Consider the following 141,116-nt stretch of genomic DNA (forward strand, 5'->3'; position numbering starts at 1 on the left):
AGGAGACTATCAAACGTGTAATGCGTGAGAATCAAGACTTACAACAACGCTTGCCTCTGGTGCTATAACGTTTAAGTACACTTAAAGCTGCCCCACCTGCGTCTTCTCCACCCCTATCCTTCTCCCCCTCTATCATAGAGCATGATATGGCAGCCGAGTCAGGAACCAATATTTTAGATTCCTCCCCACAGACCGAAAAAAAACATAGAATCCTGAGTATTCAAAAAAGGATTTTAAGTGCACCAGCAAAAATTCGGAAACAACACCGAGACTCAAACAAAAGGTTGATCAAGGATTTACGCAAATCGCTGAACGCTTCACTGTGATAGAGAGTATTCTAGACGTGTTAGTTGCTCGGCTTGAATATCTCCCACAATCTCAACCCTCTCCCTCACCTTCGCAGCCATAACCCCATCCTGCACATTTGCCTCATCCTCACCCAATTCACTCTGCATATGGCAATGGAATCGCCGTGGAAAAAAAAAGAAGAGAGACAACCTCTCACTTTATATACAGTGGTCTACACGTGCCCCTGATGTCATCTCCGTACAGGAGTCATTAAAAGCATGCAAATTTCTTGGCTATTAGGCTCTACACTCGCATCCTAGCTCCCCGTGGGCTACCACATATATACACAAGAACATTTTGTTTATAGCGCACGATCTCTTCCATCTTTAGAGTGACTGCATTCTTCTTGAACTTCTGCCACATCGTACAAGACAACGCATATATTTTATTTTGAATATTTTTTCTCATTCTAGAGATGACCTCATTGCTGTCATTGGAGCAATTGATAGGGCCATCTCTATAGCAAGCTCCGCTTCCATAGTTGTAATGAGTGAATCTAATGCTCTGCACGTTGATTGGGTTTACAGGAGAAACACTCGGAAGGGCACCAACCTTTTTCAATACATTCAGCGAAACCGGTGTTACTTCAGCGTCACTGATTGCATGCTAGCAACACGCATTTACAGCAGTCTGAGCAGAGAGACCGCCACAGACCTTATTTTCACTAAGAACGTGTGACAAGCTAACTGGACACACGGTGGAGTCAACCTTCACAGTGATCAATGAATCTTAATAACTACTTGTTCCCTTGCCAATTTTTTTCCACAGTTTCATTTAAAACCTATTGTCGACAGGGACGAATTTCGCGCAATCTGAGACCGAAATGCGGAAAAAGAAATTCAGAACTACAAAAACTGGGTGCTTCAGCTTAAACAGGATGTAGCCACTTAGCGAAAAAAGTAGCCCCAGCAGGACGTATCCGCGATCCTGAAGACAGCATACTTACCCACCTATAGGAGGCTTAGCAGAGCTTAGAGAAACGATGGTTCAAGCAAAAATATAATCGCAAACTAAAACATAATTGGCACAAACGCTCCAGCTTGTAACTGAACACGTGGCCGAACTTTCATCGCAGCAATGGAACCAGATATGTAACCGACTTAACGGCACCCTACTTATGAAAAACTTCCGGCCTCTGCTTCGCCATATGCTATACCCATGCTCCTTGCAATCTGAAAGTACTAAGCGAATTACGAAACTCTCGTTTGAAGTGGAGAAACAAGGACAAGACATTGAAACTGCTCTTAAAACGGCGTATTTTTCCAGCCCAAGGCGAGAATCGTTACTTATCTACAATGGAGCTCCCAATCCAGACTTGGATGCACCAATTGCAGAGCAGGAAATTTAGACTGCACTAAGAAAACTTCGCTGCAAGTCCGCTCCAGAACTAGATAGAATTACGAACAAAACACTCCAAAATTTAGACTCCGAGTCAGTGGCCGCTCTTACCGACTACATGAATCAACAATGGGAGCAGGGCACGTGGCCCCAGGAATGGAACTCTGCTGAGGTGACTTTCATACCCAAACATTTTAAGTCATTAGACCTCAATTATTTGAGACCCATCTCTTTAACCTCATGCACAGGAAAACTGATGGGGTATGTGATTCTTAATAGGCAATGGATGGATAAATGGATATGGCTGTACCCTTTAAATCAAGTGGTGGCTAGCGCCACCAAGCCGTAATTCTTAATGAACCAAAAACTAGATTTATTTTTTTTTCTATAAAAAGTAAGTTTGAGGATTCGTACTTTGCCGTGAAGAGTTTAATTTTCACTCGTGCCTTGACTTTAGCCACCAATCAGATAACCTCCTTCTAGTTAAGTATACCCGCTTCAAGTCTATTTTGCCCTCCCGGTCCCTAAACCCAAATGCTTTGAAAAACTCTGCGCCGTCAATCTGAACTATAGGGTGAAGCCCTTTTCAGAACATTATCAAGTGTTCGGCAGTTTCTTCTTCCTTTCCACACGCACTGCATACTGTGTCTACCCTTTCGTAATTGGCCCGATATGTCTTGGTTCGCAGTACTCCCGTCCTGGCCTCAAACAGTGGAGAACTACCCCGAGTATTATCTTAGATCCTTTCCTTGGCAATTTCCTGCTTAAAAGTTCGATAGATCTCTAGTGTGGACTTCTTAATCATGCCCGTTCTCCACATGTCAGTTTCCGTTTCCTTCACTTTCTTCTTAACCGATAGTTCTTTTTGGTTTGGCCACCGGCTGTTTTCTAAGTATTTACCAGTCAATTTCCTGGTTCGCTTCCTTCATTTTGTATCGACAATCTTCATGTACAAGTAGCTGAACACCTTCCTAGCCCAACGCTCCTCCCCGATTTCTCTCAATCGCTTCTCAAATTTTATCTTTCTGCTAGCTTCCCTGCCCTAAATGATGTCCATCCCATTTCACCTTGTACTCCCTGATTTGGTGTATTCCCGTGAGCTCCTGAAGCAAGCCTACCTATTCCACGTTGCTTAATTTCTAATTTTGCTTGAACTTCTGATCTCATGCACAAGACCGCATCGCCAAACGTCAGCCCAGGAACCATGACCCCTTTCCATATTCCTCTCACAACATCATACCTATTATAATTTCACAGTGCCCTATTTTTCATCACTGCTGCATTCCTGTTTCCTTTAGTCGTCACGTATATTTCGTGTTCCCTCAGATACTCGGTCCAATTGCTTATCCGTACGCCCAGATATTTGTATTTATCTGTTATCTCTAGCGTGACCTCTTGTATCGTAAGCTCACTACCTTCGTTGTCATTGAAAATCATGACTGCTGATTTTTCCTTACTGAATCTAAGATCTAACCTATCTCCCTCATTACCGCAGATGTCCATCAATCTCAGCAAATCTTCCTTGTTGTTGGCCATTAGCACTATATCATCTGCGTACATTATTGCTGGTAGTGCCAGCATTAATGCAAAATGCGAAATTAACAGTGCCATCTGGTGAACGCAGCAGGTAACATATCCGTCATTTTGATGTTGGCGAGGCTTGACCACTGCGCGCGGGCGACCCACATGCGAACGTACGCGTTTCAACGCTTCGACTGTCACAGTCAGATTTTTTTGCTGGCGAAATGCCAGTGCACTGCTGTGTGCTGCTGTGCAAGCAGCGCGGAGTCACAGACAGCGATGGGAACAAGGTATGTGGCATTAATTAGGATTTCGCAGCGATCATATAAACGCAAAACAGTGTATGGCGTGCACAAGCTTCATGAGCACAGTCTAAGATGCATGTATCTCCGTGGTGCGCGGGCTGCACGAGAGCATTGCAGGACTAATCAATTTTCTTTGTTCCACAAACAGGCCGTGTTTTCATATGTTTGTCATCTTTGCGGCTAGGTGTTTTCCCTAGCTCGGGCCTCTACACGACAGTGGTGCTTTTTGATTTGCTATCTCAAACTCGCTCAGAACGTGTGGCATTCAAATTTTTTTATGACTTCGGGCAAGCCTCAGACTACTCGTGGACTATCCGCGGTGAGTCTGAGATAGCAAATTGAAGAGCCCCGGTGATTCCCTGCAGACGAATAGAGAGTCCGCCACTGCTGGGGTGGGGGGGGGGGGTAAAGTTTGACAGAACCGAACTGTTAGTACGGGCTTTTTTGTGACGAGATTACACCATGTAGGTAGACGATGTTGAAATGTTATTTTTGAAGGTGATTGCGCACAGAGACGTGCAGAGCTTCCGCTACTCCGAGTAACATGCCATACACGCGTCCTAGAAAGTCAGCTCGGTTGCTTGTCCGCCTTCAAGCTCCGCTGTGTCCGCAAGTACGGTCACTGCGCAGCAATAAAGCAGTCATTCGGAATATAAAGGCTACGCCCACTTTGGAACAGCAATGTATCTGCTGAGGCACTTAACTTCAATTCCCCCAACGTCCGCGCACTCAACTTTTCCATAGGGGCCTCTCTCACTAATTTTCATTTACCAACGAAATAAAATCGAAAAGATAGCGGGACGCACTGCCGTAGGTTTCGAAAACTAGCACCATGAGTATCGCCAGGGCTTGACTGAATGACGTTCTGCATGAGTTCAGAGCGCGGCAGTCCTACTTATTCGTAAGACGGGATTCATTCTCTGCGTTTTAGTCTCTTTGGCTCAGTTGCATTGCATCTGTTTTTTTTTGTGTTGCAACTCACATCACTTTAAAAATGTTTTATGTTGCATTATAAAACATACAGGTGTGGAGACAGCCATAACTTGGTTGTATGCGATTCAGCTTTAGGCTGCCTTACACTCGCAGATCCTAGAAACCTTTGAAGCTACTTAAATATAAAAAAAACTGAATGAAATTCCCCCGAGTGTCTACAAGTGACTAATGCCTCCTAAGGCTGGCTTTGAAGGGCCATATCTAGGAAAGGCTGCTAGGAAATGGGAGTGTGCACAGAAAAAACTGAGGATAGGAGGTCGTATTACAAGTGCATCATTAGTCCTGCAATGCACATATAAGTGTGACCTCTATTCCCTGTGAAATGAGTTTGTGATATTGCCTGTGTTTGTAAAGAACAATCGTTTAAACAGCTAAGAGAAACCTAGCTCATGACGTCACACTGAATGTTTGTGTGCTTATATCTTGCAGGTATCCTTCCACTGCATTCCGAAAGATGCAATGACATACAAGTAGCAAGATGTGGCGAAATTCCTAAACAGTTTGTCCACATCACATGTTCGGGCACTGGGAAACGTCTTGCTGTGGCCATCGCAGTAGCTCAGCGCAGTGAAGCAAGTGTTCAGGAGTCGTACGGCCGTACTAGCGAACGCGTTGCCGTCGACCCCTCGCCCACATTAAAATGGCGGCGGGGTCAAAATGCACAGTGTTTCCAAAGCACAAAGCAATTTCACATATGGTGCATTGCCTTAATCACTACATGGAAGAAAAACTCTTTCCCTCTACCGCATACAGCTTCAGAAGGGGACTCTCTACTCAGGATGTCATGCTGCCGCTTAAGGAAGATGTACTAGGTCTTACTTTCCCACACATCACCAGAGCCATTGATGCATTGGACTTGACAAAAGCTTTCGATAATGTTTCTCACTCCTTGATTTTACAATTCGTTATCGAACTAAACGTAGGCTCTCGCACGAACAGGTATATCACTGTCTTTCTCAGCAACAGGTCTGTCCGCCTACAATTAGGCACTTTCAAAACCGATCCCTTTTTAACGCCGTTCCCTTTTAACGTTACTGTCATCCCGCTGGCACGGAAACTTGCCCAACTCATCATCATCATCATCATCAGCCTGACTAGGTCCACTGCAGGACAAAGGCCTCTCCCGTGATCCGCCAGTTAATCCTGTGCTTGCTGCTGCCAATTTATACCCGCAAACTTCTTAATCTCATCTGCCCACCCAACCTTCTGTCTCCCTCTAACCCGCTTGCCTTCTCTGGGAATTTAGTTTGTTACCCTTAATGACCAGCGGTTATCGTGTGTACGCACTACGTGCCTGGCCCATGTCCATTTCTTCTTTTTGAGTTCAGCTATGATATTCTTAACCCCCGTTGATTGCCTAATCCACTCTGCTCTCTTCTTGTCTCTTGAGGTTACACCTACCATTTTTATTTTGATTGCTCGCTGCGTAGTCTTTAATTTAAGCTGACTCATGTATATCTCCATGTTTCTGCTGCGTAGCTAAGTACCGGCAAGATACAGCTGTTATATATACCTTACTCTTGAGGAATAGTGGCAATCAACCTGTCATTTATTGATAGGGCTTGCCAAATTTGGCAAGCACTAGCCAAACTACCTTTCATGAATCACTCTTTGTACGCGGAGGAAATCACTATCTGGGTCGATTCCGGTAATCATGGCGAAATTTAATCAAAGCTTCAGTGTGCCGCGGACACTGTTGTTGAGCACGCCAACAGTATTAGGCTCAGCTGCTCGGTGGCTAAATAAGAACTCTTAGTAAGTGGCTTTAAAAAATAAGATACATATGACATTCAAGTCATCCTTGCTGACACCCCTCTTCGCAGCATCAATAAAATTGAAAATTTAGGCCTTAATAATTCCGACAACGGTTCCAATGCCGACACCATAAAATAATTCGCACTTCAGTTCATAATGCAGCTTCCCTCATTAAGCGCATTTGCAATCGTCATCACGTCACCTAATTCATACCTTATATCACGCCCACGGAGACCGAGGAACTTAACAGACTCATTCGCACTGCCTATAAAACTGTTCTCCATCTCCCTAAATTGAAAGTCACGGATAAATTACTCCAACTTGGAATTGAGAACACTTTGGGAGAGCTTGTAGAAGTGCATCTTTTCAGTCAGTATCAACGACTATCACTTACTGAAACAGGCCAAGTACTGCTGCGCCGACTTGGCATCAACGTTCCTGGTCACACCAGGGCCACGCACGCAGTTCCAGTCACTGTTAGCAGCAAGCTTTTATTCCTACCACTCCCTCAAAACACTCACCCTGAACATAATCGAGCGCGACGGGAAACGAGAGCCAAAGCCTTCCACTAGCGCTTCCCTTTATTTCTTCCACAGTCTGTGTAGATGCGGCCGAATATGCAGATCATCCAGTTTTGGCCATTGTGGTTGTAGACGGATTTCAAAAACTGGTTGCTAGTGCGTCAATTCGAAATTAAACAGAATTCAGTGAAGTGGACGAGGTGGAAATTGTTTCACTAGTGTTCACTCCACCACTGAGTTTATTTTTTTTTTTTGGATTCCAAACCTGTAATTTGTAATTTCGCCATTATCAAAATTCATTCTCTGGCTGCTAAAATTCTTGAACTATCTCGTCCACCCGATCGCCTTATCACCCTCCTCTGGGTCCCTGCGCACTGCGGAAATCCAGGCAACACGGGCGCTCACACCCAAAGCGAGCACTCACCAACCGGGCTCACAACGACCTGCCTTCGCTTCGAGGTGCCAGGGATCGGCTCCTCAGCTATCACGGTGTGACGCTATGTTACCGAAATTTCCGTTTAACGTACACACAACTGAATAAATCTATTTCCAGAAGTGACCAGGCTTTGTGGCGCAACTTCCAACGGCCACAGTGACGACTCCTTTTCTTCTTTCCCTTTCCACGCACGGCGAAACCTCTCCTCAATGCGACCTGTGTCCAAGCACCAGAGCCGACTTCCATCACGTATTTTTAAATTGTCTTAACAAACCCAAGCCCCCGTGGCAAGAGTCAGAACACCATGCTGCTCTGCACAGCTCGCAACTGGGGTTACAGCACTGTACAGTAAGCTGGGCCAGAACGGTCACCGAAGCACAGCAGTGTCCGGTTACTTAGAGCGGCCCGAGGGCCCGTTCTGATCCTGCTTCCACTTCCCCTGCCACACGCCCCCTCAATTCATTATACCGTGGATCAATAAAGTTGGTTATCTAGCTACCTGAAATGGACGTCAGAACGCGGGGTCTCTGAAATGCACTGGTGTGCAATTAAACAAACGAGAAGGAACAGCGAAGCAGACCACGTGCACAGCTGAGCACACTTTCTGCGATTGCGCTAAACCTTACCCTTTTTGTAACTCGGCTCATCGAATGACACTAATGCACAGAAGTCATTGCTCACGTACGATAACTAACAATTTGGGCAGCTGCAACTTTATATCGAACGATATGCATGCAATAGTGTCGAAAAATTATTCGCGTCTTTAATAACAACTTGAAAAAAGTGTCGAGGATAAAAATAAATCTCGTCAACCCCCCTACTGTCAATCGTATGCTAGTGTATACTCCACCAATGACCATGTTTTACAAGTACAACGTATGATAAGGAAGGAGTACTTTATTATAATGTGAAAAAGTAGAAAGAACGCTGTAACAAACATACAATTTATTACAATGCTGAAAAACGTTGGAAGAGGCATTTAAAGAGGAGTTATGTAAACGATAATGAAGAGTGGCACGGAGTTCGGGACGATAGAAAAGAAATGATGAGTGCAATAACTGTGCTCATTGGGCAGAACTCCGCAGATACATCCTCGGTCTCCTCCAGTGGTGCAAATTGAATTCTAATGGCGATACCTTTAAACTTCGCAAGAAAGATGTAACTTACATCCTTGCGACTAGCGTAAGCAGTGCAAAAACGTTTACCGCGGCAGGATATGTCATGCAAGAGCGCATGAAGTGCTGAGCGCGGTATCTTTTGATGGTTTGGTTTTTGCACAACAGGACGTTAAGAAACAAGGTAAAAAAATTTGCCACAACAAAGTTTTTGCGTAAACATGTTAGTAGCAAAATTTTAGGTTAAATACAAGTGAATAGTAAGCTAATACATATCTTATTCCACTTTTCGGCAGCTTATACGTATTTTTAAAAGTCCACGTGATGCATGTGGTTTCCTAAAATGTGTGTCTAAGTTAGTGTAGTTAAAAGAACGTAGTGATTTTGTTTGTCTTTCTCAATTTTTCTTACTTTGCCAAGGTGCTACCGTGCTGGAGACAAGTGCTACATATTTAGAAGGGTGCGCAATCGGCTTTGTTGTAAGATCATGCTTCAAAATGAACTACAGCACATTGCAAACAGAAAACAGAGAGCGTTCTGCTCAACGTACACTCTGTTTTAAATGCGAAGCATTTCATAGCCAACTTCGGCGACTTTGAGCGCATCTATCTATCTATCTATCTATCTATCTATCTATCTATCTATCTATCTATCTATCTATCTATCTATCTATCTATCTATCTATCTATCTATCTATCTATCTATCTATCTATCTATCTATCTATCTGTCTATTTTTCTATCTAGCCGCTGACAATTTTTAGCTCTCCTGGCCGTTTTGAAAATGGTATCAATACCAAACTTGGTATGTCTTAACATGTCTGTTTGAAGAAGATATTTGACTAGTCATAACGTGAAAAGCATGACTTGTATGTCATGATTAACATTTCATGGTCTTGCACCTCTTGCGGTTGTTTCGTTCGCATGGCATGTTGCAAAACTGGTACGGTATGACATGATTTCATGGCAAACACAAGCTACAGACTCTAGCAAAAAATCAAGACATAACAGCATGACTACATGCCACGCTCATGATGCGCTCACGGCCGTTTCGCTAACATCACATATACCAAACTTGGCATTACGGTACGTGAATGGATGATGAAAGTAAGTGACAAGTGCAATTATGACAATTATGAGTTGCGTGTCATGTAACATGGCTACATGCCACGCTCATGATGCGCCGGCGACCGTTTCGCCAGCTTTACTTATGCAAAATTTGCTCTTACGGGACGTGAATAGATGACGAAGGTATGGTACTGGGGCAAACATGGTAAACATGAGATGCGTGTCATATAACACCATAGACACATGCTATGCTCATGATGCGCTCGCGGCCATCTCGATAGCTTAACGTGTACCAAACTCGGAATTACGCAACGTGGACGGACTACATAGGTAAATGACAAACGCAAAGATGATATTCCCAACATGCGTGTCATGTAACAACATGACTACATGCCACACTCATGATGTGCTCTCGGCCGTTTCGCTAGCTCCACATATGCGTACTTTGGTATTAAGTGACGCTAAAGAATGACGAAGGTATGTGACTGGTGCAAACATAATAATCATGAGAGACATGCTGCGTGAGAGCATGACTACATGCCCCAGTCAAGGCACCCACTCATTTCGACGTGACGCGGTGGGCGTGCCCACCGGCGTTGCCACGCTGCTGGCGCTGGTCCTGCCATATACGTGCAGGGGCACGCCACGCTGCGTTGCTTTGACGCATGTGCGTTTCAGCGCGTTCGGCGTCCCTCCGTCACGAAAGGAGGAAGACGCACTGTTGTCTGGGTAACACATCAGCATAGAGTAATGTTTCTCTGCATAAGACATCGGCGCGAAAAGAAGCATGTCGCGTTTCGCACCGGTTGCCGTCGGGCCGCGCCGACGGACGCTCAGACTATACACCAGAACACAGCGAGCTCACTGCTTGCTGCCATATTGAAAAGCGCGTGGCACCGTCTGTCGCGGCGAAGCAATACTCTCAACTGCCAGGCGATCAGACGCTCTGGAGATCAAACGCGATACTTCACAACTCGAGTGTGGCTGTAAGCATGTTTCGCGTGGTTCTTGTGCTGGAATGTATTGAAGATTTTATGTGAAATGTCAAGGAGACCATCCTTGACAGTCCGAAGTGTCTGAAGCCCATGCATTGCATACTACGGATGCAGCTTTATCAGGTACGTACTATTGTGATTGAAAGAAACGCGAACAGCAAAGAGCGTTGCTTTCGACTCAGTCTAACTGCGGCATGCCTTGGCTGAGACAAGGCAGAACTTGTGCTGTAAGCCGGCATCAACATATCACTAAAGTCTGGGTACAACTTACGCTCATGTACTACATGTGTATCAATTACCAGTCCTGCCGGACACTCGGAACACACACACGCTGCAAGGCTTGCCAGCCACAACAAGATATTAAAATTCTACGGTGATTCTGACCGAAAGCACGCGTAGATTGGTCTAGAGACAGTGAAGGCATGTCGCAGTTCGACCGAGTCTAAAGTCGTGCTTTCGGTGCCGTTCACGCATCGCGATGATAGGCTGCGTTGCAGTTGTACTAAACATGCGCGATGCGTGCATCCACGCGTGAGTCGTAATGCGTATATCCTAATATTGACATGCGCCCTGCGAAAGAGTACGGCAATAGTTTTGTGCCTCATACTACAGGCATACTGCACGAAAATCTCTGCTTTGAAGTTAAACAGCTGGGGTTGCGCTTTAATAAACGCAATAAGTATACTTACTTGTACACTTCACTGAGCTCTTAGTTTTTGCTGCTGTTTGCCATTATTCCCTAAGGTGGCGGAGCTCGGCGTTTTTCGTTCTGGACGGAAATCTGTGCAATCGCAAAACACCGTCCCAGCAGGATTCCCGCGATGTGCTGTGAGCTTCACAGGCAGTGCTCAGCAATTTATTCCTCTTGCGCTGGTTGTTTTGCATCAGATGACAGCGCAGTGGTAACTAGGTGACGTTTTATAAGCGGGAGCAGCGTGAACAGGCACATTTTCGCATTTTAAACTCTTAGGGTCTCAGCATTCCATGCTAGCGAGATGCACCTTGGAAGTTGTAAACAAATTATGGTGTCTCTGGGAGCAAGCTTATACCGCCGAAGACGCCTGAGTGTGAGATAGGCGTGCTCTCGTCTATAGAGTGCTCGCGTTTTGCCAAGGTAGCGTCGCTGTGCCCAGCGTGCGCGTGTGTCAACGCTACATTGAAGTATAAGGGCCCTTCATGGTGCGCTCGCAGCCGTTTTGCTAGCTCCACATATACCAAATTAGTTGTTACGTGACGTCGATGAATGACGAAATATAGAACTGGTGCAAACATAATAATCCTGACGCGCGTTTCATGTAAGAACATGACAACATACCACGCTCATAGCATGCTCGCGGCCGTTTCGCTAGCTCAACATATCTTAAGTTTGGTATCATGTGACGTGAATAGATGACGAAGGTAAACAACACATCCCAACATGATGATCATGACACGAAAGTCATGTACGGCATCATTTACTTCCACCTCGTAACGTTGTGCTGATTTTAAAGTGACATATAACATTTCTCATTCACGAATCGCATACTATCGATTCCCAATGCACGTGGGATCTGCCAATTTTTTGTTATCTGAAATGAAACTAAACCCACTATGCAAATCCGTTTCCTTTCTGCAAATACTGCTGCAAAACCCTCTTCACCATCTCTGTAGTTGATGTTTTGGCACACCAAACAGGAGCTTTCTTCACAATAACAATGAACAAGGCTCGTGTTCTGCGTGCCGCAACGTAGATGCATTTTAATTCTGATGTGGTCGGTGTCCTCGTCGTTTAAACATTTTTTTGGTGAACTTCGAGCCCATTTTACGTGTACCTAAGTTTCTATGTCTCTCGCAATCTACGTCTGTGTGCTCTCGTCTCGTTTCCCTTGCGTGGTTGTGAACCAGGATTAGTGTGAGACTGTAAGATGGTTTGACAAACATGACGCACTGGTCCAGACATTAATAGTGTCAAAATAGTGTGGCGTACGTCGTGAAACATACCGCCGACAGTGGTACATAGCCGTGGGTGCGTGCAACTGGTACACGGGTATGTGGAGCAGGTTATTGACACTTAGCAACTACCCAGTAACATGCCTGGCTAATTTTAATGTGTCAGCGTTAAGCTAAAGCTTACATCGGCAACGTTGACCCAAAGAATACAAAATAAATAGCCGGGACCAAGAACTAAACCATTGTGCGTGGCAATCAAGCATTCTACCACAGAGCCACACCAGGTCTCAAGATCTGTTTTAAAAGTAGTTAGAATGTTGGTGAAACATCAATAGACCTTTTTCGAAATTCAGCGGCACCTATTCAACGAAACCAAAAACACGTTTTTTGTTCGCCGGGTCTGGTGCAACCACTGTGATGCACGCTGCTTATACCAAAACGCGATTGCCGCTGCGTGTGTGGGTTGTGATTGGCAGTTGATGGAGCGCCCGAGAGGGCGCACAGCGGCCACTTGAAGAAGCTGTGCCACTTAAGTCCTTGCGTGACCTCTTCGGGCGGCGGACGGGCTGTTATGACCAGCAAGGACATGACCTCCAAGGGACGCTGAGTGGCGTACCGTCCAAACGCGGTACACGTCCTGCAGGAACGCAAGTGGTGTCTGAGTGCGCTGAAGAAAACACTCATCGGCGCCGCTAGAACACACAGTCCACCAGCTCGCACGAGTGAATATGCTATGGCGGAAGGGCTATGTTGTCAGGCTAAATTTTCTAAAGGTTCTATTGTGGTTTAGTACAGGCCATTCAATTTGATAAACATTACACACGCACTGCTGAGATACAGCCGCCGAATCGTGCAAACGTAAGTTGTAGTTACGCGCCATGCGCTGAAGTTGATTTCCTTAGCACTGTGCAAGCCAATCGCTGACCCATATGTTACCTAATTCGCACTATTTGACTACTGCCTGCTACTCTGCTGTTCTGAAAGTGTTTATTACTCATACCTACACTGCTTCTTTTCCGACATCAAGCCTGCTTAAGGTTAGCTTTGAACGAACGTTATGGACTCTGGCGAATGCGGTGTCCGTAACCGGCGCTGCACGCTGACGCTCTTTTGTTTGGATCTACTAACAGCTTTCGCTGTAAAAGAGTGTGAAGGCTTGTGGTCGCATCGCTGATCAAAATAGCGTGCGTCGACAGGAGGTCATATTTCAAGCCATCGTTAAAATGAAGTCATCAACCAGCGTGGCAGAGTTCAAGTGCTCTGTCAGGATAACCAACATCACGTTGCACTTCATTCCGAGTTTCGGTTGCATCATGCTCCCGCTGAATGATCTTTTTCACATGTCCAGCCAGTTTATAAGAAATGTCGAAAAAAAAAGATGCTCTTTCAAGATAACAAAAAACGTCTTATCTTAGAAACCCGTCCAGGCACTTTATGGCCCACCGCAACGACTCATTGTCTCATGAGTTTCCTCAACCTAAGGTGAGCGAGCAGTTCTTTTCCAAGAAGCCTGTCACGAAAATTGGTGGCAAATATCGCGCGCTTCAAAACCCTTAGTCAAGCTACTTTCAAATTGAGAAAGGAGCTCTCAGAATAACAAAGACATGTGAGAAATTTTGGGATGACTGCATCGGGCTTCATTTCAAGATAGATACTGGCCGCAAGCCTTTGGTGTTCGTTGTTCCTACTGATTTTTGCGACGGCCTAGCATCTAAACTTCGGCGTCATTGTTTACGCAAAATATAATATGACTACGAGACCGCGTTTATACAAGGCAAGCACCTCATCAGAGCTGATGTTCTAACCCGTCAGCCACTCACAGCTCAGGCCTCAGGAGGCGAGGTGTTGTAGAGGAATGTTTGTCATCATCGGTGCCAAGCCATCAAAAGCTGCTATGTCGAACAAGCGTAATCTGAACTGTGGTGAGGCTGTGAAATACTAACGACAAACGGGTGGCCCACGCTCAAGAGCAAGTCTTTGAAAGTCTTTTGTCAATACTTGCAATTGAAGCGCAGGGTCACACTATATGGCGTGGTGCAATAATGGGCAGTCGGCTGGTCTTTACCCAAGCTTCACGGATTGCATGAACCAAACGCCATGAAAGAAAGGCATGAGCGAGAAGTAAAATGCCCGCTATTCGCCCAACAAACGTGATAGTGACCTGGGATTATTGGAGACGCCAAATACCATATATAATTCTGTCCCAACTACATAGAGCATCGATAAAAAAAGCGAATTGTCAATGCTCACGGCAATTCTGGACAGACCCTTGCCGTAACAAGTTGTGGACTTCTGCACAAAAATTTCCACAGACTTCCTAACGACAGACTACTGCTCCCTCTGTCTCGAGATTGCGTTTCTCGAAGATGATCGGCATGCAACAAGCATACAGAAGACGAAAGTCATCTTGGCGCGCCATAGCATTCCAGATACTGTTCCAGACATTGGCCACAGTTTCATTCCTGCAAATATGCGAGTTTTCGAAATTCGAGAAATAGTGGCGAGTCAAACGCGCGGCATCAAGCCCGAACTATCCGCAGAGCAACAAATTCGCCACGACCGTTGTGAAAACCGCCAAACAGAAGATAAGCGCGCCAGATTACCTCATGAGGATGTTCTAGCGTTGCGTGAAGCACCTCTGGAAAACAGCAATATTCTAGCACAGATATAATTCAACCGGCCTGTTTACACAAGAGTTCTGGTTAGTCCACGAATCCTGGAACTGACGCCCGCGGAAAATCGGGAAATTCAAAAGACCAAGCAAGTATTCAAGCAGCGCCACGAAAAGAAGAAACGTCGCCGCGGTGTGCATCATTTACCAATCCTGAACTCAGGACAGCAAATGTGGCTAAAAGACATCATATACAGATGTACAATGCTAAGACAGGCCCACTCGCCATGCTCATTCTAGACCTGCAGAAAACGGTCAGTGTTAGTCGCAAAAAACGACATTTCGGGAAAAAGAGCGTAGCTTTGGTGTTGGAAAATCATCCTGCATCACTTGAATGCCTTCTCATCTTTCTGAACATTCTCGAAGCATGAAGCAAGAGAGAACGACGCAGTCAACACCAACCACACCATCCCCTCCGTCACCACGCACGCGAGAACTTTGTACCCTCCGCACGGCTACATAACTACGGGGGTACATGTAGTGGCAGGAGTCACTTTACTACTTCGGTGTGCTTACAAGAGCCATCTCTCACGGTCGACGCAAACAGCAGATGACATTTATTCCTCTTGCTTTTATGCACCGGATGAAACCTGCAAAGAGCGACACTCATGAGCTCGCATCTCAGCTGGCACAGTCTGAGAATTTCAAGTATCCCGGAGACACCTAATCTACTAGGGGCCATTGAACGCTCCACTCACATTGACGCATATAGGGCGTATCCCGCACGTATAGCGTGTAAATCGAAATAAACCTGTCGTGCCATCATAACCACCATCATTTTCTTGATCACTGCACCGCCCCTCTCGCGCAGCTGATACCGCCATGTCGTCCTCCAGCCCAAAACCCTTCGCCGACCTCTGTGCTGTGGTGCTCGCCTCCTAAGGTGAAACCTACTACCCACTTCCGGGGAGCCGCAAGTTCCAGGTTTCCTCTCCGACCCAGCAAGCGGTACCAGACGGCCCGCAGCCCTACCTTGACAAAGACCTTACTTCCCCGGTGACAGGAACAATGATTGCTGCAACCGACCACGACGACGAGGTGTAAGACGCTCGCACTTGCCCTGACTTCACCACCAAAAGTTCCGTTTCATTGGTGCCCACGTACAAACGTTCATTGCAGGTGCCTGCCACATACATGATTTCTGCGACATCAACGGCACGCGACACCTCAGCGCCACCAGACTTCTTGATGGCTACCTGGCCACAAACCTTGGAGCCTGGGCCCAAGATATTTTCGCCAATTATTCGACAACCGATCCCGGAGCTTCCACAGTCGACAAGATTTAATAAACACGATCTTCCATCAACCTTGGCAATCTGCGCATCTTGTAGGCAGCCACTACCATCCACCTTGACGTCTCCCGCAGCTGAAGTTCCTACCCGCGACATGCTACGGCGGAACTTCAGAGATGCTGCTACATTGAACAAGGACCAGATGACAGATTCGCCAACGGCAGAACAGCTAGCACATTCCATATTAACCACACAGGCGGACAACCACAAGGCTGCCCTGACGAGCACGGGTACGCCAGCTGACCTTCCGGCAGAGCCCACCCCCAATGGGTCTCATGACCATCCTCCAGCGCCCTTTAAGAGCGACATGACCTCGCAACAATGCACCTTGAATGCAGATGTGCCCCTCGGCATGGCCCAGGCGTCCAGTACCTTTCCGTGGCGCATCGGCCGACCAGTCGCTATGGATTTGCTTGCCTGCCGTAACCTTCGTGCGCTTCTTCGAGCACGGCGTTTCCACGCCCGTCGACTCGGTCAGCTGCGCCGGCATTTCAGCCACACTGCAACGCTCAGGTCGGTTTTCCATCGACGGCTACGTTTGCGAAAGGCCTGCCAGCCGACTGCTTCTTGTCAACAACCATGTCGGCGCAATGTGCACCGTTGGAGACGCCGCCGCGTCCTTTACACTTCAGAACTTGGTCGTCTTGGTTCCGCTTGAATGCATAGCACCATTTCGCCACCATCACCGGCTCGGCCTTTTGGGCGCCCTCCCACGGCGCCACTTGTGGTTACATTTGTCAGCCGTGCATGCTCGAAGCACCAGGTGCGCTCTCAAGTGATCCCGCCAAGTCATCGTGGGAAGCACGTGTTCATGACTACAGTGACCCGGCGCTTCCATTTTTGTCCCTTGCGCTTTCGATCTGCTTAGCGATGGCCCATAAACGTTGACAACCTGAACTTCCAAAATGAACACTTTATGAATTGTCGTTCATATATATAGCATTTGTCGCTCTCTTTCTTTTTTTCATATGCCTTCAAATCGCGCAAAGCGCTAGAAATGAAGCCCTGTAGTGCCATGATCACTATCATCATTTTGTTGATCACTGCGCCGCGCCTCTCGCGCAGCTGATGCTAGCTCAAGCTGCGCGAGAATTAGAATGAGCTTCTGGCCTGGCGGTTCGGACGCTGCAGCTACAGCCGCTCCGCTTTAGCAAATAGTTTTGAATAATAAAGTGGCGAGAGAACGACATGACCACGTTCCAGTTCAAATTTTAACAGCTTGCTTCGAAACATCACGGTTTGTCTGTCACCCGCTGGTGTGAAGTAGACCAGTGTTGCAAGCGTGCTTTTCCGCGGTCGGCACTAAAGGTCATCGCTCTGGTCCGATCTCCGGTGATGAAAGCTCACTAGACTGTGCGCCACCACCCGAGGCGTCGGTTTCCGATTTCCCACGCTCTCGCCACCTCGCGACTCCGTCACCTTCGTTCTCTTTGCTTCGTAGGCACCACAGTACGTGACAAGTTCCTACAATGAGTGTTACGCACGGGTACTGGCGTTCTTCCTAGCCCCCTCGCCTGCCCGCTCTCAACCGCGTTGTGGAACGCCTAATAAGCTGCATGTCTGCCATTTAAGCGTTAGTAATTTGACTAATGGCAATGGCGAGTATGGCATAAAGAGGCAGATGGTTAACGTGCCGATCTTTGTGGCCACACTGTACGTTATACGCACGCTTGTTAACAAGCCTTCCTACAGCAATTGTATCGCGAAGAAACGCCCTTTGCTCTTCCGAGCAAGCTTTTCTAACATCAATCACATTCTGAGAAATGCGTTGATTTTTTTTTAACCCGACGGCGCATTCATATAGAATGTTATTCAGTTAGCGGCGTTTTGAGTGCTTTGTGTAATGCGTCATGCCCGTGCTTGCCCGCCCCTTCTTTGTAGGAGCACCAGAACAGCCTCTGAAAACTCGAAATCAAACGCGTTATTCTCTCTCGGCGTGCCTCGTTTTTTGTTTCAATTTTTTTTGCTATTCTTGACGTCAGAGTGGTGAGGTGCGGGAGAACGTTAGGGCACATGCCCTTAATTGGTTCATGTATAGGAAATGTCACTTCTGAATTTTATGCCACCCAGCTTAGCCATGCATTGGCTCACCAGTTTTTTTTTTTTTACTTGGTATGATAATCGGGCGCGATGAACAGATTGCTTCCTTTTTTGAATTTCAGATTGCGCTAGCGTAAGTGACGAAGTGTAATCGGCCAGCTCACAATCTTGATGCACTAAGCGCTTCGCGATGGTATCTTATACTGTTTTTAGAAGGCAGAATTATTTAGGAGACGTGACCTTTGGGAACTGTAGTCGTAGAGGGAACTAAAGCGACTGGAGATGCATCGTAAATGTTCGATACTGTCAAAAGGTAGCCTTTAAAGCGAAAGATACCCACCTGTGCAGAAAAAAACGCCGGACTGCTTCCACACTCTCTGTGTGATGTTTTTATTGCAATAACAACTATAGAGACACTTGTATATAATCTCATAGTCACCGTATTGCTCTTTATAAAGTCCAAATTGAAAAATTTGTGCATCGCATACTGTACCCGCCAGTCAAAGCTTGCGACCTTTACTGAGAAACATTGCTGAAGTCCAGCAGTGGCCTAGACATAATTTTTTTATAGGTGAGGAGAGCGGCACCTGCTTTGATTCGAGGTGGGAAGAGGTTGGTCACCCCCTTAAAAAATCATTGTTGTTCAGTATGCCATGGCAAAATAATTTTTATTTCGGGAGGATGCGGCACGGGCTCGGTGTGCCACTTCGCTTCACCACTGAAACGTAGATAAACGATTCTGGGCACCTCCGCCACTCAGAGCACATATGCGATAACATCGCTCAAAGTGAATGGCCTCCCGTAGATTTTTCCTCAACGTAAAAGGAAGCACCTTGCCCAGCTAAATTGACATTACGGGATGCCGGGGTGCCGGTGTGGCAGTGCTGGAGCCACTGCTGTGGGCTTCGCCTATGATGGCGCGGTCGTGAGCGCTGGCACACGAGCTGAAACGGCGGGCAATAACGAATGACTACTACGCAAACGGCCCCAATTAATTCCCTGGTTATTTTTCCACATGGAACGCTATCCTGGAGCATTCCGATCAACTCGTTAATCAAAACAGAAAACTTACCTGTACAGAAAAGTGTAATATACTCTTTTGAAAGGTGTGGGTGCGGCAGCTATAATAGGAGGGCTACCTACCACCGAAGCGTGCCACGAAGACGCGTTCGGCAAGATTAAAAGGTGTGTCAGTGACAAAAAGCGCTAGGAGCAGTAATACTTCTCAAGGCTTCGAGGGGTTGCTCGGGTGCGTTCTTCTAAGGAATCGGCCAAACTGTGCAAGCTATATGAACTCCGTGGATTGGAGGCTCTTGGCATTAGCAGGTTGTTTGCGCATCAATGCTATGTGGCCTCCTGCTGAGAGCTTCGTCACATGACATATTCGTTGCCTACCGCAGATCTGGCACAACCGTTCCTGCGATATATGACAAACTTTAAGTTCAGCACATCACGGGACTCTGTCGCCTTCTCCAGTTTGTCTGTATGAAATGAAGAGCATCGAAAAGAAACAATATATGGAGCAGAAAGGATAAAATGAGGTGGTTCGTTCAAGGTACCAAGATAAGCCCAACTGATACGACGCGATCCGAACACATTCATTGTCAACGTTCTAATACTCTCATGAAGTGGAGCTGCACCTTTTGTAAATCGACGCAGCACTTGACAGAATTTCGCCATAAAGGCTACCCACTATCAGATAGAAGAAGGTTTCTCTCCGTCGACATGAAGTGCTTTCGGGGCACCAGTAAAGATCCCCGCGCAAGAGACTGCAGATGGAGAATTCAGTGCCTCGGCTGCAGAGCTCGCCATGCCTCACGCAAGTGCGACTCAGACAAGATAAGACGAAAGCCTGCTGGAGACGTCAAAGGAACTTGCGAACTGACCAGACCAAACCACGACAAAACGCTCACTTCGAAAGCAAGACTGCCGAGTCACAACTGTAGTTGCGCAACGGACACTGTTTTCGAGTCAGAATGCAGTGCCACGCCAGCACGGTGGGAAAACTGCAATGAATGGTTATGGATGAACGACGTCATGGAAAAAACTGCAAATCCAAACTTGCCGAAACCACAAGTCCGGGGCTGGCGCACCAAATTTGCAATATGTGCTCAACTAAATAGGTGACACGGACTCGAGAACTGAGACAGACGTTTATTTGTGTCTTTATTGAGCCAGAACGTAAATGCTTCTCGCCTTCGTCGAACATGCTCAAGCGCTCGTTGGCACGGTGGCACCAACCTCGTAGCTCTTTTTTCACAGGCTGAAACAGGAAAATAAACAGGTCCCCACGCACTGTGATCTCAACGGTTTTTGCCGTGATCACTGATACGACAAACTGCACGAAAATCCCGTTTTTCCCGGGAATGGTCGTACTCGCACAGACTAGCGTTCTTGCAGTTTTGTGAGAAGTTACATGCGAGCCCCACTACGTTATAATTTGACATCTTGCTATCGCATTCACTGCATCGCCTTTTCAGGTAAAGGTGATTTTTTTCTTTTTTTACCAAATTTATAAGGCAAATTTATCTCGAAATATTTATTGATAGATAAATATTTATTTATAGATCGAAATATTTATGCTGCCGTTGGCACTGTTTCGCAACTATAAATAACTGAATATATTATACATATTCGCCTGTGTGGAGTGGCATGCTAGTGCATACTATCGGTCGGGGCGGCCTTCCCTGGTTTTCTTTGAGTAATCCTCTCTCCCTCTCTCCTTGTAAATATGTCTGGTGCTACTTCATAACGTTTTGTTCAATAAAAGAGCTACAGCACAGTCACCTTCAATTTTCATGCTTCGCATAACATAACCTTCTCAATATATCTCGCACTGGCGTTTAGGCTGATGTAAGATGGTCGTTCTCTTTTGCATGCACATCGTTTTGTGGACAAGATAAAAGAACAGACAAGTAATGGTCCCATAGAGCGAAAGCTTCTTATTACCGCTCGGGTAGTCTGATGGAAACAAGCAAGATGGTTAGCAATATTTGCAGTAAATCTCAACAAATATGGAAACGAGAAGCAAGTGACACTGCCAGCGAAGTTTTTGAAGAGCTCTCCTCTTAAGCAGCTAAACCAAACTATAATACATGTTTCAGAAAAGAGAAAACGTACTTTGACCAAGAAATACAAGAGCTTTGATTTACTAACCCAAAATTGAGAAATTTACAAACAAACATTTCTTTGTATACAGGTGTCAGACACGGCAATAATGGGGTCTATAACAATAATTTTGTGAATATAAGAAAAGATTCTAAGATACAGCTGGCAACAACTTTATTTCATACAATTCCTACTGTAGTGTCTTGTATATGCGTCACCAATACTTCTCGCCCGAGTGTCTGGTATTGTATCGTGATACAATTTAAAATCATATTTGCACAGCTTTGAGTGTAACTTACGAGCTTCAAGGCGTATGTGTTGTATGTTTTTCAATTGCGTGTGAGATGATGTCATAAAAGGACGTAATGTGGCGTTTCTGTAGCCAATTTTCAGCTAGCCTGTAGAAATATTGGTATGAGTTACGTCGTCCTAATTTTTACTGAATAAATGTAAGAATTGCAAAGTGAGCATCTTGTAAGTTAGGGAAGCAAACAAACCAACGACAAAACATATGGTAAAAACTGGGGGACTCTTGGGCCTTCACCCTTCACCCTTGAAATTTCAACGTGATGGCGATATGCTGTCCTTAGGGCGTGCTTCAAACACTTAGTGCATGAAGTTTCATCGAACTTGTGCGTTTACTACGTGGCCTTCAGGAAATCGGCGCAGTAAATTCATTGCGTTTTGTCGTGAATGACCCTCTTTAAACCACAATGTCATTGTAGTATTCACGTGTTTTCTCGCATAATGGTATATATACTTGTACAACGCATTAATACCGCAATGTTTCTTGTTGAATGGGCAAGCATGTATACAGGACGCCTGTGTTCTTAAAGCATAAAAGTTACTTTCACAGCAATTCCTATCAGAAGAACTTATCTTCACTCTATACTAAAGCAGCTGTCGCGTAACACCCGCTTGCGATCCAAGCTACCCAAATTTGATCCCCAATCCGACCCAGAACTATAACTTATTTATATTTTGCATCTTTCTCCATTTTTTGGCAATGCACAACATGATAATTTTTCGCGCAAAAGCAACGAGGTGGACACCTACACTGGAATTTTGGCGAAACGAGCGCTTTAACGCTGTCATGTTCATAAAATTGAATGCAGTGCTCTATGGCATTCTGCCTCCTTTATTAGCCCTTTCAGTCACGGAGTCTCTATTTGCGGACGCTAATTTCAAAGGGGCGTCACTCACCAACTGTGTTCAAAGGGCTTTAAACTTGGTGTGCACATTTCAGCAGTCTTCCCAACTTCAGGTCATTTAGTTATGTGTTCGGCATATTGTTAAAGAAGATCGCTCTGCACGAGACACGACCATGTTTCGCCATCATTCGACGTGCCGGGATGAAGGATTAACGTGAAAATCATTTTCTTCGTACTAAACAACAAATACAAGCAAAAAACAAACTTAATGCATTTCGGGCCTAAGGGTTGAGTTTTTAAACAAGTAGTGAAGCTGGCTGGTAGCAATAAAATTAGATAAGTAGTATCCTTCTCATTTAAACGAGCGTGTGAATCTCACACAATAAACACATTCACTTTTTTTCTTTATCGGAATGTATTTCTAGCTGCGCACGTTTCAATATAGCCACGCGAATTTGACGCGTTTATGACACTGACATAATTCGTAGCTGAAAGTTTTACATACCTACATAGCTCGAGAAAAACGCAAATATATATATATATATATATATATATATATATATATATATATATATATATAAATAAATATATATATATATATATATATATATATATATTGAAGAGTCTGGCTTCGGTTGTCGTAGAGTTAGGGGCAAATAAGCATACGTTTTGAAAAAAAACTTTATGGTAACGTTGTGAGCAGAGACTGATCTTCATCAGACCTTATGAAGATTGGTCAACAGTTTCTTGGCGTAGCAATATCGATGGTGTCACCACTGCAAACTCTCAAAATAGCTTCCTTAAATTTCTGATGAATATCGGTATCTGATCGAAATGTAACAATGAACAGATTTTTAGAAGCACATATTTATAGGTCTCTCTCTACATATATATATATATATATATATATATATGTATATATATATATATATATATATATATCTATATATATATATATATATATATATATATACATACATACATATATATATATATATATATATATATATATATATATATGTATGTATGTATATAATTTGGATGCTTTGGAAGAAGACATTTTGAGCACGACTTCATAAGAAAGTATGGCCCTGCAATAGAAAAAATGAAAAGCTGTCAAATCAATGGGTCCTCAAGTGCTAGAAAAGCTCATTGTGGCCATCCTCAGTCTGTAATTTCTTACTTCGGCTGCAAAAGAATGCCTACAGCAGGACGAGCAGCATTCTTCGCATTTAAGCAAGCTATTTTGAGAACGTGCTGTGATGAAGCGTGTTGGATCACCATTACCACGCCAGGAATGTTTGTTAGAACTGCCGGCGCCAGCGATGACGTATACAATATCGGGTATTACAGGCGTAGTACTTGCTTTTCATAAAACTGTCATGTGCAACTAAGGGGTAATTGATTGGCTCCCGTCAGCCTCACGTGCATAAATGAACTCTCATGAGATCACTTCATGTTTCTTAAAATAGGTAAATGTGAAATCGCCATGTTTAGAACCTAACGATACAGAATAAAAAAAAAGCATCGATCCTATATTAGCAAAGCAAAGTGCTTTCAATCTTGCGAATACTGCATATAAAAAAGAATGAAAATGTTCAAAGAAGTTGCTAGCCGTCTACGAACTACTGTATTGTGATGAACAGATGAATATAAGAAGCACCAATTAATAAAGTACATTACAGGCAGCCTTCTTAAGCAATACTTTTTAAAATAAATTGTCTCCTAAAACGTCAATTTTTTTTGCTACGAGCATTTTTAAACGTAGTTATTATGTGTATTGCGGGGGCTATAGATCGGCATTTGCCGAAAATGTGATGAATTTGTATTGTCATATCTCTGTGTAAGCCATGCAATTCCTAATAATAGGTTGATGTTGAAATTGTGGGGTTTATAATTTGGTGATAACTCTTCCATAGAAATTTCATGGCTGTTATTAGCGGGCCTATTTTGATGCTGCTGTCTTGACACAACTGTCACCACTTGTCGTGAAATAAGAAGTGATATACAATGTCTAAATTTTTCCAAGGGAATTTTCATATTTCAAGTGACAATCAGGAACGCGTATAATCCCGTGAGGATAAAATGCGTTCAAAGTTTGATGTAATTCTCATCTTGCAAAAAGAAAACCTTATACACAAAAATGTTTACAAAGAAACTTCTTGCATTAGCGTCACAGTTCGACCTTTCACCAATCCAACGCTACGGCTCATTTATGGCACGTGCTAAAGTCAACACATTACTTTTTTGGAAAAAATGAAACGCATTCTGCACAGAAGATAGAAACTTTACAAATTAGGTTGAGAAAATGTTGTCAATGGAATGGGCCCTTTAGCGCACATGATTCGGAAGTGTACAGGTCTCCAATGAACTGTGAAGGGGTTTTGTACTCTTACTCATGTACCTTAATCTAAGCTACACTCTTCATTGTGTGGAAGTTTTTTTTTATTTATATGTGAAGTTTAATGTTCCAAAACTGCCTTATGAATATGAGAGGCGCCATAGTGGAGGGCTCCGAAAATTTCGAACACCTGGGGTTCTTTAATCTGCACCCAATTCTGAGCACATGGGCCACGGCATTCTCGCCTTCATCGAAAATGCAGGCGCCACAGCCGAGATTAAATACTACGACCTACGAGTCAGCAGCGGAGTGCCCTAGCCACTAGAGCACCGTGGCAGGTCGTAGAACTTTTCTTGGGTAATAGTGGAACGATTACGAGTTTCCGGAAGAGTCTGCATGTTTTTGGTACAGAGTGATGTTGCATATGAATCAGGGCGACTGAACGCTGCGATGCTATCATCACCAAATTTCGCCCAATATTCATATAGCCAAAAATTATGAAATAATCTACACAATTCATCTTTTCGGCTGCTACTGCTGAACTTTGTGCACACAGATCGAGAGGTACGGACACCAGGTGGTCTAAATTTCCGGAGCCCTCTACTACGGCGTCTCTCATAATAATATAGTAGTTTTGGGACGTTAAACCTCACATATCAATCAACCATATCTGCCTAAGAATGATACTCCAAAAGCGCTCGAACACTTGTCCAAGAATCAACAATTCGTTATGAAGGAGCCATGTCTGGGTAGTCGGACGCAGCTATATTGGTGTCCATGACTTCGTGTCCAAGCTAAAAGACTTAAAATTAACCGAACATTGAAATATAACACAACTAATTATTAAAGGTGCACACACAATCACGCTGTCGTTGCAGAATGAGACTAAAGCGCTGCTGAGTGCGTTAAGCAATCTTCAATAATAAAGCATTTCTCTGTGGTTAAAGATAGTCCCATCTACGTTCACTGAGTTTTGTTAGAACAATGTATGGAACAGATAACCATTTTTTTAGAGGTGTGTTGAGTCATAACTATAGAGTCATTCTTATTCTAGAGCATCGTACGCCCTTATGTTCCAAAGTGCTGAAGATAGGCTCTCTTCACTGCCAAGTTACATTCGCAGACAGGCATGTTCTTTGCCCAGGCAGCTAGTAAAGCCTAAATGCCATATTCCTTTGAGTTTTAAAATCAGCATGTTTGTGTACAATGTGACAACAAAGAAGAAGACGGAAGAAAACAAAAAAAATTGAATGCTAAAAGTTTCGCAACATATCACCTGACGGTACACGTTCTGAGAAGGTCACCTAATTTGAAAGCACAGTGATGTCCCATGGGTGGGTCACCCAATCGTTAAATGTGGATTGCTTCTATCGCTCAGCCACTTATCCTGGAAATATGCTATGACAAAATTTAGGAATCAGCAAAACTGGCTGAGCAGCCTCACGCATTCCAATGGCGATGTCAGATGCAAAGTGTTTGGATTCTTGATCAAATCTTAGCGCTCGCTTCAGCACGCATAATCGCATCAGCCCCTCTGGCCTATGTATGCCCTCCATCGTGCGCAAAGTTGATTTGTTTTATCACAAAAAATACATCCCATGTATTTTTTCAAAGAAACTTTTTCAGCTGCGAGTCACTGTTTTCATCGTCCAGTTTTACCTGAGTCCTCCACTACGTTTTCTGGTCTTGAGGTTGCGCCATAACCTCTGTGAATTTTGTGCGCTCTGACTGGAGGTCCCGACGTGGCACTGCGCGCATGCTGTAAGCAACGGGTCTCTGCCGGTGTGCCTGCGTGGAGTGTCACTGCGAATTTTTCACCGTATGTCTGGTATCTTGTCTACTGTACTCTAGTTGAAGATTGGAAACGATGCCACGTACCTGTTTCGTAGCTAGGTGTCAATGCAGTCATTCCAAAAATTAAGAAAAAGGCTGCCTAAAGACGAGGACTGGTAGGAAAAGTGAAAACGTGGTAAGCCGCGACAAGAAACTTGGGCTTTCGCGACTGATTCCCCGCGTTCGATTGCGTGTCAAAAGCACTTTCATGAGAGTCACATCTTTAGTGATGAATATGGCTATTCAGATGTGTTGTTGCGAAGTCGTTGTGCGATGTTACGAAACTGTTGCCGCGGTCTCCTGTCAATATTCAACAGTGAACTGGCGCATTTGTCGAGTGAAAAAAAGGTCCAGAGCCCACCCGCTCATCAAAGCGTGGTCGAGAACCATCTGCTAGGTTGAATTCAGTTAAAACCATACCGACATTGTACAAGCCTCCATGACACGTCTGCAGCAGATAATGGCGTTGACAATAAAAGGGAGATTCTTTAAAAACACCATAAAAATCAGTTCACTCACTGCAGCAGCCGCATTTATGAAAGGAGCATGCTGTTTACACACGATGAAGTAAGAATTGCCGCAGTTCGCACTTCTCCTGTGTATGATTGTGCGTTAATGTTGCGCTTCTTTTTTTCTGTTTGAGGAGCGCGCAATATTATCGAGACGCGACAGTAGCTAGTCCTCCATCTCGCTCTGTAAGCTCGTATTGTCTGTGCTTTCTATTTGAGGTGAACACTGCAAGTTTCGTGGTGCTTGCCGTTCTTCGCATGATATTCAAATCTGTTGCTTGATCGTTAAATCCTTTGCTCTCCTGGCAAAACCATGGATAATGAACTGTCGAGTCACTTTGTGTAGTCACGTTTCATTATCTTGTTACGAAGTTTTCTCAAGATAGGTATCATCCACACTTTCTCTTCTCTCGTGTTTTTGCGATTATATAATTGTGTTTTTTGCTCAAGTTTGGCGGTAGTATTTTCATATTTTTTACTGATCTTTTTGTACAGGCTAAGTTGCCACCGCTATTTCTTGTTTATTTAATGATTTAGTCATTATTTACACGCTGTGATCTTCAAATGATCATTCGCATTGCCATTTCCATTTATTTTTGGCCCCATCACAAGCAGCGTCAGTGACAGAACATTCCAGGTGTGTGACATTCAAAGGATGACGAAGTGGATTCGGCAAGCAAATGTCTTTTGATACAAACATCAAGTATATGCTTTCCTAATGAAGTTCTGTGACTTATTGAACAAAATGTTATTTTGTCTCGATGTCGAGCTAACTTTACTTTAGACCTCGATGTATGTCAGTATATTATAGTTGATTTTATGTAAAAATTTTTATCGTGTTGCACACAACATTTGACTGTGCGTCTTCATAGCAAATGACCAAATCAGAAATGTGTGCATTGATATTTTTTTATTTTCCATTTCATTAAAATTTTCACTTCGCTGTGCAACCTCACCCAGAACTTAAGATCACGTGGGCTTTATCAAAGTATCCTCAAGTAGGTGGGAAAGCAAGGCGACTGAGCAAGCATTGCTCACAAAAATTTTTGTTGCAGTTTTTTTACTAAATTAGGCTACATTCAATGCATTTCTGCTTACAAGGCAATGCAGTCTTTAAAACGTATTTTTTTAAAATCTGCGGCAACTTCCTGATTATTCGTATATGTCCGCGGGTTCATTGAGCCAGTTTATCGCTGAAAGCAATATAACAATAAAATAACTGCTCAGGAAACGTCTACTGTCATGTTTTATGTCATGAGTGATTCTGAGTAGGATCACAATGGTGATTCTTCTGCATCAATCAGCATAGCGACACAGATATTTTATTGGAGAGCACAGATGTCGGTATAAACTGGAGCGCTCTCGCCTGCATTCGATACAGAGTTTCGCAACAAGATCCTTACACAAACCTCTCAACGAATTATTTTTAGCTGGATATGAGCTTTCACGCTAGCTATCTTGCATTTTACTTCACCATATTATGGCTGGAAAGCTTGGTGGGAAACTCTTTGTGCGCAATGAGAAATGTAAGTATGTTTTACATACAAAAAGCAGAAAGGGCTAAGTGAATTCTTCCACACCGAAATATTGTTACGAGAAGGAGACCGACTCGGAAGAGTTGACACTGATATACATGTATACAGCTGCTTAAGCGAGCAGCGCCAGCGATAGAGATTAGTTCGTGCCAGTTCATAGACTTTGACCTCTTCATTTCAATGCCACTTGTACGCAGCATGACCCCAATGGCAGAGGCACCATCTCGGAGCTTGAAAGTTCGTTATAAGATGCACCCTTGTATGGCTTGAGCCGCGAGACGTGAACAACGTCACTGGACTGTACAGCAAATGATGATAGACACGCATGGTTATTTCATTGGTTACAGCTGCTACTTCACACAATACGCGATAAGATGCCGTGTAACGAGACGGAATGCTTTTCTGATAGGCGAACCTGACATCGAGGAGACCAGGTTAACAAAAGGGTACCCTGGAAGCGAAGCACTAACGCCTTTCGTTAGTCTGCGATGCCAATAGTCGAGCGCGGAAGAGCTGACGGCCATGATCGGCTTGCGTTATATTTTCATAAGCATACTCGCTGCTGACTGGGGAATGAGCTGAGATGACTGTGTCCGGCGGCAAAGTCGACTTTTTTGCATACAATAGGTAAAAATGCAAAACGCCCGCTGTGTCATGACGTAATGTATTATACGCGAAAACAGCATAGCGCAGGACAAGGTCTCAGTCTAGGTGGTCGGGTGGCTCGTATACATAGCGAGCATTATTGTGAAAGTACGCTAAAGCGTTCCGTTGTTTCGTTGGTTTGGGGATGGTAACCTGTGGGGCTAAGTGAATTCGTCAGTATATCAGTGTGTGTTGTGTGGAATAAGAATGTAGGATATCGGTGATGGGTTGGATTAGACTGTACGGCCAAGACCTCAGAGAAGTTGTCTCAGCGCGTCCAGAAGCAATACACCGTCCCTTAACAAGAAGTCAGCGACAAGAAGTCAGACTAGTAGCGCTGGTGATTTATGACGTAGACACAACTCATACGAGGTGCCGTATCGACGTACAGAGTGGGCATGTCTAGCCAGAAGAAAGGGTGCCGTACGAGCTCGTATTTGCGAGATACGCCAAGGTGTCCGTCTGTGGGCACGTCATAAACTTTAATAAGGACATGGCGCCGCACGGGGAACATAAGAGACAGACCCTAACGCTGAACTCCTGACATGCATGTCATGTAAGTCATGATTGCACGCCACGCTCAAGGTGCCTTCGCAGTCGTTCCGCTAGTGTCACATATACCAAATTTGGTATTGCGTGACGTGAATGCAGGACGAAAGTAGACGGCACGTTAAGCATAGTAATCGTGATACGAGGGTCACATAAAACATTACTGCATGCTAAGCTCATAGCACGCTGTCCTCGCTATCTCCACATGTATCAAATTTGGTATCACAAGACATTATTAGACGAAGAAGGTAAATGGCCCGCCCAAACATGATAATCATTCTATGAAAGTTATGTACGGGATAATTTGTCCGTCTCAATCGTTGTGCTGATTTTTAACTAACATATCCACTTTCCTCATTTGTGCCTCATGTATTATCGATTCACACTGTACGTGGGATCTGCCAATTTTTCCCCTTATCTGATTTTGTACCATCTGCTTTGTATCTGATTTTCTTGCGTTTCAGCATTTTTCATCTTCATTTTTTTCGTTATTGCTTGTCTCTTCTTTCTTCTAGTTCATTCATTTATTGAAATATTTCAGTCCTTTTGTCGTTATACCTTTTCTTTCCTGTATTTTCTTCTTCTATTTCCTTTTTTAAAATTTTTTTTTCTGTGTTACTCGAGTGTGTAACGAGATCCACTTTGTTGAGCAGAGTTTTTTTTTTTTTTAACGCGCGCACCTGCTGTTTGCTGTGGTAGGGTTTTTACACTCTTGTAGCGCCTACCCGTTTATGTAGTTTTTGGACACGAAGTTACTTACACTCGGTTTCAATAGCTACGCTCTAAAAGCACATTCTGTGGTAAATGTGCAGTAAAAATTACTGCGCATTCCTGATCATCGTGTTGCCGTGTGGAGAGAATTTTCAGGGCCCTCCGCATGAATTATATATTCCTTGTCAGTGAGATCTAGGCCAAGTCTGTTTGCCTAGCGCTCTTAGCAATAGTGCGGTATGTCTATTCTTGCCCCGCCACGGTGGTCTAGTGGCTAAGGTACTCGGCTGCTGACCCGCAGGTCGCGGGATCAAATCCCGGCTGTGGTGGCTGCATTTCCGCTGGAGGCGGAAATGTTGTAGGCCCGTGTACTCAGATTTGGGTGCACGTGAAAGAACCCCAGGTGGTCAAAATTTCCGGATCTCTCCACTACGGCGTCTCTCATAATCAAATAGTGGTTTTTGGACGTTAAACCTCACAAATCAATCAAATCAAATCAATGTCTATTTTTCTAATTAAAAGTGCGTCATCTTTATGCGCAAGCTTCTTTCTTTAGTAGTTCTGTGAGTGGGTGCACGACGTCAGCAAAATTCTGCAAAAATTAGCGAAAGGTGGGGCAGAGACCTAAAAGCTTCAAAGATCGTTCGCGGAGGTCAGGAGAGGGAAATATTTGACAAAGCAAATTTAACCAGGGTCGGGACAAACACCAGAAGAATAAATAGGGTGACCGAAAACAGCCAGTTTGCGGGGGCCAAAGTGACATTTCGACGAGTTCATTTGAAGTCCTGCTTTGAAGAAAACGGAAAGAGTAGCCGAGAGCGGCTAGAGTTGTGTTGTAAAAGTCGGTGAGAAAACAATGACGTCATCAATGTAGCACGAGCAGATTGATTAGTTACAACCGGGAAGGACAGCGCCCATAATGCGTTCTAATGTAGCAGAGGCATCGCGAAACCCAAATGGCATTACTTTAAACTGGTAGAGTCCATCAGAAATTGTGAACGCTATCTTTTCACGGTTCTTGTGATTAACTACTATCTGCCAGTAGCTGGAACGAAGGTTGATTGAATAAAATTGATTCGCTCCGCTAAGACAATAACTGACGTCATTTATCCGTGGCAGGGAATACACGACTTTTTTGTTACTTTGTAAGATTGTGGTAGTCGACACAGAAATGCCATCTGTTATCTTCCTTTTGACGAGGACGGCAGGCGAAGCCCATTGGCCGCAGACGGCTCAATGATGTTCCGAGCAGGTATCTTGTGAACAGTTTTTCTGGATCATGTGGCGTTCGGTGAACAAAATTTGCATCGCTGGTATTGAAGGGCCACTCACCAACCCACGTTTGAATACGATGGGGTGATTTTCTCCTCTTCTTCATACACACGCTGCATTCTTCTCACGCTTTAGTTCTTCAATGCCCGTGACCAATATGTGCACTAAGCGCTAGAGCGTATCGGGATTTCGCGCTTCTTCATTGCACGCTGTTATCGCGGCTTGCGCAGTTATAAACACAAAAGGGAAGTTGGATTTGTTGGTTATGCAAAATATTCATGCGAGACAAAGAAGAACGATGAGCGACTGCATAGCGAAGCAGTGTAGGAGACAAATCCCATGCGATAATTCGCGTATATCAGTCAATCGAGAGCATGTACGCTGTGGCCGTCACGGGAACGTCACATGTTACAGTAATGCGCCAAAAGAGACGAGGAATATCAGGAAAGTATTTTTCGCTTTTTTGTATTTTGGAAGCTTTGTGAGTGTGCCTTTAATCCGATGCTTTACGACGGTCGTTTGGCCTAGTTGTGGGTCGCGGAGAATAAAGACGTCTTGATATGACGCAAGGAGGCCTCGAAGCGCATTCACGTGCCCGGTCGAGAGATCAGAGGTGATCATTTTGTTATGCGATCTCGTAAAGTGCCAAACTAAAGACTGGCAGGAAACGACGCCTCCTTTGTTAAAGTAGAAATGTGGTGGTCGCTTGCCGGGTCAAAGGTTGAAAAGCATATTCCTCAGTGCAGTACTTGTGATCACAGAACAAAGTTCACTATAGCAATACGTCTCATGTTGTCCTTCATAGTCATAATCGTGTGCGGGAACGTTTCACTGAGCAAACACAGGACGTTAGTGTTAGGTGAGACGACATAATCTCCGTCGGCCACAGGTGGATTGGACGAGACGTATATATACGTGACAGCTCAGCGGAAAATGCGAATCTAAATGACGGAGCATAGCTTTGGCGGCACAGAAGCAGGGGGGTCAATGGCATGTGGTAGAGCGAGCTGAACAACAGCAGCAGAACAATCAAATAAGACGGAATGCTCCGGCAGAAAATCTAATTCTGGAATGATTTCATGTGGGCAGTGGTCCAGGACGTAAAACAGAATTATGACTTCCAGCCAAAGTGACGCGGTCGGCATACCTACCAGTGCCAGCTGCTGTTGCTCTATCGGCTACTCGGTTTACAGTGATAGGAGCAGGAGTGAGCACTTTTTTAGCCGAGCACGAAGGCTGGAGTTCATTACTTACATGTGAGCGCTGACGCCAATAAGTGATGTTGCAGGTGTGCCACCTACATTTGTGCTGATCTAGTTCTTGTGACCGGGAAGCGCGTGGTGACAAATTTTGTGCTGGGTCGCCAAATAAGGCTCACCTTTAGGAGCGGCGCCCGTTAGTTCACCGAGGACTGGTGGTGGTAGGAGGGCGAGGGAGAGCGGCGACGGGTAGGTGAGTGGGAAAGGCGTCCTGATGGCGACCGCGAGTCGTTTACTCGAGCGGGCAGGTGTAGGAAAGCGTTTTCGTGGTCAACGTGTATTAGCATGCGGGAACCATCAGGTAGGTGCCGGGTGTTGGCATGGTGCGGCCACGGCTGCAAATTTCAGGAAATATGGCAATGACGTGAAATGTGGCCGACTCGTCCGAAGCAGAGCAGATCAGTCTTTATTCGGAGGTTCGCAATTCAGCCGTTTTTCTTTAACGTGAACGGTTGTACGGGCGGCGGGACTTATAAAGTACGCTAGTTGGTTTAGTAAACTGGGCAGAGCGTTTGTACTCCGGCAGTGGCCAGTTCTAGGAGCACAACGGTCTGAATTAAAAAAATCTTTGCATGAGAAATGTCAGTGGCACGGGCATGATCATTAAAAGGAGACGCGGCCTCGATTTCACGGCAAACCATGCGCAAAATATTGCCGGAAGCAGCGGTGGCTGGTTGGAGACGGGCTTCTTCGCTGGTAGATGTGGCAGCTAGGTCAGGAAGACACAAAAATTGGTGATTAATACGCGATTTCACTTTATAAAAGCATCAGCATTTACTGACGACGTCGTCTACTGTCGAAGAGCCGGAACACGAGGAGAGTGAAGGCATCATTCGCGACTCCTTTAAGTATGTGCGCGACCATTTCGGATTCTGGCACCTAGTCGTCAACCATGCGCAGTGGGCGAGCAAATTCTGAGTTCATATCACGTATGACTCGGTGCACGATTGCAGTCGTCACGAAAGTTCTTTCACAGCCGAACGGCGATGCCCAAAGGGCTTGCCGAACAGGTCGATGAGTTTGCATTTTTGAATGTCCCAACTGGTGACCTCTTCCTCGTGGTTGGAAAACCACACTTTGGCCGTGCCCTCAAGGTAAAAGAGAAGATGGCCAACAGAAGCACCCGGTCCCAAATGATAGTCACTCATCCGTTTGTATAGCTGAAGCCACTTTTCAACATCCTTGTTGTCACAGCCGAAAGAAGGTGCCTGAGTCATGTGGTCGGGTCAGACGACGGTCTGGTTCATGATGGCTGTATTCGATGACGTCAGACACTACGTGGTTGGACGAGGCACGCTTGGTGATGTTTCTGACGAATTCTCATTTTCTTCGTGATCAGCTATCGCAGAGACAGGCAAGGAACGTCCGCTGCGTAGAATCGTCGTAGATGAAGATTCTGACTGGAACCGCAGCTCCACCAAAATGTTACGGGGAAAAGGCACCTGAATAGCCCTGCCTCCACGAGAGCTCAAACATCGTCTTCTTTGCTATCAAGTTCAACTGTGGCGCCCCGTCGGAATATCAATAAATCGCAACAGCTAACCTACAACGAAACAGAGAGGAAGAAAAAGAAGCTTGAAAGGCCAATAAAGAGGCGTCAAATCTTTGTTTTTTTATTGAAGTTTCCAAACAGTCTCGCTAAATGCTGTATATTGTGGAGGACATACCGTATTGCGATTCTCCTAACCTATATTTTGAAAAAAAAACTTTTGCGTCAATCGATTGCACTTGCCCAATCTTCCTCGTACGTTAAGTGGTGAAATATCACCCACATGTTGCTCTGCCATATTAAGAGTCTCTTTCAACAAACTGAGTCTACAACGCGAGCGAACTTACTCGGAAAATAACTGAGCATAATAAAAGCATTCTAAGCATGTCCCAAAAAGAACACAAGTACGTCAAATGATTCAGCCCAGAGAAGTTTACTAGAAACAGGTATTGGTCCAGACCTATTGAAAAACTAAAACCATAAGCACGTATGTGCAACAAAATTGGGTTATTTCCACCACGTACTACTTCCACTTAGCCTTGAGGACCAAGGCGAGAGTTTGTCCAATGAATGGCGTGCACGTAACGACAGTATCACTATTGTCATGTGATAAATTATGATCAAACGGTCGGGCGGTTATATATGTCGGCCTGATAGGCCCTTATTTGCAGCACGCATGGTGGAAGCAGGGCGACGAGAACACAAGTGCATTGCCCATGCACGGGACGAGCGTCATTTTCCAAAGAAGACACAGATGGCTGAAAAGTGGCTGCCCGATAAAGAGGTAGGCAAGACGAGCGCTGGGGTTTTTCAGTGGCATGCCAGAGATGGGATGCCGTGACGGTCACGCTAGGCACGACATTTTTTCCTTTGTGTGGCCACGTTTGTTTGGGGCATCCGCTAAGGCGAGTGACAGGCTCATATTCTAAGGAGAGTTGCGTGTGAGTTTGCTTTCTTGTTGCTATGTTTCGCATCTGCTTCCTTGCCGTTATGTTTCGCGCCGTATGTTTCATTGACCGCCATTCTCCGGGGATTGTTCATTTTAGATTTTCGGTCCTCCTTTGTGCGCTAGCGCCGTGTTGTACCAGTCCGGATGCATGGTTGCAATTTTTTAGGTCGGGATTTGAAGGCGCTTCTTATTCCTAGCAAAGCTGCCTCGTGTCCTGCGAACTTAGGTTCACTGACACCCTAAGGGGAGTCGAGGCCTTCACGTCGACCCCTACATCGGGCCCGAACCCACAGCCCTAAGATGAAGTCTGATGCTCTACCGACTTAGCTAGCCGAGCATAATAATGTTGTGGGGTCATAACGTGAACAACGGGAGCAGACTCCACGTCCATAAAATAAACTGTTTATTCGGGCCAAACTTATGGCCACGCAAAAGGAAAGTAAGACACTGGCACTGATAGCGGCGAACAGAGCGTCGGCCGTAGATCAACTGACAAGCGGCAAAGCGTGTTGGCATTTATACACCTGCAATCCAATATTCTGTACCCTCTTTGTAAGTCTCCAGGTTTCTGCTCGGTACTTAGCTACGGAACAGAAACCTGGAGACTTACAAAGAGGGTTCAGCTGAAATCGAGGACGACGCAGAGAGCAATGGAAAGAAAAATGGTAGGTGTAACTTTAAGAGACAAGAAGAGAGCAGAGTGGATCAGGGAACAAACGGGAGTTAAGGATATCATAGCTGAAATCAAGAAGAAGAAATGGACATAGGCAGGGCATGTAGTGCGTAGACAGGATAACCACTGGTCGTTATGGGTAACTAACTGGATTCCAAGAGAAGGCAAGTGGGTTAGGGGGAGACAGAAGGTTACATGGGCAGATGAGATTAAGAACATTGCGGCTATAAATTGACAGCAGCAAGCACAGGCCCGGGTTAACTGACGGAACATGGGAGAGGCCTTTGTCCTGCAGTGCACGTAGTCAAGCTCATGTTGATGATGATAATGATGAATCCAACATTCTAGTGTTATCACTAGCGACGACTTAGGTTTTACAACAATCTGAAAGGTTCACGAAGTTTGCATAACCTTACCGAAACCATCTACTACAGCCTCGAAGCTTCTCTGACACCGGTTAATGGTTTGCGCTGAATATAGTATAGAGAAGCGATAACAAAACCTGGGGACAGGAATGTGTCTTTGCCCTACCCCCCTTCTGATAAAGGCATCGTCCCGATGTTTTACAGAAGATAGCCCCGCCATGGTGGTCTAGAGGCTAAGGTTCTCGGCTGCTGACCCCCAGGTCGCGGGATGGAATCCCGGCAGCGGCTGCTGCATTTCCGATAGAGGCGGAAATGTTGTAGGCCCGTGGGCGAGATTTGGTGGCACGTTAAAGAACCCAATGTGGTCTAAATTTTCGGAGCACTCTACGACGTGGTTTCGCCAGATTGTAACAGGGCATAGTGGGACATACCCAAAAAGGGTGCCATAGACTGAGAGTGAAAAAGTAAGTGGACGTTGTCGGTGAGCTGTGTTGAGGCTACCGACTGACTACTGTTATTCTCCACGTAATATTTGTGCAGCTGCTGGACACACGTTTGAAAACCGAGATGTTCAGTGGACGCCTCGTTAGGTCTGCTACCATGGTTTGGGGTGAGAATACGCCTTCGCCACCGATATCGGCAACGACAGCAACCCGGCACGACACCCTAACGAAACCTCGTGATCCCCGTACCTTTACTGGAGAGAATAACGTGAATGTGGACAAGTGGCTTAGTATGTACGAGTGCGTCTGCAAGCAATATAGATTGGACCCAACCTTTATGCTTTCTAACGTCATTTTATATCTTGACAAGACCTCTCGCATCTGGTTTGAGACGCAAGAGCACGGAATGACATGCTGGGAAATGTTTAAACAACAGTTCCGCGACCTTTTTGGCAACCCGTTCCGTCAACAGCTTGATGCACGCAAGCAATTGGCCATACGCACACAGACATTTACCGAGCCCTACTTAACTTATATTCAAGACGCTTTAGCATTATGTCACAGGGCCGATCGCCAAGTGACTGAGGCTGACGAGATATCACACATTTTAAAAAGAATCGCCTACGATGCGTTCAGCCTGCTTGTCTTTACGAACGTAACGACCACCGATGCCGTGATTAAAGAGTGTCGCCGTCTCGAGCAGACGAAGAGAGGACGCATTTTACACAAGTTCCAGCGCCTACCCAACAACGCTGTGACATCGTCTTGCGAAGCCACTTCTTCTCAGCCGTCTACAACCGAAGACGTGCTGCGCATAAGCCACCGTGAACTCGAGGCCGCTAATTCGGCTGCCAACAAACTGACGTTGCCCGATGCCTCAACGACAGCTGTCTCCTTGATTCAGGCTGTTGTCCGCCTGGAATTCGCTAACCTGTGTATCCTGTCCACTGCACCCACCTTGGATTATACTGATCCCTCGATAGGTTCAGTGGACATGAGACGTTGCCGTCTGTGCTCTCTTCAGACCAGCAATTCGTCTGAATAGAGAACACTTGATGATAAGCCAACCTGTTTTCGCTGTAGTCGCGTGAGACACATCGCTCGTTACTGCCGTATCCGATGGCCATGTATGTCTTCTGGCTCGAACCCCACTTATTGTAACTCATTCCGTCCACAGAATTACCGTTATCCCACCCACACTGACCTCAGTATTCTGGATTCTCCTTTCACTCAACGCTTCGCCTTTACTTGATGGATGGATGGATGGATGCTATGAGCGTCCCCTTTATAACGGGGTGGTGACAAGTATGCCACCAGGCTCGACAAAAAAAAAAAACCTTTTTTCTTTTTTTTTATGTTGGCCTAATGCCTCTACTCCGATAAATTCTATCTTAATGGAAAAAAGGTAAATTTTCAGCTTAAGTTCTCTGCCATTTACGGCACACTGTCCATATTTTATTTTTCCAATATTTATTTTTGTCCTTTCTCTCTAATTTTCTGCCACCAATACTCTAACCGTCTCTTACTTATTTCAATCGCGGGTGTGTTCAGCTTTCCATTATTGCCCCTAAAACCCAAGGCTTCCTGTAGGCTCGTGCCCAAACGTACACCTGGGTGGATATCTCCACATTCAATCAGAACATGCTCCGCCGTTTCCTTATCTTTCCCGCAGCATGTGCATTGTTCTTCTTCTTTACTGAATCTTGCTTTATAACTACGCGTTCTAAGGCAACCCGATCTCGCTTCAAACAGTAAAGCGCTTCCCCTTGAATTGTCGTAAAATGCCTCCCCTCCTTATTTCATTTTTGCCCTTTCGGTAGTTACTCAAAGCCGGTTTTTTCTCCATAGCTGCCATCCAGTAAATCCTCTCCGCCTCCCTGACTTTTCCCTTAACGCTCTTTGTTGACATATGGCTCACAATACCAGCCGTATATTTACTAGTGAGTCTTCTAGTTCTTTTTCTCCACTGTGTGTCCACGCTCTTCCTATACAAATAACGGAACACCTTCTCTGCCCATCTACTCTTCTTCATATTTCTTAGCCTTTCTTCGAACCTTATTTTGCTCTGCGCTTCCCTCGCCTCAAAACCTGCCCACCCCATATCGCCCTTTACAGCCTCGTTTGTCGTCTTCCCGTGAGCACCCAACGCGAGGCGTCCCACAGTCCTTTGATTTACATCCATTCCCGATTGCACCTCTGCCCTCATGCACACCACTGAGTTCCCAAAAGTAAGCCCTGGAACCATTACACCCTTCCACAGACCTCGAAGCACCTCATACCTATTGTATCCCCACAACGCTCTGTGCTTCATTATTGCCGCATTCCTCTTTCCTTTTGCTGCCGAGGCTTTTTCCTGTACCTCCATGTATCTATCACTCTCATTTACCCATACTCCAAGGTACTTGTATTCACTCACCCTCGGTATTTCTTGGCCTTGTATGGACACCGTCTGATCACAGGGATCATTGAATACCATCAAACCACACTTCGTTACACTGAATCCTAGTCCAAGAGCTTCACCTTCCCTTCCGCATATATTCGCCAGCTGCTGTATATCATCTCGACTGTCCGCAAATAAGACGATATCGTCCGCATAAAATAAACCTGGAAGCTTCTGCTCAATCATCATGCCGCCCTGTTTGTGTAACAGATTAAAACCAATGTTGCTACCTTCTAGCGCTTTTTCCATACTCACCATGTACAGCATGAATAACAGTGGGGACAAAGGACATCCCTGTCTCAGACCCCTGCTAACCTCAACGATCTCTTTGCTACGCATTCCTTCCCACTCTATGCAAACTGTATTTTCTCGGTATTTCTCCCTCAAAAGCTGTATACAGTCGTCGCCCATGCCCATTCCTTTCAATATATCCCACAAAATTTCGTGATTAACGTTGTCGTATGCCCCAGTGATGTCTAGAAAAGCCACGTACAAGGGCCTATTCTCTATTTTAGATATTTCTATACACTGAGTGAGAACAAACAGGTTATCGTCTAACCGCCTGTCGACTCGAAATCCGTTCTGAAGTTCTCCCAAAATATTGTTATGTTCGGCCCATGTTTCTATTTTCATTTTTACTGCTTGCATCGCCAACCTGTATAGTACCGATGTAATGGTTAGTGGTCTGTACGAGCGAATCTTGTCCTTTTCTCCCTTGCCTTTATAGATTAAGTTCATTCTACTTTGTCGCCAACTGTCCGGTATTTGTCCGTCCTTTAAGCTTTTTTCTACTGCTTTTAACAATGCTTCTTTAGTGTTATGTCCTAGTTCGTTAATGAGGCTAACGGGAATCCCATCTAAACCCGCGGCAGTGCGCTTTGGAATTTTTCCTTCGGCCTTTTTCCAGTTGAAATTATCTAGTACTAGCTCTTCCTCTGTTGCTTTCTCCGCGACACTTTTACTCACCGGGGAGATCCCCTGGACGCTCTTTTGAAACGAATCGGCTGTTACCTTTTGGATGTAACCTAGCGCTTCGTACCCTTCCAATTGATTTCCTCCTTCATCTAGAATATGTTGTTGCGTTGTGACAGACTTCCTACCTAGCGCCTTTATGTGGCTCCAAAAAATCCTAGGCGCGGCCTCCTTTTTTTCGTGTATCTCTGTCATCCAGCGTTCACTTTCACCTTTAATTTTTGCCTCTACCAATTTCTGTACAAGGGATTTTTTCTCCAAATATATTTCCCATATTTTTTTGACTTCGTCCTGCGGCCGCTTCTCCTTTTTTGCCTTTCTATGCTCCCGTGATGCTTCGCGTCGCTTCTCGATCGCCTCCCGGATTTCCTTGTTCCACCAACTTTTTGGCTTCCTTTTTCCTTTCCAGCAAACGGTTTTCTTCTCTTTCCCTATCTCCTTCGTCATTAGATGTAACAGCTCCCTATACTCCCAGTCCTTGCCTGGTATTTCGCCTACTTCTTCCTCGACTCTTGCGGCTATATTTATTATTTGTTTGTCATTTAAATACGAGCTGCCAGACTTTGATTCCATGCTCATATTTTTAGTTTCGTATCCCATTTGTAATGTTATTCGTTTATGATCACTACCCAAGCTGTTAATGCCTGCCTCGTCTATCCTCATTTCTGTCAGTTTGTGGTAAATTCCTTCAGTCATGAGACAATAATCAATACTTGATTGCTTGTTTCCGACTTCCCATGTGATCTGGCCGTCACATTTAGGCCCCGTGTTAACTATCTCCAGACTATGTTGCTCGCAAAGATCCAGTAATAACTTCCCATTGGTGTCTGAATATCCGTCAAGGTCATGTATGTGGGCATTCATGTCCCCTAGAAGGATGATTTCGGCCCCATTACCAAATTCCTTAATATCCGCACTCATGCAATCCACTATCTCCTGATTCTTTTCTCTGCAGTTATTCCCCGTCCACAAGGCATGTTGCACAAGGCACAAGGCAATGCGGCAAGTTGAGAAAGCCGATGGGAGCGCCATCTGTAGGTACGGCAAGTCACTGCATATCAGCGATAGTCTGCTGAGATTCTGCAGTAGGGTAGCGTCATTTTCAGCCAAGTGGTGGCGCAGTGCTCAACTCTGTCAAGTGAAGGGTGAAAGTCGAGTTGAGAAGCATTTGTAAATGCGGGGGTTAGTCTACAGCATTTACTGCCCCCTAGGACTACAGCCACCCTGTCCCATCGTCGTTGCTACCTCAAAGCCGCCCTTCTCGTTCAAATACGCGTCGCCGCTCTCCCTCGCCACCGTTTAACCACCGCATGTCCTAGGCTTAGCAGGCTGCGCAGCTTGTGGAGGTGAAGCTGCCCTGTCGACCTTACCCATAAATTCTCTGTAGCCCTTAAGTTTGAATCGGAACACGCTTGAAGTATATGTTGATGGCACACCTGTTGAAGTTTTGATTCCTATGGGTGCTCACGTCTCTATTATGAGTTGGCATCTTCGTCGTCGCATCAAGACGATCCTCAAGCCCCCTTGACCAGTGTCGTCCAAGTTGCAGATGGCACAACAGTCCCTGTCCTCGATGTGTGCACAGCTCAACTTACTGTTGCCAGTCATGAGGTGGTCGTCCTTTTTTCCGTCCTTGTGACATAATGCCAAGACCTTATACAAGGCCTCAATTTTCCTGCCGCCAATTCTGCTCTGATTGGTTGCTCCACTGGCGGGTCCTGCCTTGAACTGCTACAAATCATTGATGCCCCGTACCTACATGCCGATTACAATGCAGCGACTTTATTCACCTGCTCTTGAAAACTGTGACGTATATAGACTTCCTGTGCTCACCAGCTGTGGCCAGCGGTGACTATTACGCTACGCCTCTCACCGACGTACTTCTTGCACATAATGTTGCAGTTCCCTACATGGTGCTCAGCATCATAAATAACAGAGCTTGTCTACCACTCGGAAATTTCGGCTACACAATGCAATGCTTTCACAAGGCATTTCTGTGGCGCCCCTGTGTCCGTTGCTCGATTCACAAACCGAAGTGTTTGCCTTAGATACCCTTTTTTAAACGCAGCGCACACCGTTCACAGCACATTCGGGCAGCCGTAAAATTGTAGATATGATCGCTACTGATCTTCCGCCTTCGCAAGTTGAATCACTACAGCATATTCTCGAGGCCTACCAGGATATTTTTTGATTTTGGTGAACGACCTCTAGGGCAGACGTCCTTTGTCCAGCATCGCATACACACAGGTGATGCCAACCCTGTTCACCACCGTCACTACAGAGTGTCTGCTTTTGAGTGGAGCATTATTCTGAAGGAGGTGAACAAAATGCTAGCAAAGGACATTAGTGAACCATTATCCAGTCCCTGGGCGTCCCCGGTGGTAATAGTTAAAAAGAACCGATCGTGGCGATTTCGCGTGGACTATCGCCACCATAACAACATCACCAGAAGGCGCATACTCGCTGCCACAAATTCCCGATGCCCTTGATTGCCTCCTTGGTGCTGCCTACTTTTTTCCATCGATCTTCGCTCTGGTTATTGGCAGATTACCGTGGACCCCCATGGACCGAGACAAGACGGCTTTTGGAACACCTGATGACCTTTGACAATTCAAGGTCATGCCATTCGGCTCATGTGATGCCCCCGCTGCCTTCGAACGAATCTTGGAGTCCATGCTCCATGAATTCGAGTGGTCTACATGTCTTTGTTATTCACATGACGTGATTGTGTTTGCTGCCACTTTTGAAGCGCACCTGGAGAGACTGTCCGAAATTCTTGATATATTCCGGCTCGCCGGCCTTCAGCTGATTTCCCCTAAGTGCCGGTTTTGTCGCCACCGCATTACAATACTTGGGCATATTGTTGATGCTTACAGCGTACAGCCTGACCCAGAATAACTTCGAGCTGTGGAGGACTTTACTGTGACGAAAACTGCTAAAGATTTCCGCAGCTTTGTGGGGCTCTGCTCCTACTTTCGCCAGTTCATGAAGAATTTTGCGGAAATTGCTCGGCCGCATAGAGATTTACTCAAACCAGATGACACGTTTACCTTGGGTCCCTTGCAAGCAGAAGATATCTAAGACCTCACCGCATTGCTCACTTCCTTTCCTGTTCTGGCTCATTTCGACACTGCGGCACCAAACAAAGGCCGCACTGATGCCAGTGGTTACGGAATATGCGTTGTGTTGGCTCAGTGACAACGTGGGCAGCATCGCGTGATAACCTATTCCAGCAGGCTGCTGGCCCCCTCGGAGCGGACTTATTCCATCACCGAGCGCGAATGCCTAGCGCTGGTGTGGGAAGTCGCGAAATTTTGCATTAATTACACGGCCGACCATTCAGAGTTCTCACCGACCACCACGCGCTTTGCTGGCTAGCATCCCTCAAAGATTCCGCAGGACGTCTCACCCGCTGGGCACTCTGTTTTGAAGGACATTCTTAAAGTGCATTGTATAAATGAGGAAAACTGTACAAAGATGTGAATTGTCTGTCACGCTAAGCTGTGGCTCACTGCGACCCTACAAGCACTGATTTTGTGGGTTGCGTTCTTTCCATCTCCCAGCTGCTTCATCCCGGTGACGAGCAGCGTTGCGATCCGGATATCAGCCACACACCTTATATCAGCGTAATTTATCACTTAATGGTCACGACCTTCTTCTGGTCACAACAAAGCACCTGCGCTCCGCAGTTCTCTGCAAGCTCCATCACGCGCCATCCACGGGTCATTTTGGTGTCTCTCGCACATATGAACGTGTGCGCCACCACTTCTACTGGCCTGACCTTTCACGCTCTGTACGTCGTTACGTCAACGCTTGTGAAATTCGCCAGTGCCTCAAAAAGCTGTCGGGACTCCCTGCCGGGTATCTTCAGTCCGTAGACATGCCATCAGAGCCACTGCTTCGCGTTGATTTGAACCTTCTCGGTCCCTTCCCGACATCAACCTCCGGAAACAAGTGGGTCACGGTTGCTACCGCTTACGCGACCCGCTATGCAGTTACACGAGCCATGCCAATAAGCTGTGCTACAGACGTCGCTGATTTTCTACTACGAGATCTCATTTTAGTGCATGGAGCCCCTCGTCAACTGCTGACAGACAGAGGCCGTACGTTCCTTTCGAATGTATTTGAAGATGTCCTGCGTTCCTGCTCTAACCAACTTCAGCTCACGGCATCGTACGACCTCCAGACTAACGGGCTTACAGAGCGTTTAAACCGCACCCTGAAGGACATGTTGTTATCGAAATACGTCTCGGCTGACCATCGTGATCGGGACCTTGCGCTACCCTACGTGACGTTCGCGTAAAATTTCTCCTGGCATGAACTGCTAGGTACTCGCCATTTTACCTTCTGCTTGGACGCGAACGAAATTTGCCGTTGGATACCTTCCTTCCAGCCGCTGCGCAGTGTGCTTCTGAATATGCACGCGACGCTATTGCCCGAGCTGGCTATGCTCGTCAGCTTGGCCGCAGTATATTAACGGCATGCCAAGACTCACAGAAGCATCGTTACGACGAGCTGCATCGCCACGAACACTTTCCGACAAGTTCCATTGTTCTCCTCTGGTCCCCTACGCGTCATGCAGGCCTTTCAGAGAAGCTTCTTTCTCGTTTCACGGGCCCTTATCGTATGCTTAAGGCTGGTGCGCACCGGCGACTAGCAATGGTGGCGCGACTATTTGCGCCTGGCGATCGAAAAGCTACTGATGTTCACACCGGCAGGGGCTGCATGAGAGCGACCGGAAGTCGCAAATGCGGAGAGTCACGTCTGGATCTTGTTATCAGAAAGAGCTCTAGAGACCAGCGCCGATCAGCTGAGCACCGCCAGCTGAGTGAGCGGAACAAACCGGGCGCGCCGCATTTATTGTTTTCGTCCGTTCTCGCACAGCGTTCCCAACCACATAAAGTTTGATTCAAGTGGAGAACAAGACATTGTCATGGTGCTCATGCTCTTTGCCATGGTGTCAGCACTGGCATCACAGAAGCCTCCAAAGAAAAAAAAAGCTGGTAGTGGGGGTGACCGTCCTTTAGATCGCGGGAAATGGCCAGTCATGAAAGCCGCCTGCCTCCCGAGCTGCGCTGAGACGACGAGGAGTATTTTCGAGAGTCGTGCGCATTCAGAAACGGTCCTTGAATTTAAATTGACTTGCTACAGCCTACAAAACAGCACAAACGCGTCTCGAACGTGGTGTCTTGAGTCGATGCCAAGACATGAAGCACAAACGCGTCCAAAACGCGCTGCATTGAAGGTGGTGACAAGACAATAAAACGGTTCTGAATACGGGGAGAGGATAGCGCACAATTTATTTTCTTTTTGACGGTATATACTTTCTTGCGAATACCGTCACGTGAATTCGACACTTTGCTCGAGCTTCTGAGCCCCGCCATTTCCAAGTCAACTATTCCGTGGTAGCCATGGTGCCACAGACCCAGAGGAACGCACTAGTTTGTATCTGGCGGCAGGAAGCCAGTGCAATGAAAAACAAAAGAACAAAAATTGAGCATCGCTGATTGGTTCCAGCAGCATTGCGACTGCACTCGCGCGACTGAAAAATTTGTCAGGAAGCGACCAGCCAAAGCAGTCGCTTTGCGAACGTTTGCAACCGGTCGCAAATGGTCGCGCGACCACTGCTAGTTGCCGGTGTGCACCAGCATTTAGACGTGTGACCGACACTACATATGAAATTGTTTCTAATAATCCATAAACTTCTTCTGCTCTGCTTTCCCGAGACGTCGTCTACGTATCAAGGCTGAAGCGTTACCACACTGCTCCTGCTGTGGCCCCGTAAGTTCACCGGGTCGGCGCTTTTGCCGCCGAGGTTGTGTTACGTGGTTTCGGCTGAGTGTAACATGGCATAGTTGGACATACCCAAAAAGGGCGCCTCAGACTGAGAGTGAAGAAGGGGACGTTGTCGGTGAGCTGTGTTGGGGCTGCAGACTGACTACTGCTAGTTTACACGTAATAATATGGTAGTGGTGGGACGCTAAACCCCAAATATCATCAATTTACAGAGGATGACAGTATAAAAACTAATGCAAGAAAAACAAGAAATAAATTACAATAGAGCAATAACAACCACAACAAAATACACTGTTTCAGTTCGTTAGCGCGCATGAAATAGCTTCAGCTGTGTGACATGGATGACTTCAGGTTGTGATCAACGTCGGTGAGATTGCGTGATGCCGTCGGGGACAACATCGTAATCGAGTAGGCCGAGACGTCACATTACCCTGTATGGTTCAAAATACCATCGCAAAAGTTTTTCACTGAGTCTACGTCATCGTACTGGCGCCCATTTCCAAGCACGTTCACCAAGGAAGTATTCCGCGAAGTGTCATTGAAGATTTTGATTGCGGCAATCCGTCGTTGATTGGTTCGGAATACGGAGGTGGGTGAGTTGTCGGAGTTTTTCGGCGCACTCAAGGTACTCGCTCAAATCATGGTTTTTTTCGTCAGTGAAGTTGGGTAGCATAGCGCCATGCGTCATTGCCGGGGTCCTTCTGTAGGCCAGAAAGTACGGCATCATCGGCGTCGTTCCTCGTACTGCGGTGTTGTATGCGAACTTCTGGTACGAGAGGATGGTCGTTGATGGTCTTGCTTAGGCACTCGGCGAGGCCATTAGTCCGTGGTTGGTACGCTGTCGTAGGGCTGTGGCTTGTCTGGCTGTATGCTAAAATTGCATTTGTAGGCTGAGCAGTAAATTCTGTACCTCTGTCGGTTACGAGGACCTCGGGAGAACCGTGACGAAGGATGTTGCTTTTGACGAAAAATTTTGCTGCCTCAAATGCACAACCTTTGGGCAGGGCTTTTTTCTCGGCCTAGCGGGTAAGGTAGTCGGTAGCTACGACGATCCAATTTTTCTCAAATTTGACGTAGGAAAAGGCTGCGGTAGGTTCATTCCGATATTTTAACAGTCGACAAGGTTGTTGGCTTGGCCGTAGAAAGCCTGCTGGCCTTGTAAGTGATGCCTTGCACCACTGTCAATCTCGGCATGTCCTTACGTAATGAGCGACGTCAGCGGTAAGGCGTTGCCAGCACTAGTTTTCTTGTATTCTCGCGAGCGTGCTGGAAACACGAAAGTGTCCTGCCGTCGGGTCGTCGTGTAGGGCCTCAAGTACTTGTGGTCTCACTGCTGAAAGAACCACGAGGAGGTGGTCGGCTCAAAGGGGCGAGACGTTCTTTAAGAGAAATTCATTTCGCGAGAAGAAGGACTCCCGTCCTCTCTTGTAAACATTCGGAACAGTCGAGTTGTTACCCTCCAGGTATTCCATAAGACTTCTGAGTTCCGCGTCAACTCGCTAATGCTTGATGAATTCGTTGGCAATAAATGTTCCTAAAAAGCTGTTTTTATCCAGGCCATCGGGTGGCGGTGGTTCGATGAAGCACGAGACAAGCAGTTGGTGTCGGAGTACCTTATTCCAGACTTGTAAACGACGGTCACTTCGTATTCTTGAAGCCTGACTTTACTGAACATCCTGGGTAGATGGATGCTAGAATTCTTGGTGGATATGGTGGAAAGAATAATGAATATGGTGAAAACTCGATTTGGCACAATGGCTGATGATGGCGAGAGTTGAAAAAAATGATGGCAGATTGTGGTGGTGGTGGTAAGCCCATGGTGGTGACGGTAGAAAATACCGGTTGATGGTGGCGAGGCAAAACGTGCCTGGTGGGAGGCTTGGTGGGCAAGGTGGATGACGGTAGTGAGAAGGCACATGACAGTGCGCGAAATCATTTACTTGTTGCGTTTCATTCTTGAATGCCAGAGATATATGTTTACGGTCAAAAGAAACCAACGCTGCTCATTACGCTTTCTAGCATGTTGATTTTTTTATTCGTGTGGTGTCAACAACGCTTCAGTTTTGGTAGAGCGTAGAATATGCGGCCGGGAATATATTTAGGTTTCGCGCACGTATTTACATCAGTTTGACATCCGCGATATGTTTCTTTTTTGCGATGTTTAGAAGACTAGAGGTGTCAGTGTGAACAGTCACAAAAATGTTTTACATCGGCGCGCAGTTGTAGTCAAATAAATGAGCTCGAGTTCGCAATCACCCCTTCCAATGTTAGAGCCGAACACAGTGGTCACTTCATGTCGTCACGCTCTAAACGCAACTCTGGCAATTCCTGCACACTCTATTGCTTGAGCCGTACTTTCAAGGTAACAAAGTGTGTGCAAATATGCATAAACTATCACTTTGAACATGCGTCGAGACGAGCCCCAGCGAATTTGACTTTCACCCTTTTTTTCTACCACCGTCATTTCCACCAAAGGTTAGTCCTACAGACTGAGTCCGTACAAGTGCTATCGGCGCTTCTGGGTTTCAGAATACACAATTTTGACGAGCGAAAATGACAATACAGCATATCTATGGCATCATTTATCCAAAATGAAACCATTTATACTATGTACAGTGTCCACGCAAGAAGCGACAAACATCGATGCGACTTGCATGCAGCCCTTCCGCCAAATCTGCGCCTCCCTTCACCGACAGGCGCCGGTCGCACTCGCGGGCACCTCACTGGCTCTTGTGTGAGAACACAGACTCGTCTATTCGTATGCTCACTGAGTGAATATGATTGCATATTATTTTGGCGCACTGCATTTGTTTTGGCCAAGCCGTTATGTAGTTGTTTCCAACGCCCAGCAATGGTGGTATAGTGGCTAAGGTACTCGGCTGCTGACCCGCAGGTCGCGGGATCGAATCCCGGCTGTAGCGGCCGCACTTCCGATGGAGGCAAAAATGTTGTAGGCCCGTGTGCTCAGATTTATGTGCACGCTAAAGAACACCAGGTGGTCGAATTTTCCACAGCCCTCCACTACGGCGTCTCTCATAATCATATGGTGGTTTTGAGACGTTACACTCCACATATCAGTCATTCAGTTGTTCCCGACAGAGCAACAGTGGTACGCTGGCACGACTACGCTGTGCATTGCGCGGAAAACATCACAATCAATTATGTGAGGGTACTTATTCAATAAACATAAAAGCGTCACAAAGCCTGAACAGATTTTTCGTTTCTTGCCCTTTAAAAGGGCGAGAAACGGATAATAAACTTCGCAGTAAGCGCCGATAATTTGTACCTGCTCCTCAGTCCTCCGAGTTGTTGTTTTTTCTTTCGGCTGTAAATTGTAGCAAAAACAAAAAGCTGGTGCTAGTAACGCAGTGGCAATCGTTACGGGCAGTAGTTGTTCATGTATATGAAATGTGCAAGTTTTAGTAGCAGGTGCAGATCCTGTCGATCTTGATAATTTATTATTATGTAGGGTTTCACGTGCCAAAACCACCGAATGAACTTGAGAGACGTCGTAGCTGAGAGATCCGGAAATTTCCACCACTTGGGGTTCTTTAACGTGAACCCAAATCTGAACACACGGGCCTACAACATTGCCGCCTCTGTTGGAAATGCAGCCGCCGCAGCCGGGATTTGAACTCGCGACCGGCTGGTCAGCAGCCGACTACCTTATCCAATAGACCACCGCGGCGGGGCGCCATCGATCTCGAGTAAGCGACAAACAGAACTTAAAGTAAACAGTGAGCTTGTGAGTTGAATACTTTTTTCTTTTACACCAAAGTTTTCACCTGTTGGCGTGGCGCAGTAGTTAGTGTGCTCAGCTGAGAATCCGAAGGTGCAAGGTTCGATTCCGTGCTTCCCAACTTTTTTTTACAAGTCCTTTTTACACCGTTTTTCTAAAATTAATTTTATAGTTTCATTAGTGGAAGCTCGTCATGGTGGTTCTAACGCTGCTTCGCTATATCACTGCCAGCTTGAGCGTGCCATCCACCATCCGCGCCACCATGCGCCACCATATACCATGCGCCACCAACATTTTCAACACCATAATCCAACAAAAGGGTGGATAGTGGAATACATCATTCCTAAAGTGGACGTTTTTTTTTCAATAGGGGAGGCTCCACTACAAGAGCGACCCGAATTATCTTACAAGTTAGCTAGCCAACACAAGGCGTAGTTGTGGCTGACAACTGTGAAAGGCCTGCCGTAGAGGTAGGGGCGAAACTTAGACGCTGCCAAAATAATGGCAAGGCACTCCTTTTCAGTTGTGGAATAGTTCACTTCTGGCTTGGGTAGCGACCGGCTAGCATAACTGGTCACCCTTTCCACACCGTCAGTCCTCTGCACAAAAACGGTGCCGGGTCCTACAGTGCTTGCGTCGGTGAATACTTCTTGTCGGCGTGTTCATCAAAATGCGCGAGTATTAGTGTTGTCTAGAGGCGTCGTTAAAGTTCTTGAAACGCTTCCTACTTGAATTCAGCGTGGCTTGTCGTGAGGTGAGTTAGCGGCTCGGCGATCTGTGAAAAGTGTTTGACGAAACGCCTGTTATAGGCTCACTATTTGAGAAATCAGCGCACAGCCTTCTTCTCAGTTGGCTGTTGGAAGTCAGCGATGGCGGCTGCTTTCCGCGGTTCCGGACGGACTCCAAAGTTGCTAATAATGTGTCCAAGAAACAACAGCTCCTCGTACGCAAAACGGCACCTTTCTTGCTTCAGGAATAGTCCACAAGTGTCGATAGCCTGAAGTACCACTTCAAAGCACCGGAGATGCTCGTTGAAGTTCGAGGAAAAAAAGGACGACGTCATTCGAGTACACGAGGCAAGTCTGCCATTTCAATCCAGCCAGCACGGTATCCATAACGCACTAGAACGTCGCGGACGCTGAGAAAAAACAAAACTGCATTATTTTAAACTCGGAGAAGGCATCTGGTGTTATATAGGCTGTCTGCTCTCGATCTCTCTCGATGATCTAAATTTGCGAATAGCCCATGTTGAGGCCCATCGAAGAAAAACATTTCGCGCTGTGGAATCGGCCACGTACATGCGACGCCCTAGAGGGCGTCGTAGGTACGTGGAAGAGGGTACACCTCCTTTTTTGTGATTTTGTTAAGGTGGTGGTAATTGACGCAAAAGAGTAGGGCTCCGTCCTTGTTCTTAAGTAATACCACAGTTGACGGCCACGGGCTCTAGGACGGCTCAATGAGGTCATCGCGTAGCATATCGTTGACTGTTTCTTGACGGCGTCACATACGCGCGTCGAGACTCGGTACGAGCTTTGTCGAACTGGTCGGGCACTTTCTTCTGTTATGATGCCATGTTTCGCAACTGGTGTTTGTTAAATTCTTGATGATGACGAAAAGAAGTCCTTGAATCGCAAGAGCAGAGACTTGAGCTGGTCTTGCTTGCACTTCGAAAGACTCTGGTTGATGTCAAAATTTGGTTTGGGACCTCGATTCGTCGAAGCAGCATCGAAAAGGGCGAATGAATTCTTGGCCTCCACAAAATCATCGATGTAGGCGACCGTCGTACTGCGGTCGAAGTGCCTGCATTTGTGACTGAAGTTTGTCAGCACCATCTCTGCTTTACTGTCAAGCATCTCAGCTATCCCTTTTGCGACGCAAATATGACGGCTGAGAAGAAGGTGCTGATAACCCTCGACGACGCCTTTGAGGTTTTCGGCTTTCTCGGTGCCAACGAAAATGAGGACGCTGGAGAAAGGCGGCACGGTGACCTGCTCTTTTAGCACATTTAATGGATGACTCTTTGGCGCTGTAGGGGTCAGCAGCGTGTTTTTTGAGGCTAGTATCATTGACTCCGGCCTCAGGTTTATTCTAAGATTACAAAGTTTGCACTATAAATCTGGGTTATAATGGTGACTCTTGCTGTGCAGACTTCAGCCGGCGTTATTAGGTGACCTCTTGTGGTCTTCTGAATTTCGGGGACTTGCCATGCAGTTCTCACTCCTTTTAACATTGTTGCGAAAGACCCACTGAGGACCGAGTAGTCGGCGCCAGTATCGACGAGAGGTGGGCGTTGAATATTTCGTCGAGGTCACTTGTTTGTCGTCGTGCGTTGCAGTTGGGTCGTGGCGTCGGATCATGACTACGCCTATTTCTTCCGATGCTTCCACATTTCTGCGTCATGACATCTTTATGTTGCCTAGGTTCAACGTGAAGACCCCTTGCGTCTTGCGACGGTGCTGTTCACTTCGTTGCGGCGGCATCGTGGACAGTGGCGGAAAGTAATCGGTAGTTCATTGCACAGCAACCCCACCTACATCGCTTGCTGTCATTAGTTCTCCGGGTAAGGTCTAGGAGATCAGTCCCGAGCAGGGTCGATACAGTGCTCGTGCGGGGAGGTGTATCGGCCTGGTGACGGCGAACGATATAAGGTCTTGGGCTTGTCGACTGCGCCTCGCAATGTAGTCGGCGATGTCATGCGGTTGTTCGACACGTTGTAGACAGAGCGCGTTGTTGTGGAAGCCCCGTAGGTACATCTCTTGGTTGTAGCAACGGTGGTAGATGTGGCCGGCATCACCGCAATGGAAGCAGAGCGGGCTATGGTCTGGTGCACGTCAAACATTGGTTTTCTTCGGTGTGCTGCACTGTCCCGCTGGCGAACGGTAGAATGGCAGTGACGGCACCTGGTGACGAAATTGAGATAGTATGGCGTCCTGGCAAGGGCTTCGGGCAGGGGCGTGACTGCGGACTGCAGCAGCATGACTTATTACTTGCAACTGTGGTTCTGGAGGCTGAAAAACGCGCAGCGTTTGCTGGATCCCCTGGCGTATGACGTTCCCGATAAATTCCACGCAAGGTTGTGCTGAAAAATCAATTTTTGCAGTTCTTTTTGCATGATTTCTCGGATTGTCTCACGCTATTCATCGGTTCCTAGTGCTTGGATGTAGGCATGGCTTGTAGACGAGAAGTTACGATTGTATTGCCGTGTCGGCATCTCGAGTGCTTCGCTTTCGTAGATGCTTCCGAAAGAAATTACGTGACCGTCTTCGGGGAGTTCTTGATAAGCCAAGCGAAGAGTTCTTGATTGACTCTTCTCATGAGCAGACAGAACTTCTTCTCCTCGGACATGTTGGGGTCAGCGTGGCGGAAGAGGTAGTCCATTTCTTCTGTGACAATCGTGAGATTTTTTTAAGCAGCTGCATCCGGGTCTTGAGCAACGCAGCAACCTTCTCGTTGGGAGTGACGATTGCGAATGTTTGCAGGAATGCGTCGCAGAAACGATCTCATATTTGAAGTGTGACTCCCTATTCTCGAACCACGTTTTTGCCGCATCTTCTAGATAAAAGTAGACGCGATGGAGCTTCTCTTCTGCGTTCCAGTGGTTGGGAGCAGCCACCTGGTTGTAGGTCTCTAGCCAGGTCTCCGGGAAATTAAATGACGATTCATGAAAAATCGGTGGCTCCCTTGGCTTTTGCATCACAATAGCAGGCTATGGGCAGCAGTCGTCATTGCCGCGGTTGAGGTAACGGCCTTGGTCCTCCGAGCCTTGTCTTGTAGAGGCCTGTAGTCCGGAGGTAAACCCTACGTCCTGCAGCTTGTTCGTTGCTTGTGGCTGGTGTGGGTGTCTTCGACACTTGGCCTGGGTTCACGGCTTGACGGGGGTGTTTGGTGCATGAACGAGGCAGCACTTCCACGAGATGCCACAGGGTCATGATGTGAATGAAGGGAGCAGACTCCCCGTCGAAGAAAAAACTGTTTATTCAAGACAAAGTTGTAGCCAAGCAAAAGAAAAGTAAGACACTGGCACTGATAGCGGCGAATAGAGCAATGTCTGATGATCAACTGACAGGCGGAAAAGCGTTTCGTCATTTATACACTTGCCATCGAACATTCTAGGGTTATCGCTAGCGGCAACATAGGTTTCAGAATGATCTGAAAGGTTCATAGAGTGGGTGTAACCTCAATAAAACCATCTACTACATTATTCTCTAACACCATTGGCACGGTTGTCGCTGAACATAGTGTAACGGGGCGATAACAATATCTGGGGAACGGAGCTTGCCAATATTACTCTATAAAACTGTAGGGTTTTCGATGTGAAGTAGCTCTTGGGCTAGACTGAGTAACGCTGTCCCTCCGTCTGCTTTCCTCTCTGCAGAAGTTGGAGCAGTGTCATGTCGCTGATGCCCTTTAAGCAGTGTGCGGTGACGCCTCTGTGCCTCATCTACCTCGCACTCGCCACGTGCCATCTCTCTATTGCTTCACTCTATCTACCGCTCGCAACGCACGAGCCTACTTCTTACTTAGCCATCATCTCACCTGTGCCACTCCTCTCCTTTTGCCGGTGGGAGGAAGCTGCAAGTAAGTGAGTGCGCGCGCTGTGCGTGCCTCGAATATTGAGCGGTGCCGATAGTGTGGACAGTGCGCCGCTGCTTGCCGCGCTATCGCGCCAACGGGCAGGGCGCCGTCGCGGCATGCTTCCTGCTAGTGTGCTCGTACCATTCTCGGCTGCCACCGGCCTACCGAAGTTTAGCGAAACCGATGTCGTTCGCGTATGTCGACGTCAACCCTGACGAGGCGCGAGCTAGGGAAGCTTAATGCAAGCGTCGACAGTGGAAGACCAGAAACACAGACAAGGTGCTAGTCAAGAACACCAGTCGTACTGGAGAATACAGTCGATGCACAGGTAACACCAACGAGAAGTGATACAAAGAAGCCGAGTGCAAGTGTCTTCAATGCATCCAACATCACGCGTTTTGGCGTTTTAAAACAAACGTTTTCTCGTGTATACACCATACCGAGTTTCACTTCTGAGCATCCTTCTAGCTCGTCAAAACCCGTTTCAGCCGAATCAACGCCGTTCGCACCACTGCTGATTCACTTCCCATCAGGGTTCTTTTAGGGCAGACGATTCATACTTTAGTGCACTAAAACAGGTACTTTACTAGATGACTAGTGAGCGCGTTTTCTTGAAAACAGTGACTGAAGTGCTTAGCACTTCACGAGCCACAATTTTACCGAAACGAAAGAGCATTCGAATGAGCAAAATATATTGCGTTTGAGGTGGGCCGACTGGCCGAGTGCCCTATATGCGTGTGGTTCATGTGATACCAAAGTGAACTGTAAGTAAAAAAGAAAAACCAAGAAAACCTTGCAGAAATGAACGACATGTAGGTCAACTAAACGACAAAACCAGGTAGAACCTCAGATGAAGGCCCCGTCTCCACTCAGGCGCGTCAGTGAGCCCAGATTTGCAGGAACCTTTAACTACAGGGGTGTTTAAAGGGGTGTTGTTCACCAGGGGTGTTTAAAGAAGACCGCTGATACAGAACATCAAAACATCTTAAGCGAATACTTCTCTGCGAGGCGGTGAGTAGGAGGGGTCACGATCTGCCCTTCATATCCAATGGCGCTTTGGCAGGCCGATTTTGTATCTTTATGATGCCCTTTAAAATGGTAATAACAGATTGTTATATGGAAAACAACTGTGTGTTTAAAGGGGTGTTGTTCACCAGGGGTGTTTAAAGAAGACCGCTGATATAAAACATCAAAACATTTTAAGCGAATACTTCTCTGCGAGGCGGTGAGTAGGAGGGGTCAAGATCTGCCCTTCATATCCAATGGCGCTTTGGCAGGCCGATTTTGTATCCTTATGATGCCCTTTAAAAATGGTAATAACAGATTGTTATTATGGAAAACAACTGTTCAATGCAAAGCAGCTTCAGGTGAAGCTCTCTCTGGTTCGCGTAACGTGCCTAAGAGTAATAGCAACATAAACTACCAGTGAATCCATGACGCGCTCCGCTTGCAAGAGTGCGTGCGCATCAGGGAAGGTGCCCGTGATGAACGGAAGTTGATGTTGGCCCATTCGCTACTTCGCATGATTTTCTTTAGTGGGAACTGGTGCAATTTTACTCCGATTCGGAAGAGCAACAAATAGTGTTGATTTTAATGTTTAAAAGCAATTAAACTCTACATCTAAAAAGCTTGAAAAGTATAAAAAACGACTTTGCTTGAATAAAAAGGCGCTTTCAGCTGCATTGTTTGGTGGGCGTCTTCGCATTGAGCTGGTTAAACACTGATGAAATGTTTATCAACGCACCAAAAAAAAGTTAACGAAACAAGAGCACAATGTTCAGGGTGCCAATTTATGCTCTTAATAGATAAATTTGTTCAGGATAGTGATGAGGGCACTTGAATATCTCAAAGCGTGAGATGTCAATACACCCTCCGCACACTGTTTAAGGGCAAGTACTAGTAGATATAGCGTCAAGAATGCTTTAAATGTTACAGGGAGTTCTTTAACGTCACTGAAACAAAAAAAAAACGATGTTAAACAGTGTAACCAATGTGGATGTTGCAACTATGAACTGTGAGGCGTCACAGCACAGGCATTGCTTTTCATGCTGTTTTTATTTTGTCCCATAACAGTACATTATGACCGAATACCCGCTGAGAAAACTTTTATGAATATTATTTTAACGATGCATTAGCTGCACTGCAATGCTAAGCCTTACAGAAAGTTGCACTTTGTACTTGATATCGTCTTTACTAAAGATGACTTTTTAGGAATACTGTTGAATTCGCAATCAAAACTGTGTCTTGATATCTGACTTTAAATAAGGTATTTCAATGACCGCACGTGTTCGCACTGGGTTTGTTGCCGGCTCAACACGTCGCGCTGACTTATCGTTCTGTATGCGCGTGGTGCCCAGAGTTTTCGGGGTCTATGAATTCGAGCTGCCGATATGTGGCAAGTGATGCAAACACGTCTATACTTAAGCATGGATTTTCTTGCCTTTCTCCGCTCTCTACAGCTAGAAACAATTCGCTCGGTGCCTCTTTATCCACCATTTCACGTTATTAGGCTATCCTCAGATGTATTTATTAATACCTAAACCTGACTCTGAACTGAGGACCACCACTCTCTACCATACCTATTTACTAGAGTTTTAACTACTACTCGAAACGGCAAGAAATAGGGCAAACCCTTAATGGCAGCGCTCGTGTACTGTTTAGCACTTGGAAAATTCTCGCCCTTAATTTTCATGCAGTCGAACCACCCGCGACGTATACGCTTGACGTTAAAAACACATGAAATTAGCCGATTAGTGCGCAAAAAAATATCCCGCAACCGGTGAGCTGACAGGAAATGTCAAGAGTTGGAGTACGACAAATCAAAATCAGACACTTTGAGGGCAACAAAGCCGAAATTGAGCGAGAGAAGAAGCTGTTATGAGAGATTAAACCCATGAGAAGGAGGCTCTTCAGAGCACTAAGCCGGCCTTATATCGCCAGCTCAGAAGTTCGAAGCCACACTGGTTGAGTTTTCTTTTAAGCTTGAATGGGCTTTCAAACAGTTACGAAAACGTCATGCGAGCCACCAGTCATGTGAAGCTGAGAGCTTACAGGCCGTCAGGTCATTTTCTAAAGTGCTAAGAAAGTACAACAGAATCCTTTGATTAAAATTCGCGGAGCTTCTTATACTCATGTTACAGAGGTAAGCTAAGCGCAGTTACAAGAAATTCCGGTTAACCGCGTTGAATCTCCGTTAGCGCAAATCACGATTCGTCGAAGTTACGCATCTACTAGAGAGGTGGAAACGCATACCACGGGTGTACGAATAAAGAAAAACGAAAGTCAAATTCGTTGAGAACAGAAAAAACTTATATTCTTTAAGGTTACACATAGAAAGAACAAGGACCGTCTTAGCGTAAAGACAAACGTCCACTCTCTAAAAAAGCTTATGAGTGTCTCCCTTCTCGCAGGCACGCAGTCCATCCCCTCTTGTCGGCGTAACCGCACAACACTTTCACAAACACACCAAACAAAAAACGACGCGCTGCTCTTCTTCCGTCAACGCCGCTGTCAAAGTTCACCCCGTCGAGGCAATATCGGTGGCGGTGAGCCGCGGTCTCACGGTTTCAGGCCATAGGGCCGGCAGATGAGGAGTTTTGATGCTTTCCGAGAAAAGCGTATGGACTGCGCACGTGACGTTTAACAAGTGAAAATCAAAACAAAATATAAATACAACACTCACCCCACAAAAATGAGCAAGCTAATTTTTGAAATAGTTGCTAAGTTGGACTAGATACAACAACTGTACAGGCCGGCGAAAAAGTCTACAGTCTGGCAGACGCACAGTGCTGGCTCGCACTTCCCTGTCCTGACTGGGCAGCATCTCATGAATAACGACTTTTTTTTCCCCAAAGCAGCTAAGAAAGCTTCTAGTTGTGAATGAAAACCAAGTTTCTTTTCTTGAGTGCGCTTTTTTTGCCTGCACAATGATGTGCGCATCTTAGTTGAAGTAAATATTCATTTCGCCACCGACGCCAGAAGTGGTCAGTTGTTCTTTCGCAATGCTTCCATCTTCTTATCATTTCCTTGGCTGAAGAAGTTGAAGGAGCACTCAGTTGACCGTCGGAAAGTGAGAACAATCTCTTGCCAATGAGAAATTGCGATGGTGCCAAGGGGGTTCCTTCGTCTGGTGATAAGCACAGGAATGTCAGGGGGTGTGCATGACAGCTTCGACCTTGTTGAGCATTGTCATCAGCTCTCAAAGCTCAAGACTGCGTTTCACAATACGCGCTGAAGGTACACTTTTGCGCTCTTAACTAAACGCTCCCAAAATCCCCCCCCCCCTACCAAGCTGCTCGCTCAAATATGTACTTCCATTGTATCTGGTGGTCTGCACAGTAGCTAGTGAAGTCTCCTTCCTTTGTTTCATTGAATAAGTAGAAGAAGTATTTCGATGCCCTCCTAATTATTAGGGCGTTATCCGTGCAGATTACTGACGGGAAACTGCGACGGGACGTAAAACGACAAAAGACTAGCAGGATTTTTTTGCGGAGAAACCCAAAACAAGCTTTAAATAACTAGCACAAGTAACCGCGCAGGTGAACAACGACTTTTTTATCGCGTAAGACTTCTCTTTATCGCGTTTTCTTGGTGAATAAAGGGCTGGCAAACACAATGCCACCAACCTTGAACACTGCCTGGCAAAGTTCTTTCCGTCGAAGTGGCGCAGTCAGTGTGTAATCTGCTCGTAATCTCTCCCTTATGCAGCCATTACAAGTTCGGATGATTTGCTTTACAGTCTGACGTGATCTCGGAATCCGGAAACTCTCTCGCATTTGTGTCATTGTGTCCTGCACACCACCATGCATAACAGTAAAGTGACATTCTTTCATAACAAGTATCGTCAGCTCGTGAGCCGGAGTTATTAAAATGGGATGCCTGACTGTTTCTTCTTCCTTAGAATGCTGTATTGCCCACCCACATGGAGAAGTTCATTGTTATTGAACGGACTTAACTTGTAGATATCTGACTGTTGACCCACGGATTTGCTCTTCATTAGACTTTGTCTTTCTGTGCCATAAACTTCTTCTTGGGCAATCTTAGTCCAGTATGCCCTTGCTTGGTTGAGCTCTTCGGCTTCGAGATCACAATCTAGAGTTCCTCCTCACGCCTTTCTCAGGAATCGATTGATCCAGGCGGTGACACGGAGAAGCTATTTCAACTGACTGTATTTTACTGCGCCTATGATTGCTTCTCTCTTAAACACCGAAGGCAACTGCAGCACCGGTTTTCCTTGCCTCCCTTCCTCTTCCTATTTAGACTGTTGTGCAACTTCCCTTTGTGGTGCTCGGGGCCAATTATTGCAGTCATTTCGAAGCCAAGGTGGGCCATGCCACTTTTGTGTATATTCTGACAGTGCCTACGCTTCATTCTGTACAAGTAGCACCCTTCATTCTGAAGGGTGCTACCCTTCATTCTGTACAAATTAGTGCAATGCCGAATCGGTTATTCCTGCCCCTTGCTCGTAGGTATGCGCAAGCTCCAGACGCTTCCAGTCTAGTGTCGCAGACAACGTGCAGCCAGAGCTGGCATTTTCGCTCTGCTCTATGACGCACCTCTGGAACGTAAGCTGCTAAATGCCCAGCAGTTCAACAGACCACTTCCTCCATCCTTTCTCTAAGTCATCTGGAAGTGGGGAATCCCAGTCTATTGCTCTTTGCCACAAACGCTGAAAAATTATTCTTGCTCTGAGAACGAACGTGCTGACAAGCACAAGGGTATTTAAAATCCTGGCAGTCGCTGCGAGGGCAGCTCTCTTGCTACTCGGACTACCTCTGATGGCTCTTAGGACACTTTCTGTTGGAATAGACAGAAGATTGGTTTTTTGTTTCCAGCGCAGACCAAGAACGTTATGAAACGCATCAGGGTTTTCCACAATGTCTTCACAATCGAACAAGTTTCCTAGTTTTCAGAATTTGATACCTACTGTTGCCTCTATCTGCTATGATTACCCTTCCAACTCTGCATATTCCTACAGCTTGACACACTGACTCAGCTCCAGTGATCAAATTGTCAACGTAAAAAGAATTCCGAAGAACCTCGGAAATTTGATTCCAATCTTATTTTTGTTTCTCGAGGTGGTGAAGCATTGTCATATTAAGCAGATATGGGCTTCCAGATGTTCCGCAAGCACTCTTGTCATACGCCACTCTTTTACCTTTGGAAGTAGGTGAGGGTCTTTCGGAGTTCTTCGTACCAGAAAAACCTGAGCGCGTCTCGGTCTCTTCGTTGCAAAAGAAATTGCGAAAATTCCTTCTTTAAGTCAGCTGTAAGTGCCACAGCATGCAGGCGAAAGCAAAGCCAAATACGAGCCAAATGTGCCATAGGCTCAGACCCTTCTTGAGCTGGTTGTTTAGCGATAGCTATCGTGGCAAATGCGACGAGCAGTCAAAATAGTTCCCAGTGTCATGCTCGTTGATTCCTCGCGTATCAAAGCCTGATGAACCATGTAGTAAATATTGCCACGTTCCATTTCCCAAGTTTTTGTTATCATCCCAAAACACCACAAGATTCTTAGCGCAAACCGCGCCTGCAGTTTTCGAGAAGGTTCTGGACTGTAGTAGATCATTTCGATAAGATCACGCCCACTGTGCGAACGGTACAAATTGTTCTGGAACCTACGCCACCGCCAGCGATAATGCTAGAACATTCGATGGCAAGAGTATAAATGCCGACCCGCTTCGCCGCTGGTCAGTTGTTGAACGAAGGCCGACGCTCCGTTCACCGCTATCAGTCCGAGACTGCTATCTGTGCAAGACTGCTGCTGTAATCGGACTTTCCGTTTACTGGGCACAGGTTCGCCCAGATAAACAGTTAAATCCGAACACGAAGTCTCCTGTCTTCGGCCACGGCACGACCCCGTGACACCTGGTGGAAGTGCTGCTTCGTTCGTGTACCGGCCGCCCCCGTCAAGCCGTGAACCCAGCCCACGCCACGGAGAAGACCGACGCCAACCAAGAGCAGCGAACAAGCCGCCGACAGCAAGGTATCCCACCTCAGTACGGGCTTCTACAAGACAAGGCGCGGAAAGCCAAGGCCATGACCTCTACTGCAGTGAATATGACAACCGGAGCGTCCCAACCCGCGATCGTCATTCATCAACGCAGGGATTCACCAACGTTTCATGGGTCATCGTTTGAAGACCCGGAAACCTGGCTAGAAACATACGACCAAGTGGCCGCCCTCAACCACTTGGACAACGAAGCAAAGCTCCGTCGTGTGTACTTCTACCTGGAAGACACCGCAAGGACCTGGCTAGAGAATCGGCAGTCCACGCTCCGAACGTGGGATGTCTTCTGCGGCGCATTTCTGCAAACGTTCGCGAGCGTCGCTCGCAAAGAGAAGGCCGCTGCTCTACTAGAGACCCGCGTTCAGCTACCAAATGAAAAGGTTGAAATTTTTACAGAGGAGATGACCCGTTTATTTCGTCACGCTGACCCAGACATGCCTGAGGAGAAGAAAGTTCGTTTCCTCATGCGAGGGGTCAAACAGGAGCTCTTCGCGGCACTGATGAGGAATCCAACGAACACCGTCCAAGAATTTGTGTCCGAGGCGACCACCATCGAAAAAACCCTGGACATGCGCACCAGACAGTATAATCGTCGCCTGACTCCAGATTGCACTGCTGCTGAAGCCAGTGACTCCGCCAACCTGCGGGAAACGATCCGAGCTATCGTGCGGGAAGAGCTGCGCAAACTGTTGCCTTCGGCGCAACCTCAAGGGAATTCGATCGCCGACATTGTGCGAGAAGAAGTTCGGCAATCGCTTCGAATTCCCCAAACACCTCTGCCCGAGCCAGAAACTATGAGCTACGCCGCTGCAGTGCACCACAACGCTCCTCCCCGTCCACGCCGAAACGCCGCTCCATCGCACTTCCGTCGCCAGACACCACCGCCGCCACCACCCCCACCGACGACATACCGTTCGCCAGCGGGCCATTGCAGTGCGCCGAGGAGAACCAACGTTTGGCGCACCCCTGACCACCGCCCACTGTGCTACCACTGCGGCGAAGCCGGGCACACTTACCGCCGTTGCCAGTACCGACAGATGGGACTGCGTGGCTTCGCCGTCGATGCACCACGTCCGCAGCCAGGGGAACGACCACGTGACATCGCCGACTACCTGACAGGAACTCAATGGACACAACGAAGTCCTTCTCGTTCACCGTCGCCCAGCCGCCGCATGTCACCGCACCCCCGGTAGTACTCCGGCCCAACGCGGGGCCGGTCTCTTAGCCCGTATCCGGGAAACAAAGGGCAGCAACCGGTGGAGGTGCGGTTGCCATGCGACGAACTACCGAAGATCCTCCGACGACGACGACGCCGCGACGGAGCTTTCCAAACACAACGCCAACCAGGCAAAGCCCTGACGGCGAAAGCTCACTTACCGAAGGTGGCCTGACGACGCAACATGGAAGCAGCGGAACAAGTCGACGTAGCCGTGACCCGACGCCACGCCCTAACTGTAATGCGAGACGGCGAACTAGCGACCTCGACGTTCTTATCGACGGCCACAGTCCGACCGCTCTCGTCGATACTGGAGCTGACTGTTCTGTCATCAGTGGGTCGTTTGCCGCGAAGTTAAAGAAAGTTAGGACAGCTTGGAAAGGCCCTGAAATCCGCACAGCTGGAGGTCATCTCGTAACGCCTGCAGGAACCTGCACAGCGAGAGTCACCATTAACGGCCGTATTTATCCTACAGACTTCGTAGTCCTACAGCGTTGCTCGAGAGATGTCATCCTTAGCATGGGCTTCTTATGCCTCCATGGTGCTCTCATCAACCTAAAAACAAAGTTGATAACGTTATCCACAGAAGAAGCACTACCGCCGCGCACGCCGTCAGGACACCAAGCCTTGAATGTGCTGGAAGAACAAGTCACTATTCCGCCTCGCTCAAGCGTCATTATTTCAGTCGGCGCTCCTAAATCACCTGACTTGGAAGGCATCGTTGAAGGCAGTCAGCATCTGTTGGTCACCCGAAATATTTGCGTTGCAAGACGAATTGCAGAGCTGCGGAGAGGCAAAGCAACGGTTATGCTCACGAATTTCAGCAATTAGTACAAACATGTGAACAAAGGAACAACGGTCGCATACATCGAAGAAATCCTCGAAGCCACCAGTGCTTTCGCCCTCGTTGATTCTGCGGAACCTTCTCAGAGGAACCAAGCCCCTCCCATAGCTTTCGACGTCAATCCCAGACTTCCGAACGATAAGCAAGAACAGCTCAAGGCCCTGCTCCTGCAATAAGATTGCTTTTCGTCGTCATCAAAAATTCGGCAGACCTAAATCACGAAACATCGCATCATAACCGAAGAAAATGCCAGACCACTCCGTCAGAGTCCGTACAGGGTTTCGACGCGAGAACGTGAGGCCATGAAGAGACAAGTTGATGAAATGCTGGGGGATGACATTATCCAGCCGTCCAAGAGCTCATGGGCATCCCCCGTAGTGTTAGTGAAGAAAAAGGATGAGACCCTACGTTTCTGCGTCAATTATCGCCGCCTGAACAAAATCACAAGAAAGAACGTGTATTCTCTCCCACGAAGAGAGGACGCACTTTATCGGCTCCATAACGCCAAGTACTTTTCGTCAATGAACCTCAAGACTGGCTATTGGCAAATTGAAGTGGACGAAAGAGACTGAGAGAAGACGGCGTTTATAACACCGGACGGCCTCTTTGAGTTTAAGGTGATGCCCTTCGGCCTTTGCTCAGCGCCTGCAACTTTTCAACGCGTTATGGATACAGTACTGGCAGGATTGAAGTGGCAGACTAGCCTTGTGTACTTGGACGACGTCGTCGTGTTTTCCTCGAGTTTGGACGAGCATCTTCGGCGCATTGAAGCTGTACTTTAAGCCATCAAGACGTCCGGACTCACACTTAAGCCAGAAAAGTACAGATTTGCATATGAGGAGCTCTTGTTTCTCGGACACGTTATCAGCAAGTCTGGAGTTCGTCCCAATCCATGGAAAACAGCCACCATCGCCGACTTCCCGCCGCCCACTGACAAGAAGATCGTGCGCCGAATTCTGGGCCTGTGCACCTATTATAGGCGGTTCGTGAAAAACTTCACCCGCATCGCCGATTTTCTCACTAACCTTACCAAGGCCTACGTGGAATTCAAGTGGGAAACGCCACAGAAACACGCTGTCCAGGAGCTCAAACATCGCCTCCAGACGCCTCCGTTACTTGCCCATTTCGACGAATTCGCCGAGACAGAAATACATGCTGACGCAAGCAGCGTAGGTCATGGCGCCGTTCTTGTGCAGAAGGCTGACGAACTTGAAAGGGTTATTAGTTACGCCAGCCGATCGCTATCCAAAGCAGAAGCAAATTATTCCACAACAGAAAAGGAGTGCCTCGCCATAATCTGGGCTACGTCGAAATTTCGCCCCTACCTCTACGGCAGGCCCTTCAAAGTTGTGAGCGACCACCACGCCTTGTGTTAGCTAGCCACCTTGAAGGACCCTTCAGGTCGCCTTGCACGACGGAGCCTGAGACTTCAAGATTATGACATTACTGTCATTTAGAAGTCCGGCAAAAAACACTCCGACGCCGACTGTCTCTCTCGTGCGCCTGTCGACCAACCGCTACCCGACGACCCGGATGACGACTACTTCTTGGGAACGATAACTACAGAAGACTTCGCTGAACGACAGCGGGCCGACCCGGAACTTAAGGTCCTAATAGAATACCTCGAAGGCAGGACCGCCGAAGTCCCGAAGGTATTCAAGCGCGCACTTGCGTCGTTCTTCCTACGACACGGTCTTCTACAAAAGAAAAACTTTTCACCACTTCGACGTAAGTACCTCCTTGTGGTGCCTTCAGCTCTGCGACCAGAACTCCAGCAGGCCCTGCACGACGATCCGACGGCAGGGCACCTCGGTGTTTCTCCCATGCTCGCGAGGATACAAGAAAGGTACTACTGGCCACGTCTTACCGCCGACGTCACTCGTTATGTGAGGACATGCCGGGACTGTCAGCGACGCAAGACACCGCTGACAAGGCCAGCGGGACTTCTGCAGCCAATTGATTCACCTTGCCGACCTTTCCAGCAGATTGGTACGGACCTACTAGGGCCGTTCCCGACGTCGGCTTTCGGAAACAAGTGGATCGTGGTAGCTACCGAGTACCTCTCCCGCTACGCCGAGACAAAAGCCCTGCCAAAAGGCAGTGCATCCGAGGTAGATAAGATTTTCATCGAAAATATCGTCCTACGTCACGGCGCCCCGGAGGTCCTTATCACAGGCAGAGGAACGGCATTCACCGCCGACTTAACTCAAGCGATCTTGGCATACAGCCAAACAAACCACCGCCGGATGACAGCGTACCATCCACAGACCAACGGCCTCACCGAGCGGCTTAACAAGACAATCGCCAACATGCTGTCAATGTACGTCGATGTCGAACACAAGACGTGGGACGCCATTCTTCCGTATGCGACCTTCGCGTACAACACGGCGGTGCTGGAGACGACGCAGATATCTCCCTACAAATTAGTTCACGGAAGGAGCCCGGCAACGACGCTCGATGCCATGTTACCCAACGTCACCGACGAAGGAAGCCTCGATGTGAGCGAGTACCTTCAGCGTGCCGAAGAAGCCCGACAACTTGCGCGTCTCCGTATCAAGAATCAACAGACGACAGACAGCCACCGTTACAACCTTCGACGACGCTTCGTGAAATACCAGCCCGGTGAACGTGTTTGGGTGTGGACGCCGATACGCCGACGTGGACTAAGTGAAAAGCTTCTGCGACACTACTTCGGACCGTACAGGGTGGTTCGACGTCTCGGCCCACTTGATTACGAGGTAGTCCCCGACGGCATAACGAACTCTCAACGACGCCGATCGTGACCTGAAATCGTACATGTCGCGCGCCTCAAGCCATTTCATGCGCGTTAACAAACTGAAACAGTGTTTTGTTGTAATAATGTTTCATCGTAATTTATTCATTGTACTTTCTTGTATTGTTATTGTAGCTTCATCTTTAGTTAAAGCATTGGTACGATGCCTTTTTTCAGAGGGGGGCAATGCCACGTTCTATTTCTCAAGTTTTTGTTATCGTCCCAAAACACCGCACAATTCTCAGCGCAAACCGCGCCTGCAGTTTTCGAGAAGGTTCCGGACTGTAGTAGATCATTTCGATAAGATTACGCCCACTGTGCGAACGGTACAGATTGTTCTGGAACCTACGCCACCGCCAGCGATAACGCTAGAACATTCGATGGCAAGTGTATAAATGCCGACGCGCTTCACCGCTTGTCAGTCGTTGAACGAAGGCAGATGCTCCGTTCGCCGCTATCAGTCCAAGACTGCTATCTGTGCAAGACTGCTGCTGTAATTGGACTTTCCGTTTACTGGGCAAAGGTTCGCCCAAATGAACAGTTAAATCCGAACACGAAGTCTCCTGTCTTCGGGCACGTCACAACCCCGTGACAAGTTTGCCACAAAGCAGTAGTGGGATTGGGGCATAAAGCGGTAGAGGGTCCCTGGCTGAAAGAAAAGACTACGAAGTGGATAGAGACTGGTTCCAGCCCACCAGTGCGCCAGGCATTGTCATCGCGTGTAATCGCTGTAAATATCTGTAAATATACGTTTTCTTGTAAGATTATTGGTGGAGGTGCTTGGTACGCCTACCTGGCTTTTCCGGCAAACTAACACGGAACTTCGGAGTGGTCGCCACCTTCATTTTCCTGCAATGGCTCAACAGGCCCACCCACAAGAGCAACAGCAGCCGCAGCTGCAGCAGCAGCACCAGCAGCAGCAGCAGCACCAGCACCAGCACTTCTCGGGCACAGGCGAGGACAAGGTGAATGTTGAAGTTTGGGTCGCTTTGTACGAGCGCGTGAGCGAATACCTACATACAGCATCAACGTAGGGTGGGACCCTACGTTGAGGCTGGCCAACGTTGTTTTTTACTTGCGGGATACGGCGCTCACCTGGTATGAGACGCATGAGTCGGAGTTGACCAGCTGGGACGTTTGCGAATTGAAGCTTCTCGAGTTATTCAGCAGGTCATTTAAACGACAGCAGGCCGCGAGGAAAGACCTGGAATGTCGCGTGCAGACATCGACAGAATCATATGTATCTTACATACAGGACGTATTGGGCCTCTGTCGAAAGGTGGACGAGAACATGAGCGAAACTGACAAAATCGCTCACATATTGAAGGGAATTGCCGATGACGCCTTCAATCTGTTGATCGTTAAAGATTGCGCCACTGTCGACGCGGTTGTGAAGGAGTGTCAGCGCTTCGAGCACGCCAAGAACCGTCACATAACCCGCCAGTTTGCGCGTCTGCCTAATACTGCAGCCACTTCGACCTGTGAAGACAGCCCCAAGTTCACGCAAGCTACATCGTCCGAAAATGTCACCCGAATCGTTCGTCGCGAACTCGAAGCAATGGCTCCTGCAGCCATCGCCTCTGACGGTCCTAAAGACAACGCATCCACCGTCTCCCTCATCCAAGCCGTCGTTCGCCAAGAAATAGCAAATCTCGGCATCACACCTGTTTGCGCTGTTCGCACCACCGAGAGCTCGGCTTCTGTTAACCAGATTCCGGTGTACCCTTCACGCTACGGGAACACTGCTGAATGGAGAACGTCAGATGATAGACCAATCTGCTTTCACTGCTCTCGCGCCGGCCACATTGCACGCTACTGTCGCAATCGTTGGTCATCCAATTCATCTTGGAACACTGGGACATGGCGTCGCTTTGAAGGCAGTTCTCGCCGCTTTTCTACTCCGTACGATCTACATACAGCCTGCTCCTACTAACGTTCAGGGCCGAAGGTTCAGCCGGTCATCCTCACCCCAAGGCCGCCGATCTCTCGCGCCGATGATTTCTTGATCCAGGTCCCCCGCACGACCTGGGCCCTCAACCTCGGGAAACTAGACCATGCAGCTCCCGGAGGTGACGCTGCATTAACGACCCATTCTGCAAATCCTCTGTTGACGTTCCTACACGCCGCAATATTTTGGACCTTTTGGTGGATGACGTTACCGTTACAGCCCTCATAGACACTGGTGCACAAATTTCAGTCATGAGCGCTGCTATCTGTATTAAACTGCGAAAAGTGATCACGCCTCCTAATAAGTGTGCAGTAATGCTTGCCGATAGGAGCACATCTGCCGTTCTCGGCATGTGTACCTCTCGCGTGTGTATTGCTGGGCGCCAGACCATCGTATTGTTCACCGTGCTTTAGCAGTGCCCACATGACGTGATTCTTGGCCTCGACTTTCTCTCTGCGCACTCCGCCCTTATCGACTGCTCGACGGGTCTTCTTCAGTTGGAACTGCCTTTTGACGCCGCTGTTGCCCATGACGCTAAAAGTTGTCTTTGTGCCACCGAGTTCCTGCATCTTCCGCCGCAAGCCACGACTTACGTGCAGCTCGTGTGTGATCCGCCTGTGTGCGATGGTGAATATGTCGTTTCACCTATTACCCACGTTGTGCTAAAGCACTCCATTGCTGTCCCGCACACCGTGGTGAGAGTATGCCACAATCAGACCCATCTGTCTCTTTTGAACTTTGGTTTCTCCACGCATGTGCTGCCTGCTGGTATTAAACTAGGCGTCATGTCGTCGTTGCAAGAGTGTGATATTTCTGAACTGTCGGCTCAGCAACCTACTCCGCACGTCAACTTGCTCACTGCGCCCAACCTGTCAAGCATTGACATTGCCAAAATGATAGCGCCAGATCTTTCGCCCTCCGAAGCACAAGACCTCCACCGTCTGTTGACATCCTATGCAGACATATTCGATCTTGACAACCGCCCTTTAGGCCAGACATCAGTTGTGACCCATCACATCAACACCGGCGATGCCAACCCAATTCATCGCCGCGCTTACCGCTTCTCCGCTGCCGAACGCTCTGTCATCCAGAAAGAGGTCGAGAAAATGCTCGCCAAAGGCGTCATCGAGCACTCATCTAGTCCGTGGGCATCCCCGGTCATGCTTGTCAAGAAGAAGGACAACACATGGCGGTTTTGCGTCGACTATAGACATCTCAACAAGGTCACTAAGAAGGAGGTTTACCCTTTACCAAAAATAGATGACGCCCTTGACTGCCTTCATGGCGCAAAGTTTTTCTCGTCCATTGACTTTCGATCTGGTTATTGGCAGATCGCTGTTGACCCACGGGACCGAGAAAAAACAGCATTCGTAACCCCTGATGGGTTATACCAATTTAAAGCAATGTCGTTTGGGCTTTGTAATGCGCCGGCCACCTTTGAGCGCATGATGGACTCCCTTCTGTGCGGCTTCAAATGGTCCACTTGCTTATGCTACTTAGATGATATAATTGTTTTTTCACCGACGTTTGGAAGCCTTCTAGAGCGACTGTCTAGTATTCTCCAAGTATTTCGCAACGCTGGTCTCCAGCTGAACTCCTCCAAATGCCGTTTCGGCCATCGCGAAATAACTGTACTTGGTCACCTCGTTAACGCATCTGGGGTACAGCCCGATCCGGACAAAATTCGTGCATTGACTCAATTTCCCGTGCCCTCTTCTCATAAGGATATCCGGAGCTTCCTTGGTTTGTGCTCCTATTTTCGCCGCTTCATCCGAAATTACGCCGATATTGCGCGGCCTCTCACCAAGCTTCTTAAAAAAGACGTCCCATTTACTTGGAATTCGCCTCAGAGTGCTGCATTTTCGGCGCTCATTGCAGCCCTCACGACTACGCCAATATTAGCCCACTTCGATCAGACTGCCCCGACAGAAGTTCGTACGGACGCGAGTGGCCACGGAATTGGTGCTGTTTTAGCTCAGTGTCAGCATGGACGTGACTGTGTCATCGCCTACGCCAGCCGCCTTTTATCCCCTGCCGAGAGGAACTATTCCATCACCGAAAAAGAGTGTCTTGCTCTTGTTTGGGCTGTCGCTAAATTTCGCCCGTACCTCTTCGGCTGCAGTTTTACTGTTGTAACTGATCATCATGCACTCTGCTGGCTTTCCTCGCTAAAGGATCCCACGGGACGTCTCGGTCGTTGGTCTCTACGCCTCCAAAAATACACCTTCTTGGTCGTGTATAAATCTGGTCACCTCCATCAAGACGCCGACTGCCTGTCACCGTATTCAGTGGATCCACCAGACGCCCCAGAGAGAGCTTCGAAGGCTTGCGTCTTATCAATATCAGACTTTCTTGATATCGCTTCTGAGCAACGCCGCGACCCGCATTTACTTCCCATCATAGAAAGCCTTAGTTCCACTACTCCACCCACTTCTCTGAACTTGTATTTCGTTCATGAAGGAGTTCTCTACCGCCAAAACATGCGCCTAATGGTCCTGACCGCCTTCTCGTTGTGCCTTCCCATTTGCGTGTAGATGTTCTCGGACAGCTTCACGATGAACCTGCCGCTGGTCACCGGGGAGTCAACCGCACTTATGATCGCGTCCGGCACCGTTTTTTCTGGCCACGCCTATATCGCTCTGTGCAAAAGTATGTCGCCAGCTGCGACCTTTGTCAACGTCGAAAACGACCAACATCGTTTCTAGCTGGCCTTCTTAACCCTATTGAGATCCCTGCTGAACCATTCTACCGCGTAGGGCTCGACCTTCTCGGGCCATTTCCCACTTCTGCATCCGGGAACAAATGGGTTGCCGTGGCGACCGACTACGCGACACGTTACTCGATCACCCGCGCTCTTCCAACCAGCTGCGCTACCGATGTCGCCGACTTTCTGCTACATGACATCATATTGCATCACGGCGCTCCTCGACAGCTCGTTACTGACCAAGGCCGATACTTTTTATCTCGCGTCGTCCAGGATATCGTACGTTCCTGTTCCACGAAACACAAGTTCACAACTGCATACCATTCATAAACTAATGGACTTACAGAGCGACTTAATCGCACTATCACGGACATGTTGTCAATGTATGTTTTTCCAGACCACCGTGACTGGGACGCGACGTTACCCTACGTCACCTTCGCTTACAACTCCTCCAGACATGACACCGCAAGCTATTCCCCGCTCTACCTTCTTTATGGACGGGAATCCTCTCTGCCTGTTGATACACTCCTTCCCGCTGGTTCAAGCTCCCCTGTCACATACGTCCGCAATGCCATAGAGCGAGCCGACGCAGCACGACAGATTGCCCAAGAACGACTCATGCTTTCTCAAGCCTTTCAGAAAGATCGATACGATCGTCACCACCACGAAGTTTTGAATGCACCAGGTTCTCTCGTACTCTTGTGGACCCCATGTCGTCACATCGGCCTCTCATAAAAACTTTTATTTCGCTATGACGGACCATACAAAGTCCTTCGCAAGATCACCTACCTCACCTACGAGATACAGCGAGTCGTCGACGAAGTGCACTCAATGCCACCACCATCCACTGTTGTGCACGTCGTCAGCCTGAAGCCTTATGTGTCACCCAACACTCCCCTTTCGTGACAAGCGCCGGGTCGGCACTTTAACGCCGCGGGGTAGTGCCACAAGACAGTAGTGGGATTGGGGCATAAACGGTAGAGGGTCCCTGGCTGAAATAAAAGACTACGAAGTGGATAGAGACTGGTTAGAGCCCACCAGTGCGCCAGGCATTGTCATCGCGTGTAATCGTTGTAAATATCTGTAAATATACGTTTTCTTGTAAGAATATGTTCTGGATCATCTGATTGCAGAGGTGGCGTGCGTTTGGCATGACCTTCTTTCAGGTTACCTCGCATAACGGATAGTGTTTCTTGAGCAGCTCTCCGTCGCGTCTAAGCCGTGTTATCAAGTTCTGAAGCCGCTTCTTAGCTAAGTGAACAATACTGTGAGCGCCCCCGCAGATCCTTTTCACGGCAGTGCTACCTCATAGTGGTCTTCACACAATGCAAAGGCACTCTCAAATTGCTTTTGCACAACTTTGTCATGTAGGCTCAATTTGTGTTCCTCTTTTATGCCTCATCAATGGAGTTCCCGAAAATTTTTGCAGGAGAGAGTGTAAATGATCGAGCATGCGTGTCTCTATCCTTAAAATGCGTGTGTTCATTGCAAACAATAATAAAGTGGTTGGGCTTACCGGGCATAAGAAAGTCTACTTGAAGGCAGTGTTGATTGCCCCTAGACCAACAGAAATTTTGGAGTGGTCAACCTTGTTCTTCATAAGTTTCCACAAGTGGTTTAATCCAATAGCAGGCTTATTCCTAGATTTGCTGGCATGTAGGAAAGCAACAGCTTGAAAGCAGCTTGCCCTGTTCGCTTCAACCGATTCCACAAAATGATGTTCTGTCGGAGTATACAGAATATTTTTGCAGATGACGGGTACCTCTACTGCTTAGATCGAGAAATCTTGCCCACATTACCGTGCTCTCAGTTGGACTTGTACTACGCGACATCTTTGTTAGGTGGTGTTGTGCTCGCCAAATGTTGCCATATTCAGGGCGGTGAGTCCTGACTCACGAAGCTGGAGCGTTTTTGAGACATTCTCTCTGATAAAAGTTCTCTGATATAGCTGCCTTTGTTTCCTTCAATAGCCCATGCTCCAAAGGTCTGTAAGAGCACCTCGGAATCTTTCGAATCTGCGGCAGAGGCGTAAACATAGGTTGTATCGACGGATGGAATTTTTCTCGGAGCTCCGTTGGATATGGCGTTGGACATCGAAAACACATGTCACCCTTTGCAGGAAGTGCACGTTACTTTCGACAGTTTTGAACGCGATGATCTCGTGCAGTGCAGCGAAAACATCTCATGTCAGCCATTAATCTGTTTCGTTTTTCTTTATTATCAAGCAGATCAGAACAAAGTTAAGTGCTTTGCTCTGACGAGCATAGAAGCAACATTTAGTCGTCATTTTTGCTGCTGCCTTTGCGTGAAGAGCCACAGCGGTCGGCCTCTTCGAACTTCTTTCGTGCTTTTCGTACACTAACCGTGCCCTCTTTGCTGCACGGTCGGGGTTAACACACCTCTTTCTGCTTTCTCCCTCTGTTAGGAGGAACTCAAGCACATTTTTCAGCTGAACCTCAGCCCTTTTGCTGTCTGCCCGTGAGGCCGTTACAATTTTGCCCTTAACGTCATTGCTTGCTGCAGGTGAAGGTCGTTTAGAACGACAAACATGCCTGTTGTAGTCGACAGCAAGGTCACGTGGTAGCGACGTTAAGATGTCGCTCATAATGCTGGAGTACGTAGTTGCGTTTACTCCGAGACTGCGCCGACAGCTTATGTGCCCCTGAACGTAGTCATATAATTTGCGAAGTCCACGCAGGTCTTTCGATGATGAAGGAGTGGGCAGAGCTTGAAGCTTAGCGAGATGGTTTTATTCGATTTGTCTTCCTTCGCCGAAACACCGTTGTAATATTTCAAGGGAATCCTCATAGCAAGACTCTGGGGTATTAGCATCATTCATTGCCACCAAACCTGAATAGTGCAACAACAAGCGAAGATGTTGAAACTTCTTACTTTTCGAAAGACACGGGTTGTTATGAACGGCTTGCTGTTCCCAAAAGGGAATCCAATTCGCCAACTCACCGTCGAATATCTCCAAGCGTAGCTTGGGCAACTTCACGCCGTCACCTTGGAGAACAGCTTCTCGTTGATTGTGACTCGTTGGCTGTACAGCTTGAAGTGCTCCGTTGTTTATAATCAGGGTGCTGAGGCTTGCTTGAAGGCGAACGATTATGGCTGTGGCTGCGTCATCACACCTTATGGTCTCGTTGTACTCGGCTTCGAACTCTTCCTCAAGGATCAGTGGCTCCAGCTTCTCGCTATTCTTGCGCAGCTCCTCGTATGTAGTTTCTAGGCGTAGAATAAAGGTGAACAGCTGGCTCTGTGTCCCGTCACGAAGCGCAGGCTTGGCCTCATCGATGATGCGGGAGTTGGGGCCGTGTCATACACGCCTTTTTGCCGGCAGCTTCTCCAAGTGACGAATCATTCATGCACAGTTTGGTGATCAACTCACTGAGTCCAAGCAGTCAGTAAATTTTCCTGTCCGCTCTCAACTTTGATGTTTCTGTCCGTCAATGCCGGGTTTTAGCACCATGTGAATAGTTAAAGAAAGGCAAAAGTAAAATTCGGTGAGAACTGAAAAAGAAACATATTCCAAGAGGTTACACTTAGAAATAACACGGAACATCTCAGCGTAAGGACACACGTCCGCTCTCTTCAAAATCTTATGAGCACGTCCCCCTCTCGCAGGCACCCAGTCTGTCCCCTCTTGTCGACGTAACCGCACATCACTCTAACAAACACACCACACACAGCACGACACACTGCTCTTCTTTCGTCAACGCCGCTGTCGAAGGTCGCCCCATCGAGGCAGTGTCGGTGGTGGTGAGCCGTGGTCTAACGGTATCATACCCTTAGGACCGGCATACGAGGAGTTCTGATGCTTTCATAAAAAAGTGTCTGGACCGCGCACGTGACGTTCGACAAGTACAAATGAAAACAAGATAGAATTAGAACACCACGTTTCTCTCGACAGCATAACGCCACGCTCGCTCATGGCATGCACTCATCGGGGATGGGAGCCGCCATTTTCTTGCTTATCTGCTTAACCAAGGTCACCAATCTTGGTTTCTTAAAACCGTGGTTAGTGACATAACGCTGGATTCGTGTGCCGTGTAACATCAGCGATATACGGTTTGCGTAACCATGGTTTACATGCTGCCTGCGAAACAAGGGTATTACGATATCACTTCTTACGGTATCGTAAGAAGCAAAAATAGCCAAAAAAATTGACACCTTACCAGTAACGACTACAGAAGTAGGGAAAGTCTTATAAAGAATGCAAAAAGGCAAAGCCACTGGTGAGAAACTGTAACAACGAACCTGCTGAAAAACGGCGGAGTTATTGTGTTCGAAAAGAACTGACCGCCTGATATACAGAGTGTCTCTTGAGGGAAAGTGTTCCAAAAGCAAGAACGCCAACACACTGTTATTTCATAGGAGAGGACACGTAGACGAATTGAAAGAGTAGACGCTTGATAAGGCTTGATTGCAGATTGCGTTATCAATTTATTACACGCATATGTATTTATGTAAATTAGAAATTTAGATCGCGTGGTAGGCCCAGTGGCTTAGTAGAGACCTCACGCTTTCTCGTTGACAGATGTGGCCATGGCCTACATTTTGTTAAATGCATTTCAACTATAAAAACAGAATTTAGTCTATCGACTCGTGTTATGGTTAGTAAAAACATATAACCCCGATTGTCTGTGCGAATGATGCGGTTATTTATTATGATGGCGTACTAAACACTACTACTCATTAGGATTGTTTTTTAATTATGACTGCAAACTCATTGAAAAGTCTTTTAATTTAGCAACACAAAATAGAGGTAGACCCACGTCTGTGAAACCTGATGAAACAGCAGAGCGTTTAACAAAGTACTACTATATGGTGAACGCACAATGTTATTTTTATTGTCTTTCATCGTCTCTGTTTTGATATTACTGTCCTAAAATGTTATCTATTATTCTTTCAAATTTATTATTTTTTTCGTTGTTTATGAACCTCTTTGTATAGTGACCACTTTCCTTTTTTTCTTAATGTAAGCCTCATATCACTTTCCTTCGCCCTCACTTTGCGTTTTCGCACTATGCTGTGATATACCGTATACATTTCTGTGCTACATTTCACCACCTCCCCGTTTCCACTTCGTCAGTTTTTTTTTCTTGCGCATAATCCCATCCCTGTTCATCCCCTAGCAAAACTTCATGATGGAAGTCAATACTACGCTCTAACCTCCCTTTCCTTCTATTGCGCCTACCCGCCGTGACTTCCTTTTTTTCACCTCCTTGCTGTACATTTCAATATATGACTGTGCTAATATAGGAGTTTTCCTTCTTATCCTGAATTCAAATTTTCTATCTCCCACTACCATTCCTGCTATTCCTATACCAGGCATGGTTCTGCTATTCTAAGAGTTGATTCACACATCTTTGTTTTATGTAGCCCGCAACCGTTCAGTTTTCGCAAACACTGTGCTTGGCATCGCCTGGTTAATAAACGCCAATAGTAAAAAATACACCTTTAAACGAATGCAAGATAAACATTTGCAAAAGCAGATAGACGAACGTCAAGTGCTAATACTTCATGTGAAAAATAGGTGCCGCCTGCAGTACTTCACGCCCAATTGCTTGATATATCAATTGAAAGACCGGCAAAGAGTTGCTTTCATGTAGGCTAATAAAGCACGTTTGACTTCCCACAAAAAATTGCCGCAACTATTTTACGCTATTTCGACATTTGTTAATGAATTCATGCAATGTCGTATCACGATATTGTGTGCCAACGATCATTAAAAATGCAAACTAAATAGCTACGTCTGTACCTTCAATGTGCACCAAACAGCCCAACTCATTTCTCTAGTCACCCCGATATAACATCACTACGCTGTCATAAAAAAATGTTCACCATCGGGGAAGTGCCATTTATTGAAAACCGGCTAATTAAAATCTGTATTTCACGGGTGCACTGTTGAAAACAACAATTTTTTGTGCTCGCTGGCGGAGGACTGTAGCCGTATGCCACCAACGCATTCTTCAATTAACTGCAAGCTTCGCTTTAAAAACTCGCTGACTAGCTCAGCATCCACGTAAAACGGCGATACCAAACTCATCAGGGGGGGGGGGAGTATTTGAACGCACACTTGTTAATTGACGTCGAACGTAGACAAAGCTCTCACAAATACCACTTTCGCTAAATAAAATTCAATGAGGAACCCAGTATTAGGAAATATCCCTTGGTTATTAGTCAACAATAAAGTGCAGTGGTTATAATCGTGGTACTTGTCTCTAGCGTAGAACTTCAATATCTCATTACTAACAAAATAACATTTATAATAGCCGCGTGTATGAGCATTCATTCATGCACTCATACTGCAAAGCTGCTTGTTTTAATACTTACCATGAAGCCGGCACCAATGCACTGAAAACTTGCATGCGCCGCATCCTAAGGAACCGAACTTCGACATCTGCGCTAGGTAGAAACATCTGTGTTATGTTTTTCCAGACAGAAAGGAGGCGAGTCAATGCCACTTTTCAGTCACTTGTTTGCCGCAAAGTCACACTGACTTCAAATCCAACAAGAACAATTTATTGCAGCGTTTCAAACACTGATGCTTATCACGATAGGGTGAGCGGTTTTGGTTTTGCCCTTGTAGGCTTATATCACTCCAGCTTGACGTGCTTTACTGTTTACAGCCTCGTGGGCCATTTGAAGCAGTGCCTGGTCAGAGTGGGGTAAGTACGTCATTTTGATAGAAATTATAGTAATAATTAGCTTCACAAAACATAGCGCATATCATTCAACAACTCGGTCGCACGAAAAAAACAAACACACACGCGATGAGGGGAGGTACAACGACTCAAGTAGTTAATATGCAAATCGTTTATTCTTTGAAAGACGTCATGGTAGAGAGAGAGACAAAAGAGGAAAGGCAGGGAGGCTAACCAGATGAGCGTCTGATTTGCTACCCTGCACTGGGGATAGCGGATGGGAATTAAAAAGAGAAAGGGAGGAAAGGAGAGTACTGCACACACAAAGATGCACAGTAAGTCACTGAGGCCGGAAACAGTTCTTACCAACATGACTACAGCATTCATACAAGCGAGAGGGTATTTGCGGCGTCGGAGAGGGCCGTGGGCGATACGTGGGGACTATGAAGTGCTGGAATGATTCGATTGAGTGCCTCTAGCAGTGCAGGGCCGTTTGAACTGACGGAGTATTTTGCTTATTCAACGTCACTAATAAGGTGTCCAGGAGAGATCGTACTGTCGCAGGCATGTCCTCGCACTTTTTGGCATGGTATAGTTAACCAACGTTTTCGTTGACTCAGAAAATGTTGGCTCGGTGCTGTGACCTTTTGATTTGCTGTGGATTGCGCTCTGGCTTCGGCTGCGGTTGTGGTTCTGGCTGTGGTCATGACAATGGCTGCAGCTTTAGCAATGCCGGCTGAATATCAGTGTCCCTATGCTCTGTTCCGGTCCTGTCCTCAGAAATTGACGAAGATACGCAAGGTCTAGGAAGAAGAAAAACTTGTGTCACCTGTGGATTATGATTCCCTTGAACCACGACGGCGTCGGGAGCAGCACATTGAGACGACTGCAACAGACTCTAGACGAACAACCAGTCTCGCACCATATGCTAAAGCATATCCTTTTCTTTCTGTATCTTGGGCCAGTCGTTTGACGAAGCGTCATGGGAAACGACGTGAATGCTGTGCTTGAGTACCGTGGCGGCACAGGAGTTTGTAACGTGTAACTCGGCGAACAAATTATTGTGCTCTGATTCAGGGTGCAAACGTGTCCAAACCTCAAAACAATATGGCAATGAAGTGGCCTCAGGATGAATGATCGTGCAGCATGCCGAAATTGACCCAACTTGCCAAGCGAGGGCAGAAATTCACCCTTGAATGTTTGTTTTATAAAGCATGATGTGCCCATGCGAGAAATATTTATGATATCAATGCCTGTGATAAGTAAGGGGTTGACTCAGTGGGCCCATGTCATCAGACACAGTCACGACAGCCTGTTGAATACAAAGACGATATTTATAGAGGACGAGGACTGCATATTCCACTAATGAACGTCACGACGATAGCAGGTTAAAGAGGGCCTACAGGGAAGTTCATGTCCACATGACACGTAAGTCTTCATCTTAACACTCAACTCACTTTTTTTCCGCGCCACCAAGTTTTCTAGACCTCACTCACACACACCGTCGTTGCGGTGAGCGTAGCACCGGTAAACGAGAAGTTGAGTCCGTTGTGGTGGCAGCGTCCGCGGTAGAAACATGCATTTTCGTGTAGCTCACTGGCTTGAGACTACGTCGATGTCCTGCAGCCTCACTTATTGTTGGCATGCAGGTCACGCTCGGCCGGGATGGACGCCCAGGACACGGGGTCTAAAGCCCCAACAACCATCGAAGCCAGCCGCGCAGAATTCTTGCACCAGTCATCTTTTTTCTTATTACACTCAATTTACCGCTCTAATTTGCCACAATGACACGCTCTTCTTGATCGTGACAATGCCAACAACCAATGATTTCCCAAGAGTGGTCAAGTCTGTTTATGAAACAGAGATGTCGACATCACAGATGGCGCCAGTAGTGGTACCACTTTTCATTGTGATGTACGAGCGAACTTTTTATGGAATCAAATCCCACAATATTGCTCAGTGTGCTCAGTGCAGTCTCGTGTGCAATGTCGATAGCAAGAACATTTTTTTTCATGACTTGAGTCTCAAGTTTCTAACTTCGTTTGGCACCACCGACTCCACACGTACCGACACTGATTGTGTGTTGAGTCGCGTCAAGCTATCGGTAACAAGCTCTGGTACAAAAATAATGTTATTGACTGCAGTCTTCTGAGTAGTTATCATTAGATTTGGCTGAAGTCAGGGAGAACCCAGTGCTTCATCTTACGGCTTTTTATGAGTTGAAAGTCGTACTCAGACCATCCCTCCCTGCTGAGCGAGTGGACAATGGTTTGGTCACTGTGTCAGCGCTAAGAAGCCCATAGCGCTATCCGGAGTTTGCCGCTTCAGCCACCATCATTACCGGCGAGGGCACGGGAACGTTTTTGCACACATCGTTTCCAGAACGATGCAGAGATATAGTGGCGCAAGCAAAAATAGTGATAAACTAGCGAATCAGTCTTCACAAGCGTTCTGCCAAGCACACACTTCGTCTTCTTTCCACGTCGCATATATGCAAAGTCCTAGCATGCGCACGCATAGATAAAATCAATCATCAGCCTATTAAAGAACGCAATTTAAATTCTATTAATTTGGCAGATGTATGCCTAGCACAATTATCAGTTTTCTTTCCACAAAAGTAACATAGCCTTCTCATATCTCTCGAGGTCATTGGTCGCGGCTTCTCCTCTAAATATTTATTCCCTGAAACTGTGGTTCAGACGCGCAGCCTTCATAACACACAGGCGGGAACCCCGAATCATCATTCCTAAATGGTCGTTCATGTGCTCTTGTTCGATCAATCAGGCATCACCTCGTCTGGCCTTTGAATGGCTTGCGGTTAGTCAGGGGTACTTCGTACGTATTTTCTGTAAAGAATTAGGAGCGCAGCGTTGCATTGTTTTTACCACAGCTATGCCTTCTTTCTGGTTCTCTGGAAGTACAAAGGTAAACCACGCGCCGGCCTTAAAGACAGCGAAAATACCAGTGGAAACCATATCTGCTCGGTTTCATCCATAGGTTATGACATACTTGATGTATGTAGGGCAGGACTCTGGGTTTTATGGAAGTGGTAGCCATCCTCATTCATTCATGACCCCTCAAATTGTTCACCTTCTGCTACAGAGAGTCTCTCCCCTAACGTCACCCGAGTCAGAGAACCCAGCCGTAGGGAGACGGGAAACCTGGTTGTGAAATGCATGCTACGTTTTAAGAATGTTTGACCTCCTGAAAGCCGATCGACTCAAAAAAGAGCATAGCAACCGTTTTAACAATATTTGCAGGGAAGAGTAATGTAGCCGGAAGTCCTTCTGTATTAGTGAAAAATACTTCCAAGAGGTATGGCCCCTGGCAAAATATATACTCCTGCTGAAGATGTGCAGGGTTTTCCCAAATGGAAGCTTATGAATGAAGCAATACTTTTGCATAGATGTCTGAATCTATCGAAAATGGCATTGCAGAAAAGTATGAAAGAAAAAGAATCGACCCAACATAAAAAATTTAGAAAATGATTACGTACGCAATTCTTCCTAATGTATCCTCAAACGCCTTCTAAATTGAACCTAAAAACATATTACACTGAAGCCGCACAGTACACGACCCAATGTGGGTACCATGGATCACCAAATAAGAGCTGTTTGATAACACTGCTAAAAATGTTATTAGTATAGTTCTTTAAAACATTGAATAGTGAACAACCAATATACATTTGATTTTTTGGAAACAAATTGTCTTGAAAATTTTACACCTTATCCCGCCAAAGGTAACCTTGTGCGAATAAAAAGCAGTGGTCAGGTGGTCAACAGCAAGCACAGAAGCTCGTTTACGCCACCTTAAGCAGGGGCACTACCATTCAGAACCACTACTAGACTAATGTTGTCGGTTACCGCTGCCATGAACGCTTTCTGAAGCAGCGCTTTCAGTGACAAAAGCTGTCCCGCGAGATCAAGCAGAGCCGCCGCCTGGCGGCAATTGGCCAAAACAGCGAAGTGTTGATTGATCCTTGCGTCGTCTACTGGCCACGTCGTGTTTCTATGCACACGTCTGTCATGCATGTCCTCAAAGTTTGGTTTTTCCGGTCGGGTCAGCACGAGTGTAACTGTTTCTAGTATGCCTGAAATGACGTACGAAAACATTCGGTCTGGCTCGGCTGCCAATGCATTGTAATAGGATCGGTGAGGGCAACTTTCCAAAGTGTTGTTTAATGTCGTTGTACCCTCTATTCACTCAAATAATTTCAGAACCGGTACCGCTTTCTGTTTCAAGCACATCGCAAAGTGCTCTACGCAACCTTCCAAACATGAGGACCATTCAATGCTTTGGTAATGCAGCACTTCATAGCGACTGAATTGTAAAAAAGGCAATGGGTTATGCACTTGCGCGCTGTTGGTAATGATACCACTACAGCACGGTAGTTTATGGATCACGCGAAAAGCCTTAGTTGTGTTTATCTGGTCATGGAATGAATACAATAATCAATATACCATACATTGTGAGACTTCTGTACTGTTACTGTACTTAAACAAAATTACCATGCGCCACCGTGTGCTTAAATTTAAGAGCCTTTTTAAAGATTTCGGACGTTCGATATACCGATGGCATGCCTCATATATACTGTCGTATATTTTCACCGCAAACTTCTGATTGGTACATTGTTTTGAGCGTTTGTGTTGCATTGTTAGTGACCAACGGAAGCCAGTGGCAATTTTGGTCAGAAAAACCAATTATGCGTGTGGCATAATCCAGACCTTTGCTGTAGAACCACCATGCACGTCGTCCAGTGGTAGAAGCTATCTGCTGGGCTCTTATATCAGATTTTCACTGGTGATAGAACATTTTCGTACATTTGGTAAAAGCAGTGTAGCGCAAAGCGCCGTCAGCCACTAAGCTGTCCTGACCAGGCTTTTCGACTGTCCCACATTTCATGATGAACACAATGAGAGAAAACAAATGTGCGTATAAGGTGTGAACTATGGTACTGAATGAATCACACAGATATGCAGACCTTCTACGATCTTTCTGCAGGCTCGTGTGCTCAGATTTTGGTGCACGTTAAAGAAGCCCAGGTGGTCGATATTTCCGCAGTCTTCCACTACAGCGTTTCTCATAAATATATAGTACTTTTCGGACATTAAACCCCACATATCAATCAACGATCTTTCTTTCTCTCTTTTTTGTAGTATGCAGAAGACGAAGTGTTAAATAAGTAGTTAAGCCACGCTATAGAAGTGCGTAGCCGGCGCAATACAGGCTAATCACGTACAAACAACACAGTTAACGTGATTTAGTGCGAGAGCGTGAAAATAGTTACCCAGGGCGAGCATCCCTATGAAAGGCAGAATGTGCTTTACTCACGTGTAATGTTACGTTGCGTAGCCATCGTGCACCCATTCAGTAGAAGAGGGCGCAAATAATGTAGGCATCTATCACGAGCTTCATTCTTATCCGGACAGCAGTCAATCATCATTACCTGTTCTGGCTGACAGTCATCATCGTCTTTTGAAGGTGCGCTTCATCTTTGGGTCCATTGCGCTTGTTCGTTCCCGAGTTCACGGCCAACAAAGTTCGTTACAACCGAGTCGTCATACGTGGTGGAGGTCGATTAACGATCCCGGTCCTCTCCTCATAATGCCTACTCGCTGGAGCTCCGTTCAGGCCGCTGCATGGACTCTCAGTTCGCCAACATATCTCAGAGGGAGTGGGTGGACGCTCATGATGCTCTCATCCCAGCGGCGCAAGCCCCTCTTTTTTACATCGTAAAGCACCACCGTGACCCTCCCATCTTCGCTGGTCTCCGCGGTGAAGATGTGGAGGACTGGCTTGATAACTACGAGCGAGTAAGCGCAACAAATCACTGGGACGACTCTAACAAGCTCCGCCGAGTATCTCTGTATCTCACAGACGTTGCCAAGGCATGGTTCTTCAACCATGAGATTAACTTGACCGCCGGCCTGCCTTCAAGCAGAAGCTTAGCCATGTATTCGAGACACCGGTTAGTTGATCCGCTCTAGCGAAGAGAACCTGAGGTACTCGCCAACAATATCCCAGCAAGTAGTACACATCATAAATCGAGAATGTCCTTGCGCTCTGCTGGCGTGTCAATTATTTTATGTCCGAGTCAGACAAATTGCGTCACATCCTGAAGGGCATTGGAAGCATTGCCTTCAATGCTTTTGTTGTCCAGAATCCTTTTACTGTCACTGAAGTCGTCTCTACGTAACAGCGTCTCGAAGAACTTGATTCTGTTTGCCTTAAGGCGAACAATAGCTAACACCGTGCAGCAGGCTGGGACCTGCTCGACATAATACGGGAGATAATACGCGAAGAACTACAATCAATGGGCTTGTCACCACCTTCTCCATCTGTCACAGAGCCTTCAAGTATGGCCTTACATGACATCGTAGGGAAGGAACTAACACCATTCACCGGTCCAGCCCACGTACAGCCACCTCCATCCAGCCCTCCAACGTTCGCGCAAGTTGCGGCCGCGCCTCCTCGCAAAGTAAACTCTGCGTTGCCGCTGTCATCGTTCACGTCGGTTGCTGCTGCACCACCGGTCCACTTCCGGCCAATGCCACCAGACTCTACGTCTGCTCACTTGAGTGCGCTATCTCCTGGTGCTCCGAACGCACTCTATTACCCGTCTTGGCGCCCGACTCACCCGACATATTTCTACTGTGGATATCGTGGCCATATATCGTGCTTCTACTGCAAGCGCCAGAAGAACGAGCGTCGCACGTACGACATGCGTGAACGGGACTTTTCTGACGTCCGGCGTTGTTCATCTGGACAGCAGCGGTCTCCATCTCCGCCCGCATTGACTGAGACGCGAAACACTTACCGTTCAAGCCGGCACTGATCCCCTTCGCCCTTTCGCTGTTCATCCTCTCCTCTTCAGCCAGCCTCGTTTACCACTGACAACCTGTAGGAAAACTAAATGATGCAGTTTTCGGAGAAGAAACTGCATGTAACAGTAGGACTAATATTCCTCCAGCACGCCCGTTCAACATGGTTTCAGTCATAGTGGAAGGAGTTCTCGTAGACGCTTTTGTGGACGCAGGCGCTACAGTTTCTTTGATTAGACATAATTTCTGCAAAGGCCTGAAAAAAGTACAGACACCTTTTAATGCACCCACTCTAGTCGAAGCCCAGGGGAACAATATCCGCTCTCTTGCTCTTTGTGCTGTTCGTGTGTCTATCGATGACATCCTGAATTACATCCAGTTCACTCTGCTTACCCGGTGCTCTCACCAGCTTAATTCTAGGGTGGCACTTCCTATCTTCTACGTCAGCCGCTATATGTTGTGGTGAAGGGTTTCTCCACCTTACTAATACACACTCAATTTTAGACGAAATCGTCTACAAGCCACTACGTCTGTTCACTCGCAAATATCTGGAACTACCACCACATCATGAGCGAATTGCGACCCTGACCTCTAAAGACATAGGCAACGGTGACATCTTGGTGTCCCCTTTGTCGACTTGCGTCGCTAAAGGCGTGGCCCTCGCGTCAGGTGTTCTACGCTTTCGCCATGGCTCCGTGCTCGTCGTTGCTACGAATGCAGCACCGCAGGAAGTTCTCCTACCAGAGGGCAGTGCAGTAGTCTGTGTTGTGAACGCTGAGCCTGACAGCGTTACGGCACCTAAACCTGCCTCTACCAATGACCCTTCTACGGGTAAGCCTGGTTCCCCGTCTTCCTTCACAGTACTTATCAGTGATGACTTGACAACTATGTGGGCGCAGCAGTTGCTTGCTTTGTTAATGAAACACGCCGATTGTTTTGACACCTGCTCCTCGACGTTGGGCCGAACTACCACTGCAGCGCATCGAATTCAGACCGAGAGAACATCTAATGTACATCGCCACCTGTACCGCATATCTCTCGCTGAGCGAAAAATCATCAAGGAAAACGCCGCTGATATGCTCCAACGAGAAATAATTCATCCGTCAACGAGCGCTTGGTCATCCCCTTTTGTGTTGGTACGAAAAAAAGAGGGCTCCATGCGATTTTGCGTCGATTACCTGGCACTTAACATCACACCCAAGAACGTATACCCCGTGCCACGCATCCACGACGCCCTTGATTTACTGCGAAACGCCGAATACTTTTCAAGCCTCGATTTGTGTTCGGGATACTTGTGAATCCCCATGCACGACAACGACAAAGAAAAAACGGCATTTGCAACCCCTGATGGCCTATACGAATTTAACGTGATGCCTTTCTGGCTCTGAATTGTGCCCGCGATGAACGCAGGACCGACACTGTCCTCTGTGGTGTGACATGGAAGACGCGTCTCTGCTACCTTGAGGACATTATCATCTTTCATCAACGTTTTCTCGGCACCTGAGGCGCTTGGATGACGTTTTAACATACCTCGCTAGCATGGGTCTGCCGGTAAACACCAAGAGATGCCGTTTTACCACCAAATCTGTCAAGGCTCTCGGTCATGTCGTGAGAAAGGATGGTATTCGCCTTGACCCCAAAAAGATCGCTGCCGTCCTTCGATTTCGTCGCCCCACAAGACCTAAGGATTAGGGAAGTTTTCTTGGCCTTGCAACCCATTTTCAGTGTTTCATACAAAATTTCACTTCAATAGCTGTGCCACTTCACAGACCACTTGCTTATAATGCACCCTTTGTATGGTCCGAAGAATTTCAGCCGGCATTTGACCTGTTGAAGGAAGCTTTCCCGTCAGAGCCTGTACTCTGCCATTTTGATGACACCACCCGGACACTCCTGCATACCGACGCCTGCGGGAGCGGTATAGGTGCTGTTCTCCTCCAATGCAATGCCTCTGGACGGGAAAGGGTCGTCGCATACGCTAGCCAAGTGCTTACTTTTACCGAGAATTACTACACCATCCCTAAGCAGGAGTGCCTTGCTGTGGTTTGGTCTATACAAAAGTTCCATTCTTTTCTGTACGGCCGCCAATTAACCATTGTAACGAACCACCACACCTCATGCTAGCTTTCTACACTGAATAACATGTCCGGAAGATTGGGCCATTAGATTTTACGCTTACAGGAGTATCAGTTCGAGATTATTCATAAATCTGGTAAAAAAATCAAGACGCCGACGCTCGTCCTCATTGCCCACTACCTGCGGCATTGTTAGACACTCCAGCTGCCATCTTCAACGGCACCAGTGTGGACGTGACTCCCAGTTTTGTTGCCTTGCTCACCTCGCTGTACGAGCCGGCAATCGACGATGCCCAACCTTTCAGTTCTTGCCAGCAGGCTGATCCGTACTATCAGCGCATTATAGACCACCTCTCAGGAGCTACGCGTCCACCTGATGCACGGCTTCGTAGACAATTCGAGTACTTTAAACTTCAGGATGGTGTGCTGTATTGTCACATTTATCATCCTGATGGTCAACGCTTGGTACCTGTTCTGCCACGTTCTCCTCGACATTATGTACTTAACGTCTTTCATGACGATTTGACTACTGGCCTCCTCGGCTTTCACAAAACCTACGACCGTATTCGAAGCCGCTTTTATTCACCTGGCCTTTCTACCAGCGCAGCAAATTACGTGTGTTTTTGCTCTTTGTGCCAACTACTTCAACTTCCGACATCTTCCTTTGCTGGTAAACTACAGCCAATGACGTGCCCTACAAGATCTTTCGATTTCGTCGGTGTCGATATTTATGGGCCTCTTCCCGTTACTGGCACTGGAAATAGATGGAGAGTCACTGCTGTAGAACATCTGATACGCTACGCGGGGACAACTTCAGTTGCTACTGGATCAGCATCAGAAGCATCTGACATTATCTGAAGCATCTGGATCAGCATTTGACTTCATTTTTCAGGCCATATTTCTACGTCATAGTGTTCCACGTGTACTTCTAAGGGACCATGAAAAGGAGTTCTTATCACAGCTTTCAGGTGAAGTTCTTCGCGTTTCCGGTACTACACACAAGATAACCCTCAAACAAGTGGTCTGACCGAAAAACTTCATCGAACCTTTGCCGACATGATTGTCATGTACGTTCAACCAGATCACAGAAACATAGATAAACTTCTACCGTTCGCCTCGTTCGCCCACAACACCACTGTTCAGCGCACAACTGGCTACTGACCGTTTTATCTCATGTATGGACGTTCACCTACTTTCTTTATCGACGTTTACCTCTTCACCAGCAGTGGCCCTCCATTACTGTCTTCTTGCGAAAAATTTAATTCTTGCCTTGACCAGTGCCACCAGCGCGCTCGTATGAACATGGAAGCTGACGAGGTGCTGCTATTGACCCTCATTTGCACACCTGGTTTGTGCGACAAGTTGCAGCCGCGAATAATCGGCCCATATGAAGTTTTGGAGCAGACTTCACCAGTCAACTATCGTGTGACGACTCTTGCCTTGCAAACTGACCACCGTTACCGCAGCACCAAAATTGTACACGTTTCCCGCATGAAACTTTCCACATGATGCTCCTCGTCACCTTGACTACCCGCCCGCAGCGGCCAGGCGTGCCGATTACACGCGCGGGGAATTAAAGTAGGCATGTGTTATGTGCTTATTCCTCATCTGGACAGCAGTCAATCATCATCGCCTGTTCTGGCTGACAGTCGTCATCGTCTTTGAACGTTTGCTTCATCTTCGGGTCCATTGCGCTTGTTCGTTCCCGAGTTCACGGTACATGAACCTCGTTACAACCAAGTCGTCATATCAATAATAGTAAACTGTAGTGAACGCATTTATTCGCCGAAAATAGGCTCAGACCGCACGCAACTAAGCACTGTTGCGTGTATTTGTATGCGCACTGCCGACCACCTATCCACACTTGCGCGGAAATAGTGCTGCCACATATAGCCTGATCTCACCGCGAATAGCACAGCTAAACAGCCGGTCCTCTAACACTCGTGCGAGAAGTATCCAGCACGATCCTGTGCTAACCAAACCAGACGCGCTCCGTATTATGGAAACTTGAAACACTTTAGAGTTGATTAAGAACGAACACCAAAAAAAATTGGCCCCGTATCTATATGTTAATCTGCAAATGTCGTTTAAAGACGATAGTCTTGTGTGTGGAGAGAGTGAACAATTTATTTGGTGTTCTGCACTAGCAAATCGGTGAATGGTATTCTGGAGGCGCTGCGTTAAAGTACCTCGAGCGTGCAGCAGAGGCGAACGAGCGCGTCAAGGCATGTCATACAGGAGACATGAGCAGCCTCTGGAAGTTTTCTTGAAAAACCAAGCGCGTGGCGCTGAGAGGGGTGTGCGCGCCCATCTCAGAAGTAATAAGGTGTAGAACTCAAGGCGACGGGTAGGTGCCACCACTGTGTTGTCTTAGAAAAGCGTTGAAAACAATCGCCTTTCCGTGCGAGCGTTGCCTGGTTAGCACAGCGTGATAAGCGCTACGTTCCTCAGAATTACTTACGTATGCAATTTCTAGTAAACGACGCATATACAACATATACACGTGTTGTTATGGTGCCTCGGATATGCGCATTTTTTGCTTTTTAATCGACAATCGCACAAGTATGAACGCTAAATCGTGAGCAACGTTGGTGGTCGCTGAGGATCGGGTCAGCCGATTGGGCCATTGGCTGCTGCCATTCAGGGTACACGGTAACTGCTGCCGTTCAGGGTACACGGTGCTGTTAAAGGTGGACAAACAGACATATGTACAGACAGACAGACCAAACGTTTAGCGTCGAAGTTTTCTGAGAAAGACTATCGTCATTAAGAGCAGGCTCACTCTCTTTCACGGAAACGCGGCACGTGTTTTCACGAGGAGCATAGTAGGGGGTGGGGGGTGCGCATCAGAGAAGATATAGAAAGGAGGGTGATGCGCATGCGATGTGGAGATGTGGACGCCGCTCTACCGAGAAAGCGTTTCGTTGTCTTCGCCAGTGACTCGGGATAGAGCGAGGGAGGGTCGGAGCAGAGAGGGAAGAAGAAGGCACATGCATGGCAAGTAAGCGAGGTCGCGCCGCACATCAGATTGAATTGGCTTAAACCTGCTTTGCATCTAAAATTGGTCCTCTGCTTCTTTAGGTATCAGCTGTGCTGAGCTGCTAGTTTATAAGTATTGTATTTAAAGAAATACTAAAGTGCATTCACTTGCGTGTTGTTTTGTTGTCGTTTTTTTTATTCATCTATATTCCTTTTAGCATCTGGCCGCAAGTCCTGGTGGAGTGGTTGCTGTACCTAGTCAGGTGAGTGCTGTATTTTAGAGCAAGGTAAGCGATGGGGCATATTCAATGTAGTTGAAATAAAGTGCTTACCTGCTGTACAGTGAAAACCAGAACCACCACATTAGAGCAGACAAAGATCACACAATTAGGACTTTGTCCTAATAACTTGATGCATGGCTACCATATTTTGTGAACAGAAATTAAGAATTCTTTCTTCTGAGTAGTTTTTTTTTTATCGTCAGTTCATTTTTCTTGAAATTTCATGTTCACTAGTCGAAGTTGGCTGAATGAAGCAAGTACATGGTGCGCATCTGCTTTTGAAAGTGTGTTTAACACTCGTCTGTTAGAAGGACAAGCAGTCGGACACAATGTAAATCTTCATGTTAGAAGGCTTGTTTTCGTAGGATTTAGATATATAATTTTTATTGAGCACAGTATGCCAGAGGCCAAGTAAACATGTAAAAAGGCGCAGATTAAGCAAATTTTGATATTGGGCTAGCTGGTTTTGGATGACAAAAATATTGCGCTGCACTTGCTTCGAAATAGGAACCTAGGGAGAACACACGGAAGCGAACAGTACAAGCGCTTTCAGCGTAAATAGTGCACTTCGTGTCTCCTCCCAAAATTTGGATTTCGCGGTAACTGTAGCGCAGTGTTTTAATCAGGCAGAGTTTCAAGTGTGGGAATAGTAAATTCAAAGGCAAACCGGAATCGAAGCACTAAATGGCGTAAAGGTATCACGCATCCGTGCTGCGCTAGTATCGCGCCAATATCGAGTTACTCCTGCTGTGCCCTGCTGCGGCTTGACTTATCTGTTTCTTTTCTGGTAGCTCATTGTGATCTTCGGGTGGTGTGTTTTGTTACAATGTGGTGCGAGTATCATTCACAGCTGTAATTCTGGGAAAATCTGAACATGGCAAGCAAGTTTTACAAAACAGCCTTTTGTCGAAAAGGAAGGCTCAACTTATGCCACAGGTGATTTTGATTCATGTGTCTACGCAACCAAATAAAATGCTCTTCCAAAATACTTCAAGTCGGTTATCTTAGTTTGAACGTTTGGAGAGAATGAGCCGATTATGGGAACTGTCGTTTCTAATACGATTGCCAGTAGCTGCGTACGAGGCTGTTTATTGAGTTAGGTTTTCTCAGCGACAAGATAACACACGTCGTGATATCGTAATGTTTTTATTGTGATAGCAATTATATGGGCACTCTCACCTGGTTTTTGCCGCCGGCATCAGCGGCGACATGGGCGTCGGTGTCGACATCTTGCACCACAATTGTATACGTATCTATATATGTGTGAAATAGCAAGAAAGTAAAAAATTCACAAAAACAAATGGGAGCATTCATTTCATGTTCTCTGCAGCATTATAGCTACGACATTTAGAAGTAGATGGTTGTAGCAAGTAATGAGAGAAATTATTTTCTCAAAGCCACGAAAATACACCCGGCTTTCTTCAAAGTTCATTACGGTATGGCATCGCCGACGCATATTCAATAGTGCAATCCAACACAGGAACTTAAAGTTCAGAACTTGTATTATTAGTAGAGAAAGTGTTAGGTCTGCTACATCACACGTGTTAGCAAAATTAATAAAGCTACATAAAGCGATTAAAACACCTCAGGTGTTGCAATACATAGTGTAGTAGAGGGCCGTGCAACTGAGACGGCGTCATAACGCTTTAAAAATGTGGCTTGTCACGTAGCAGTAGTATCTGAGATTTACTACTGCTAATAAATATATTGGGTGGCAATATATTAACCAAAATCAAGATAAGATTAGGAGCAACGCTGCGGCGAAGAGCGTCAGAAATTCGTCCACTAGGACTCGGCATTACTGACTGAGCGGCCAAACAAAAAATAGTTTTTTATTCATGTATGGTGCCCCGTTCTCGGACACAAAGTATGCATACAGATATGCTGTCCACACGAATGTACCTTTTACAAAATATTTGTAATCAACCCTCTAAAGAAACAGTATTTCTAGTGTCTTTCAGTGCGATTAAGCCCACTGGGGGGCACTGGAAATGCTGTACAGTGTATTCACGTGTACTACAGCGTGTTGGGAGCCACTGGGACACACTGTACAAGGCGGCCAGTGTCGCGCAGTGCGGTGAAATGCACTGGACCGCAGTGTACAGCGTGGCCCAGTATTTGAAAGTGCACTGGGAGGCACTGGTCACGTTGTAAATTCTCCGCCGCAGACTGGGAATACAAGCAACATTTTGGAAACAACTGGGCGTGATGGCTGCACTGTCTGTAAGACTTCATAGTGAATCGCGAGATATCGAACATAAAACTTACGGAATATGATGGTAGTATATTCTATGAGCTGCACACATATAGGTTTACTTTGTTTAGACAACGAATGTGCGAAAACAATAAAGCAGTCACCTTTCGAGCGCGTGGGTCTGTGGCAGTGAGAGAATTTTTTAGGGGGGGGGGGGTGAAGCGAGGCAGAGAAATTATGCGTCGTGTTTCGACAATGCTTTCTCTCTGGGGAACAAAAGCAAGCAGGCAAGAATTTAGGGTGAGTGCTCCAGCCCCACCCCCACTTTCTGGCATGAGTGCGCTTTCTTTGAACTGTGATGTCAATGTGATGTCAAGTTTTTTCAATGTATTTCCTAAATCGCATCGATAGAACCGATAATTCGCGACACACTATGCCAGTAGCATTGGTCTGATAATTAAGATAAACATGCTCTACACTGCAAAAAAATTCCTCCGAGGTAGGATAAAAACGCTTGTCCTCTAGCGACCCTCCTATTCGGAGTAATTTTTACCCCGTTTCTCCAGAGCCAAGTGTTTACTACGGTAATCTGGAGCAATCACGTGGCACATCCGGATCATTGCTCACTGATATTTCACTCCCGTCAGCTGGAGTAATTGTGTGGAACCTACAGAGGTATTTTCGCGGGGTTTTCACTGCGGCTATCCAGAGCTTTTGCGGGGAAGCTCCGGAGTATTTTACAAATGTTCTTGATTCGTCCGGTCGAAATAGCGGAGATGTGTAAGGAGTTTTATTAAAGTGCTTGCTCAAATATTCATTCAATATAAGCTGATAGTGTGACGCGCCTGTCGGAAAAGAAATTCTCAATTCTGACGTAAGCTCTGCAGAGTTACTGTGCATTTTTTCTACAGAGCTCTAGCAGATGAAACTCAAGAAAACACTTGAGTTCTTATTCTTACATTTATTCAGAATAGGCTGCAATTTTTGGTTGATAACCCGAAATTTGGGAAAACGAGACAAGAAGGAACAAAAACCGGAAAATCCACCAAAAATAAAACAAAGACAAATCACAAGAATTCAACAGCACGCAAGATTGAAGCACAGTGCCTGAAATTGAAGGCCAAATTGCTTTGAAACAAGTCACGACAAACGAAGAAAGCGTGGCAACCGAGAACAACGGCCCACTATCTCCGAAAAAGCGTTTATCAGCTTCATTGATGACACAAATGTTCAGCTGATTGCTTCCTGCCTATGTTAGCAAAAAATAATTACACATGAAAGCTTGGAATAATGCAATAGGTACGAAATCTGAGGACACTAAATTCATGGGTACTCTTCAAATCCTGTACAGTCGTCGAGTACGCGAAAATAACTAGCCTCGTAAATCGACGACACCCAGACAAAACCAGATGACCTGCGTTCAATATTAGGGAGTCGATTCCATGTACTCCAGTGTCAGACAGCCAATACGCCATAAAAGCACACCTCCGTGACGCAAACAAAGTTCGAAACGGACGAAAATGTCCTATATGTTTTAAATCGATAGCATTACTCTTGCTTAAACATTGGCAAGCACTTTTTTTCACTAAAATGAGCAAATTTGCTACTCTCGAAGACGACCTCTAGAATGCCTCTCCCGATAATTTCCTGGTGTTATCAGATAATATTGATGATATTACACGCGCATTTTATTTGTTGCTCATAATATTACTTCAAGCAAATATAGATACTTATAGTTTGTATGTTTGCGGTCTATCTTCTAGAAAGACATACCTCTATTCACCTTTGAGAAATAATCGTCGATAAAATTGGCACTCTTTTTGTTTTCTTCTTTATTTGTATTGCCCGCTCTGTTTTTCTACTCGTCGTATTCAGTATTTTTCAATGTATGGTTATTCCATCAACATGTATTGCTTCAAAACGAACAACCTCAATTCCAAGATAAAGAAAAGTTCACTATTACATCAAAAATAAGTTTTGATGTAATAGTGAACATTCCATCACCAACGCCAACTGCACATCATACACTGGCGTAAATAAGGAGAGGTCGACCAGTTTACCCAACATAGACGTCCGTGCTAACGTCCGAGGTCCCGGAACGTCATGTAAGTGAGAAGTCACGACGTACGTGCTTGAATTCCACGAATTCTCTTTTCTCCCTTTCTGTTCACAGGCCAGCGTTGTTGCATTGTCCAGGTCATAGGTACACTCGTATTATAGCACTCTTTGTGAAGGAAATAGAAGGAAGCGTTTTATTAGAGAGATAGATTACATGAAGGCGAACACTTTTTGTTTCACCTTTTTTGTCGTGAAACCTTAACTTCTGTCTCCACCTCCCACTTTAAAAAAAATGCCTTCACTGTCAGCAAGAAGAACGGGGGTGACGCTTGTGGTTAGAAGAAGGCACCTAGTTTCTGCAGGCCGGTAGAAAGCACGGCGCCGCGCCTGTGGGCAGGGGAACAGTTGATAGGAAATAGGTCTGAGGTGTTTTTTTTTACTATCCTCAGGATTGAAAGAAAAAAAATTGCAGCAAGGCGGCGCTACTCTCTCCTTTGATGACAGAAAGTGCGGCAAGTTTTTCGAGAAGGTGAACTGTGCTGTCAAACGTTTTCTTTTTCTTTTTTTATCCTTTTTTCATGGAAACTTTGAGGTCTCTACAACCTGTCCTGCAAAACGACAGTTCTACTTGTTTGCATTTTCATCGCATTCCTTGTCACTGATCTGGTCCGCTCCTTTCCCCCTGTGTTTCTCGTCCTGAAAGGAAGACGACCCCCAAAAATATCTGAATGCCACTTATATAATCAAAGTAATTTTTACAATAAATCAAGTGCATGTATGCGTTTAAACGTCTGTACCAAGCACATCGCCCTAGCTTAATTCACTACTTTTATAAAAAACAACGCTGATACCAGTTATTCATGCTTCATTAGTTCAATATACACGATAAGTCAAAATGATTTACACGCAGTTACCTGGCTTTTAATAATATGGGAAGTGGACAAGTATTACCATTTATTCTTGCTGACAAGACAAAAAAGATTTTTATTCATGAACGTTAACTTCTAACAGTTATTACGTTCAAGTAAAATGAAACCACAATTATGATACCCTCCATTACTGCATATTAAAGCAGCTCTACGAGTACTAGAGTGGTGTGATTAATATTACCGAAGCTATGGTAAAAAAGACATGGTTTAAACAACGAGTTATCACAACTTTCGCTGACTGATTTACCTATATGCTGTAAAATCAGGCCATTATTGATAACTTGTTTGTTCTCAAACCAACGTTACCCAATCTTAGAACTACCTGACAAGAATGGCACAAATAATTCAAGAAGAGCTTACTCATCGTTTTTTTTCGCCGCACCAGCGACGGCTAGTCCACTCAACACTCGCGAAGTCACAATGTATCGTTCGCTGCCAGGAAGCATCAAACAATTACCGTTCGCACAACTTCCTTCTGTCCGTGATAGAATAGCCTTCGTGGCTGCTTACAGTCGCTTGTGATATCCAGAGATGCACAGAACGATTTTCTTTTCTCGAACGCGGCTGAACGCTTTGCACAAACTTCACTGCACTAACTTGGTCTATATCATGTTACTTTGTGGGGTAGCCTCGTGGTAGTGCGGCTGCCTACGTCACTCTTCGATCAGCCAATAAGTGCCGCTGAGGGATTAGCCGCAGGATACGCGGATAACTCACCAGGGCAAAAACAATGTGCCGAAGGATTTCGAGAGCAACCACGGGAACATAATCAGGAGATCGGCCCCGCTTTCCTCCGGTTTCTTCTTTCCGACACCGACCGGAGGAAAACGGTGGAAAACGAATATATTTCTCCCGTATGAGTGAGGCCACCGGAGTCGAGAGGGCTCATCAATGCCCGATTTCTGCCTGCTCGGTATGTTTTGTTTACAGTGTAGCAATCAGTCGTTACTGCTTGTATCGCGGAAAGCCGCATGTTCCCGGCCGCAGTTCACCACTCCATTGCTGAATCTCGGCGTTTTCAGAATCTGACCTGTGTAGTCGAAGGCGAAAGTTTGACCTCTCAAGCGTAAGTTATGATTGATTGATTGATATGTGGTGTTCAACGTCCTAAACCCACCATATCATTTTGACAGATGCTGTCGTGGAGGACTCCGAAAATTTCAAGCACTGGGGGTTCTTTAACGTGCACCCAAATATGAGCACATGAGCCTACAGCATTTTCGCCTTTATCGGAAATGCAGCCGCTGAAACCGGGATTTGGTCCCGTGATCTGCTGGTCAACAGCCAAGTACCTTAGCCACTAGACCACTGCAGTGTCGTCAAGAATCAGTTATGGTCGAAACTACAAGCTACATTCAAATGGTTATTGGGCTCTTTGTAACTGAATATCTGCAATCTTCCAAGCGACTGTGACACAAAAATTAAGACCCCAAGCCTAATTGGTCGTTTCGACTTCAGAAAACTAAGGCAGCTGTCGTACGTGGAACTTAAATGAGAAGAACAGAAAATACTTTCAAACGAGTGACGAAATCTACAGTGTTCAGTGAGCAGTTGAGATGTACGCTGTTTTCTACATATATATGCATGACGAACGCATAGCGAGTAACTGCGATTGCCGTAACTCTTCTTCGGTTACGCTACTAAACTATGCGACAAAACGTGCAAGATATATGATTTAAGGCAGCTCGTAGTAAATTGATAAGTTAACAGTCACCTGTAAGCTTGGTGCGAGCGCGTACAGACAAAACGATGCCTTTCCAAGCGACAAAATCAAACTATTGGATACCAGAACTAGTTTTAGGATGAATGAAAAATACATCCATTCTCGTCATATAGGCGCGGTGTAGTGGGCAGCGTGTTAGACTCACTATGTGTGATGTGCTAAGGTTACGACTCCGAATCACTATTTTTTCTTCACAAACATTTTTCTTTTTTTTGCAGCGCTCATCTTTCAGCCTTGATTACAATGTGTGCATGACCAAAATTTCTGAAAACAGATTAAAAGCTGCATTTCGGCCAATAACGGGTGTCCTAGAGTGCATGGCGCCAACACGCCTCGTGCACTGCAGCGTGCCAGCATCCTGGTGTGCAGCGCCACAATGGTCTAGTAGTCAGGTATGGCACTCGGACAGTGCCAGTGAATTTCTCAATAGGGAAGGCAGGCAGCTGCAACTTTTTAAATATTCCTCCAACACAACACAGGGTATGCGGCACTGGCTATGCCATTGTAGTGATCTCTAATGCAGATTTTCTTCCTCTACTTTTGGCAGCATCATCGGCCATCAAGCCCAATGATTCACCCAAGTAGTGTAAGTATGCCATTTTGAGCTAAGCTATAATATTATTGAGGTTCACGAAAGGTAGCCTATATTTTTAACATACTTACCGCATGAAAATACGATGAAAAAGGGTGGTATGACGAAACGGACAGTAAATTTTCATATTGTCTTTTTTTAGAAGGATTTCGCAATATATATCGAGCTATGACATGCGTAGGCATGGTTGTGCAATAGACGTGGTGTTGCTAGATACATTGCAAAATGTAGATTAGCATCGCACGCACTCAGTGATTAATTTGATTTAACGTAAACCTAAAACAACACACTAGCAACTGCAGTCGAGATAATGAGAAGGGTACCTTATCGCACACGGAAGGTAACACAACTAAAGAGAACAGCATAACAAAATCAAGCCATGGTGCATGACAAAATTAAGGGAGTGGTAACATGATTAGTGATGGCCAGGCTAACAACAATTTAGAAAACTAGCCTTACAATGCAAGAACACCACAGTACGGCAACTAACTGATCTTCAAGCCGGAATAAAGATGTGTATATTTGTCCTACTCAATCTGTGTGCTACAGTCCAGCCACATCGAATGGCCACAAGAAATTATTTTTTCGCTAGAATAAGTAACGAAAGAATTTTTACTGCTAATTGAAATTTAGCGTTGTTACAATAAACAGTACCTTTGTAATATTTGTTGGTAACTGCTGCATTATACCATTTCTAGTCTGGGCCCTCAAGTCCTGTTTCTTGGTCAAGTCAGGCAAGTGTTTTTTTTTGTCTAATGCAAATTATAGTTTACGTGATGCTAGAACTTCTCAAGGATTAATGCCTAAATGGTGCAGAGTGAAAATTGTGCTCACAACACGAGAGCAGCCAAAGAGAATGAACCCAAGATTGTATTTTTTTACTATATCGGGGCGTGTCTATCCCATGCAAAAACAAAGCTCTACAACACGTTGTGTAGAACATGACAGGGCAATATGGTACGGTGAACTGACATATCATATTTTACACAACATTTGCGTATGGCTTATCGCTAGGCCCTCCTGGAGGTTCGCTTGCGACAACGACAACGCATTCTAGGTAGGCTTGGTGAGCCTGTTAAAAACAGTGGACATAAGGTGCAGGAGAGGAGGAGAAGGATGAAGGATGGCGAGTGGCACGTGGGGTGGTTCTTGGATCTACGCCACAATGAACGGACATTGCATTGTTCTGCTTTTCATCTCCAGGCGTAGTAGTCCTTCTAAGCCGGTTTTCTACGAAAGAAGTCTTCAGAATTTAAATTGGTACCGAAGCCCGATCCGGTTTCAAGAACGACCACGGAAAGCCTGCGAATGACGAGAGCAGCTAGACGGCGACACATCTCCAAGATCATCAATGCCGTTGATGAGCTTCTAGCCTCCAATGACTTTGTCTGGGCGGGGCTTCACAGCATTCTTCAAGGCCTGGAGAAATGCACCGACAAGCTCGCCAAAGCTAACGAAGCATTGCACACCCACATGGCGGGTGACGAGGTGCTGGCAGAAATGGACTTGGTGCAAGAGTACGAGGACCGAACTGCAAGGAGCATTGGCCTTCTTAAACATCACATTCAGAAGCTGGCTGTCCGAACATCAGGGCCAGCCAGGTTCAACGGTGAGTTGTCAACCCACTCTTCTCTGCCGCGTCAAGCAGCCCCGTCAGGCATTTCTGCCGGCTCAGTAAAAAGGCTTTCTAAGCAAGACCTAATGAGGTTCGACTGGTCCCACACGAAATGGCTACCATTTTGGAGCCTCTTTCGACACTCCGTACACGTGAACCTGTGTCTCATTAACGTCAATCGCTTTCACTACCTTCGGTCTCTTCTCGACGGCCCTGCAGTGAAAGCTATTGTAAGCATACTCACAACGGACAACAGTTATGAGGACGCCGTTTCTGTACTTAAGGAGTAGCTCGGAGATGCGCGCATGATTGAGCACAGGCATCTCAAAAATTGTCGCACTCTACGTCCCATCACTATGTCAATGATTGCCAGTGCTCTGAGAAGCCTTTACGACTTTGTTCAAGTTGACATAAGAGGGCTCAAAGGTCTCGGCCTCTCGGAGTCCTGCTACTCCGCCATGTTCTGCGAGGTGCTAATGAAAGCGATTCCACAGGACATAATGGTCGAATATCACCGATTATGGCAACTTGAGGCGTCAAATGCGAACAACTCTCCGAGATCGGACGAAGAACTTCGACAGTTTGTCAAGTAGCTACGCATTGAGGTCGAATGCAGAGTGCTCACCAGCTACCAGTGACGAGTTACTTCTACCAGGGATCGGCAGACTTCCGGCTGCCGTCAGAATCAACTGCCAGCATCAGCTGCAGTCCTCTATAACAGTGCCATTATGAAGAAGGAGGCTTGCCTTTTCTGCCAAAAAACACAGTCAGCGCTGAACTGCGACGCATTGCTTCCTGACTCGGAAAAAAAGCGTCTTCTGTCTACGATTGGGGGCTGCTTCAGATGTACCACAAACGGGCATCGAGAAAGAGACTCTCGACGGATGGTGAGCTGCTCACATTGTCATGGAAGACACGCTTTTTTGAAGTGTTCTAGACAGGCGAGGGAAGCTCTTCAATTAATGACGCCACGACAAGACGCAACGAGCTGTACCTCCATGTACGCTGTGTCAGATAGCAATGCGAGCCTTCATACAACACTAACGCAAACATTCAGAGCATGGATAAATGGCGCACAGGGTTCCTGTGATATAAGAGGCGTTCTGGATAATAGTAGTAAGTGCTCTTTTATCACAGAACACTTTTACAGAAAATTGAACCTAAAGGTTCTGAGATTTTTTACATTACCGTCGATGTGTTTGGAACCAAACATGGTGGTCAATGTACGCGTCGAAGACTAGTTAAAGTAACTTTTCAAAGCCAGTACAATGATGTTCAGCATGTAGGTGAAGCCAATAAAATAGGACACATCTGTGAAACCACTGTTGAGGTACTCCAAAGTCATGAATTCATCAAATGCTTTCAGAATCCTGGTAAACGAGCGGCTGCTGCACTTTGCTTTTCCCACATAGCTCAAGAACAAGACATCAGCCTATTGATTCGCTTGGACAAATTGTGGAAAGTCGTTGGAAAAGACGTCAGTTAACATGACGACCACAAAGGTCTCCTTTCCAATGAAACACCGCTGGTTTTGACATTCCAAGGACTATTAAACGATGAAACCATTCATGCTCGCCCAAATGCAAACGTTTGTGTTCTTCAGACGCATTGCTGTATGAATTATGAGCACATGCAGGAACGTGCAGGCTCTAATCTGAGAAACTTCTGGCGGCTAAAAAGCTTGGAGACCACTAATGCAGATGTACCATTCTGTAACAATGAAACGGTTTGCAATGCTTTCAATGGAACCATTGAGTTGCGTGATCAAAGATGCAAAGTGTACACGCCTTTGAAGGTTCTACCAACAGACTTGCAATATTATCGTACGGAAGCATTCAAACGGCTATACGCTTTAAAGGAAAACGCCACGAGCATAGTTACCCGAGCCACGTCAATGAAGTCACTTGCAGACAAGGAGAGTTGGTGGAAAAGACCAGCTTGGTTGGCAAAAGACGAAGAACTTTTCAAGCACTTGACCCTCAATCCGAATGATGTTGAAGACGATGCGAAGGAAAATGCGGGAGTAGACATCGTTACCGAAAAACAAAAATTCGGCTTAGAACTGGCAGTCCTGCAGGTTGGGCGAGATCTATCCAAGGCGTCCGCCATTCGGGATTTGCACCCATTTCTTGCGGAAGGGGAAGGATTGCTGAGAATTCAAACAAGCTTTCGGAATGCCGTGTACCACGAAGGCATCAAACACCCTATTCAGCTTCGAGGTGACCACATCACCACTGAACTCATTGCCACCGGCTTACGCCTGAAGCTACTGCACGCAGGAGTTGCAACAACCATCGCGGAACTGCGGGAGCACTTTGCTTGACGAAGGCGAAGCAGTGCGTGAAAAGAGTGATCGGGCGGTGTACCTCGTGCGTGCGACTAAGGGTGAAGCCTGCGACAGCTCCTATTGCTACGCTACTTGATGTCCGAGTGAATGTGTTCGAACCGTTTAACGTTACTGGTGTAGATTTTATTTATCAGTGTACTTGAAAAGTGAGCCAACAAAAAAATCATACATGGTACTATTCACTTGCGTGGTCATACGCGCTGTTCATCTAGAGGTTGCACACGCTCCACAGCAAACAGTTTCTTGGAAGCCTTTCGGTGTGTCACTGCACGTCGTGAATACCCTTCAGTGATTTAGTCTGACAATGCTTTGTGCTTTAAAAGTGCTTCTCGCGAACTTCGTGCTGTGTATGACACTATTAGGGGAACTGAAGTCGGTGATTATTTGTCTGATCAAAGCATCACGTTGAAATTCTCTGCTAACCGTGCTCCTTTGTTGGGTGGATTTTTGGAGCGTATGGTGACGTCAGTGAAACAGAAATTAAGAAAAGCTCTAGGAAGGTCTCTTCCAGGTTATAATTAAACGAGCACGGCCCTAGCAGAAATTGAAGCGATCATAAATAGCAGACCGCTGACGAACTTGTATTCTGCACCAGAGGAACCAGAAGTCTTAACACCTGCGCATTTCTTACATGGCAAGTGATGGACAGCGCTTTCCGACTTGCGAACAACAGACGTGGTGCCCAGCTCCCATACAGAGCTTCCTAAAAGTTCGAACAGCGACAAAAGATACAGAAAGACTTCTGGAATTGCTGATATAAGGAATATTTATTTCTCCTTAGAAGCGCTCATAATAGGCCAGTGGTGGACATTACTTGTATTGCGGAAGGCAATATCGTGATAGCGCGCGAAGATGCGCTGCCAAAGTTGTGTTGGAAACTCACACGCGTTCTGAAGATCATTATGGGACACGTCGGCATTGTTAGTGCATGTCGCCTAAAGCTAGCAGGCGGCAAAATTGTAACGCAGCCTCTTAAAGATTTGTGTTTCCAAAAAATGCGCCCACAGCAACTCGTGAGTCTGGAGTGTTAAAAACAGTGGACATTGGGTGCAGGAGAAGAAAGGAAGGACGAAAGATGGCGCGTGGCACGTGGGATGGCTCTTAGATCTACGCCGCAATAAACGTACATCGAGACACTCTGCTCTTCATCTCGAGGTGTATTAGTCCTTTAAAGCCGGTTTTCTGCGAAAGAAGTCTTCGGATTTTACACCCGTTCTTTTGAGCAGGTCTATATGATACTTATTTCACAAATACACAAAAGAGCTAAACCTACACGAACAGAGGAATCCGTCAGGTGTGACCAAAAGAGCCTGTCTCTTGGTCTTTCTCGTATTTAGTCAACAGTCCCCTGTATTGAAGCAGACTGTCAAAATGTACCATATTGAAAGAACTAGCGTGTTGAATACTGGAAAACACTGTGGGCATAGTGGAGATAGTCCTGGATATGATGGAAATGGCCTTGGATATGACGGGCCGTACTGGAATATATGTTGGATATGCTGGGACATACTGGGTGGCAAGGTGTACAGAAGATGGGTAAATTGGGAACGATGGTGGGCAGAAGCGGCTTGATATTGGGCAATCAAGGGAGGCTATGCCAACGATTGAGATATTACTGGGAAGCACTAAGCAAATGATGGGTGGTGCTTATTAAGGTGGGCCACATGGTGTACCAAGCTGAAAAGCTCTTCCCACCACTGCCCACCATTGCGATAATACCGGGAAGCACTAAACAGATGATGGGCGGTGCTTATTATGGCAGGTGACATGGTGTACCAAGCTGAGAAGTTCTGCCCACTGTTGCGATAATGTTAGGAAGTAGTAAGCAAGTGATGGGTGGGCTCATAATGGCGGGTAATATATATAGTGTACCAAGCTGGGATCTGTACACAACATGTTCTACTACCATATTTTAGCCAAAGGTTAAGCCTGGTGACCAAGCCCGTACAAGTGTGTTATCCGCGCTTCTTGGTTGCAGAATACGCCATTTTGGTGATTAGGAATGACAATACAGCACAGCGATGGCATCAATTACTCTAAATGAACCATTTTTATTGTGTACAGTGCACGCGCAAGAAGCAACAAACATCGATGCGGCGTGATTCTAGCACTTCAAGAGAAAGTGCGCATCCCTTTACCGACAGTCACCGGTCGCACTCGCCGGTATTTCTCTGGCTCCTATGCGAGAACACAGACTTGGTAATTCGTGTGCTTGCTGAACAAATATGCTAGCATAATGTTTCCGGCGCAGTGTATTCGTTTTGGCCAAGCTGTTATGTAGTTATTGCTAATTATAGAGCTACAGCAGTGCGCTGACATGACTTCACTTTACGTTGCGTGAAAGTCATCGATGCCAATACTCAATCAATTGGGTGGGCATATTTAGAGAATGAGCCTACAGGCGTCATAAAGCGTCAGCTGATGTCACCCTTGGAACGAGCGAGAAACATATGTTAAAGTTGGCCGACCTCTCCGGTAAACTGTACCTGCTCCTCAGTCCACTTGTTTTTTTCCGTGGTGGTGAATTGTAATAAAAACATAGTGCCGGTGCCATTATTGCATTTGCAATCATCAGGGGCAGCAGTTGCTTGTGTAATAAATGTGCAAATTTTAGTAGCAGGTAAAGATCTCGTCTATTTCGAGTACGCGGCAAACAAAACTGAAGTTCAACCGTCAGTTTCTATGAGAACTAACTAATTCACATGCAAGTTTGGTCATGTTTGTGTGGCGCAGTGTTCTGTCCGTCAGGGCTCCCTGCTGAGTCCCCTACAGTTAAGTTTATATATTGAATCGTTGTGCTTAGCAATAAGTTAAAACAGCAGTTTTCACTGCTTTAGAGAACAAGAATCTGAAGTTGAAACTTTGGCGTATGCCAACGATGTGGCTGTTTGTTGTATCGACCAAGATAGTGTTACCACTACCATCACTGTAGTTGAAAAGTTTTGCAATAAAACTGGCAGTCTAGTAAACTAGGAAGAGTGTTTGGGCTTCTGGCATAGAGAGTGGTCGTCAAGAGCAGACTATTTTGCCAAAGTCAAGTGGGTGACCACACCTGGTAAGTACCTTGGTGTGCCACTGGATTATTATTAAGATATTGAGAACTACTGAGAAGAACGATCGAAAGAAATCCGGATGAAAATCACTAGATGCAACGGTAATCATCTGTGTTTTCGAGGGCGAGTGTCTGTAGTCTTTTGTTTTCCTCAAAACTTTGGTATGTGGTCCAAGTAATGCATTGTTTAAGGGCAAAAATATAGATGCTCCATTGCATATTTGCATTGTTCGTGTGGGCATCAAACTGGAAGAGATGCGGCTCTACCAATCTGTTTCAAAGAGTGAAACATGGAGGGCTGGGTTGACCACATCTTTGGATATGCCAAGAAGTAAATGGGTTCTTTTTTTCGCTACACAAGGGATCCTTTCTTACGTACAGTGTGCCAATTGAGACAGATGTAGGCTTTACCTGGATAAGTAGTTAGAACGAATGACATGACCGGTGCTGTCCGCGAGTATCTCAAAGGTTATTCCAAGTGCACGATTTTTATCTGTTAGATTTTCCAATGATGGTTTGTTTTCAGTGACTCGAAAAAAGTTGTACAAAGATGCGTGTGTGTTAATGTTTTACCTTAGTGGTGTACCGTTGCTTGTACAATGGAGGTCAAGGGCAAGATGGGCTTAAAGAAGTGAAAAGAATCCAAGTGGCTCCTGCCCAAAAGTTCTTCTTTTACAAGCATCACTCAGGTACATTACCTGTCAGGACAACTCAAGCAGACTGTGGCTTTTACTCAACTTGGGGAAATTGCCTTAGCTGTGAAAAACCGGAAACTGTTTTCTTAACTGCTGGGAGAGAGTACATTTTCGGCATGCACTTCAAAAGACATTAAGGAAGAAATAATCTTCAAATTCTCGTGGTATATTCTTCCTGTTAATAAAGAGCGAATAGGAAATGCCTTTTGATTTGATTACGCTATGTCACCTTCACTATTTATTGTGGTCCCGTATGGCGGGCTTTATTGTGATCATGATGCACGGCCTGCATGAATGTATTCCCGTGAGTGTGTGGCCAAGTTTGTTGAACTGCAGAAAACTCAGGGGATCGTACTTGAGTGATTGCCGAGGGTATAGCTCTTCGCAGCACTTACAGTTGGTTTTTCACAGCCTTAGCTGTGAAAAACCGGAAACTGTTTTCTTAACTGCTGGGAGAGAGTACATTTTCGGCATGCACTTCAAAAGACATTAAGGAAGAAATAATCTTCAAATTCTCGTGGTATATTCTTCCTGTTAATAAAGAGCGAATAGGAAATGCCTTTTGATTTGATTACGCTATGTCACCTTCACTATTTATTGTGGTCCCGTATGGCGGGCTTTATTGTGATCATGATGCACGGCCTGCATGAATGTATTCCCGTGAGTGTATGGCCAAGTTTGTTGAACTGCAGAAAACTCAGGGGATCGTACTTGAGTGATTGCCGAGGGTATAGCTCTTCGCAGCACTTACAGAATTTTGGATTGTGTCACCCCCCCGGAGAATCTGTGAAAGCAGGCGTTTGGTGTGTAGCGACACCATGGACCCGAGCTAACGGGAGGTTTCGACCTTTCCCATGCCTATCAATGCGTGGCTAAGTCTTGTCCGAGGAAAAGGGGATGCTGGGGGTTGAGCCGACGCGAGGAGGGGTTTGGACCTTTAAGGCCCCCTGGGAGAAGCAACATACCCCTTTGGTCTCAACTTCACGTAAACGACCCCCCTAGGCTGATCCACCGAGTGAAAATCGGCAATCACCTTTTCTTATGTCTGTCTTTCTATATATTCGTCTTTATCTCCCAATTTATATCTGTCCTGTCAACTCCCTTCCGTTTACTTCCAAACTTCCTGGTGGCTAGAGTTAACCTTGTGCAAATAGCCTACCTTGGTCTAGGCTCATTGGTTTACAGTAGCGTTGTACGTCTGCCGTCTGTATATCTCAACAGTTGCAAACTTGTAGCGTCCCCTCGTTAGGCTCCATGGTGGATGGCTGCCAACGCTAACTAGGAAAATTAAACAGGTATGCATACAGCTTTTGCTCTGTTAAGTCATTGTACTACCTTGAAGCACGTACGCGCCGAAGACTGGTTTTGCAACCGTTCAAATGAAAACTTCCCCCATTTTTATGTACTACATAATGAAAAAGTGGCAAGCAACCCACGACAGTATAACCCTTTGTAGGAGTCAGGTGTCTCACAGAATTTCTCGGGGCTGGGTAGAAATTCACCAAGGTGGCCAGCGGAGACCACGTCCTCGACGTTCGAGAAAAAGAACAGCTTGAGAAGCTACACAATCTTTCAACTTCCGCTGACACTCCGATCATGTGACTCCCCACAGATCAATGAATACAACTCTTGGAGTGGTATCTGACCCTGATTTGCTGGGACTGAGGAAAGCGAAACTTCTGGGGGGTCGGAAGAGTCAGAACGTGACCAATGTACAGAGAATCAACATCGGCAGAGACAACAAAGAAATGCCAAAAACACTGCTTGGCTTTTCTTGCTCTCTCCCTGCTACTTTTTATAGTGTGAAATGAATTATGCTTTCTGAATACTTACATGCATGAGGTTTTTCATAACTGTCATGCTGTTTTTGTTCCAGCCTTCGTCCCCCTCAAGTCCTGAAGAGGCCTCTGTTCCTGGTCGTAAACGGGCAAGTACTTTATCTCAATAGAAGTTCTGATAATTTTAATGTTCGGAAAAAGTACTGTACAATGATACGCGCATTCAATGTTTGTTTGAATAATTATGTTTGCACTCATTTGTTTATTGTGAGCTTACCTCGCCTACACAAAAGCCTTTCGTAACAGGAAGCACAATAACTAGCATATAGTACGCTAATGCTTAGGACAATGCTCTTAGGATTGCGCCTTGGGCACCGGAAACAGAATGAATTCAAGAGCACACGCCAGCTCCACAGATAAAGCAAGAGAGTTGGGCGAGGCATGCATAAGAGCCAATGCGTTTCATTAAAAGACATATAATTGACAACTAACGTTCGTACTCCTCGTGATCTAGTAAACATGGGTCACTCAGGATATTTTCTTTCTCTAAATGAAATGTTTATATTCTCGGTTGCTTATGCCATCCATCGCATTCAGAAATACATAAAACTTATCTTATCTGGCGTAGAAGTAAAACCAACTAGAAAGATTATATAAAACTAACGTAAAAAGATCACTCTCTGAGTACTCTCGTATTTCTCGCGTCACAGAAGAACAAGCGAAGAGTTCAAATGAGACTCAGCAATATCATTGTATCAAAATCTTTATTCAAGTAAGGTGGCGAGGTAGTCGTGGTTATGAAATTTTAACAGGCGATGTAAGTCTGGCCTAATGACTCAAATTAAAATCAATAACGTCGGTGGCGTAAAATCGAAGTGCTGACTTACGAACGAAACACTACTCGCAAATGACACAATTGCATCACCTTGCTGCAGTTTTTTAGGCCAGATAATTCCAAGCTGCAAGAAGATGTTCATACAGCTGGATTTTCGTTCATATAGAGAGGATGGTGTATAAACAAAATTAAAACAAGCGTGGTTCTACTCGGTTTCTTCTTTATATTCCAAGTTTCAAAGCTCTTACGCGTGGTTGATGCGTCGTGGCGATGTTTTTGGCACGTCTGGTCGTGTGACATGAACGCACGAGCAAGCTTTCGACAGTCTTGAGCATGTGCTGCTGCTCGTAAAACCGTTTTCAACGCTGAAGGGTCTGGTCGATAAAGAAGAATTGTGTTTCTTGTTCATGATGACTCGCGCCCATGTAGAAAAAAGAAAGCTGAAAATCCAGTGGCGCTTTGCGTTTCAGTGTTGTAGGCATATGTAACAAAAAGCAGTATGCTATCGCAATTCGACTGGTCGGATAAAGCGTACATGGCCAGCATATCCCAAAATGTCCAATCAAAACACTCTGTCATCCAGTCAGATTAAGGATGCTAGGCCGAGGTAGTACGGTGTATGACAGGATACTCGCTCAACAACTCTTTAATGGCGTTGCAGAGAAAAACGTGGCCATGGTCGCTTAGTAACTCTTGAGGTGATGCATGCTTTAAAATCATGTTTTGCAGTATAAAACATGCAACGTATTTTGTGGTAGCAGAAGGTAACGCAGCTGTTTCAGCGTACCGCGTCAGGTGGTCAATAGCGAAAATGACCCAGTGGTTGCTACTCGGAGTATACGGAAGCGAACCGTTAAGGTCGATTCCGACACGATCGAAAGCTCCTGTTGACAAGGTAACGGCCGCAAGGAATCTGTGGTATGTTGAGCGGGCATGTTGCATTGCTGGTACCTACGGCAAGACCTTACGTAACGGCGAATAAAACTGTACATACCACGCCGGCTGTACTGAGCAGGAAGCAATTGAATGTTTTTAACACACCAGCGTAGCCACATTGCGGATCATCGTGGAACGTGGCGAAAGTGTCAGAGTGGAGATGTCGGGGAATGACAAGCAACGACTTACGGCTGATCGAACTGTAGTTTAGGAAGTAAAACAGCTTATCCTGAATAGCGAAGTGTAGTGCTTTGCGAAGTGTGGTCCTGGAAACTGCAGCGGGTGACCGATTTGAGAGAAAGTCCAAAAGGGAAGAAATCCAAGCATATTTGCTTTGCTCAGAAGTTATGTTTGAAATGCTGTAGGCCAAGGCGTCACTGGCGGAGATAGACGAGAAGAGAGGCTCTAAAGGTAACGGCGAGCGTGACAGGGCATGGGAGAAAGAATGCTTACAGCCAGAAGAGTGAATGTGACGTATATAAAATTCCTGTAACTGCAATGTCCAATGAGCGAGCTGACCATTAGGCTCTTTTAGTGAAGATAGCCAGCAAAGCGCATGGTTGTCTGTCACAATATCAAACGGACGTCCTTTTATTAGGGTCAAAATTTTCTGATTGCCCTAATAATAGTGAGGCACTCCTTCTCGGTGACACTGTAATATTTCTCAGCTTTAGTTAGGGTGCGGTTCGCATAGGCAATGACGTAATCGTCAAAGTCATCCTTGCGTTGGGCCAGTATGGCCCCTTGCCCGACAAAACTAGCGTTCGTACGAAGCTCCGTCGGAGCAGACGAATCGAAATGTCGGAATATGAGGGACGTAGTGAGGAGCCGTCGGGGTTCTCGAAATGCATCGTAACACGCATGTGACCACGCTGACAAATGAGAACTTTCGGCAAGAAGATTCATCAAGGGAGCGACAATGGAGGCGAAATTGCGGACGTAGCTACTGAAGTACGAGCATAGGCCGATAAAGCTTCAGGGCTCTTTGATGGTGGTTGATTTTAGGAACGCCGCCACTGCAATAAGTTTTGTAGAGTCCGGAAGAAAGCCATCCTTAGAAACGACATGGCCGAGGATTACAAGCTTGGGAGCGCCGAAGTGGCACTCCTTGAAGTTATGTTTAAGTGGCACTGTGGAAAGGCACGCAAGATCTTGCTCGAGGCGGCTAAGGTGGGTCGCAAAGTCGCTTGAAATTTTTACAATATCGTCCGAATAAGAAAGACGCGTATTCCATTTCAGACCTCGAAGATTATTATCCATCATCATTTCGAAAGTGGCAGGCGTTTTGCATAGGCCGAAGGACATAACGGTAAATCGATATGGTCCTTCTGGTGTTACAAAGGCTGTTTTTGGGTGGTCGTCCTGTGTCATAGGCACCTTCGAGTAGCCGGAACGCAAATGTAACGAGGAAAAAAAGTCGGCCTCTTCTAAGCAGTCCAAACCATCATCGATGCTATGCAGAGAGTAGAGGTCTTTGCGCGTTATCTTGTTGAGTCGTTGGTAGTCAGCGCAAAACCGGATGCATCTATTTTTTTTTTTCGACGAGAACTACTAGTGATTCTTAGAAGCGTGACAGCTTGGGCTAGTTGGTATGGCATGACGATAGTTATTGCGCGAGAACGAAACGACGACACAGAGACAGAAGGACGATAGTTATAGCGCGAGAACAAAACGACGACACATAGACAAGAAGGACACGAAAGTCTTTCGAGTCCTTCTTGTTTGAAGCAACGGTCATCTTTCAAAGTGAGCTGAACTGAAAGAGAAGGTTGTTACTCGAGTCGTGGCACATACAGAAAACAGCCCATCACATCAACCGCTCTCTCGGAACCCTTCCTCCAGTGTATACACACGGACAGTGCTACACGGCTAAACGAGAGAGAGAGGGGTCATTAGCCTGCGAGTGCTTTGAAGACGCCGCTGCTACGTAGCTTCCGCAGTCACCCCTGACGAAGGAACCAAGTCAGTTACAAAACGTCGGGTGTCTTGAAAACTTTTGGTTGGAGTCTATATCATCTCCCAGTTTCATACTCAACCTGACAGTCTTCTGTGGAAAGCTTACATTCAGTGTTTGATTTCGTTCGAGCAAAAGATAGGTATTCTCTTTCGTTCAACAAGTCGGTCGCTCTCGTGAGTAAAATTGAGCACGCAGCACAGGAAATTAAGAAATTTTCCCTTTAGGTGCAACCAGTGTCTGCGCAGTCTCGCGTGAAAGGCAATTCATTGTTGCAGCCACCTCAATTGCGGTCATATGCTAACAGATTCGGTCAATGCGATAACGCAGGCAGGTATGACAATCGCCCATTGCCTCGAAATCCCTGTTCATTGGATTTGCAGCAAACCGCGAGTTGTTTTCGGTGCTTTATTTGTGGTTCTTAGCAGCATCGCGAGTCATGAAAACCCTGCAAAAATAAAGGTAAAAAGTGCTTCTTTTGAACCATATCGGTCAATTTGAAGTTGTTTGCAACCAGAAAGGTTCGCGAGCAGCTCACCACAAGGTTGCAGTAGAAAGCCCCTCGATTGATAAATTCGTAGATGCTGCTGTGGTCAAACAGCCTCTAGCAGCTGCAGTTCACACCTATACTCAAGTTAGACAGTTGAGTTCGAGACATTTAGTCCATTTCAGCTCCTCTTTTTCAATCTTTTGGGGAAGGTGTTTGGTCAATATTTTTCTGGCCTGCCACTGCTTCCAGTTTCTTGTGTCATGCGTCTGAATCATTCTAAAAAACCAATTTCAAGTCGATGTTGTTTTTTTCTGAGGTTTCTTTTCAAAATCCCCGCGCATTGCTCTTGTTCCATGTTGTTGACCAAGCCACATCTCTCATTGGTCTGAAGGCCATTCAAGCTTTGGAGCTGCGCATTGAAGGCCCCGAGCTGTAGTGGTATCTTTGTAGCATCGTACTGAATGCCGAAGGAGCCGGGACATATGTGCCAGATTCATTCAAGCAGCTGCCATCAGCACTTCTGCAAAAGTTTGGTCACCCTTTGCAACTGAGCTACGTCTTGCAAAAGATTTCGTCATAAGATTTAGACGCATGAGAGTGTTCAGCCAGCAGAAACAAAGCTTCGTTATTTTCTTTCTTGTAACGACTACACATGTTTTCTTAACTGCAGCTATTATAAATTCCAGACATCACTTAGCGTGTTGACACGTCAGAACGGTTGCCTCTTATTGTAATCATTTAAAAGAGAGATGCAAGTATTAGACTCTGCGTAGACTTACGTGAATCTAACAAGGTCATCCTTCTAGACACCTTTCCACTGCCTCACATGAGTGCGTTGCTTCATGCTTTAGTAGGTGCCTCGCACCAGTCGAAACTTCCCTTAGCGTCCGGCTATCAGCAGGTTCTCCTCAATTCTGAGAGTCGGGACTCGAAAGCTTTTATTAGTCACCAAGGGCTGTACCTGTTTAAACGCGTTTGTTTTAGGCTAGCTTCAGCACCTGCTGCCTACCATAAAATGATGTGTTTATTGCCTCGCAATTGGTCGGGTGTTCTCTTTTACATACAGAATGTCATTGTTTATGGTAAGTCGGCTGAAAAGCACAAAAATATTACAAGCAGTGTAGCAGCGTATCAAAGACGCAGGTCTGAAGCTTCACACCAAATTTGTGCTAGCAGTTTAAAAGCTAGAACGCTTGCGGGGCACGGTGACACCTTGTGGTATTTCGCCTTTGCCATGAAATGTCTTCGGGATTGATGAAACCCCAGTTCGAAGCGGTGTCGCAGAACTTTATTTCTTTCTTTGACTTGTCGAATACTACGCAAAGGATGTGACACACAGAGCCTAGATGGTAGAACAAATGAGGATTTTCCTCAGAAAAGGTGAATGCTTCACCTAGTTTGATGGTATGAATGACTGTTCCCGCGCACTAAAGGCGGTATTATTTTCAAATATTATCTTTAACACGTTTCATCCTGCGCTTCGAATTGTCATTTCCACTGATGCGCCTGATCGTGGTATACGAACAGACTTCTAGCAGCGCACAGGTAAGTAGCTTGATGCTTTTGCATCACGCCCATGAGTTCGGGTGAAAGAAAGTAATTCTAGGTAAAGCTGGTTGGCGCAACTGCAGACTAACGACAACAGAAGAGAGTGAAAGGGACAAGTGCAAGCTTTCAACTGAATTTAATTCTTCGTCATCCTTCATATATGTAGTCACATATAACATTATTAAGCGGTAACAAGGTCAGAACAGTAAATTCAGTTGAAAGTTTGCGCTTGGCCCTGTATATTCTTTTCTGTTGTCGTTCGTTCGTCTGCATTTGTGCACATCATGTTGCACAGAATGTGGATCAGCTCACTCAGATACATGTTTTACTGAAAGAAATTGAGGAGACGGCGAGAAAAAAAAAACCACTTGGATGTATTTGCGCATGTCAGCGTTGGCATGCATACCTGTGAAGAGGGAGCTTTATCCTGTGAACAGACGATCAGGCATTCGTTCCGATTTTTTCTTTTCAGAACTTGCGCCGACACTTCTGCCGAATCACAAGTTCGTGTAGAAGGCTACTCCGCTTCAATACGAGGGTGGAGTACGAGAAGGGCTCGTCAAACAAAGTTTCCAATGCTCTTTCGCGATTGCCTGCTCATATCGCAGGTTGGGGGCTTAAATTTTGAGGAAGAGATATTTTTCATAGTTCAACCAACTTGCCTCGCAAAAGAGCCGTTGAACAAGCGGTTCTTACTAACTCTACAAAACGTGAAGACGTCCATAAATAGGCTTTGGTCCTCACAAAATAAACTTGCCTGAAAATCTTTATTTCAGAGTTCGAGACGAATTGTCAGTGGTAGGAGAATCGTTGTTGCGTGCGAAGTGGCTCATAGCTCCGTCATTTCTCGTCACTCAGCTGGTGGCAACGGCGCATGAAACTCACCAGGGTACCGGAAGCAACAAAGCTCTACACAGAGTCTAGTTTTCGTGGTCCCATATGGATATCCACGTTGAAGAAGCCACCCACAACTGTAGCATCTATCAAAAAGCAGATAAATCATCAAAGATATCGCATGCCCCGTTGCAACATATTGAACTACCGAGAGACAATAGGAGAAACTTCGATGGATATTGTTGGTCTCCTGGATGGTGCGCCTCCAGAGGGCACATTTGTCTTGGCACTTTTAAGCTACTTCTCAAAATGGCCAGAAATACAGTTTTGTCGGTATATTCCTACAACAACCAGGACCCAGTTCTTGCTCAACGTATTTGTACAAAAACGCTATGCTAACGAGATAGTGTGTGATGATGAGCCCAAGTTCAGCTCAAAAGAATTTGTTAAATTCCTACAAGAAATAGCCATAGAAATGCAACATTCGTAACTGTTACCCGCCAGCAAACGGACCGATCTAGCGTTTCAACCGCACGTTCAAGAATTACCTTCCACTCCATCTATTCAAGCAGCCTTCGCTGCGATGTGCTGCACGAGAATACATTGTCGTATACAGGTGTGTGCCACTTGCCACAGCAGAAGCGGCCCCTTCTTTACTTGTGCATAGAAGCCTGCAAGAGCAAATCTCCAAATCTTGGGCTTAACATCAGAGGCATTCGCAAAAACACCCCACAAGGAACTCGCTAAACTTCTGCAACGTGTCACACACCGGCAAGGGTACAGCAAAACCTGAACAGACAGGAGGTGAGTGGCGAAACCGACAATATTGGCGGTATGAGACAAGGTGCAAGTAAAAATATCATTGGTGTCATTCAAGAGGGAACTTTCCGTCTCGTAGCCTAGGGAAGTCATCGACGAACATGGCCTAGAATCCTTCGCTCTCGATGACGGCAAAACATGGAGCGCGATGAAGCTTTGCAAAATGCCTGCTCGTCATTCGAGTCACAATAGCCTTCAACAACGATGTGCAGATTATGTATTTTAGTTTCATCACAATCTCTGTGACGCGACAATTCTCTCTGTAACCTGCCAGTCAGCATCTTTCGAGAAAATTGTTCACGTAGCGCAACCATTGGCTAGTGTTGTCCAAGATCTTGATTTGTCAATGAGGGTAGCCTTTGAACAGTTTCCTGCTTTAGAAGTTGTCCACGCCCATTCGTGAATACCGTGGAAAAACCAATGGTATCATGCTCAGCTGCTCGTTGTATTCAGCCACACCGAGAGAGACGGCCTCCTGACCGATATGGCTATTTAGTAAGAATGTATAAATATTTATTAGTTATGAACCCTGTTTCATGTAATATGGAATACTTTTTGTATATATGGATAATTCGGTGTCGTTATATTGAAGTGTACTTATCGCAGTTGTGACTTCCCTGTGTAAATGGCACGTGAATCACCTGTAATAACGTAAATAGTTTTGTACACCTACGTGTGAGACGCCCGTTACGCGCTAAGCGCCTCCTGCAGGACTGAAATAAAGTTTTTCTCATTCCATTCTACACGTGTGCATTTAGTCCTTGCAGATTCTATCTAGGTGTTTAGTTTGGCAACACTGCGTTCTTGTGTTTATATATATCTTTTGCACGTCGGTTGAACAAGGCAGTGGGCAATCAATACCCGTGCGTGTGTGTGGCGTCACTCATGCACTATATTACCATTATATTCAAATCATCATGATATCTGTTTTCAGAGAGGGCGTCCACGAAAAAGGATCGTGCACATTCCACAGGCAAGTGTGCTATCCTTCTCACATAGTGGTGTTTTTTTTTTTTGTTTTTGAAGAGCGTACTGCAGCCACTGCACTTGTTTAGAAAACATCTGACGTAACCCGAAGCGGACAGAAACAATGGCGTTAACACACTATAAGTTGTAATACCTTGCTGCTTATGTTTTCGTACTACCGCACAAAACCTAGTGAAGCCGAATAAAAAACCAAAGGCTACAACACAGAAAAATATTCGTTGTGGCTTTTGCGCATAATATTTTTGTCACAAAAAACTAGTAAGGCGTCAAGACGACGCAATGTGGGCACGACAAGCTTTTTTGAGTGGTAACACCTATTCTTTTACCACCTTATCAAGCTAAGCTTTATCACCAAGGCAAAAACACCGTTTGATGGCTGAGAATTGAGGACACTCACCGAACTCAATATACATGAAAAAAAGATAATGTGGGCCAAGCAGTTAGCGAGAGAGATAAGAAACATAAAAAAGCCAAGGAAGGTTAGTTTACTTTCACTGCGATAGCATACATGTGGGGTGGAAGTTGAGGGAGGTATTCAAAGAAATAGTAGAGGAAATACCCATTGCATACGCGTAACACAGTCCAGTGCTTTAGAAGCGATCGCTCAAGGTGCTTACAAATGATTTAAGAGGGCTCATGCGGCTTTTTGTATCAAACCATGCTCCAGATAATATTTCTTCACCACAAGGTCGATTAAAGAGTTTTTTAAAGCACGCTGAAAATATCTTGCTCATATTAGCGAGGATGACACTAGAAATGATCAATAGTCTCCTCGCAGTGGAGGTTATTACCTTTAGATGAGTAAGCCATGCCAATGTGATGTCTAAATAAGATGGTAAAATACACCAACCCACAGCTCACTTCGCACTGTCGCTTTAAATTGCGAATTCTGGTATGGCTTTTGTGGTTTTATGGCTGTTGTAGTTTTATGGTTGTTGTAGTCAAGGCACTGTGGGTACCGATTGAAGTTCAGTGGATAATTCCAGCGTGCAAGCGTCGCATCATATGTGGTATGACAAATGTCTTGCAGCGTCGACTCTCGTCAGACCATGAGCATTGTAGGCACTCAATCGTTGGCGCATTTGGCTGTTCCGTTGGTCAGGTGGTTACTATTGATCCCACAGTAATCTTGCGGCCAGTGTGAGGATACGTTGTGTAATCATTAGTAGTGTGATCACGAATTGTGTTGATATAAGACCGCAACGAATAGTAATTTCGAAGTCATATAGTTAGAAATATTATGCGCACACATTGAAGGGCTACCTTGGTGTTTCAGAATATAGACCATATACAAAGTTGCTCTTGCGTAACAAGTTTTGTTGCCACATTACAATTTTGTCTTCACATTACAATCGCCACGCTGTGTGTAACCGTTCGCTTAGAAAAAGAACATTGTAAGTTTAGGTACATAGTAGAATTGCGATATTTATGAAAATAAGAGGGAAACTGCAGGCACCTCCTGAAATCCTTTGACGAAATTCAAGTGACATGGCAGGGCAAGAACATCCTTACGACACTGTACGTACCTATGTTATTTTTTATGTGTGAAAGATTTTTTCTTTCTTCTTGTCCATCAAGACTTTAAAAGCCATGGCTTATCGTAAGTACCAAAGTATAACCCACACATGCGACGTGGCTTTTATATCATATACAGTCCTTAAAATGGCTCGTTAGTTCTTGATAAATAATTTACCAAACATATACATTTACTTTGAATATAGCACGTTTACCAATTCTAATTGCTGATGGCCATGTGATGATTTTCCCAGGATATAGGTGCTCACACACTGGCACTTTTGAGACCTGCTCCGGGCGAGGTAAGTTCGCTGTCGTATTACTCGGTGCATAACTTTTCGTGATAAAAGAAACAGTCACAGATGTGAGATAATCCCAGGACCATTTCCTTAACTACAGACGTCTTGGTTCGAATGACAATCAATATATTAGCATAATCATACAACAAGAACAAGCAAGGCGAACGTACACAACGGTGTTTATTTCCTCGACAAGTACCCGTTCGTAGCGCATATCGAGAAGGAAATCAATAGGTGTTTCTCGAAAAATATGCTTCTTTGTACCCGATAACTTCTTCCATGTTCGAGAATGAAAACACAGCATACGCCTTGCCTGGGCGTGAACTCCACCAACTGTGATAAATAGAAACGTAGCGAGTGGCAGCGTGAGAAGAAATTAGTCGATAAATTCAACCACATGCATGGACACATAGCAGTGAAAAGGCCTTTTTTCATATTATGCCAATAAAGCGAAACGGTTCCTCATTTTTCACCGCCTTGCGGAAAAGTACGAGACTGCGTTCGAGCTATTTGCAACATCATTCATTATATTACAGTGCGAAAAAAATAAAGCTTGCTAAGACATACCAATGACAAGACAGTATGCATTAGTAAGCTTTGTGTTTCTTTTCGAATTGGAACGTGTTGAATGAATAACAAATTTCCCAGTTTACTGTAATCTTGCAACATCGCCGTCGACCATGTCTGAAGGCGACATCGCATCGACCTCCACTCTGTGCGTGTCCTGCCAGGAGCCACAAGCATCGCTTTCAATGTAACCTGTAGCAGAAGTTTGTGCCTCTTGCCAGCCACGGCCTAATGTGGGGCATGATGCAACCATCACCCAAACTATCGAGGACCGCCCATCTGGCTGACCGCAGGTACAGTTGACTGTGTATGCTCTACAGAACACGCCGGCAGACGACCCATCGGCCACCCCACACACACGCTGTTCTGCAACTACTAAACGTGCGACTGCAGCTGACACGCCTTCCAGTCCCTCCAAAACTGCTCGGTATCGCACCACGACAGGCCATGCCACGTACATTTACCGCACACTATTCGCGGCTCGTCTGCCTGCATGGCAGCTGCTCCAGCCAGTAATCTGCCGTTGCCAATGCTGTTACCGGCACCGTCGACATGTTACCTTTGTTACCCCATCATTCTCGGCGACGTTAGCACCAGCGTATGGCCAAACCAACACCGTTACAAACTGCTTCAGGCACCTTCACTTCCTTTTTTACACGCGTGCTACGTCAAACCAAGTTACCGTCAGCCACGCCCATTTTCTGTCCGATGCGAAGAAAAAGGCGTTGCTTTGAGCTATGCTAAGTACGCACTCATTTCAAGGAAATGGTGCATTCCAAAGTTGATTTATTTGGGGGGTGTAACGTCCCAAAACACCTATACGATTATGAGAGATGCCGTAGGGGAGGGCTGCAGGAATTTAGGCCACCTGGGGTTCTTTAACGTTCACCCAAATCTGAGCAGACGGGCCTACAACATTTCTGGCGCCATCAGAAATGCAGTCACCGCATCCGGTATTTGAACCCGCGACCTGCGGGTCAGAAGCCGAGTACTTTAGCCACTAGATCACCGTGGTGAGGCTCCATTTCAACGTAAATAATTGAACATTGCTTCAACAGGCGAGTGAGTCTTTAGTTTTAAATGTGACAGCTGTGATTGTCGAAAGGGAATAATACTTTTGTACTCAATGAGAATACTTGAACACAAAAATGAAGAAGCCTGCATTTCGCGTGACTATTTACTGAGCAGTGGAGTCAGTTTTCAAATAATCTCAGCTAAGAATGATATGCTTCTCACAGTATAGTTAAAATAGTTTCTACTTTTTGTTCAGTGCCAAAAACTACGCCTCGTTTATTCTCTGTGTCATGATTTCTGCATATTGGTGTGGTAGCCTTTCCATGATGCCGATGGGTCATTTATCAAGCTATTGCGACGAAAAAAATGGCGTTCACATGATTCAGTGAAAGAAATAAAACATAAGCAATCAGAAAGAAACATCTAGTTTCCTTTCATTTCAGACGTAGAAACCCACCTCCAAAGCCGGTTTCACGCGTATTACTGGGGCGTTTGTTCTTTCTTTTTGAACGAGTTTATGCGTACACTACAGCTAGATAATTTTTGAGGAACGGATAGTCGCAGGTTGTATCTACGCGTACTGATTTTTGTGCGTAGCACGCTTATAATGTCCGCCTTTTTTTCTTGCGCACGCAGGTTTACAGCAGATCTATCATGGCCCCTTCGGTTTCACGACGTGAACACTGTTGTATATATGCCCCTTTAGTCGTTCATTCTACGTTTATTTCTGCGGGGGAGGAGTGTTGTCCCTCCATTGATCTGCATCACCATCATCACTTTAAGTCATGGCATCACGCCTCTCGGACCACTCGTGCTAACAGCTAGAGCCGCGTGCTAGTCAGAGAAAAACCAGTTCTAATTCTGATTCCTTGTATTTGACGTTGCGGTCTATCTATCTATCTATCTATCTATCTATCTATCTATCTATCTATCTATCTATCTATCTATCTCTCTATCTATCTATCTATCTATCTATCTATCTATCTATCTATCTATCTATCTATCTATCTATCTATCTATCTATCTATATCCATCGCCAAGTAATGGTCATAGGAACTCCTTTGTTTTTTAATGATTTCAACATGGCAAACCAAGAGTCATATTATAGAACAAAGTTCTTCAGAGTTATTCTGCACCAACCAACGATCATAGTATTGAGCTTACTGGAGCAGGATATTGGACATCTGATTCGTCCGCTCAATAGCGCCTTTAGAATTGAGGGCTACGATGCATTAAAATTCTTACGTCTACAGAGTACATGCTTCTGGCTGGGGGACCGACAGTGGAGAACATAACGCTGCATGAATATTGAAATATGACATAGGATGACGCAAAATTTCAAATATTCTGACAAATCGAAAAATAAAAATAAAGGTTGCTTCAACAAATGCTTACTGAGGCAATAAGGTAAAGAACTTGCATTAGATAAGAGTGGAGACAATTAACGGCATTACAAAAAAAATGTCATGTTCAAGTAAATACACGGAGAGTTTGTAAACGTACTACAAAAAAGTGAAAAACTAAGAATAAAAGATGGCATCAGGGAGGCATCCGCTTAAGTACTTATGGACATGTCAAAGAACATTGCATGAACAGCGTCACAAGCACTAGGTCCGCATAAGCAAACGTTCGCAAGACTTATACATGAAATTATTTTACGATGATTTTTACATAACAATTAACAGCTACCATAGAGCAGCCCATTTTTATGGCTATAAACAATAATTTGCAAATAATAAATAAATGGTTGCTATTCTAGGCCTTCTGATGTGCATCTATAGGTGCATCTATTGGTAAAACGTGTTGTTTCAGTAGAACAGTTGCAAAAATTTATTTAAGGTACTCCTTCAGAAATAGGAGTGCGAAAACAGAATTGTTTTGTATTTATGCTTGCGCGCAGAGTACACTCTTAATTTCGTCACTGTTCTGATTTCAGCCTGGGTCACCAGAGAATCCCGGAACTATCATTCCTGGTCCAACTCAGGCAAGCGTTTTATCTTGGTGTAAATTTTGTTTTTGTGACAAAAAAGTGCTTGTAAAACGTTGTTGGTCCTTGGTATGGTGGGACAACTTGACATGCAAGAGATGACAAGACACATTCGCTGCAAGCTAGCACTTTCGGGAGCAGCACCAATACCATATAAATAGAGAGAGGTTGTGGGCGAACACAAGAAGTATGCAGTATTTCTTCGTTGTAAACGGATTTTGCCCAGCGTTGTTCTTCAAATAAAGCGTGATAAGGGAGCATCTCCGCCTTTGCTGAACACGCAAAACAGTCAGATCAAAAGCGGGAAAAAAGGCCTTTATAGAGCGTGTTGGAAGCTCCCTTTGGCCAAATCTTACTGGTACATATTAGGGTGCCCAGCACTCCATAAATCATTCTAGGTTTTATCCAGTAGGGAAGCATAATATGCCACAATTCATCGTTCTGCGGAGCAGCTCACGCACTTGTGAGACATTAGGCGTGCTTTTATTGTGTTCTGCCAGATGACGGTGAAAAATTGTGGCTGTATCTCGTAGTGGGTTGGAAGCAATCAATGACCTGAACGTTCCGCCAATGGAATTTCGTGGCTGCTGGTAATCGTTTTAGTCTATTATGACGAAATATTGCATATGTTTACACGAATACCTATTAGTATAACAGTTTGAGAAGATATTACTGCAAGGAGTGTCAATCACTAGCGTTTTTCTGGGGTAGAATACTTGATTGCCAAGCAGAAAACATAGGTTAAAATCGTTTTTGTTCTTTGATTTTTTTTCTCACTTTTTTTTGCGCGAGAGCTGCTACTGACGCAGTGACAGCTCGCTCTTGCGTTCAGGAAGCAGTCAAGACTACTTCAAGTTTCTGGGAAGCCGCTGGCCCCAGCATAAATGTTTATAAATGTAGAGAGTTATTGCTTGGCATGGGGACCAAAATTCCTTCGGGATCCTTATATGTCTATTGGAATGCAACTTGTATGCCGCAGCTTGGTGTACCTCTCAATAAATATTGCCACGTTCCATTTCCCAAGTTTTTGTTATCGTCCCAAAACACCACACGATTCTCAGCGCAAACCGCGCCTGCAGTTTTCGAGAGGTTTCCGGACTGTAGTAGATCATTTCGATAAGATCACGCCCACTGTGCGTATGGTACAGATTGTTCTGGAACGTACGCCGCCGCCAGCGATAGCGCTAGAACATTCGACGGCGGGAGTATAAATGCCGACGCGCTTCGCCGCTTGCCAGTTGTTGATCAAAGGCCGACGCTCCGTTCGCCGCTATCAGTCTGAGACTGCTATCTGTGCGAGACTGCTGCTGTAATTGAACTTTCTGTTTACCGGGCACAGGTTCACCCAAATAAACAGTTAAATCCCAACAAAAAGTCTCCTGTCTTCGACCACGTCACGACCCCGTGACATTTGGTGGAGATGCTGCTTTGTTCATGTACCGGACGCCCCCGTCAAGCCGTGTACCCAGCCCACGTCGCGGAGAAGACACCGACGCCAACCAGGAGCAGCGAACAAGCCGCCGACAGCAAGGGCTACCACCGGAGTACGGGCTTCTACACGACAAGCCGCGGAAGACCAAGGCCATGACCGCGACTGCAGCGACAATGACAACCGCAGCGTCCCAGCCCACGATGGTCATGCATCAACCCAGGGAACCGCCAATTTTCCATGGGTCATCGTTCGAAGACCCGGAGTCCTGGCTAGAGACATACGACCGTATGGCCGCCCTCAACCACTGGGACCATGACGAAAAGCTGCGTCGTGTGTTCTTCTATTTAGAAGACACCGCAAGGACCTGGCTCGAAAATCGGGAGTCCACGCTCCGAACGTGGGCTGTTTTCTGCGGCGCATTCCTGCAAACGTTCGCGAGCGTCGCTCGAAAAGAGAGGGCCGCTGCTTTATTAGAGACCCGGGTTCAGCTACCAAATGAAAATGTCGCCATTTTCACAGAAGAAATGACACGACTATTTCGTCACGCTGACCCAGACATGCCTGAGGAGAAAAAAGTTCGTTTCCTCATGCGAGGGGTCAAACAGGAGCTCTTCGCGGGGCTGATGAGAAACCCACCGAAAACCGTCCAAGAATTTGTAGCCGAAGCGACCACTATTGAAAAGACCCTGGACATGCGCACCAGACAGTATAATCGTCGCCTGACTGCAGACTGCGCTGCTGCTCAAGCCAGTAACTCCGGAGACCTGCGTGAAACAATCCGAGCGATCGTGCGGGAAGAGCTGCGCAAGCTGTTGCCTTCGGCGCAGCCTCAAGTGGATTCGATCGCCGACATTGTGCGAGAAGAAGTTCGGCAATCGCTTCAAATTCCCCACGCACCGCTGCCCGAGCCGGAAGCTATGAGCTACGCCGCTGCACTGCGCCACAACGCTCCTCCTGGTCCACGCCAAAACGCCGCTGCATCGCACTTCCGTCGACAGACGCCACCGCCGCCACCACCCCCACCAACGTCATACCGTTCGCCAGCGGCCCAGCGCAGTGCACCGAGGAAGACTGACGTCTGGCGCACCCATGACCATCGCCCGCTCTGCTACCACTGCGGCGAGGCCGGACACACATACCGCCGTTGCCAGTACCGACAGATGGGATTGCGTGGCTTCGCCGTCAATGCACCGCGCCCACAGCCAGGAGAACTACCACGTGACATCGCCGACTACCTGACAGGAACTCGGTGAACACCACGAAACCCTTCGCGTTCGCCGTCGCCCAGCCGCCGCACGTCACCGCACCACCGACAGTACTCTGGCCCAACGCGGGGCCGGTCTCCTAGCCCGTATCCGGGAAACTAAGGGCAGCAACCGGTGGAGGTGCGGTTGCTGTGCGACGAACTACCGAAGATCCTCCGACGACGACGACGCCGCGACGGAGCTTTCCGAACACAACGCCAACCAGGCAAAGCCCTGACGGCGAAAGCTCACTTACCGAAGGTGGCCTGACGACGCAACATGGAAGCAGCGGAACAAGCCGACGCAGCCGTGACCCGACGCCACGCCCTAACTGTAAAGCGAGACGGCGAACTAGCGACCTCGACGTTCTTATCGACGGCCACAGTGTGACCGCTCTCGTCGATACTGGAGCCGACTATTCTGTCATCAGTGGGTCGTTCGCCGCGAAGTTAAAGAAAGTTAGGAGAGCTTGGAAAGGCCCTGAAATCCGCACAGCCGGAGGTCATCTCGTAACGCCTGCAGGAATCTGCACAGCGAGAGTCACCATTAACGGCCGTATTTATCCTACAGACTTCGTATTCCTACAGCGTTGCTCGAGAGATGTCATCCTTGGCATGGACTTCTTATGCCTCCATGGTGCTGTCATCAACCTATAAACAAAGTCGATAACGTTATCCACAGATGAAGCACTACCGCCGCGCACGCCGTCGGGACACCATGCCTTAAATGTGCTGGAAGAACAAGTCACCATTCCGCCTCGCTCAAGCGTCATTATTTCAGTCGGCGCTCCTAAATCACATGACTTCGAAGGCGTCGTTGAAGGCAGTCAGCATCTGTTGGTCACCCGAAATATTTGCGTCGCAAGAGGAATTGCAGAGTTGCGGGGAGGCAAAGCAACGGTTATGCTCACAAATTTCAGCAATGAGTACAAACATGTGAACAAAGGAACAACGGTCGCATACATCGAAGAAATTGTCGAAGCCACCAGTGCCTTCGCCCTCGCCGATTCTGCGGAACCTGCTCAGAGGAACCTAGCCCCTCCCATAGCTTTCGACGTCAATCCCAGACTTTCGAACGATAAGCAAGAACAGCTCAAGGCCCTGCTCCTGCAATAAGAAGATTGCTTTTCGTCGTCATCGAAAATTCGGCAGACCCCAATCACGAAACATCGCATCATAACCGAAGAAAATGCCAGACCACTCCGTCAGAGTCCGTACAGGGTTTCGACGCGAGAACGTGAGGCCATCAAGAGACAAGTTGATGAAATGTTGCGGGATGACATTATCCAGCCGTCCAAGAGCCCATGGGCATCCCTCGTGGTGTTAGTGAAGAAAAAGGATGGGACCCTACGTTTCTGCGTCGATTATCGCCGCCTGAACAAAATCACCAGAAAGGACGTGTATCCTCTCCCATGAATAGATGACGCACTTGATCGGCTCCATAACGCCAAGTACTTTTCGTCAATGGACCTCAAGACTGGCTCTTGGCAAATCGAAGTCGACGAAAAAGACCGAGAGAAGACGGCGTTTATAACACCGGACGGCCTCTTGGAGTTTAAGGTGATGCCCTTCGGCCTTTGCTCAGCGCCTGCAACTTTTCAACGCGTTATGGATACAGTACTGGCAGGATTTAAGTGGCAGACTTGCCTTGTGTACTTGGACGACGTCGTCGTGTTTTCCTCGAGTTTCGACGAGCATCTTCGGCGCCTTGAAGCTGTACTTCAAGCCATCAAGACTTCCGGACTCACACTGAAGCCAGAAAAGTGCAGATTTGCGTATGAAGAGCGCTTGTTTTTGGGTCACGTTATCAGCAAGTCTGGAGTTCGTCCTGATCCACGAAAAACAGCCGCCATCGCCGAATTCCCGCCGCCCACTGACAAGAAAGCCGTGCGCCGATTTCTGGGCCTGTGCGCCTATTATAGGCGGTTCGTGAAAAACTTCGCCCGCATCGCCGATCCTCTCACTAACCTTACCAATGCCGACGTGGAGTTCAAGTGGGAAACGCCACAGGAACACGCTTTCCAGGAGCTTAAACATCGCCTCCAGACGCCTCCGTTACTTGCCCATTTCGACGAATTCGCCGAGACAGAAATACACACTGACGCAAGCAGCGTAGGTCTTGGCGCCGTTCTTGTGCAGAGGGCTGGCGGACTTGAAAGGGTTATTAGTTACGCCAGCCGATCGCTATCCAAAGCAGAAGCAAATTATTCCACAACAGAAAAGGAGTGCCACGCCATCATCTGGGCTACGTCGAAATTTCGCCCCTACCTCTACGGCAGGCCCTTCAAAGTTGTGAGCGACCACCACGCCTTGTGTTGGCTAGCCACTTTGAAGGACCCTTCAGGTCGCCTCGCACGATGGAGCCTGAGACTTCAAGAATATGACATTACTGTCATTTACAAGTCCGGCAAAAAACACTCCGACGCCGACTGTCTCTCTCGTGCGCCTGTCGACCAACCGCTACCCGACGACCCGGATGACGACTACTTCTTGGGAACGATAACTACCGACGACTTCGCTGAACGACAGCGGGCCGACCCGGAACTTAAGGCCCTAATAGAATACCTCGAAGGCAGGACCGCCGAAGTCCCGAAGGTATTCAAGCGCGCACTTGCGTCGTTTTTTCTACGAAACGGTCTTCTACAAAAGAAAAACTTTTCACCGCTTCGGGCTAAGTATCTCCTTGTGGTGCCTTCAGCTCTGCGACCAGAACTCCTGCAGGCCCTGCACGACGATCCGACGGCAGGGCACCTCGGTGTTTCTCGCACGCTCGCGAGGATACAAGAAAGGTACTACTGGCCGCGTCTTACCACCGACGTCACTCGTTATGTGAGGACATGCCGGGACTGTCAGCGACGCAAGACACCGCCGACAAGGCCAGCGGGACTTTTGCAGCCAATTGATCTACCTTGCCGACCTTTCCAGCAGATCGGTGTGGACCTACTGGGGCCGTTCCCGACGTCGGCTTTCGGAAACAAGTGGATCGTGGTAGCTACCGACTACCTCACCCGCTACGCCGAGACAAAAGCCCTGCCAAAAGGCAGTGCATCCGAGGTAGCTAAGTTCTTCGTCGAAAATATCGTCCTACGTCACGGCGCCCCGGAGGCCCTTATCACCGACAGAGGAACGGCATTCACTGCCGACTTAACTCAAGCGATCTTGGCATACAGCCAAACAAACCACCGCCGGACGACAGCGTACCACCCTCAGACCAACGGCCTCGCCGAGCGGCTTAACAAGACGATCGCCGACATGCTGTCAATGTACGTCGATGTCGAACACAAGACGTGGGATGCCATTCTTCCGTATGTGACCTTCGCATACAACACGGCGGTGCAGGAGACGACGCAGATATCTCCATACAAATTGGTCTACGGAAGGAGCCCGGCAACGACCCTCGATGCCATGTTACCCAACGTCACCGACGAAGAAAACCTCAATGTGAGCGAGTACCTTCATGGCGCCGAAGAAGCCCGGCAACTTGCGCGGCTCCGTATCAAGAATCAACAGACGACCGACAGCCACCGTTACAACCTTCGACGACGCTTCGTGGAATACCAGCCCGGTGAACGTGTTTGGGTGTGGACGCCGATACGCCGACGTGGACTAAGTGAAAAGCTTCTGCGACGGTACTTCGGACCGTACAGGGTGGTTCGACGTCTCGGCCCACTTGATTACGAGGTTGTCCCCGACGGCATCACGAGCTCTCAACGACGCCGATCGCGACCTGAAGTCGTCCATGTCGCACGACTCAAGCCGTTTCATGCGCGTTAACAAACTGAAACAGTGTTTTTTTGTATTATTGTTGTATCGTAATTTATTCATTGTACTTTCTTGCATTATTATTGTACCTTCATTTTTAGTTAAAGCATCGAGACGATGCCTTTTTCAGAGGGGGGCAATGCCACGTTCCATTTCCCAAGTTTTTGTTATCGTCCCAAAACACCACACGATTCTCAGCGCAAACCGCGCCTGCAGTTTTCGAGAGGGTTCCGGACTGTAGTAGATCATTTCGATAAGATCACGCCCACTGTGCGAATGGTACAGATTGTTCTGGAACGTACGCCGCCGCCAGCGATAGCGCTAGAACAATCGACGGCGGGAGTATAAATGCCGACGCGCTTCGCCGCTTGCCAGTTGTTGATCGAAGGCCGACGCTCCGTTCGCCGCTATCAGTCTGAGACTGCTATCTGTGCGAGACTGCTGCTGTAATTGGACTTTCTGTTTACCGGGCACAGGTTCGCCCAAATAAACAGTTAAATCCAAACAAAAAGTCTCCTGTCTTCGACCACGTCACGACCCCGTGACAATATCATAACATGGGGTCAAACTGAACATCCGCGATAACAAGGATCCGCCAAAAGGTGAGAACTTGGCACGCATAAGACGATTTTGTTTTTGCGATAGCGGAAACGCGCAGTATATTCCGTGCGTCAAATCTCATTCATATTCTGCGGGTGTTACATTGCTCTCACCTGCACATTCAAGCCTTTCATAAGATATTTGCCGTTTTTTTAGTTGTTAGGAACTCATGAGAAGAGGCCTTTTCTTCTCACTGGAAATCGGGTGGCTTCGGCCTTGCGTCCTTGTTGGAGCGACAGTTGGTGTTGCGATATTGTTTACCTCAAGGAAGTGTGCCACTTCTTTCTTTTTAGGGTCCTTCCAAACCGTCTCTGTTACCACGTAATTTTTATTCTTGTCAAAACAAAGTTTGGGAAGGAATCCTCATATTGAGGTTTTTTAAAGATATTGTCTCTACAGTAAAATTATTGAATTGAAAGACAGATTTATTTCGGAGTGTTTATCTAAATTGAGAGGACGAAGTTAACTACCGCATTTGTGAATAACCTTTTCCCGTAACCCATTTATTGACTGCCCTACTCGCTTTCGTCTGGTCGCGATGTATTGTATAATCTATGTGGAATGTAAATATTTCTTTCAGCAAAAACTACCGCTCTACCAGTGAGTACGTTGCCGGCTCAAAATTTATTATATGAGCCCTAGATAGTGAATCGTGTACACTGCAACAATGCTGAGGCGATAGAGCATTGTTTCAATGATTGTCGTGACACGTTTTATTTTTTGCACATTCCAAAAAGAACAACAAGGAATGAACTTCCAGTCCCAACTCGTGATATTATATTTCTTCTTTAAAAAAACGTGACCAATAATACTCCTTATAATCTGTCTATGTTGCTGGGAATTTATTCACTTTGGAAAAGTAGTATGATTCATAGACACACCGAATCAACACGATCGGTGAGATCAGTCTTCCGAAAAGAAGCTGATTTAGTGCGCAAAGTTGTTGAGACTGTTTGTCTCTATCTTTGCGTAGCTTCCCATTCTGAACACTTGCGTAAGTCTACCTCGCTTATGGTGAATCATGTTACGTCTAGTTCACAACTACTGTTGATCATTTCATGTAATAAAAAAAGAACCATGGATCATAGGAAAAAGTGGCTGCTTACCACTGATTAGGTGAGTGGTGAGGCGAAGAATAGCATCACTGATGGTATATGTGACCCATGTCACCGCCACCGCTTAAACTTGAAAAGTGAGGTTTAGGACATCAAACCTCACCTCTTGTGCTTATACTTTGAAGGTGAGTGCTAATTTGATGATGACCGAGGTCGCTAGAAATGTTTTCGTCGTTTCATTTTTTTTCCTATTTTGCGCGATGGTGGTTACGGACACCGGTGACGCACAACTACCCCAGTATCACTGTCGGTGTTATCTGATTGATTTGTGGGGTTTGACGTCTCAAAACTACTATAGGATTATGAGTGACGCCGTAGTGGAGGACTCCAGAAATTTCAACCACCTGGGGTTCTTAAACGTAAATCCATCTCTGACTACACGGGTCTACAACCTTTCCGCCTCCATCGGAAATGCAGCCGCCACAGCAGGGATTCGATCCCGCAACCTGCCGATCAGCAGCCGAGTACCTTAGCCACTAGACCACCGTGGCGGGGCCTGTCGGTGTTATCTAATAACAGTTTTTGCTGTAAAACATGTTCATATAATACGTTACATAAACGTGCCTAGTGTACTGGGACCATTCGATGTACAACAGATAACAAAGATAATTCGCCTTGACATATGGCTATAGGTGGCAGCGCCTAGTTGTGAATAGGGGGTGGGCATATACAAATGTACGCAAAGTGGCTTCTTTAAGAACAGATATATTCCAGTGGTGGTAGGCACATAAACTTGTTCGGTAAGAGTGAATATTGATTTAAATCGCCTCCAGTTCTACATTAACAAACGAAGCCATCCTCACGTTATTATGACGATTGAGAGCAATGTGATCTTCCAAACACTTGTAAAGCTTGCTTTTGGTCACTGTGGCTTTCTGCACTGGGATCTATGTTTTGACCGCGAAAGTTGTTTTCAGATCGCAGCGACGTTAGCAGTGGAGTAGTGGTACGCCCCAGCTACTAACGCCGGTCTCCGTAGCCGTTATCACGCAAAATAAAAAAAAATGAAACCACAAAGAATTTCGAAAAACGACGGCCCCTGCTACCAACTATATCTTGTAATTCAACATGTCAACTCACTGAAATCAAGCTGCCATCTGAAGACGTGCACGACGTATGCACGCGTGCCAACACAATGTGGCTAACACTAGATGAATGAAGTATCTAGATGGCACTTTAGCGCATGCTACCATGTATGTGGGTGCTCTGTTTGACCTCGTGCCCAACAGTACTAAGCAACCATGCTCAATTTAATATACATGACAACATATTAAAATCATACGTACACGTGTCAAAAACGCTGAGCAGGACCAAGCAAAAGACCGAGTATAGCAGACCAAGACCCCAGCCACCTGCAGTGGTTGCTAGGCAACGGTTCAGCTTGTGGTCCGGCCACCATTCACACCGAAACAGCGAGAATATGGCCATTTTAGCTCTCGTTAAACATCTCTGCCCCTTTTGCGATGTGATAGGTGAACATTTTTTGCCCCAAGGTTCTGTGGCATCCCGTTAAGCATGTTGTAGGAGTAACCACGTATAACTCTAGGGTGCCTCTGGTTTGGCTATCTTCACCAGTTCGTCTAAGAAATCAGCATGTGCGTATGAATCGTCCCACTGTGCGTACATATCATCTTCTACTCAAAGTTGGTGCTTTAATTGAAACAGTGTGAACAGCTGCGAGAGCCGATGGCTGACATAGTGCAGTTCTTTCTTGGTAAACGACGGAAACGCTGAAAAGTGTTGGACTATTGAGTCTATACATAAGCCTGTACTCACCTAAATGTATCTCGCTATATTTTTGTCAAAAAGTTCGTCAGCAAACGACTATGTGGTGTATATAATTTGTGACGCCGAGTGACCTATGCAATAACTTTTACAAAATTATGCCCATAGTCGTCATGTCGAGCGATAGATGCTGCTTGCGGCAAGCAGGCAACACAATTTCAGAGCGAAACTGTGTTTTTCCGCCTGGATCATGGACGACTGAAATTACCACCCAACGATCAACACACCGAAGTGTAGATCATCAAAAAGATGCGGCCACCAGACACACAATCCTAACACGCTACGCACAAACTCGACACGCAACAGATAAGACAGCATCGAGGTTTAGACAAAAAATCTTACGGAATGAAAGAAAATCACTTTGAGAGCCGGAAGTGGATTTAACCATTCTCAAACCCCACCTGGTCTCTCTAGTAGTTGCAGCAACACGCCGAAAATACATCGAGGACAACGGGGTAACATTTCATCATCAATAAGCTGCTCAGTCACACCGTATTGCACGTATACTCATTAGGGAGATGATCCGAACATCATAGCAAGAAAGTAGTGCCTTGGCGAATTGATCAGCATCATTCTTGCATAAAAATGTGGCCTTGCTCGAGCTTTTAGGGCAGTCACAATTAGTTCACAAAGCAACTTGCAGGGGGTAAATTATGAAGCATATAAGTAGGTTAACCACTACGCAATTCCACTGAGAAACAAAACTGATAACACCAAATTGAATGATGAGGTTTTGTGCGTTTCAGATCGACGTACAGATTACCATTTTAAACAATATTAAGAGTAAAACATAATTTTTTTGTATCCGAACACTGGACGCCGGTCCAGAGTGATGGTATACGGGCCCTAGCAGACATTGTCTAACAAACATAAGCCAACTAGCCAACTTCGCTAGTGAAATTGTATTTATCCTTTTTGTATAAAATAGCACTAATAAAAAAATTCACCTTTGGTTTTGTTGCTGTTGCTATAGGTTGCTTATGACCTACCTATGAGGGCTGTATTGCTCAACTGTGTGAGCTAAGGACGTTTATTTTGTTAGTGACGTTATTACAGGACCCAATCTCAGTTTCGGTTTCGCAGAGCTCAAAAGTAGGCAGGAGATGTCATGATCGTCTCCTAATTACGACATGCCACGTGCTTATGAAAAAAGTTTGATATTGCACCGGGTCTGATAATTATCAAGAGCAGGTGGCGAGCTGAGCAGCCAACACAAATTCACGACGCGAAATTGTGTATGGCCACCCTGCATTGTTGTCAGCGTCGCTAGTTGTCCTGCATCTCGTTTACTCGTGTTCTTTCAATACGACTTTAAATATTTGCAGAGTATATTGGCCTTTGATATACAGTATATATTGCGTATGTGTGCGCATAAATTCATCTCACTCACTGTCTTGGATACAAAAATTTTTCCGTTCTCTTTCAACTAGTAAACCACTCCAGGACAAGCACAGTAGAGCTACTCGTAAGATGTTCAGGAAATGAGTTTTTATGACACTGCTTACAACACAATTGTACCACATGTTACGCATTGTCTGGTAAGATAAATGTTATTCATGTGTTTGCGAAGATTTCTGCTTTTTGATTGACTTAACTTTGAATTTCAGATGTGGTTGGCATCTGCGTTTTATAGATACCTTATTCCCAAAGAAAAGGTAAGTGTTGCTGTCTTTTGAGAGTATTATGGTCAGTATTGTTGAAAAAAAATTAGGGATTGATCAGTTTGGTATAGAAGAAGAACCGGACGTTTAATGACGGTGTCGTCAAGTATTTTACCTAAAAAATGGCAGCATATCTACAGAGTGAATTATGAAGAGTAGTGTGACCCATTTGTCCATCCAACCGTCCATGCATGCATCCATGCGTTCTATCGCTTCTGAGAATGCAGATGGTGCGCGGATAAGACCAAGTAAACGCCAGCCAAGGAAGCCAAGCGCAAACGTCTTCAATGCGCCAGCCACTCTGCTTTATCTATGCCCCGCCAACGATTCGCCACGTACGACAAATATGCAGGAGACTGAGAGAAGCACTCGTTCGCTACCCAGGCACAGCCCGCGCCGCAGCTAATCAAGGAGTAGTTGTACAGCGCCATCTAGAATATCCTCACTGAACTGCAGCTTGTTTGAACTTTTATAAAACAACGCCGTCTAGTATAGTGTTCGGGAAATACTGTCAAAGTTTCTTTGCCGTCTCTCATTCTCTTGGTTACGCATGACGCATGAGAAGGTTAGACTAAAAGGATCTCCGAGCCCAAAATATATTATGAGCTATATGGGGCGAAGTGGTATTTCTCAGAAAAGTAAGAACTACATACGATTCCTCAAGAAAATCATGAGGCACTGTCGTTTGGTGCATAAAAAGTTGTATTTTCTTTCTTGCCACGAAAGCAGAGACCTGGCCCACACTATTGATTTACGATATTTAGTCCAAATGATTGATTTCAGTTTTTCTTCATTTATAGTCACTATTAAATAGAGATGTCGATGCAGTTCGTTCATTTAAAACCAGCCGTTTACAGCTTAATGTTGTTTTTGTTTCGTTTAGTGACCATGAAAGAGTGTAGGTATTTGCTCTTGTTTTAAAGGAACGCAATGAGCTGCTCATAGATTGGATGAAAGAGAGAGAGAGAAACAACTTTATTGATGGCATAGCAAGTTCAGTAAACTTCTTTTGCCAGTGGTTTGAAGGGTGGTGGCCAAAAGCCTGCCACGACCGTTTCGGCCCAGTTAACCACTTCTGCCTGAAGACGGTAGTTAGCTGACGACAGGAGCGACTCCCACACCTCGAGGGAGGAAGGTGACAGTATATTCTTGGTGGGAAGTTATCCTTGCATTCCCAAAAAATGTGATTTGGGTAGCTTTCACGCAGCTTTAATGTCGGCAGTTTGTTGTTTTTTTGTGGATAAATTTTAGACAGCCGATGAGTACTGGGCGATGAATCAGTTTGAATTTGCCTCCAGATTATGGCCTGTTGCCTGGACATATCTGCCTGCGGAGCCGCGTATGTCTTGTGGTTCTATCGATAATACGCTGTAATTTCGGTATACGTGGTGATACCTTCTTGCGGGAAGTCCAGGGTGGAGGGGTCCACGTCCTTGTTTAATAAACCGCAGGCTACGCAGTGGGCTGCCTCATTCCTTGGAGTCCCCGTGTGAGCGGGCACCCATATAGGTTGTATTTCATTGTCTCGTTTCTTATTTATGATAACGTTGGCCACGACCGGCCCCACATAGCCCATCGTAAAATTCATGAGCGCTCTTTTCGAATCACTCAGGATGGAATTGAAAGCTCGAATTGAGGTGGCCAGCGCGATGGCAGCTTCTTCTACCTCAAATAGTGAGGCCGTTTTTACGGTCGCTGCAGTAATAAGTTCCCCATTGACGGTCACCGCGCATATGGTGTAACGGTATCTCGCTTGTCAAGCGACGTCAACATATGCAACGTTTCGATGATCCTGGAAAAGTTTTGCGAATTTTCCTGCGCTTGCTTTTCGTCTCTCGTCATGTATTCCTGCCAGCATATTTTTGGGCAGGGTTTTGATTGTAATGTCTGCACGAGTTCCCACTGACAGGAACACCTTGTTGTTGAGCGTGAAACTATTGCGTCGTTCGAGACGGTTGAGTATGTGCGAGCGTGCTTTGGTTCGTAAGAGCCTTTCTTCTTGGGCCGTTAAATGCCCTTCACTTAGTTCTTCCACTCTGTTGAGGATACCAAGGCGCAGTACTTTTTCTGTGCATGCGTATCTCGGAAGTCCCAGGGCACGTTTATATGTTTGTCTAAGTAGAGAGTTTAGTTTTTCTACATATTTCTTTTTGAGTTGGTAGTAGGAGAACGAGTAGGGGACTCAATTGATTCCAAAAGCATGGATTAACTTGCATAGGTCGCATTCCTTCATTCTCTAATTTTTGTTGCCACTCTCCTTAGAAGACTAGTCGTTTCCTGTACGGATGTCTGTAATTTGTTGATAGCTTCTGCGTTATGAGTGTTATGCAGGATGAGCATTCCTAAAATCTGAATTGTGCGAACAGTACGGAAAACGTTCCCATTTACTGTGATATCGATTGCGTACTGTAGGAGTCGTCCTTCGTGTTCTTGGTTCTGATTACTAAAAGCTCGCATTTGTTGGGAGAACAACTAAGGCTTACTTTCATTACGTATTCCTGTACAGTGTCGGCGGCTGTTTGCAACGCGTCACAGAATTGCCCATCTGAGCCTGTGCAGGTTCATATGGTAATATCATCAGCATATAGCGAGTGCCTTATGTGTGGGATCTGATGCAAGAGAATGGGCATGCCACGCATCGAAATGTTGAAAAAAAAATGGTGATAACACGGCTCCTTGTGGAGTGCCCCTTGTTCCAAGGGTGATTTTGTCGCTTTTGAGGTCGCCAATAGTTAGTTCAGCCGTGCGTTTAAGCAGAAAAGTTTTGATGTAATTGCAAGTGCGACTGCCGACGTTAATTTGGGCCAAGTTGTCAAGTACAGCAGCACAGAACACATTATCAAATTCTTTAGTGATATCTAGGCCCAGGATGGTCCAGGCAGCCGTTGTGTGTCTAGGATTTAATATATCATTGTGAAGGTGCAGCATTACATCCTGTGTGGATGATTTCTGGCGGAATCCCACCATCGTGGGGTTGCAGGCCCCTAGACTCTGCATAATCTGTTAGTCGTCGTAGGACTGCGTGTTTCATTACTTTTCTTAAACGTGATGGAAGGGAATAGGCCGAAGATTTTCTAGACTCAACGTCTTGCCCGGCTTAGGTATAAATATTACTCGAGCATGTTTCCAAATTAACGGTAGTGTCGCACATGCTCAATGCTTGTTCATAAGGTCAGTTTTGCTGTAATAGACTTATCGTCTAGGTTACGCAGTTTTTGTTCGAAGTTTGATCATCTCCTGGCAAAGCAGTTGCACGAATACTCTTTAAAACAGGAGGTATTTTCGCCTCGGTTACATTCTGATCTAGCTCATGGTTAGTATTTCCGGAGTATTCAGGCATTTGTGACGAGTCAACCTGTCTGTTTAAATACCTGTTTTTCAGTTCTTCCACTAATTCACGGTTGGTGCCCGTGTATTTGTAAGTGAGTTGATGCATTTTGTCGCGCGACGTGCTTTTAATGTGTTCAGGATACAATAAGTGCCTGAGAAGCTGCCAGGTGTTTTTATCTTCTAGCTGACTGTTGAGAATGTCGCATAGCTGATGCCATTGACTTTGACTAAGTTTTTTTAGTACTCCTCGGTGTCCCTGTCAATTTGCGCTAGTTGGCATTTCAACTTTCGATTGTGGTTTCGGCGGGTTCATCGGCGATGTAAGCTGGCTTGTGCATCCAACAGGTGCACAAGCTTCGAGTCCAGGACGGGGCCGTCCCGCTCTATTGGGGTTTCACATGTAGCCCTTTTAGCATCATTTATGAGATTGGTAGTCCGCTCATTGAGATCTTCGACAGGGTGGTTAAGTGCTTGTCTCTCAGGATTCGAAAGCCGTCCCATTTCGTTTGTTTAGTAGTGAAATTTGTTTTTGCAGCCTTTTCTGAGTACGTTAAGAGAAAGCGGATTATGGTCGCTTCCTAATGTCGTTCAGTGTTTTTCCACGTGAATGCGTAAGCGTTTTCAACAAGTGTCAAGTTGGTGGTTTTGTTGCGACTGGTGCTATTTCAAATCCTGGTTGGTCGGTCGCAGAGCGTGAGTATGCTAAGACCAAAGTCCCTAATCGTTTCCCATATTTTAGTGCTCTTGCGGTCTCATTTTGGGTAGCCACATTCGGTATGTTTGATAATAAAGTCACCCAACATTATCAGCTGTGAGTGACCCGTCATTATGCTAACTTTTCTTAGAAGTCAGGCAACGTGGGTAATAGTATATCTGGGTAGGCTATACAAGTTTAAAACGTATACACTGCTAATCTGAGTTCTACGAGAGCGTCAGCTATCTCTGGATATTGCAAGTCATGTTGGATTGCCGTGAGATTGCGTTGCACCATTATGGCAGTAGCCAGTTGCTTACCGGCTGTGGTAAATTTGTTAAATGCGACATATCCTGACAGTTAAGTAGGATAGCCTGTCTCCTCTAACGCAATTATATCAGGGGACAGGTCGGTGGATTGGAGGTGAAGTTGCAGAGCTGTCCGTTTGTTGTGGTATCTCCTGCAATTCCACTGCCAGAAGAGCGAGCTAGTCGCGTTGGCCATAGGGCGTGGCCCTGACAGATTGGGTCAAGCGCATTTCAGGACTTTTGTGAGCAATTGGCTGCGTGGGAGTTGAGGACGGTGTCTGTGATGTGATTACGTCAGCCGCAGCTGCACTCTATGTCAGAGTGGGAAGCGAATCTGAGCGAGCTATTAGGTTAGCGAGAGCCATGCCAACGGCACCGATACTCTCAGTGAGCTTTTGGTTCTGAGTTAATTGCACCCAGACATCTTATCGAATAGAAGATTGTAGTCTTTCAAATCGATCATTGATTTTTGAGATGTTCGGGTCTGCGGTGGTAATTACGGCTGTAGCTTCGGCAGCCTTACGTTTTTTGCCCTCACCGCGTCTACGTCCATTGTGGCAGTTTTTTCATTTTGCGTGGCCCATGACACGATGTGTCCGGTATTGTTCGTAATAGTGGCGCTAGCAGACGCTTGTTTGTGTTCCAATTGTTTGATTTTATTTTTATTGGCAGCCAATTGTTGTTGCAATAATTTGAACTGTTCTGTGAACTCCCTCACCTGTTGGTTTTCGAGGGGTTGTGTTGGTGGCTGTCGCTGCTTGTCCATCTGCCAACCAACGCTCTTTTTGTGTGAGACGGCCGGAAGTCTGTTGTGGTGATCCCGGGTCCTTGACGGAGATCGGGAGCGGACACCGCTGTCAGCTCTGTTAGCACTGATGCACCTTTCACCAAGCAGCGGAAAATATTCTGAATAATTCTTATTGTCGGTTAGTATGCATGAAGTAATCGTGGCACTCACTGCTACATGCACTTTCTACTGGTAACCGTAGTTACTTTTCACGCGGCAGTACTTTATTGAAGACGACTTCCAAGCAAATTCACCCAAATTTATTTCAAAGAACACTGAATGTCGCATTATAATAGTGGCTAGGGCCTGTTTATTCATAACATGGACGATATGCGTGTGAACAATACAGGTTGTGAAATACTGTGGTGCAGAATATTTATGTTTTATCTGCGTTGCACAACCTATTGACCTTCAAGTTTATATGCTTATTCACAAGGTCCGTTTTTCAATCCTACATTCTCATCATATATTTTGAGAGACTCAAAGGTATCTTTATGCATTTCTGACCAGAAAAGGACAAGTATATATAGACAATTTGCGCGATGCAGGTTATGTGTTCTAATGATGAAAAAATTAATCGATTTCTGCAGACAAATATGTCCCCCACGTATTGTACATAGTACCACGCACACAAATGTAATCGTAAGAGCATCCAGCTTTGCCTGTACATGGTCTCTCGTCTACAGTGTTGTGTATTAGCCCTGATTGTCCTTCTCGTACTTAAGGAAGACCTGAAACTGGTAATTTGAGAGATAGCGTGGAAGAAATGAGCACACAAAGGGCTCCAACAGCGATACTTTGAGGTATATTATTGTATCAAAGAGCAAAAAAAAAGCCACGGTTAAGTGGAAAAGCTTCGCAGACCATACACGGCGATAAACAGCTCCGTGGTTAGAACCTTCGAAAGGCATTGGAATCGTTACATCGCAATGTCAGCGCTTTACGTGTAAACTGGCATTGAACATGAACACAAGCATTGATTCGAACAGCATCATTCAATGTCTCAAATTGACAAAAGGCTTGGCCCTTGTTGCTCCTTCGAGGAGAGATATCAGGCAAGAGTAGCATGTTAGCCATGGGGGCATTATCTCTATGCCAATCAGTGTGAGAAGCCACAACGTGGATCCGGTTGTGATAGCTCGTAAGCTTTAATTGAAATGCAGTTTCCACAAACCTATAAGGTGTACCGAAAAGTATGTCTCGCGCGGCGTTAGATGAGCGCACCGTATACTAACTAGCAAGCTTTAGCGGTCGTGCCTGAAATAAAGTGTACAGAAGTGGATGCTGCGTGTTTTGTTGGTAATTTCAGCAGAAAGGAAAGATGAATGTAACGTAGCTTAAACATCGTACTCACCAGACCATGACGCGTAACAAAAGACGTATGCGTCACCTACTTAAAAGGCGCCTAATGGGGAGATTTTTACCCTTGCAAAATCCGGAGCATTCACTGAGCACCACAGCCGACTATTCGACATAGGGTGCTATGAACGGCTATTTCGGCGTAGGCTGGTGTATTCGATGTTGTTCCGGAAAACATTGTGTTTATCTGTCCAGCAGATAGTAAGTTAACTATCACAGCTTGTTTACCTACTGCTAGATCAGCTGCTTTAATAAATTGTATTATTGCACGTTGCGCCAGCTGGACTTACTTGGCAGGCTGACCATTTTTGGTCGTGGTATTGTCATCTGCACCGCCTCAACGTAGCCATGCTTCTTTCGGCAAACTAATCAACAATGGGTGTCTTATCCCGCTTCCATTTCAGCCATGCTGTACGCACTGAGCCCAGAGCAGGGTTTTAAACTGCCCTCTTTAGAAGCTCGTGTGATGGCTCCGCCGTCATGCTGCTTTCGACAGTGGCATTGTTACTCTGCCATGAAAACTTAAAAGGAGACAGCGTTGAGACCTTTTGCCAAATGAGACCTGCGTGCTTCGGAAGTAGGCTCTTGAGCATTGCTTTTCATCAGTCACGTCAAAACGTGCGGTCGGGGCGTCACTTTCCTGATTAGGACGTTGCTCAAGCATTCAGGCAAATAATATTACTTTTGAAGTGTCATAAACACCAGTGAGATCAGCGCTGCTGCATGCAGTACTCCATAGTACCTATCCACACTTTTCAGAAGCATGTCGCAGTTCTACTCAGTCAGAAAACTGCAAAAATATTGAAGCTGTGATTCTGTTGAGAACCCTTTCCGTTTTCAGTAGTGTTCTGGTAATCTTTTGTATTCTTTTTGGGTGTCTAGGAGTGTGGTAATTGTGATGTCGAGGTGCGAAAAATGTATCAAAGTGGCTATATCCACACACGCGCCTGTCTCAGTCATTTTTTACGTTTTCGCTCTTTCTGCATTTCTCCACTTCGTTGCGCAGTTACCATTCATTCACAACTGAGGCATTAAAACCATTTATGGTTTACTGGGAATCAGAATGTGGTGCACCACGTGCACCATCATTCACCATAAAACGCGTTTGAGGATAGCAGCGAATTTGTCCTCTTGCATATCATGTTCTGTTTTTCACGCTGTGCTCTTGATGTCAGACTAGTAATGATCTCGACCAGCTAATTAGGTATCGCCAAGAATGATTTCAAAGTTCCCATTTCCTGCAGCTTGTCAATGTTTGGGATAGTTATATATTATCGCAGGCTTGTGTCATTGACACTTTTGAACATCCACTCTTTTTTTATCACCTCCATGTAATAAAATATTCTTTAACGTCCTCTAACAGCTTTCCTAATGTCAAAATTGTTGATGACGTCTTACAAGCTATGTTAAAAGTTATTTACGTTGGCCATATATTCCTGGTCCATCGAATCAAAACACTTCTGATTTTTCTGTAGAAAGTCTTTGAAGTTGTGTGCGATACTCTAGAGCCGTCAATCTTTTTCACGGGAGTGCATGCCACAGCTTTGCAACATCAGTGTTATAAAAATGGTAACACTTAATTTCCTTCTTCTCGACTAGCTTCTACACTAGCTATAGTAACTAGCTTCTACACTGGCACTTGCGTTCAGGTACACAGTGGGCGATGGCACACTCAGATAGAGATGTGATAGAAGGTGACAGTGGGTGCTTTAGATGAAAGTGTTAAAGTTGAAGTTTGAGCTAGAGAAAATGAAGTCATCGCGTGCCTTATTAGAGAAGCAGGAAAACTGGAGCCAGCAGACTGGTGTCGCATGGTACGTGAGAGAGCTAACAGCAGTCCTTGAGCCCATGCCCACTCATGAACCTATGATTCCCGCTTGGTTCAAACATATGAACGCTCTTTTTGCGACATTGGGCTTGGACTCAGGCATACGCATGAGGCTGCGATAAAGCGTCTCTTCACCGAACTATGACTCTTCCTTCGCGCTGCCACCGATCACTTGAATTACCGAAGGGCAACCATTTCAAACCTCAAATACCTTCCTCCTTAGGTAGTGTAAAAGCTAGTTAAGGAGAAGGAAAGGAACTGTAGTATCCTGAAAATTTGGCTAAAATTACTGAATCTACTCGTATGTTCACACTACAGGTGCTATGTACCGATTCCTTGGCAAGAATTGTGAGCGGAAACGCAAGCATTGTTCTGAGCTTGTTCCTACGTTGTTGTATTTAGCGTAAAGTACGTAAATATTTCAAAGCGTGTGAATATCACATGTACTGATGCAACAGCTGCGCG

The 141,116-nt window shown here is 46.1% G+C and overlaps 1 protein-coding gene across 1 annotated transcript; it reads left to right on the plus strand.

The window, feature by feature from the left end:
• The first annotated feature begins 28,631 nt into the window (after nucleotides 1-28,631).
• On the plus strand, nucleotides 28,632-111,613 carry LOC142765970 (uncharacterized). Its single transcript, XM_075867778.1, has 7 exons — nucleotides 28,632-28,793; nucleotides 77,809-77,847; nucleotides 89,917-89,961; nucleotides 97,431-97,469; nucleotides 98,174-98,209; nucleotides 107,061-107,111; nucleotides 111,569-111,613. Exons 1-7 carry the CDS (start codon nucleotides 28,704-28,706, stop codon nucleotides 111,611-111,613), a joined length of 345 nt encoding a protein of 114 aa, XP_075723893.1. The 5' UTR covers nucleotides 28,632-28,703.
• The last annotated feature ends 29,503 nt before the right edge of the window (nucleotides 111,614-141,116 follow it).

The sequence above is a fragment of the Rhipicephalus microplus genome, chromosome 6, assembly GCF_043290135.1.
Source record: "Rhipicephalus microplus isolate Deutch F79 chromosome 6, USDA_Rmic, whole genome shotgun sequence".
Taxonomy (NCBI): domain Eukaryota; kingdom Metazoa; phylum Arthropoda; class Arachnida; order Ixodida; family Ixodidae; genus Rhipicephalus; species Rhipicephalus microplus.

Coding starts and splice junctions, on each gene's coding strand:
- LOC142765970 (XM_075867778.1), top strand. CDS start 28,704: ATGAGCTTTCACGCTAGCTATCTTGCATTTTACTTCACCATATTATGG. Junction 28,794..77,808: donor CTTTGTGCGCAATGAGAAAT/GTAAGTATGTTT, acceptor TACTGTTTACAG/CCTCGTGGGCCATTTGAAGC. Junction 77,848..89,916: donor CAGTGCCTGGTCAGAGTGGG/GTAAGTACGTCA, acceptor TATTCCTTTTAG/CATCTGGCCGCAAGTCCTGG.